Source organism: Carcharodon carcharias, chromosome 18 (assembly GCF_017639515.1).
Source record: "Carcharodon carcharias isolate sCarCar2 chromosome 18, sCarCar2.pri, whole genome shotgun sequence".
Lineage (NCBI taxonomy): Eukaryota > Metazoa > Chordata > Chondrichthyes > Lamniformes > Lamnidae > Carcharodon > Carcharodon carcharias.
Genome location: NC_054484.1, coordinates 34,429,870 through 34,533,705, shown reverse-complemented (window position 1 = coordinate 34,533,705; position 103,836 = coordinate 34,429,870). Strand labels below are relative to the sequence as shown.

At 39.2% G+C, this 103,836-nt stretch overlaps 2 protein-coding genes across 3 annotated transcripts; both read left to right on the top strand.

The window, feature by feature from the left end:
• Positions 1–1,297: 1,297 nt before the first annotated feature.
• LOC121290777 lies at positions 1,298–13,934 on the top strand. Its single transcript, XM_041211683.1, has 7 exons — positions 1,298–1,635; positions 4,365–4,517; positions 6,491–6,613; positions 6,999–7,129; positions 7,304–7,465; positions 10,454–10,680; positions 12,812–13,934. Exons 1-7 carry the CDS (start codon positions 1,569–1,571, stop codon positions 12,921–12,923), a joined length of 975 nt encoding a protein of 324 aa, XP_041067617.1. The 5' UTR covers positions 1,298–1,568; the 3' UTR covers positions 12,924–13,934.
• Positions 13,935–19,245: 5,311 nt separating this feature from the next.
• tbc1d23 (TBC1 domain family, member 23) lies at positions 19,246–91,508 on the top strand. Of its 2 annotated transcripts, XM_041211289.1 has the most exons (19): positions 19,246–19,345; positions 33,414–33,525; positions 36,672–36,777; positions 40,267–40,471; positions 40,709–40,832; positions 43,323–43,447; positions 47,167–47,213; positions 54,020–54,123; positions 61,489–61,611; positions 63,094–63,186; positions 64,122–64,292; positions 64,621–64,663; positions 72,597–72,703; positions 74,073–74,215; positions 74,674–74,718; positions 78,297–78,385; positions 81,403–81,538; positions 82,012–82,206; positions 90,360–91,508. In XM_041211289.1, the coding sequence occupies exons 1-19, from the start codon at positions 19,290–19,292 to the stop codon at positions 90,439–90,441; spliced, it is 2,106 nt and encodes a 701-aa protein (XP_041067223.1). In that variant the 5' UTR covers positions 19,246–19,289; the 3' UTR covers positions 90,442–91,508. The 2 variants fall into 2 exon arrangements, with proteins under 2 accessions (XP_041067223.1, XP_041067224.1); XM_041211290.1 differs by lacking the exon at positions 74,674–74,718 and having other exon boundaries at positions 19,247–19,345.
• Positions 91,509–103,836: the final 12,328 nt, after the last annotated feature.

The following is a 103,836-nucleotide window of genomic DNA, read 5'->3' as shown; positions in this document are numbered from 1 at the left end:
CCACAAACAGCAGTGTGACCATGACCAGATAATCCATTTTTTTGTGATTTTGGTTGAGGGATAAATATTGGCCAAGACACTAGGGATAACTTCCCAGCTTTTCTTTAAAATACTGTCCTGGGATCTTTTACATTCAGCAGAAAAAATAGTCAGGGCCTTGGTTTAATGTATTATCTTAAAGACACAACCCATAACAGTGCAGTACTCCCTTAATACTGCACTGCAGTGTCAGCCTGGATTTTTGTGATTAAGTCTCTGAAACCTGAACTCACAACGTTCTGCTGCTGTTACCATTTACAACAATTCCTCTAGACTCATCTTTTGTTTCTTTACTTTTCCCCATTATCAGCTATTCTTGCTTTAGATTATCATTCCTTGTCATTTAATTACTCCTCCCCTCCATCCATTGCAGACATTTTACTTTTGCTCTTTCCCACCCTCTACTGTTGGAAATGCTGAGCTCACAAATCACAGAATGGACACAGCACAGAAGGAAGCCATTCGGCCCATTGTGTTTGCTCTGATTCTCCAAAGGAGCAATTCATTGAGTCCCCCACCTTCTCCCCATAACCCTATACATTCTTTCTTTGCAGATAATAATCCAATTCCCTCTTGAATGCCTCAGTTGAACTTGCCTCCACCAAACTCTCAGGCAGTGTATTCCAGATCCTAAACACTCCTGGTGTGAAGTTTTTCCTCACTATTGCTTCTTTTGCCAATTACCTTAAATGTGTGCCCTCTGTTCTTGATCTTTCCATCAATGGGAAGCTTCTGTCCAGACCTCTCATGATTTTGAATACCTCTGTCAAATCTCTCAATCTTTCCTTCTCCAAGGAAAACAGTCCCAACTTCTCCAATCTATCTACGTAACTAATCCACGTCCTCATCCCTGGAACAATTCTCGTGAGACATGAACAAACATATCTCTGAATTTGATCCCCTGGTACGAATCCGCTCGGTCTTAGGCCCATACGAATGTTGTCCTGCTTCATTCTTATTAAATTTTATCCACCATTGGCAATGACTGCCCGTGTATAATTAATTATTTATCCATTTTCGATGTGGACATCCTGTATATCTTAAATACAAGGTGATTCATCGTTTGCCTGGTATACAGGCAAGTGATGGGTTCTGAGTTCCGGTTAAAAGGACTGACAAGTATCCAATGGAAAGAGCTCGGGTGTTGGATGCGGTGCTGGTATTGGGTTAAATTGATGAAGCCCCGCCCGCGCGGCAATTTCCACTTTGTTACATTGCAGCTAGAGGACGGAAAGGTTTCAGTGAATCAGTCATTCAGTGCATTGCAGTCAGGTGAACGGCAAGGGCTAGGGCTAAGGGTTAGGGAAGGGGAAAGAGAGCACTAGATTGCAACATCAGTCATTTACAGAGAAAAATCTTTCATCCTTTTTTATGCCGTCCAATTTGCACGAAGAAATCACTCATTTAGTAGGAAAATTGAGCCCGGATCCAGGAGTTTTTAATAGTTCCAAGATTTTTGTTTTTCAAAAATAAGTAGACGTTTGGGTAACTTAATTCGGTCTCGTGTGTGAATATATATATATTTGTTAATGGCTCCTGCTGTAAACCTGAGACAAGTTCTGGTAGAAATTCCAAACCCGCAGCCTAAAATTGCTGGTGAGTAGAAGTCCATTTTTAAATAGACGCGGAAAAAATAAGGCGCTCAACAGAGACGAGGCGATGGGGGAGGGAAGGGGAGTCGAGTCGTTTGTTAATTTTTTTAAATATTTAAAGTCAAGACAATGGTAATAGACACAAAATATTGTATCTGTGGAGTTAAGCTATCGATCTGTGTCGTCCTTGTAAGAAAAAGCTGAGTTATATGCTTTTAAAGACAGAGTCATTTTACTGTGGTATTGGCGGGCAGATGAGAAAGCGGTTTTCGCCATCCTGTATATTCGTATAAGATGTATCGTTTAAATGTAAAATTAGAAAACATTGTGCGCATAATCCTTGTAAATAAACCTCGTATAAAGTTGATTTAGTCATTAAAATAATTTGAGGGCATTGTTCACTATTGTAGGAAATAAAAGTTGCAGTAGGCGCCAAACATGAGCCAGCAATTAAAGGGTGTTTAGTTAACCATCATGATTAAAAAAATAAACTTATGTATTGCTCTGTGACATGTTTATATACAATATTGATTATTGATACACTATAAAATGATATAATGTATTGAAGGACACGATGCATAACTACTAACTAGATGTGAAAGGTAAGTACTGCAGATGCTGGAAATACTCAGGAAGCATCGGTGGGGAGAAAATGGTAAATATGATCTGTCCAGAAATTTTGAGCATAAATAAAACGTGAGATACGGAGAGATTTATTCTTTTACCCTTATCTATGAATGTTGTGCGGTTAGGTTTTTTCTTAAACTCTAAAAGCTAACCTTTTAGACAAGTCAGGAGACCCCTGTTGGCCAGTCCTTTCATCTTGGTTTTCATGACCTAACTGGCTAAATAAATGATTAGGCACATTTATAATGTGTTTCAAACTTCAAGCAATATGGTCCACAAAAACCAGGACAAATCTAATTACTGCCCCATTAGACTACTCACTGTTGTGTTGTCTATGGTGCTTACAAGTGGCACTTAATCACCCATAACCTCCTCACTGATTTTCAGTTTGGGTTCCATAAGGACCAATCAGCTCCAGACTTAATGGGACAAGATAACTGAAATCTCGAGGTGAAGTGACAAACTGCTTTTTAACAAGGCAGTATTTAACTAAGTGTGGTATCAGGGAGCCTTATAAAATTAAAGTCAATGGGAATAGAGTAGAAAGCGCTCCACCAGCTGAAGTCATACCTAACACAAAGGAAGTTGGTTGTGGCGTAGGAGGCCAATGATCTCAGCCCCAAGACATGACTGCAGGAGTTCCTCAGGATGATGTCCTAAGCCCAACCATTTTCCGCTACTTCATCAATGACTTTCCCTCCACCATAAGATCAGAAGTGTGGATGTTGTCTGATGCAATGTTCAGTTCTCTTCGTAACTCCTCAGATAATGCAGCAGTCTATGCCCATTTGCAGCATGACCTGGACAACACTTAGGGTTGGCCTGATTAAATGGCATGTAACAATGACCATCTCCAACAAGAGTGAGTCTAATCACCTTCCTTTGACATTTAAAAGCATTACCAAATTCAAATCCCCCAACTATCAACATCCTACAGGTCACCATTGACCAGTGACGTAACTGAACGAGCCACGTTAAATACTGTGACTATAAGAGCAAGTCAGAGGCTAAGTATTCTATGGTAAATGACCCCTACTCTTTCCATCAACCAAAGTCCTTTCACCATCTATAATGCATTAAGTTAGATGGAATACTCTCCCTCCACCCCCACCCACTTGCCCAATGAGTACAGCCTGATCAACACCTGAAGCTCAATAGACCCCAGGACAAAGCAGGCCAATTGATTGGCACCTCATCCACTACAGGCACATGGTGTATACAAGGCGTACTGCATCAACCAGCTAAGGCTTCTACAATGGCATCTTCCAAACCCGTAAACTCTACCACCTTGAAGAACAAGGGCACCAGGCACGTGGGAACACCACTGTCTGCAAATTTCTCTCCAAGTCACAAATCATTCTGATTTGTAAAAATGTCACCGATCCTTCATTGTTGCTGCGACAAAAGATTGCAGCTCCTAAACTATCAGCACCCTGGATGTACCTACACCATATGGACTGCAGCAGTTTAAAAAGGTGGGTAATTAGGGTGGGCAACAAATGCTGGCCTTGCCAGCGATGTCCACATCCATGAACAATTTTTTAAAAATCAGATGGATTACCTATAAAGGAATTGGAAATTCAACATCCCATCTGCTTATCAAATGAGCAACATGCACAATTTATCACAGGAGGAGGCCCATTATGTCTCTGCTAGCTTACTGAAAGATCACTTAAGCTTGTACTATTATAAGTTTTATTTATTTTACAAATTATTGTAGATTTTGTTCTTCTGTAGGGTTTTCAATGTCCTAGCAATTTAAAAAATTCTAACCTTTTTTTGATTATCTTAACTTCTGCCCTCTAAGGAAAGGAATATATTTCCACTTGTCACTTAAAAATACAATTGTTGTTTATAATGCAGTGCATGGTACAAGTGTTTACTGTCGCATATTCCATTGTGAGCAATATTGACTTTTCAAAAAACTCCCAACTTAAGTATTTTTTTAATCCTCCCAGACCAAATGGTAGAGATTTGCAGCTAGGCTTGGCTGGCCTTTGGCATTTGCATTTGAAATAATAGAAGCAAAATAATTTGCAGGTGCTGTCATACAAATAAGCTAAAATTCTGTAGAACAATGTTTGAAATACCTTTTTGTCCCTTCAGTTCACCTCCGCAGGTCCTATGAAGATATTCTGAATTCTACAAGAACACAGTCACAGTTAACAACGTTTCATGTCAATATTCCAACGTCTTTCCTAAGAACAGGCAACAGTCCATCAGATGATTGTTTGGTTCAAAATCTGAATGCAACGCCAGGTTTGTTTGTGTGTGTGTGTGAATGAATTTTCCTAATGGCTTACGATCACGAATAAGGTATCAGCCATCTTCATCCCATTTTTGTTCTGAGAAATTTGAGGGAATTGGGCTATCCTAATGCCTCTCTTAGATTTTTACAGAGTACAGTAACAGCCTGGCAGAGATTTCTACTTTTTCCTTTTGCACTATCTGTCTGAGATGGAGAGGTCGGCAAAGTTGAAAGTTACCTATATTGGTCAACTCAGCTGTACTGCGTAGGTAATGGGGACAGGAGCAAGCCCCTTGAGCCTGTTCTGTCATTTAATGAGGTCATGGCTGACTCGACTTCATATAAACACCTTTGCCCGTGTCCTTTAATACCTTTGGTTTACAAAAATTCAACAATTCAACTAGCATCAATTGCCATTTGCTGAAAAGTTCCAAACTTCTGCTGCCCTTTGTGTTTACAAGTATTCCCTAATTTAACTCCTGAAAGATTTAGCTCCAATATTTAGACACTTCCCTAGCCCTAGACTCCCCAGCCAGCAAAAATAGCTTCTCCCTATCTACCTTACTGTTCCCCCTATCTAGCATATCTGTTCCCCTTCATATCTTGAAAACTTTAACCAAATCGCCCCATAAATTCTTAGGAATACAACCTTAGTTTGTGTAATCCCACTTTGAATCAAAGGATTAAATTACAAGGTATCATTCTGGTAAACCTATGCTGCATCCCTTCCAAGGCCAAAATATCCTTCCTAAGGTGTGGTGCAACATGACTTCTACCCTAGATAAAGACGCCAGCATTCTATTAGCTTTTTTGATTAAAATGTCATGAATAATGATCTCTGTAATTGAACACCCAAGTCTTTTTGGACTTCCATTGTTTCTTGCTTTTCACTATTTCATGACAATATATTTCCAAGTCAGGATGATATTATTTGGAGGGAATCTTGAAGGTTATGGTGTTCTTGTGTTTGCCACTGTTATCTTTATAGACATTGGAGCTCATGGGTTTGGGAGATGCTGTCAAGAATCATTGATGAGCAACTACAGTGCATCTTGTAGGTGGTACACAATGCAGCCACATTGTGGTGATGATGGGAGTGAATCTTGAGTATTGTGGAGATGTGTTCATCCAGACAGGTGGAAAGTATTCCATCACACTCCTAACTTGTGCCTTGTAGATGGTAGACAGGCTTAGAAGAGTCAGGAGATGAGTCCCTTGCTGCAGAATGCCTAGCTTCTGCCCCACTCTTAAAGACACCATATTTATGTGGCTGGTCCCATTAAGTTCCTGGTCAGTGATGACCCCCAGGATGTTGATGGTGGGTAGATTTGGCAATGGTAATGCTATAGAATGCTAAGGGAAGGTGGTTAGTCATCCTCTTGTTGGAGGTAGTTATTGTCTGTTATCTGTGTGGCACAAATGTTACTTGCACTTATAAGCTCAAACATGATGAATGTTGCCCATGTCTTGCCGTCTGTGGTCACAGGCTGTTTAATTATGTGGAGTTGCGTACAGAATTGAATACTGTATAATCATCAGCGATCCTAACCTTATGGAGGAGAAGCAGCTGAAGATGGTTAGACCTACCTTGAGGAACTCCTGCCAGTGGTTTTCTGAGGTTGAGGTGATTGGCTTCCAACCACCACCTTCATTTGTGCTGGGTATGACTCCACTTGCTTTCACTGAGCTGAAGACTAGCATGATCTTTGTGGCTAAATTTGTCACAAAAGATAATACCATTTTCCTGATTCACTGTTCTTGAATTGCTTAGTCTAGGAGCTTGCTCAAGGACAGACAAAACTGTTACCATTAAAGTGGGTAGACTAAAGTGACGGGTACCTCTGAGGATATTTGGTTAAGAGGCAAGACTTTTGAAGTCTTGCATTGTCAGATAACCTTTGCTTATACTTGACTATAAGTAGCCATTAGCTGTTACCTATCTTGTCATTTTGCTGCAAGTACATTTTAATTTTCCTTTCAACAGAATATATTTCAGAAGACTCATCTTTTGCCAGGAGAAAGTTTGGAGACGGAAGAAGATTGTGCTTCAGTTCACCAGCAGCTTCCAATTGTCGCACAAAAACATTGCAAAGTGGCAACAAGAAAGGTGTGTGATATGCATATATTACAAACCTGAGTATTTCTCCAGAGTTTAGTTTGCATCCAAATCTGGATTCTTTAGAACTTGGTGTTGGAGATCGGAATCTTACTGTGGGAGAATCTTTGTCCACTGTTGTCTTCATTTTCGTCTATGATTGACTGTTGGGTGTGATCCATGAAATGCTGTTTATTATTTCCATGGTGAGATACCTATGCAGTGCTAGTAATTCCTCTGGTATGCAGCTTTCAGTAGAGGAAATGCACATAACTGAGAAGCATGACAAACCATTTTCCTAGGAACTCTATTATAATGTTGGAAAATGACAACATCTACCACAAAAGGCAAAGGATTTCCTTAGAGACACAATTTATCTTTTTTCCTTCTTCCTTAGAGCTGCCTTTCAAGAAACAACGACTGAATTTTAAGCCAGATGTAAGTTTAGAATTCAAACTGAATGACCTAGCATCATCCCAGCTTGTGCGTACCCTTTTGTTGCACAGATATCCAGAACTTGATGAAGAGGTATGTACTTGCATTGCAATAGTAATTTAGTACTTCATAAACTTAATTTCTTTTGTACCTCAGATGGATTACTGTGTAACCTATGCTTCCCTTTCATAACTATGCCTTGACAAAATATTTCAGTTTATGAATAAGGATGTATTTAGTTCAGAGACTATTTTTTACCTAAAACAGGACTTGAAATTGGTTCTTCCATCATTGAACTTGAAGTTTGCTCAGGAACAGCTGGAGTTGAGGAAAATCAACATGTACCGATCAATACCTCGATGGCGCTTGGGTTCCAATAGAGATGCATACTGTTACCGCAAAGCACATGTCCATCTTCAAGCTTTTAAGGTTTGTATTCAGCACCAAAATTGTTTTTAAACACAATGCGAGTAGAACATCATCAAAATGAGTTTGTTTTTCATTCAATTTTTCTACCCATTTCTTCTGAATGTACAAATTATACTTCATGGCTGTCAATAACCTTCAGTACTTGACTCACTTGTGTGGCCATTTGTATACAGCAGGCTATTTGATAGTAATACTTAAACTTGTTCTCATTACATGCACATATCAGTCAAGCTTTGAATGCTGATCAGGAACACAAAGCCACTCCATTTTATCAAACTACTACAGAAAAGTCAAAAAGGAATAAAACTGGACCACCTGGCATCAACCTAGGCACCATAAACGACAAAGGCACACCATGCCCAGTCCTGTCTGCAAAGTCCTCCCAAACATGTTGGGACGTGCCAAAATTGAGGGTATTGTGCTGCAGGTTAGTCAAGCCACAGCCTGACGGTCATACTCTCGGACTCATACCTTATAGCCAATGTCCTAGTCATCTCCATCACCATTCTTGTCCTACTGGCAGGATAGACCCACCAGAGGTAGTAGCACAGTAGCATAGTCAGGAATGAGTGGCTCTGGGAGTCCTTGAGACCCCATGAAGTCTCATGGCATCAGATTAAACACAGGCAAGGAAACCTTCTACTGATTACCACCTACTTCCCTCCCTCAGCTTTTGAATCAGTGCTCCTCCATGTTGAACACCACTTGAGGAAGCACTGAGGATGGCAAAGGCACAGAATGTTCTTTGGGTTGGGGGAGCTTCGATGTCCAACACCAAGAGTATCTTGATAGCATCACTACCTGCTGAGTCCCAAAGGCCAAATGCAGCAAGTAGTGTGAGAACCAACAAGAGGGATAAACATATTTGATCTTATCCTCATGAATCTACCTGTCACAGATGCATCTATCCATGATAGTATTGGTAGGAGTGACCACTGCACAGTTCTTCTGGAGACAATCCTATCTTCACACTGAGGACACCCTCAGTTGTGTGGTGTGGCACTACCACTATTAAATGGAACAGACTCAATAGATCTAGCAGCTCCAAACTGGGCATGAGGTGCTGTAAGCAGCAGCAGAATTGTATTTAACCACAATGTCTAACCTCATGGAAATTAATCTTGGCTCAGTCAAGAGTGTAGGAGAGTATGCTAGGGCAGCACCACGTGTACCTAAAAGAGGTGACAACCTCTGAAACTACAAAACAGGACTACGTGCATGCTAAACAGCAGAAGCAGCATACTACGGACAGAGTTAAGTGATCCTACAACCAACAGATAAGATCAAACCTCTACAGTCCTGTCTCATCCAGTCATGAATAGTGGTGGACAATTAAACAACTAATGGGAGGGTAGGGTCCAAAACATCCCCATCCTCAATTATGGGGGAGCCCAGCACGTTGGTGAAAAAACACAAGGCTGAAGCATTTGCAACCATCTTCAGCCAGAAGTTCTTAGTGGATGATCCATCTCTGCCTCCTCCTGAGGTCCCCAGCATCATAGATGCCAGTCTTCAAACAATTCCATTCACTCCAGATGATGTCAAGAAATGGCTGAAGGCACTGGATACAGCAAAGACTATGGGCCCTGACAACATCCCAACTATAGTACTGAAGACTTGTTCTCCAGAACTAGTCATGCCCTTAGCTAAGCTGTTCCAATACAGCCAAAGCATAGGCATCTACCTGACGATGTGAAAAATTGCCTAGGTCCTGTATGCAAAAAGCAGGGCAAATCCAATCTGGCCAATTGCTGCCCCTTCAATCTACATTCTTATCAACAAAGTGAAGGAAGATGTCATCAATAGTGCTTTCAAGTAGCACTTGCTCAGTAAGAGTCTGCTCACCAATACTCAGTTTGGGTTCCACTGTGGTCACACAGCTCCAGGTCTCATTACAGCCTTGGTCCAAACATGCACAAACTAGCTGAATTCCCATTGAGGTGAGAGCAATTGGCCTTAACATCAAGGAGTCCTAGCAAAGTTGATGTCAATGGAAATCAGGAGGGGAAATGCCATTTGTTGGAGTCCTATCTAGCATGAAGATGGTTGTGGAGGCTTATCATCTAGCCCAGGACATTTGCTGCAGGAGTTTCTCAAGGTAGTGTCCTAGGTCCAACCATCTTCAAATTCCTCAAAGACCTGCATTCCATCATTAGGTCGGATGTGAGGATGCTCTTTGATTGCAAAGTGTTTAGTCCTTTCCTGCATGCAACAAGTCCTGAACAACATTAAGGCTTAGCTAATGAGTGGCAAGTAACATTCATACCATAGAAGTGTTGGGCAGTAACCATCTCCAACAAGAGATAATCTAACCATCTACCCATGAGATTTTACTGCATTAAACTAAATAATTTGGTGCATTGGAAAACTGTTGCTTACTTGCTATGAGCCCACTTTGTGCCACTGAGGAGGAAGAAACAATTTTGCCACCCTCCCTCCCCCCCCACCCCAAGGTTACAGGACAGATAGGCGATGAACAAGTCATTTTGTCAATCTTGACATCCAAGAAAGGTAGGATCAATCAAGCCAGGTTTCACTCTGGGATCTGACTTGTCCAGTATTAACATCAGCTGGGGTTGTAACACAACATCAACTGTATATTGTCAGTATCTTACATCAATACTTCCAAGACCCCTATAGACCATTTTCCCCTTGCTAATGTTGTTGAGAGCACCAGCTAATTAAAATTAAAAACCAAAAAACCTACCTTTTATTGTTTATGACGTACACAAAGTTTTAAACATTTCAAATATGAAGGCAGGACTAATTGTGTCTCAACTCAGTTGTCTTGGTCAGGAATTCATGAAGAGGAAATTGGGAACCATTTTTTTTCTGTGCTAGAATTGTATTTCTATTAACCCCAGACCCTTGTCCTTAATGGAAAGATGCTGTCAAATTCAACTAATGGGTCATGTGAAAATTCTGTATCAAGACAGAAGTGACTTTTAGAAATGTTGTTTCTCATGCATATATTTTATTGCCTTGCAGAAAACTTGCCTGGAACAAGGGAGACTATTATTGCAAACAGAGTGCTGGGAAACTGCATTAGACTATGTACTAATTGCCTGGAGATATACAAGTGAACTTCCTCAGTGGGATAATAGCTTCCATAATGAATGCACACAACAGTGTTTTACTGCTTTAGCTGTTCAGTGCATGTCTACCTTGCAGAGAAGCTGTTTCGAATTAGAGAAATATAAACAACTTAAGAAAAGGTACCTGTCCGCTCCTATTGCAATTAAATATATTACAGATTTTTGAAAATGAATAGTAGGTCTTTCTATTCAAAATACTATGAATTTGAAAATCAGTTTAAAAAATGTTGAATGCTATTGTAAATGGCTAACTGATGGCAGTTTCTCTGGGATTGGTGACTTTGGAATGACTTTGAGGGGGGCTTGAGGTCCTCTATTCTATGGAGATACTTCAAGACAAATGGATTGTGAACTTTTTGTTCTTGCTTTCTTTCAGTTCCTGCTCTGCCCAACCCTCTACTTCTCTAGTAATGTCATTAAGAAATTTAATGGCAATGTCTTGCATGACTAAATTGAAGTTGAAAATTGACCTTGCTTTAATCTTTTAAATTCCTAATTTTCTTTTAATTCTTCTGTCAAACTTGTTCGTTATTTTAGCCCCTTGACAGGACCCTGGGTATTGAGATCCCTTGGGTATCATCCAGCCAAATCCTATCCATACTTCCATTAGGTGTTACTGAATTATAGTAACTTTGTTTTCTTCATGCTCCCCATCCCAGCCCAAACGGAAATGACTGGAACTTGCCTGTGTGTGGGGGGGGGGGGGGGGTCTCTTTTTTCCCCAATATAACAAGGATGCTGATTTTTAAATTAGATTGCCTGCCACATGTTTGCCTCCTCCAATAAAGTTATGTTGAGTGTCTTGCCATATAACACACACATGCAAAGGAAACCTTCATATTGTGAATATAGACTTGCATCTTTATTCCCATGATGAATCTATTGAAGAATAAAACTGTTTCACTTCCCAGATGGAGAGTTACTGGGTAGAATAGAACTGAGCTGCACAGACCAGGAAACTTCCAAGCCCAACATCTGGTCTTAGCTGAGTTGCGGAATCTCAACTGATGGGACAAAGTTATTACAACTTGCTTTAACCTGGGGCTGGGGAGGGAAAACATCAACCAGACTTCAAAGCCAGCGTTGGCTTAAATGCAATATGCTGTGAAAGCAAAGAATTGGGCTGATAGTCCCCGTGGTCAAATAGCAACTGCTAATTCTCCAAGCTCACATATCAAAAAGGGCTATGCCAAAGGGTCTTTAGAAAATAGGAGTTGGGTAACAGTCCCTCAAGTCTGTTCTGCAATTCAGACTGATCTGTTTCTTTTCCTAACATGGTTCCATATTCCATAATTTATTTGTATAACAAAAATATATCAGTTTTGAAATTTTCAATTGATCTAGTCCTAGTAGCTTTTTTAGGGGATGGTGCGGGAGAAAGAGTTCCAGATTTCTACTCCCCTTTGTGTAAAGTGCTTCCCGACATTACCCTTGAACAGCCAAGCTCTAATTTAAAGGTTATGCCCACTTGTTCTGGACTAACCCACCAGAGGGAATAGCTTCCCTATAAAATTATTTAAGTCATCTTAAACACCTTAATTACATTGCATCTGAACAGTAGGTCACATACTACATATTTCGCAATGTAATAAAGCTTCATATGTTGTTTTTCTTTTTGATCTGAAGCCCTGGACTATACTTCTCACTTAGACTCTCACCCTCTCCCTTAGCTTGGCATGCGAGTATATATGTTTACTATGCTACTACTAAACCATAAAATTGTGGATTACACTGCTTTTTGGAACGTTGCAGCAGAAATATGCTCAGTTGATTGAAGAATGGGGCATGGTTGTAAATTTGACAAGTCTCTGTTAATCAGTGGTCCTGATTAATAAATTATGCATTAAATTGCATATCACCCCTGAATATTTTCCTGAAGCCATGTGGAATACCATAGGCGATCCACTCATTTCTAAAAATAACATGATTACTACACTTTTGGTACATGTCACCTGAATTTACTTCAGTGCTATGCCAATATTATGCTTAAAACAGGCATCCACTAATATGCTAGCACCCACTTGATCCTTTGCACAGTTCTTGCTCGTGACAAAATGTATTAGCAAGCATCTTGACTATTTTGGGGAGCAGACCTGATGTTGGTAACACTATGCTTCATCTATGCACTTAAATGTTGAGTAATTCAAGCAAGTGAGGAAGGAAGTGATGTTTTGCAATCAATTTTTTTTAAAAATAAAAACAAAGCCATACTTTGAGCCATGAAATAACTTGCTATTCTTTTCTTTTACAGACTTAGAATTGCATATTCACAGAACAAATTAATCAAACCCTGCCTTGAAGAGTTGGACAGGATTATTGAGATGCTAAAATGCAGCAGTCCAGAACAGAATCTGTCTTCCTAATTATTTAAAAGACTTCACTGCATTTTGAATAAGGATAATAGTCATTAAACAGGTGTGCCCACAGTAAGAAAATCCTAGTGCCTCAATGGCAAATGATAGCTGGATTTCTGCAGCTGCACAAAAACTACCAAGTTGGTTTTCTGAGCTGGGACTATGGGTGTCCAAATTAGGGCATTCTTACTTTGGATTGGATTCACTTTTGGACAACACAGGAAAAGATGGAAATTCAGGTTAAAAGGCAGGGATTTGGAAATACATTCAGCAAATTCCAGTATATTTGGTTGTTGGAGAAAATTGGTAGTTACATCTTTTAATTGTATTTTTGGGGAGCTTGTCCTAAAATTCCATCTAGTTCACTAATTTAAAAAAGGTGGAAGAATAGCTTATCGTTTTAACAACTTAGCCATAAAAATGGTGACTTATTTGGTACTGCTCATTTTGGAAATTTGTAGAAATCTTTTTCAATGGAAATAGGTCTTTGCATGAAGTTCACAGAAGAGTTTTAGGTTAGAATTGTACTTTTTTGAAAATTTACTGCTTTTTATTTAATTCCATTTGTATTGAACTAAAGTTAAATGTTAATAGATCATAGTAAGCAAGGAGAATTTGTAGTCATAACTGCATTAGGAGTAATTTAGTGCAATAGCAATATTAGTAATCTAATAATGGCAATTGCACTTTAACCTTGACCACATACTGTGTTTTAATGTTGTTTCTGCTATAAAATTTAAACACATTTGGAATGAGGGAATGAATCTTGACCAGATTTGGGGATATTTGTACATATTTATAAAAAAAGAAAAAAATACTATTTCTATAATTATCTATGAATTTCATAAATGTATAGATTTGTATTGTATTGAGTTGTGCAACTTGTTGATTCTTAATATAATGTTGAAATAGCAATGTCTCAAATGTACTATGCTGCAAATGGGCAGAGAATTTCATGTAGCTTTGTGTGATTTGGTTGTTTAGAGTTTTTCCAAATAAAATGAAATCGGATTTAAAAAATTATCTTCTAAACATGCATGTAACATTGGTAAATTATGTAAATTCTTTATAATCTAATTTAAATGCAAACGTACCTTCGTAGAAATATTGCAATGGCTACATCATGCAGACTGCCTGAAGGTTTCTATGCAGTGAAAATGGCACTCTTAACATTCAACATTTATTTTTTACAATTTATTTACAACCTGATTAAAGAAAAGTACAATTAAGTTCAACTGTTTACTCCATATTGATAGCCCAATATATTGACCATTACCATCTATAACCTTATGAATGATTGATTGCATTTATATCCTGGTATTGTCTAAACAATATTCCTATTAAACAGCTGACTGCTCAATTTCCCTTCCTGAGACCTATATTAGCTGATCAAGTCCTTGAATGTGTTGTTGCCTCCCAAATCCATGCCCAGTTTTTGCAGAACTTAATGTTTGAATCCCTCCAATCAGGTTTCCACGTTGTCATTGTACCAAAACAAGTCACAAATGACTTCTTTGTGACAAAAGGTAACTATCCCCTCCTTGTCCTTGACCTATCTGTATGCTTTGACATGATTTAACTACAAAATTCTGCTATAACACCTCTCTGCCATCATCCAGCTGAGTGCAACTGCACTCGCCTGGTTGCATTGTCTATTCAGTCGCAGCTAGGAAATTGCTTGCATTAGCTCTCTTGCCACTCCTGCACTCTTAACTGTCTCCCAAGGATCTATCCTCACTGACCAACCACCCCTCCACCACCACCCCCGCCCCACCACTCCTCCATTTCTCATGTACATGCTGTCCCTCGGTGACATCATCTGAAAACACAGTATTAGTTTCCACATATGTGCTAACAATACTGAGCTCACCTTCACTATCTCTAAATTGTCAGACTGCTTGACTAACATGCAGTACTGGATGAGCAGAAATTTCCTCCAATTAAATATTGAACTTTGTCTCACATACACTCTATTGTCATGAACTTCATTCCTCTCCATGGAAATTATCCAAGACTGAACCAGATTGGTTGCAACCTTGGTGTTTTCTTTGACACTGAGATGAGTTTTCTACCCCATAACCGCATCATCAATAAAACAACCTATCTCCATGATTCTGCTCATCTACTGTTGAAACCTTCATCAATGGTTTTATTCCTCCTGGACTTGTCTATTCCAGCACATTCCTGGCTGGCCTACCAATTTCTACCCAGCAAAGTTGAGATCATTCAAACAAGTCCTATTCACCATCTCTCCTGTGCTCACTGACCTATGTCAACTCCAAGTTAAACAATGCCTTGACATTCTCAACCTTGTTTTCAAATTCCTCCATGACCTTGCCCCTCCTAGCTCTGTTCTCCAGCCTTACAGCCCCTGAAGAGCTCTGCACTCTGCCAATTCTGGTATCTTGGGCATTTGAATTGCTCCTCCATTGGCTCTTGAATTCTGTCCCTAAACCCCTCTGCTTTACTGTCTCTTTCCTCTTTTTAAGATGTGAATGAAACCTAGCTCTATGGAACAAGTTTTTGGCCATCTGGCCTAAAATATCCTTGTCAAGTGTCAAATTTTGCTTCATAATACCTTGATGTTTTAATACATTAAAGGTTCTATAAATGCAAATTGTGTTAACAAGACTTTCTTACCTGGCTATATATTCTACCACCTGCCACACCAAACCACTGCAATGATGGTGTGACCCTTTTCAAGTTGCAACGCAACAGCATTGAAACCAATTTCCTCAGAGCACTATGGGGAGGGTTTAAGCTAACAGGACAGGGGATGGACATCAGGATGAAGCATCAGAGGGGAGATGCAAGGGGCATACAGGATTGGGTGACAGAACTAGAACAGAGTAGTTCAGAAATGGGAGAGACTAGGTGGAGATTAGAGTATTATCAAAAATACTGCACCAGAAAGAGATGGTATACTCATAGGTTCAAATAATGTAATTGGTAGAATTAAGGAACAATAGAGAAGCTATTATGCTGTTAGATGTTTACTATAGGTCACCAAATGTCGGGTAGGAAATGGAGGACCAATCTGCAGATAGATGCAAGAACTTTCTATTCCCGCTACTCTAACCACTCGACTCTCCTTAGTCCACATTGTTAACAATTCTCTCTGCAGGTACTGTCCCTTCTTCAAATCTTCTGTCACACCCATCACCCTTTTTTTAAAAAAAACCCAACCCCACTGTCCTTGCAAACTATCGCCCCAACTTCAATATCTGTGTGTCCCATGTGACTATGACAAAGATAAACAATCTCCTCTCATTCTTGACCTGTCCTCAGCCTTTGACACAATTAACCACAATCTCCTACAATGCTTCTATACCATTGTCCAGGTGGGTGGACTCGCCTGTGGTTTCATTCTTACTTATATATTCATAGCCAGAATATCACCTGACATGACTTTTGCTCCTGCACTGCTGCCTTTGGTGTACCCCAAAGATCACCTATTTCTCATTTATGTACTACCCACCTATTTCCATCTCTATAACATTGCCCAACTCTTCCCCACCTCAGCTCATCTGATGCTGAAACCATCATCTGTTCCTTGTTACTGCTACACTTGATATTCCAATCCATTTCTGCAATGGTGACCATGGAGTATGGACTGGTCCATGATTTTGGAAAAATACTGCACTGGTTTGTTGTTGCCTTCTGCAATATAGCTATCCAGGAAACTCCTCTTTACCACCTGCCATCAGGTGAATTTGAAGGATTTACAGGTTGAGAATCAATCTGATTGGCCATGATATGAACTCAACTTCCAAGGCCATCAAGTCTTGAAGTGGCACTTGAACCCAAAGGTTCAGGCAGAGGTAGGAAAGCTACCATTGCGCCATAAGACATCCCATATTTTACACTTTATAAACCTGAAGTCATCCAAATCTTTACTGCCTGTGTCCTTACTGGCACCAACGCTCATTCACCTATCACGCTATGCTTGCTGACTTTTGTTGGCTTTCAGCTAAGCAATGTCTCGATTTTAAAATTCTCATTCTGATTTTTGCTATGTTATGTATGAAAAGCTGGGGATGTTCTCCTTGGAGCAAAGGAAATTGGATGGAGATTTGATAGAGGTGCACAAGATTTTGACAGGTTTAGATAAGGTACTCAGAGAAAAGCTGTTCCCATTAGCTGATGGTACCACGACAAAGAGAAATAGATTTAAGATTTTGGGCAAGAGATGCAGGGGGGCATGTGAGGAAGAACTTTTAACATGGTGAGTGATAATGACTAGGAACTTCCTACATATGAAGGTGATGGAAGTGGAAATGGTCAATGATTTCAAAAGGAAATTAGATGGACAGTTGAGGGAACACATGAATTAGGAGCAGAGTATGCCATTCAACCCATTAAGCCTGCTCTGCCACTTGATAAGATCATGGCTGATCTGATTGTGGCCTCTACTTTCTTGTCCATCTCCATACCCTTTGACTCTCTTGTCAATCAAAAATCTATCTAACTCAGTCCTAAAAGATATTCAATGACCCAGCCTCCACCACTCTCTGGGGAAGAGAATTCCACAGACTAGTGACCCTCTTGGAGAAAAAAATTACTAATTTCCCCTTATTTTAAATCTCTATTTAAATAATATGCTACTTTTCTATTATTCCTGCCAAACTGGACAAGTTCACATTTTCTCACATTATACTCCATCTGTCAAATTTTTGCCCACTCACTTAACCAATCTAAATCCCTTTGCAGACTTCTTAAGTCCTCTTCACAACTTACTCTCCTATCTATCTTTGTGTCATCAGCAAATTTAGCAACCGTATATTCGGTCCCTTCATCCAAATCGGTGATATGGATTGTAAATAGTTGAGACCCCAACATTGATCCCTGTGGCACTCAACTTGTTAAGTCTTGTCAGCCCAAAAAAAGATCAATTTATGTCTACTGTCTTGTTTCCTGTTGGCTAACCAATCCTCTATCCATGCTAAAATGCTCCCCCTACACCATGAGCTCTTATTTTGTGTAGTAACTTTTGATGTGGCATCTTGGCAAATGCCTTCTAGAAATCTAAGTACACTACACCTATATGTTCCCCTTTACCCATGCTGCTTGTTACTTCCACAAATAAATTAGTCAAACATGATTTCCCTTTCACAAAACCATGTTGACTCTGCCTGATTGCATTGAGACTAACTGTCCTGCTTTAAATTCCTCAATAATAGGTTCCCGCATTTTCCCTACAATATATGTTAGGCTAACTAGCCTGTAGTTTCCTGCTTTCTGAATCCCTCTTGAATATTTTCCAATTTAATGGGTCGTTCCCGAACATAGGAAATTTGGGAAAATTAAAAACAATATGTATACCATCTCCGCAGCCAGTTCTTTTAAGACCCTAGGATGAAGTCCATCAGGACCTGGGGACTTGTCAGCCTTTAGGTGGAATTTTACAGCCCTGTCGTGGCAGGGCCCGGGCTGTAAAATGCGGTAAGCTGTTCAAAAGTCCATTGACTTCAGCGGAACCGTAAAATTCCTAATAATTTCTAATAAAAATTTCTAATAATTTTCTCAGTACCCTTTCCCTGGTGATTATAATTGTCTTAAGTTCCTCCCCCCTTCACATCTTGATTTATGATTATTTCTAAGATGATATTCCCGTCTTCTACAGTGAAGACAGACGTAAAATATCTGTTCAATTCATCCGCCGTTTCCATATTTTCCATCATTAATTTCCCAGACTTTCTCTCTAGAGGACCCATGCTCACATTAGTTACTCTTTTCTTTTTTAGGCACCTGTTGAAATTCTTCGATCTGTTTTTACATTTCCAGTTAGCTTTCTCTCATACTCTAATTTCTCCCTCCATATTATGTTTTAATTATTCTTTGTTGTTTTTATTTTCTGTCCAATCTTCTGACCTGCCACTAATCTTTGTAGAATTGTACACTTTTTCTTTCAATTTGTTCTTTCTTTAGTTAGCCACCGATGGTGTGTCCTTGCCCTAGAGTCTTTTTTTCCTCAATGGAATGTATCTTTGCTGAGTGTTATGAAATATCTCCTTAAATATGGGCAAAATGACCTCCTTCTGTGCTGTAAACTCTATTAGTAAGTTCAGGTGTTAAGATAGAGTAGTGAGCAAACTGGCTTGGGAATGAGGAAAGGTACTGAATTCTTCCTTGTTAACAAACTACCTGTGGGCCATTAAATCAGAAATGTCTGGTTCAAAAGAAATAAATCAAAAATCGTTTTTCACCCGCCTGACCACCGTCATTTTCACATCCTTGTCAACAATGGAGAATAGCAGTGGCTCAATGCCGTAAATCAACACGGGACTTTACGACGGTTTTTTTCTTTTCTGACGACACCCTGTGTGATACAGTTTACGGCAGCAGCTGGGGATAGACGTGGAGGCTGTGAGCGGAATGGCGGCGGCGTCGGCCGAGGAGGCACAGCCGGTACCGGGCGGTAACAGCAGCTGGTGGGTATCAGGAGGGAGGGAGGAAGGAAGGAAGGAGGGAGGGGGCTCGGCTTCTCTTAGTGTCTCGGTTGTATGTGTACGGCCGTAAGCTGGACGGAAGGAAATGAGATATTAGATCGTTTGTGTGTATCCATAGTGGCGGTGTCTCTGTCGGCTCAACATGAAACCTAGCCAAGGAGCTTTAAACTGGGATCGATTGAGGGTGACAGGCTCACTTGATTTCCTTTTTTTGTGACTCCAAATCACATACCAAGCGAGTCATTTCCCCTCCTATCGGAATCCAGGTCATAAAAATCTGACTTCTGATTATGACAATTCAGCAATGTTTTCTTTTTTTGAAAAAAAAAATTGTGCCAGTACGTTTTTAAGGACTTGTGAGTTGTTTGCGAAGTGGATGTGTATGCTCAGTTATGCAGTTTGTTTCTCAGTACGGGAGATACCACATTTAACAAAAACAGCAATAAGATCTGTCAAGTGTTTAATAATTTCCGTAAAATGGGGGAAAAAGAGGGTGGGGAAGGGGGTAATAGTCTGACAATTCATTTTCATAAATTCAGCCAGAAGATGTAAGAGGCAGCAGTTTGGTGGGCCAATTCTGTGTATGAGACTGAGAGGAAGCTTGTGTTACAATTACTGACCATGTAAAAGAGAAAGAGTGGGAGTCCTACTGCAGAAACACTTCAAAAGGAATTTGCTGTGAACACGCATCGCAACAGCCTTTAATATTTTCCCCCACATCCTGTAATTACATAGAAAATAATTTAGTTGGATGAGCTATTTCAAAAATGATTTTGGTGCATTTTTGCATTAAAATGTGTTTTAGACAAGGCTCAATTGATCAATCTCATATCTGTAATTAGACATTGAGCTGGACTAAGTCTGTAATTATAATTGAGTGAAAAATTAAATATTTTTCTATACAATTACTAAAATTTTACAGTAGTTGTCTAGGGTACCATAATGACAAATTTATTGGAATGCAGTTAAGTTTACAGAAATGTAGAGCTGGCAGTAGTGAGCTGTACTGCTAGCTCTAAATTGATATCAGGGCAAATAAATCAGAGTGCTCTACCTATATTATGGTTCACCAGTGTTCAAAGATCAATTATATTTTAATGTGAGATAATTTAGTTGATCTCTGTAAGGATCTTATTGTTCATACTTTGGTTCCTACTGCTGATAGGTATTGAGTAAGCACATTAGTTTCCTTGAGTGTTGGGTGATGAAGAGATCAGTTGTCATTATGATGTCCCTGTAGCTGAATAACTCGTTGAGACTGTTTGGGTTCACACACAAAATCGGGTAAATTAAGAAGGGTCAGGACTCTGAAACTACAAAAAGTGAATTTATTTAAAGTAGGATGAGATAGGAATTGGTGGCAAAAACATAAATTGTATTATGTTTAAGTTAGGTTGGTGGTAGGCTGCTTTGAGTTCTTGCTGTTAGACTGCAGTTGTTCCAAACTGAAAACATTGTAAGACTATGTCCTGGAAGTTGTTTCAACTCTTGCCTAAATTTAATTTGGGCAACTTGTCACCAGTGTCATATTATATCTTACATCAGTATAAAGCTGAAGCCACATTGTAATGAGTGACTGGTTAGATTTGTGAGATCACAATAGGAGCTATGACTGGTTGGTGTACAGATAAAGATCATTGGAGTGTCATTACTGAAAGAAGACTAAAAATGACATAGCTGCTAGACTGGGTCTGCGGCAGGTGGTGAGAGAACCAACAAGAGGGAAAAACATACTTGACCTCATCCTCACCAGCCTGCCTGCCACAGGTCCATCTGTCCATGACAGTATTGGTAGGAGTGACCACCGCACAGTCATTGTGGGGACGAAGTTCAGCCTTCACATTGAGGATACCCTCCATGTTGTGTGGCACTACCACTATGCTAAATGGCATAGATTTTAAATAGATCTAGCAACTCAAGACTGGGCATCCATGAGGTACTGTGGGCCATCAGCAGCAGCAGAATTGTACTCGAACACAATCTCTAACTTCACGGCCTGGCATATCCCCCACTCTACCATTACCATCAAGCCAGGGGATCAACCCCGGTTCAAAGAAGAGTGCAGGAAGGCATGCCAGGAGCAGCACCAGGCATACCTAAAAATGAGCTGTCAACCTGGTGAAGCTATAACACAGGACTACTTGCACGCCAAACAGCAAAAGCAGCAAGTGGCTAAGCAATCCCACAACCAACGGATCAGATCTAAGCTCTGCAGTCCTGCCACATCATTTCATGAATGGTGGTGGGCAATTAAGCAACTCACTGGAGGAAGTGGCTCCACAAATATCCCCATCCTCAATGATGGAGGAGCCCAGCATAGCAGTGCAAAAGATAAGGCTGAAGTATTTGCTACAATCTTCAGCCAGAAGTGCAGAGTGGATGATCCACCTCAGCCTCCTCTGGAGTTCCCCAGCATCACACATGCCAGTCTTCAACCAATTCGATTCACTTCAGGTAATATCAAGAAACGGCTGAAGGCACTGGATATTGCAAAGGGTATGGGCCCTGACAATATTCCAGCAATAAAACTGAAGACTTGTGCTCCAGACTTGCCGTGCCCCTAGCCAAGCTCTAGTACAGCTACAACACTGGTATCGACCCGGCTATGTAGAAAATTGCCCAGGTGTGTCCTGTACGCAAAAAGCAGGACAAATCCAACCGGGCCAATTACCACCCCATCAGCCTATTCTCCATCATCAATAACGTAATGGAAGGATTCATCAACAATGCTATCAGTCGACACTTGCTTAGCAATAACCTGCTCACTGACCACCAGTTTGGGTTCTGCCAAGGCCACTCAACTCCTGACCTCATTACAGCCTTGGTTCAAACAATGACAAATGAACTGAACTCCCGAGGTAAGGTGAGAGTGACTGCCCTTAACATCAAGACCGCATTTGACCGAGTGTGGCATCAAGGAGCCCTAACAAAACTGGAATCAGTGGGAATCGGGGAAAACCCTCCGCTGGTTTCAGTTATACCTAGCACAAAGGAAGATGGTTTTGGTTGTTGGAGGTTAGCCATCTCAGCTCCAGGACATCGCTGCAGGAATTTCTCAGGGTAGTGTCCTCAGCCCAACCATTTTCAGCTGCTTCATCAGTGACCTTCTTTCCATCATAAGGTCAGAACTGGGGATGTTCGCTGATGATTGCACGATGTTCAGCACCATTTGTAACTCCTCAGATACTGAAGCAGTCCACGTCCAAATGCAGCAAGACCTGGACAATATCCAGCCTAGGCTGACAAGTGCCAAGTAACATTCATGCAACACAAGTGTCAGGCAATGACCATCTCCAACAAGAGAGAATCCAACCATCATCCCTTGATGTTCAATGGCATTACCATCACTGAATCCCCCACTTTCAACATCCTGGAGGTTACCATTGACCAGAAACTGAACTGGACTAGCCATATAAATACTGTGGCTACAAGAGCAGGTCAGAGGCTAGGAATCCTGCGACAAGTAATCCCCCCGCTCCTGACTCACCAAAGCCTGTCCACCATCTACAAGGCACAAGTCAGAACTGTGATGCAATACTCCCCACTTGCCTGGATGAGTGCAGCTCCCATAACACTCAAGAAGCTTGATATGATCCAGGACAAAGCAACCCGCCTGATTGGCGCCACACCCAGAAATATTCACTCCCTCCACCACCGATTCACAGTAGCAACAGTGTGTACCATCTACAAGATGCACTGCAGGAATTCACCAAGGGTCCTTCGGCAGCACCTTCCAAACCAATGACCAATACCATCTAGAAGGACAAGGCCTGCAGATAGATTGGAACGCCACCAACTGGCAGTTCCCCTCCAAGTCACTCACCATCCTGACTTGGAAATATATCACTGTTCCTTCACCGTCCCTGGGTCAAAATCCTGGAACTCCCTTTCTAACAGCACTGTGGGTGTATCTACACCACTGCAGCGGTTCAAGAAGGCAGCTCACCACCATGTTCTCAAAGGCAATTAGGGATGGGCAATAAATGCTGGCCTAGCCAGCATTGCCCACATCCCATGAATGAATTGAAAAAAATCAAGTTTGTGTTGCCACTTTGACAACAAAAATTGAAACTAAAACTTTTACCCCTCTTTCTCGTTATGTTTGTCTATTTAACTTTTTAAGGAAGAAAATTCTATAATACATCGCTCATATTTAGGTAGTTCTTACATGTGTCTTCAATTATTGCCTCCCACTTTCCTTTTCCGATTATGAAAGATTTGTCAGCTCCTCAGCTCAATGCCTATCTCTCTCAAAGCTCCTAGTTCAAAGCATTCCAGTTTGACTTCCACCTTTCTCATAGCACTGAAAGAACATTAGTAGAAGTTATAAATAATATCATCTGTGCTTACGATTATGGTGCATTAACCTCCTTTACCTATCTGTGGTGGTTGTTACATCTGAGTATAACAGCCTTCTTCAAAGTCCCCTCTGTGTCCAGCCCTGGGACATTCCTACCTAACCGAATGCAGCCATTGGAGCTGCAAAAAAGACTTCTTTCCCTCCTCTGCACTTGTCATGGTAATTCCCTACTCTTCCTGAAATAGATGCTGCTCCCTCGGTGATACAGTCACGGTGTGTGGTCAGATTTCACATGCGCGTTTATACTCCGATTGTTTACCTTTCCACCACTGTTCTTTGACTGAACCTCTGCTGCCAGACTGCACTTCTGACAAAGTTCTGGATGAGACAAACCAGCTCAACATCACAAAGATCTATGCTATTGCCTTCAGTTCACACCATAAATTCTATTCTCTTGCTACTGACTTTAATGTTCTCTGCAACCACATGCTCAGTCTAAATTAGGTCATTAGCAAGTCTTGGTGCTTTTTCAATTATGGCGATATGTTTTTAATCAATGTAGTGAAATATTCCTCAATTCACTTTAAAACATTAAGAAGCTTTATAACATCCAGGACAGAGCAGTTTGTTTGAGTACTGCTCGTGAGGCTGCATTCAATATCTAACCTCTTAAGCACCAGACTGAAACGTATTTTATGTACAGGATGCACTGCAAAGACTTGAGCAACAATTCTTTTCCTCATGACCTATACCACTGAAAAAGACAATAATAGCAATGCCATGGGACTGCCAAGAACTACAAGATCCCCTCCAGATCTCTCATCGTTCCTCTTCATGATATATTGCTATTTTTTTCATTGCTGTGCTGCTGTCTTAGAATTCTGTACCTGACACTTTCAGGAGCACTACCACAATAAGAAATGAATGAGCTAAAGAAGACAGCCCACCACCATGACCACCTTAGGGTAGCTGGGGTAGCTTTGTTAATAAAGGATGAGATCAGTACAGTAATGAGAAATTACCTTGGCTTGTAAAATCAAGATGTAGAATCAGTTTGGGTGGAGATAAGATATTATCAGGAAAATAAGTCACTGGTGGGAGTAGTTTATATGCCCCCTAACAGCTACACTGTAGAACAGACTACAAATCAAGAAATAAATGGAGGCTAGTAAGAAAGGGTATTTCAATAATTGTGGGAGATTTTAATCATCTTATACATTGGGCAAATCAAATTGGCAAAGATAGCTCTGAGATGGGTTCATGGAGTGTATTCAGGTCAGTTTCTTAGAACAATACATTTTGAAACCATCCAGGAATAAGATATTTTAGACCTGGGAATGTGTAATGAGACAAGACTAATTAATGATTTCATACTGAAGGATCCTCTAGGCAAGAGTGATCATAACATGATACATTTTCACATTCAGTTTGAGGTGAAAACTGGGATCTGAATCAGGTGCCTTCAAACTTAAGTAAAGGCAATTACAAGGGTTTTAGGACAGAATTAGCTACAGTGGACTGGGAAGATAGGTTAAAGGTAAGCTGGTAGAGAAGCAGTGGCAAACGTTCAAGGAGATATTTCATAAATCTCTTTCTCAATGGCATATATCTCCGTGGCTAACTAAGGAAGTTAATTGATGGCATCAAATTGAAAGAAAAGGTGTACATTGCTATGAAAATTAATGATAGGCCAGAAGATTGGGAAGATTTTTAGAAACCAGCAAAGGATGACTTGGAAAAAAGCAGAAGAAATTACAATATGAGAGTAAATTAGCAAGAAATATAAAAACATGACAGTAAGAGTTTCTATGAGTATATAAAAAGATAGAAAGTAAAGCAAATGTTGGTCCCTTACATGATGAGGCTGTGGAATTAATAATAGGAAACAAGAAAATGGCAGAGACTTTGAACAGAAATTTGTACCCGTCTTCACAGTTGAAGATACAATTCTGTCCCAAGAATGGTGGAAAATCAAGGGGAAAAAATTAAAACCACTATCACTAGAGAAAAAGTATTAGAAAAACTAGTGGGACAAAAGGCTGATAAGTCCCCTGAACCTGATGGTCTGCATCCTAGGGTCTTAAAAGAATTGGCTGCAAAGATAATGAATGCATTGTTTGTATTCTTCCAAAATTCCCTAGATTCTGGAAATGTCCCAGCGGACTGGAAAACCACAAATGTAGCACATCTACTCAAGAAAGAAGGAAGACAAAGCAGGAGATTATAGGCCAGTTAGTTTAACATCTGTTATTGGGAAGATGCTAGAATTCATTATTAATGTAGTAGGACATTTAGAAAATCATAATACAATGAAGCAGAGTCAGCATGGTTTTATGAAAGGGAAATTATGTTTGACAAATTTATTAGAATTCTTTGAGGAGGTATAACAAGCAGGATGGATAAACTGGATCCAGCAGATGTAGTGTATTTGGATTTCTCAAAAGTCAGTTGATAAGGTGCTCCATAAAAGTTTACCGCACAAGTTAAGAGTTCATGGTATTGGGCATAATATATCAGCATTGATAGAAGATTGGCTAGAGAATCTGAAACAGAGTTGGGATAACTGGGGCACTTTCAGGTTGGCAAATTTTAACAAGTGGAGTACCGCAGAGATCAAATATGGGATCTCAGCCATTTGCAATCTATATTAATGGCTTGGCTGAAGGGACCGAGTGTATCGTAGCCAGATTTGTTGACGATACAAGGATAAGTTGCAAAACAAGTTCTGAGAAGCACACACAATTCTGCAAAGAGATGTCTAATAGGTTAACTAAATGGGTAAAAATTTAGCAGATGGAGTATAAAGTTGGAAAGTGTGAGGATGTGCACTTTGGTGGATAGAATAGAAAAGCAGAATATTTAAATGGAGCGAGACTGCAGAATGCTGCTGTACAGGGGAATCTGGGTGCCCTCTTATAGGAACCACAAAAAGTTAGCAAGCAGGTACGTCAAGTAATTAGGAGGGCAATTTTGGACTTTATTGCAAGGGGATGAAAGATAAAAGTAAGGAGGTCTTGCTACAAATGTGCAGAGCCTTGATGACACCACACTTAGAATGTCATTTTCAAAACCTTCTTCTGACATCATCAATGACATCTCATCTAAACCCGATAACTAGACTCCCCTTGATGTCTGCTGTGTCTCCCTGGGTAATATATTGCATACAGTTATGTTCATAGAGCCATAGACTACTTATTTAAAGAAGTGTGCACTTACTTTGGAGACAGTTCAGAAAGGATCACTAGGTAGATTCATGTTGAAGGTTAATCATCTCAATCCCTGGACATCACTGCAGGAGTTCCTCGGTAATGTCCAAGGCCCAACCATCTTCAGCTGCTTCATCAATAACCTTCCCTCCATCATAAGGTCAGAAGTGGGGATGTTGACTGATGATCACACAACATTCAGCACCAATCAGAACTCTTCAGATACTGAAGCAGTCCATGTCCAAATGCAGCAAGACCAGGATGACATTCAGGCTGGGGCTGATAACTGGCAAGTAATATTTTTGCCATACAATGCCAAGCAATGACCTTCTCAATCAAGAGATAACTATCTCCCTGTTATCAGTGAATTCCCCACCATCAACATTCTGTTACTGTTGACCAGAAACTTAACTGGACCAGCCCTGAAGGAACTTTCAGCCCTGCAGGAGCAGGTCAGAGGCTGGGAATTCTGCAGTGAGTACTCAGCTCCTGACTCCTCAGAGCCTGTTATCCATCTATAAGGCACAAGTCTGGAATGTGATGGAATACTCTCCATCTGCCTGGATGAGTGCAGCTCCAGCAATACTCTAGAACCTCAACACCATTAGCACAAAACAGCCTGCTTGATTGGCACCCCATCCACTTAAACGTTCACTTCCTCCACCACCAATGCACAATGACAGCATATATAAGATGTACCACATATAAGATGCATTGCAGCAACTCACCAAGGTTTCTTCAACAGCACCTTCCAAACCCACGACCTCCACCAATTCGGACAAGGGCAGCAGATGCATGGGAAGACACCAAGTGCAAGTTCGCATCCCAGTCACACGCCATCCTGACTTGGAACTATATTGCCATTCATTCATTGTCTCTGGGTTAAAATTCTGGAACTGCTTTCCTAACAGAGCTGTGGGCATTTCTGCAGCAGTTCAAGAAGGTGGTTCACTACCACCTTCTGAAGGGCAGTTAGGAATGGGGGAAGAAATGCTGGCCTCGCCTACATCCTGTGAAGGAAAAAAAAATGAAGGGATTGTCTTGTGAGGAAAGGTTGAACAGGTTGGGACTATACTCATTGGACTTGAGAAGAATGAGAGGTGATCTTATTAAAAAATATAAGATTCTGAGGGAGCTTGACAGGGTAGATGATGAGAGGATATTTCCTCTCTGGGGGAATCTAGAACTAAGGGGCACAGTTTCATAAGAGGTCTCCAATTCAAGATGGAGATGAGGAATCTCTACTGAGTGTCGTTAATCTTTGGAATTCTCTACCTAAGGAAGCAGCGGAGGCTGGGTAATTGATATTCAAGGATGAGTTAGATTTTTGATCGACAAGGAATCAAGGATTATGGGGACAGGCAGGAAAATGAAATTGAAGCCATGATTAGATCAGCCATAATTTTATCGAATGGCGGAAAAGGTTCGAGGGGCCAAATGTTTTATGATGCTCCTAATTCTTATGTTGGGGGCAAACAAAAGTCAAAAAGTTAGTCAATTATAGTAAAATTAACTCCACTGCTGAGTTGACTTCTGGGATAAACCTTTGTTGCTCTGCTGGCTTTCAGTTCACCATCAATGCTGATTTCCACCTCTGCAGCATTACCTGCCTTTGTCTCTACGTAAGCCAGGTTGCTGCTGAAATTCTTATCCATGATTTTTCTGACGTCCGATTCGATTATTCCAATGGCACCTACCTTGATTCATCCTCCACAAACTCCAGCTTGTCTAACTGCTGACAAAGCCTTGCATGTTTCATCAATCCTGTCCTTTGGCTCATTGGCTTCCTGTTCCCAGGCACATAAACTTAATTAAAATTTTCAACCATAAATTGTTCTGTGGCCTCACTTTATACTACTTCTGCATTCTCCTTCAGATTGCCCTTCCCTCCACACCTTTCAGTTTTCTGATTCTGGCCTCCTGTGCAGCCCACCATCTCTCCTTGCAAATTGTGCAGCTTTTATCTGCCAAGGTTGTGAACTCTTGTTATGACTCAAGCGTGCTTGGACCTTTTGTATTTTATGTATACTATATAAATGTAAATTTCTAGTTTTCTCCCACCATTTTCCCCCTTCCTTTCCTAAAGGTGCTTGCTGGTGCTGGGATATAGTTCTCCCGAACATTGGCAACCACGAGTATTTCACTGAAGTGGCTGTTACGCATACATGAAGCTAGATAGTGAGTGTTGACCACTCAGCCATAGGGATGGGCACCATAATGAGTTTTAATTTGATGTCCAGATTTGTGCTATTTATGTTTATAATCACTGGATTACTAGTGTGTTAATGGTGATGGATTCTTCCCGCTTTTTCTCACCCAGGGACATGGAATCAATTGTCTGCGTCACTGAGATCAACTAGCTTGGCACAGACAACACAAACTTCCTCATGCTATATGGCTTTGAATCGTAGTGTTAGAGCAGAGAATGGGCTGTTAAACTCATCATGCCTAGATTTATAGAATGGTTGCAGCTCAGAAGGAGGAAACTTGGTCCGTTCTGTCCATGCTGGTTCCATGCAAGAGCAATTTAGTTAGTCCCACTCCCCTGTCCTTTCCCCGTAGCTCTGCAATTTTTTTCTCTTCAATGAATGTGAAAGAGATTAATCAATTGATGCATGCTCTGTGAGATTAACTATAGAAGTTTAGAACTGTAGAAATTAACAGTGCTGAAGGGGGCACTTTGGCCATCCTGTCTGTGCTGTCTTCTTGTAAGAGGAATTGAAAACAAACAACTGTTTTGCTTTCTCCTCGTAGCCCTTTATGTTCCAATGTTTCAAATGTTTATCTGTTTTTTCATTTAAAAATATAATGGTTTCTGCCTCAACTGTACACAGTGGAAAAGCATTCCAGAGTTCACCAGCTCTATGAATAAAATAATTTCTCCTAATCTCACTGTTTTAAAAGTGAAAATTTCCAATTGATGACACTAACCAGAGCAAATCATCCCCTGTTTATCTTAACAAAATTCTCCACAATTAAAAAAAAACTCTCTACTAAACCTCCTCTGTTCTAGTGGAAATAGCCCCAGTAGTGTATCTAAAAGCTCTCATAATTATAGTTTCCTAACCTGATAGATCTATGCCCTGTGTTGTCCATGGCTTTAATCTCCTTTGTACAATGGTTTTGAAAACCTCACATTGCACTCTTAAATGTGATCTCTTCAATCATTGCCTTATACAAAATTATCATTACACCTTCACTCTTGTACCTTTCCCACATTCACAAAACCCCAAAACTCTACTGGCCTTTATTATAGCTTTATTTGTCTGCATTTGACTTCAGTTTTCCTCATGCCCATTTGAAGCTATATAAATGCAGCTTGTTCATCTTTGCTGCTTTTCAAGATACTGTATATTTGAACCCCTAGCTTTTTCTCTTGATCCAAAACTTCAACAACTTTCTGTTCAGAGTATATTCCATTCCTTGGTTTTCATCCCAAAATTTATCTCCCTCTCAAATCTTTGCTTGAAATAAATTCTGCCATGTGTCCATATCCATTTTATTAACCTGCCAATGTCCTCCTCAAGACTTTTGTAGTCTGTACTCTTTGCCATACCTACTTTTGTGCTGTCAGTAACTTTTGATATTATGTTCCGAAGTCCAAATAATCTAAATATAAGATATAATAACTCTCAATGTTATTGGAATTTATTGTAAAATAGAGTAATAGTGGGATGTGTCTATGTGTCTATATGTCTATATGTGTGTGTGTTTATAAGACTTAATTGAATTAGTCTGGATGCTTTGATCTAAGAAGAAAGGTTAGGTTTGAAATGTTAATTAGATAAACATGGGGAAGTTTGGAAACATGGGGGGAGTGGTGGAAAAGGTGAAGCTGAATAGAAGGCCAGCGATAGGTGGAGGCAAAGGAGAGATTGCAAAAGATGTCATAAACAAAAGGTCAAAGGCGTGTTAATGGTGGTGTATTGGCTAAAGGAGGTGCTAATGGTTACATTGAGAAGGAAGCAGATAATAGCTGGACCAGGGTCAGCACTCTGGAAAGGACACATGAGCAAGTGATAAATGGCCCTAGTGGGGGTAGGGTGGGGTGAGGGGACGGTAGTAGGAAAAAGATCGAAAATAGGCTAAATGGTGGGGATAAAACAATGAATAAAAATGGAAATAAATTTTAAAAATAAGTGGAAAAAATAAATAAAAATAAAAAAATAGAAATGAATATTGAAAAAAAAGGATCAAAAAGGGGTGAGGATGGAGGAGAGAGTTCATGGTCTGAAGTTGTTGAACTCAATGTTAAGTCCGGAAAGCTATAAAGTGTCTAATCAGAAGATGAAGCACTGTTACTCCAGTTTGTGTTGAGCTTCACTGGAACATTGCAGCAGGCCAAGGACAGAAACAGTATGTTTATTTTCCCAAAGATTACTGGTAAAAATTAATGCTATGAGAAGATTTTATTATCAGGGAGATAAAGTCCAAAGGCATAGTGAAACAATGGGTATTTGCATTCAAGGAGGAAGATATATATAAAGAAGGAGCAATGGCTGTGTGTAGGGGAAGGCATTTTTAACATCTTGCAAGTGTGCTTTATGGTGCTGCCTTCAAAGGACTGAAATTAAGAAAACTGACTTGGAATTCGACTTGTTCAGCGTGTCATGTTTCTTTGCCTGGGTCTTTTAAAATCTGTGTGTCTTACTGTTGCCTTAATGAAAGCGTAACTGGGAGTTACATTCATTAGGGGATTTAGAAGTTATCATAGTAGTAATTTGTAGATCTGTGTAGGTATCATTCCTCTTATTAATAAATATTTAATCTAGTTTTATAAAAAAACCTGTAAGACTTGAGGCCTTATTACTACTGAATTCAAGGCACGCATCTCGAAATTTATATAAATTGTAAATTAGTTGTGACAGTTGTCTCAAGTTTCCTTCTAGGATTTGAACTACTCAGCATGTACCATCGGCTGTGTCATAACAATATTGGGAAACATAAGTAAACCCAGAACTGATTGCTGGGGGTGGGTGGGATATGTCACTGTCAAGCCTTCTCCATCAAAGCAACACCTGTTAGCTTTAACCCTTTATTTTCTGTCTGTCAACCCATCTTGTATCCATGATGCTACATTTGCTCTTATACCATACACCTGATTTTTTTTTTTGTTCCCTGCCTCATGTGAGACACCTTACCGAATGCCTTCTGAAAACCCACATATAGACATGTAAAGCATAGTCTGTCTATTCAGTTATCTCTTCTTTGCAAACATTATTATGTTTTCCAAGCATGACTTGTTGTGGTGTGCTAGAGTTTTTGATCCAGACACCTGTAAGTTTAAAAATGCAGCATCAAACCAATAAAAGGGTTTTAAAATATGGTAGGTAGAACTGTCACAGACATAGAGCTTGGACAATTGCCTGTCCATGCAACTTTCAAAGTTATGCAATTGTCTGCAAATATTTAAAAACTATTTTTTAAAAAAGTACTTCCAATAAATAGAGTATTAACTCCATATTCTTTGACAGTAATTACTTAAAAGTTTTCAGATGTAATTTTCTTTTCACTTTCAGTCTGCGTAATAAGGGGAGATGCAGCTAGTTGAGGACTTGTCAAATGTTTGATTGTCTTATTAGAATATCCTCAACTGAGATTGAAAGTACAACATTAACCCCAGTCAAAGTGATCAGATAAACATGACAGAGACAACATTTATTAATGTTGCCTCTGTTAAGAATAAATATGCCCAGCATTCCTTAAATGTTTTTCTTATTTTAGTCAGTGGTTGGACAAGATGACTGGAAATGTAAAATATCAGACATGAACTATGAAACAGCATTGTATTATACACAGTGTATATTGCAGGAACACTCAACAAAATTAGTGTTCGAAAGCATTTGAAAAAAAAAATTGTAGGAGACCAGTATTGTTGCTGAGAACTGTACAGATTTTTTGTTTTGTATTTGATAGTTTGCAATAATGGAAGTTTGAGATTTAAAAAAAGACCCACTTCTTTGAAGTATGTTTGACATTTATCTTATACATTGGTAATTGATGAAAAGTACACACACACAATATAATAAATGCTCTCTACTGTTTACAGGTACTGCGATTGTGTGATTACCATTAAAACAAAAGCAAAATACTGTGAATACTGGCAATGTGAAATATAAACAGAAAAAAAACTGGGAGAGTTAGCAGGTCAGGCAGTATCTGTGTTGAGAGCATTTCCCTCCACAAATGTTACACAGATTGCCTCTAGCATTTCCTGTCTTTATTACTGTATGTTTTTAACCTTTTTGTTTTTCTGTATAGGGAGTGTGGCTTTATTTACTGTCCTAGTCAGTTTTTAATCCCAACAAGCCACTTATTGATATTAGACAGGAGCCCCTTCTGATATTTAGAGGTCAAGCAGTGTTGGTGTTTTGAATAGTGGTTAGGCTAGCTTATTGCTAAGTCTGATGTATTTCAATTAACCAAGGTGAATATTTGAACTGCATTGAGTTGCTAGTAATAGCGTTCTGTATTACTATAGGTAAATATCATCCCACAATCAATGATGTGATTAGTAATTAGTCAATCTTTCATTCTACTTTAGGAATAAAGACCTAGCTGAAGCATTGGATGAAGGTGGCTATGACCTGGAAACACTTAGAAACATAATTCAAGGACGATGCATACCAAGTGACCAAAGGGCCAAAGTGTGGAAGGTAAATAGTTAATGGTACAGTTATATTGAATTTGCCAATTTGAACTATCAGCACTTAATAGAGTGTGACTGTACAGACATTGATTTCATTACTCTGCCTAGGCAAACCAAAACTTCGCACACAAGCAGTTAAGCGTATTTTTTAGAATTTAGCTCACTTGGCACCAATTACCGGTTTCGTTTCTGATGTTAGCAAGGAGGATAGTCAGTTCTTTTCAAACATTAGAAACATCATATTGCCAATATTCCCCTGTGAGCCTCTAAGGAAATTTGCCATATGTTTTGGTACGAAATCTCACAAGCTAGAATGTACTATGTTTGATTCTAACCAATCTGAATAAGGAAAGAAGTATAGGTGTTTCAGTTAGCCTCAGTGCTCCTGGACTATGGAGGGAAAATTAACAATTAGAATTTCTAATTCTAAATTCTAAAGGTTGCTTTCCAATGACTCATGATAAAACACGTGATGTCTGTCCTGTATGGCCAACCAGCCTACTGATCATTGTTTCAGCTCACAAGTGAAGGACGGGCACTTGGGGAGGTAGCCGTACACTATCAAAAGATTAAACAAAAGATTCTCAGTGACCCCCATTCCATTGGAGATTTTTGCTCTTGCATTACTGTACACAAGAATTACATGGTCATTGCATAGCAGTGTATATTCAGCTTCAAATTTGACAGCTTGACAAAAAGCTTTGTTCTCTGGATTTCATCTGTTAATAATGTCAGCTCTCAAAGGACTGATTTCAAGTAGAAGCTTTAGATAGTATTAAGTCTCAACAACTATCAGGTATATTACAAAAATCATGATTTAATATGAAATATTTTCTTCTCTCCCAAAGATTATAACCCTTGCTGGGGTATTATTTGATGGACATTGTTTGATGTCTTGTTTCTTGTTCTTGTTTGAGCTTAGATGATGACTATAGAGAGCATGCACCTTAAGATATATTGACCTTGGAAGGAGTGCATTGCAAGCTCACCAGAACATTACCAATATATATATAAACTAGACTTGTATTTCCTGGAATATAGGACACTAAGGGTTGATTTGATAGATGCTTTTAGGATTTTGAAAGTTATTTATAGGATAGACAGCTTTTCTGCTGGTGGGGGAGTGTAGGGCAAAGGGGCATAACCTTAAAATCAAAGCCATTCTATTCAAGAGAAAAGTTAGGAAGCACTTTTTCACCAAAGAATGGTGGAAGTGTGATGCAGTGTCCCACCAGAAGCAGTAGATGCTAGCTCAATTAATAAATTTAAATCTCACATCAATAACTTTTTGCTAGTCAAGAATATAAATGGATATGGAGCTAAGGTGAGTAGATGAAGTTAGTGTGCAGATCGGCCCTGATATCACTGAATTGCAGAACAGGTTCTAGGGGTTAAATGGCCTACTCCAGTCAATGATCATCTCCAAAAGGGAGAATCTAACCATCGCCCCTTGACATTCAATGGCATTACCATCACTGAATCTCCCACTATCAACGTCCTGGGGATTACCATTGACCAGAAACTGAACTGGACTAGCTATTTAAATCCCGTGACAAGTAATTCACCTCCTGATTCCGCAAAGCCTGTCCACCATCTTCAAGGCACAAGTCAGGAGTGTGATGGAATGCTCTCCGCTTGCCTGGATGAGTACAGCTCTAACGACACTCAAGAAGCTTGACACCATCCAGGACAAAGCAGCCCACTTGACTGGCACCCCATCTACAACCATTCATTCCCTCCACCACTGACGCGCAGTGGCAGCAGTGTGTATTTTCTACAAGATACAGGAACTCACCAAGCCTCCTTAGACAGTACCCTGCAAACCATGGCTCTTCTTCAGAGCTAAAGAGAAGTAAAAATGTAATGAAATTTATACTGTTTAAGGGGGGGTGGAGCTTGTGAAGCTGGATAGAAGGCCAGTGATAGGTGGAGGCAAAGGAGAGATTACCAGAGATGTCATGGACAAAAGGACAAAGGGGTGTTAATTATAGTGGTACTGGATAAAGGAAGTGCTAATGGTGGCCACCTTTTATCCTATTTTTAAATCTTTTTTCCCATCACTGCCTCATCCCACCCCCACGAGGACCATCTGTCACTTGTTCATGATGTTCTTTTCAAATTGCTTACCCTTGTCCTGCTATTATCACATTCTGATCTCTGACCTTTATGCCACCATCAGCACTTCCTTTAGCCAGTACCACTATCATTACCACCCCTTTGCCCTGTTGTCCATGACATCTCTGGCAATCTCTCCTTTGCCCCCACCTATCACTGGCCGTCTATCCAGCTTCACTTGCTCCACCTCCTTAAACAGTATAAATTTCATTAAATTTTTACTTCTCTTTAGCTCTGAAGAAGAGTCATAAGGACTCGAAGTGTTAGCTTTTTTTTCTCTCCACAGATGCTATTAGACCTGCTGAGTTTATCCGGCAGTTTCCGATTTCCAGCATCCGCAGTATTTTGCTTTTACCTTCCAAACCACGACTGCTACTATCTAGAAAGATAAGTGCAGCAGACAGATGGGAACGCCACCACCTGGAAGTTCCCCTCCAAGCCACTCACCACCTGACTTGGAAATATCTTGCCGTTCCTTCACTGTCGCCAGGTGAAAATCCTGGGACTTCCTCCCTAACAGCACTGTGGGTGTACCTACACCACACAGACTGCAGCAGTTCAAGAAGGCAGCTCACCACCACCACCTCGAGAGCATTTAGGGGTGGGCAATAAATGCTGGCCTAGCCATTGATGCCCACATTCCATGAATGAATTTTTTAAAAATCTGAACTAGCACCCCAGTGCAGCACTGAAGGATTGCTGCACTGTTGGAGGTGCCACAAGACATTAAACTCAGGCCCCATTTGTTTGCTCAGGTGGACATAAAAGATCCAGTGGGACTATTCAGAGAAGATCCAGGTGAATTTTCCAAGCATTTTGGCTAACATTTGTCTTTCAACCAACACCACACATCAGAATGCTTGATCATTTGTCTCATTGCTGTTTGTGGGACTTCAGTGCGTGCAAATTATCTGCTTTGTTTGCCTACATTACTACAGCTATTGCACTTCAAAAGTAGCAACATGTGAATCCGAAACAAATGTAAATTTATTATTTTTTTCTGTGATATGTTACATTTTAACCCTTTCTACTTTTCAGATTTCACTTAATGTAGCAGGGAAAGTAGGTAGCTTGGGATCATGGGATGGATCTCTAGACCTACCTGAACAGACGTTAATTCAAGAAGACTGCCAAAAACTCATAGGTAAGTTAATTAAGTAACTTCTGTAAAATACAAAATGTTTGTCTCTCCTCAGGTTACTCCTTATAATAATTACTGTCAAACATGGATGAAAGAGGGAGAGCCATTGCAGCTGAGGTTCACAGTGCTGGACGCCATTGAGATTGAAAAGAAAAGAAGTAAAAACTGGATAAGTTGAGAGATTATGATTGGGTGTGTTAAGCTTGGACTTTAAAAACCTGAAGGTTGTGGGAGAAATAGAATTTTACAGCACACAAGAAAGCCATTCAGACAATTGCATGTGCTGGCTCTCTGAAAAAGCTATCTTCTTAGTCCCATCCCCCTCCCTTTTCTCCATACCTTTTTAACTTCTTTTCTTTCAAATATTTTTCCACTTCTATTGAAAATCTAGTCTCCATCTACCACTTAATCTTAATTTCCCACTTCGTTTTAAAATTTATACCCGCGAATTGGTGGCAGCCTTTCATCTTCTGAAACGATAATCTGCGCCATAATGGGCAACCCTGTGTAAACCATTGCCTGGTGTGGCTCAGGACACCTACTCTAGTATGGCAGTCTCCGCCTCATTTGCTGCAGGGGAAGATAGTGGACTAAGTAGGTGCAAGATTTGCTGGCCTCTGTTTTCTCTGGGCCGTCTTTTTGGCCAGCTGAGTTTTTTGTTTCTACTCGCCTCTTCCGATGCTGTTTCAAACAGTCAGCTCCAGAGGTCATGGCCAACTGTTTCCCAGTTGTCAGTGTCAGTCCCCACCGTCTTCACATCTTGCTTGCAGGTGTTCTTTATAGTGGAGATATGGCCACCTAGGAGGTCCTGACCAAGTGGCCAATTCATTGTACAGAACGTCTTTGGATACACAGCAGTCACCCATCCTTTGAACGTGGCCAAGCAAGTGCAGGTGTCATTGGTTTAGAAATATGTGTATGCTGATGGAATTAGCACACTCCATGACCTGTGAGGTGATACCTTTTCCTGCCAAGAGATGCCAAGGATACGATTGGGACAGCACAGAGGAACCGTTCAGCTTTTTCTCCTGCCTAGCACCTGTTGTCCAGGTCTCACCAATGTAGAGGAGTACACTGAGGGCACAAGCTTGGTTGACTCGTAGTTTGGTGTTCTCAGTCAGGCTGCAGTTTTTCCAAACTCTCTCATTCAGCTTGGACATACAGCTGTAGTTTTAGCGATGCATCTTTGTATTGATTTCAGCATCAAGTAACAGATTGCTGGTAATTATGGAACCTTGATATGTGAAGCTATCAACAAAATCCAGCATCATGTTGCCAGTGCTGATAAATAGAATTATGACAACGTCCTGGGCCACAAATTAGTGAGTCACCAACCAGTGGGATAAATTTTTTCCAATTAAGTGTTAAAACCTCTAATTTTGAACATCTCTATTAGATCTTTTGACCACCTTTATTTTGATGAAAAGATGGCCTGTTTCTCTAGTCTCACCACAGAGCTGAAAACGTTAGTCCCCAGTATCATGAATCTTGTGAATATTGTGGTCTTGACATATTTTCTAAAATAAGACACCAAAAACTGGAGGCACAACTCTTTCAACCGTTTGTATGGGTTTAAAATGACCTCTTTGCTTATGTGCTCTATATCTCTATTTATAAAAACATAGGATCTAATTTTTTTTGTGTAGCTTTGTGTGCATCTGAATCTTTAAGGCTTTGTTCCTCCACTTCTGAATTTTTACTATTTAATGTGTGTCTTCTCTTTGTGGATAAAAGGGAAAGTCCCCCTGCATTTGAATTCTTTATTTGCTTTTAAATGGACAATTTTCTGTAGTCCACCTGCTGTGCATGGAAAGAGTGTGTATATGTTCATTTAAGGTTAGATAATTGTATAATTGGTATTAATAATTTTCTGTTTGGCTTGTTTTCCCTACCTTCCATAGCCCCATCTGCATGTCTGGCTTCAATTGAAGATCCTATTTCCAGTTCATAAATGATTTGTTCTTGAGATAATTTTGAGATTTAAAGCTGTTGAAAGACAAATGAGTGTCTTGTAGCTTACAACGTGCCCAAGATATATTATACATGCTGCCCTTGATGACATCATCCAAAGACATGATGTCGGGTTACAAGTACATGTTGACGTCACCCAGCTCTTCATCACTGCCATCTCTAGACCTTATCACTGCCTCTGTGTTTCCCGATTGTCTGACTTCCAGCCCTCGAGGTGAAATTAGCTTTGCCCACTAATGCCTTGATTTAAAAATCCTCATTTTGTTCAAATTTCTCCATTTCCTTGGCCCACTGTGTTTCTGTCTGCACCTCCAGCCCTACATCCCTCTGATAATGCTGCATTTCTGCAATGCTGACCCCTTATGCATTCTCCGCTTCCTTCATTCTGATATTGACAGCTGTACCTTCAGCTGTATAGACCCTAAGTGCTGGAAATTTTGCCCTAAAACTCATTACAGCCTTTCAGTTTTATACACTCCTTAAAACCAGCCAAGCCTCTCATAAGATTCCCTTTCTTTGCTCAGTGATATTTTTTTAACTGATTGTGCTTTTACATTAAATAAACAACATAAATGCAAGTTACTGTTGTTGATATCTTCCTTGCTGAAAAATGTCACATTGGTTCATTTACTGGTAACTTGCTAGGAATTTGAAGATTACAATTAAGAAAGGTGTTGGCATCAGCACCCTGTATTAGTTATGGGAAAGTCATTTAGGGTTCTTGCTCCTGTTTTGTGTCCAGAGCAAATGCAAGTTAGTAAATATTGGTTGAAAGCAGGAAAGCATCAACTTGCATTTATATGGCGTCTTTATCATAATAAAACATTTCAAAACACTCCATGGGAGCATTATCAAACAAAATTTGTCACTGAGAGCAATAAGGAAATATTAGGACTGGTGACCAAATACTTGGTCGACGTTGTCAGGTTTTGAGGGCCATTTTAAAGGAAGCAAGTGAGATGGGTGAGGCTTTAGGGACAGAATTTCAGAGTTTGAGGCTCCCCCGCCGCCGCCCTGGTGTATTGAAATAGCTTACTAACTCTTACTAACTAACTTCTCACATCAATAATGGATAATGGGGTAATGTATCAGAGAGTACAGCTACCTGCGATATTGTATTTCAACAAGAAGTCTGTGTCTTGAGAACAATTGGTAGAAAATAATGGTCAAGGAGAAAAATGATTGTGATATACATTTTAGTGATTTCTGGTGCTTTGATTATGTGGAGTGTGTATTGATGAAAAAAACAGCGGCATTGAGATCAAACTGGCACTTTTGACTCTTCCTCCAACTTTGATACCTATAGTTTACAATATAATACAGCATTATCAAAGGAGTCTTCCTCTGTGCGGTTTCTATCCTGATAGTTCCATTGATTGTGGCTCCCTTTGTAAAAAACTATGTTTGTGTCCTTTTTTAAGGACTAGATTTGTTCCCCTTTATGAAACTTAGCACATTAACAGTTCTAAAGTGATGTGTTATAATTTTTGTACATTAACACTTTCCTTTTCCTACATGTAGACTATTTTTCAGTGCCGGAAGAGGAAAAGACACAATTACTTTCAGATGTTGAATCTGTGATCACATTCTACTGCAAATCTCGAAATGTCACTTATACTCAGAGTCTTGGCTGGACTGACTTGCTTAAACCTCTTGTTCCACTCCGATTGCCGCGGAATGATTTATATAATTGTTTTTATGCCATCATGAATAAATACATACCTAGGTAAGAACACACAGGTGTCAACTGAATTAATTTTCTTTTTTGTGGCATATAGTCAAAGTGTCTCTATTCTCTATCTCACAGTGTCATTTATTTGTAGTTAATTACTTTGCATAGGATTGAAATGATCCCACAGGTCTCTTATGTTCTTAAGTGAATTGCCAGCTGGCATAGATAACTGTGTACCAAGTTGAAGTTTTGTTTTCCACACTGAAATGCTGCTTTTTTTTTTATATAAAGGGATTGTCTCCCCAAGGGTCGACCATTCCACCTCTTCAGGCTTCTTCTGCAGTATCATGAACCAGAGCTTTGCTCTTTTCTTGATACAAAGAAGATTACTCCAGATTCCTATGCAATCAACTGGGTAAATATATCTCTTCAAAAAACATTCTATTTTTCAACATTCTAGCCACTAAATAGCCTGAAACCTCTCTCTCTGTATCTGATATTGTTTGCCCTAGTCATTTATGTCATTACTATATCCACATATAGAAGTACTTTTTTTTTACAAAAAGTAAGATTTTTGGTAGAATTCAGTTGAGTTAATTGTAGGCTTATTTTCTAATCCAGCCTCATAATTTAGATCAGTATTTTAAATTTTGAAAATGTTGTTTTTTCTCAGTTACCTAATTTCATCTTTGAACAGATTTCATTTTCCTTATTTAATAAAATTTGGCAAGTTTTATTCTTAAATTTATTATGCAGCCCCAATCTGTTCTTTGAAATGGCAAAAATTATACTTATTCAGATTATTTTTGTGTACTTTGATTGCTTTGCACCTAAATGCATACCTTTATTGGGTATGACTAATAAATTGGCTGTTAGAATTTATATCATTGTGTACTGTAATTAATTATTTGAGAATTCAAGTCATCCTACAGGCTTTGATAAGTAAAGAAATTTCAGTTTGTGCTATAATCAGCGCACTCCAGAATGACACAGCATAATGTAATTCTATCTAAATTGGCTTTCAACTCTTGCTCATGTCAGTGTTAGCTCTCAATAAGCTTTAGAAGTACCCTGGTATCAGGCAGTTTTCTTTGAGATCTCACCCTATGCACTGTAGTTTTGTATGGTTAGAAATACTGTTTTAAAATCATTGAATATGTTAAAGAGTGGGTTCAATAGAGGCCTAATACTTAAGTAACTTTATCTTTTCTGAGGAGTATTTTTAAAATAACTTTTATATTTTTTCCTGTCCTTCCTAAACTAACCATCATCTCTAGTAGCTAGATGACCTAAGTGACTCGGCCAGTGCTATTCTGAAACTGGATGGCAACAACATGCATTTGAATAGCATGTTTAATGTAATAAAGTATCCCAAGGTGCTTCACAGGAGCATTATCAAACAAAGTTTGACACAAAACCACCTAAAGCAAGCTTAGAACAATACCTTGCTTATAGAGATTGGTTTAATGCAATGTCTTAAAAGGAGGAAAGAGAAAGAGAGAGTGTTAAAGAGGGACTTCCAGAATTCAGGGGCTTGGCTGCTGAAGGCATGGCCATGGATGGCGGAGCAATTAAAATCAGCGATGCTGAAAAGGCCAGAATCAGAAAATTGTGATGGTGGAGGAGGTTACAGAGTTTGGGAGGGAGTGCATGAAGGAATTTGAAAACGAAGATGAGAATTTTAAAACTGAGACCTCGTTTATCTGGGAGCCAATGTTGATCAGCGAGCACAGGGTGATGAACAGTATTCTCTCTAACTACTGTTTGTAGTGCGTAGTTGGCTTGTTGCACAACACGGATCCTTTAAGATTAATGCATTGGCACACATGTACACATCTTAAAAGGAACATTGCTTATGCGAAGACTTTTGATCCCTGCTTGGCATGTTCTCCTTTGTGTGGCTGCACCATGCAGCTTAAAAGGAACATTATTGAGGGTGCGTGGCACTAGGTGCAACTTACAATAGGGACAGCAGAGTTTTCTATGACCACAAGTTTGCAGCCAAAGGTCTGTTGGAATAGTTAAGCCTAGTGGTAACAGAAGCATGGATGAGGTTTTCAGCAGCAGATGAATTGAGGCTAGGGCAGAGTTCTGTGATGTTAAGGTAGAAATAAGCGATATTGGTAATAGCAAGAATCATTAGTCAGAAGTTTGGGGTCAAGCATAACACCAGGGTTGCAAACAGTCTGGTTCAGCTTCAGACAGTTGTCAGGGAGAGGATGGAGGCAGTGGCTAAGAAATTATGTTTGTCATGAGGGATCGAAGATAATATCTTCAGTGTTCTCAATATTTAGTTAGGGAAAGTCTCGGGTCAGCCAGTTCTGGATGCCAGACAAGCTGTCTGACAATTTAGACAGGTGGAGGGATCAACTGAGGTAGTGGTGAGGTAGAGCAGGTATACAAGCCTTCCCTTCCCATTACCCCTTTCAACTAAAGCAGTACAGTTTTGCCTCTTGTAAATCCATTATCATAGACTGATCTTTACATTTTGTACTTCACAATTTAATATAAGTGAATTGTATGTACGATTATATGATATGATTCAAAATATTCCATTAATACCCTTTTGCTAGAATCCAATTAGAGTATTTTTGTGAGCCTCCTTATGCCTGAAGAATCTTACAAAACTGAGCAATGAAAAATAGGATTCTTCTCTCGAGCAAAAATTATATATGTGTAGCACAGTTTTAATCAATTCCTGGTTCAGGTGATGGTTAGAAGTGCCTTGAACTTATTTCATTTTTATTATGCTATTAGCTAATTAGCCATTATTCTCTTTGTCGTGATGTTTTTTGAAAGCTATATTCCTGAAATATGGTTATGAATTGCCGTGAAGCTATGATTTTGGACTTTTAGTAATTTCAGTTTCTGAAACAGTCTTGTTTTTCTATATATTGTTCTGAAGGGAGCAAGCCTCTTTGCCGGCTGTTGTACAGAAGATGTTGCCCAGCTGATGTGGGATGTGTATCTACAGCAAGCAGACCCTTTCCTAATCTTTTTTCTCATGTTAGTCATTCTAGTTAATGCAAAGTAAGTATCCTTTTTATAAATTTTTCCCAGAGTTAAGATTAGGCCCATTTAACATTTGCATGTTTGTAGCATATTATGGATTGAAAAACATGTTTGTTATGGTAGGTAGATAAACGATGCACGGTTCTGCTCAGTTCATTGGATCTATCCGTCTTGATTTTCATGTTTACAACTTAAGTTTTAGAAATAGGCATCAAACTTTGTAAATTCCTTTTTTTTATTTCATATCTTTTTTCCTTATTTTGTTGACTTTTAATTAAGTACATGTAAACATCCATTTATATTCACTTCAAATATTGATTTTACATTTGAGTTATCTTATTTTATTGTTGAATGTTGTCTTAATGCTGAAATATATAATTATACAGTTAAAGCCTTTTTATACGTTAATCTTATCTCCACGCCCCTATTTTTAGTTTCTCTGCTGTCTTCCTCAGCCACTGGCTCTGACCTCGTTTCTTCAATGAGACCCACATCCTGCTCACTTGGCCTGCTCCCATTCTCAACTTGCGACCATCAGCTACTTTCTTCTGACTCTAATGCTTGCTGTTCTTGTAAATTTAAATGCCTCCCTTTGCTTAGCCACTGCTTCTCTCCCTTTTTGGAACTGTTGCAAAATCAATTCCCCCCTCAAAAAAAAAACTCATTGTTTACTCATTTGCCCTCTCTGGCTGTCATCCCTTTTCCAATTTCCTTTTGTTTGAATATGACAACACTTTCTACTTGAATGCCGCCTCTTTCAAAATTCCCTTCAGTCCAGCTTTTGCCATACTCACAGGACTGAGATTGCTCTGGCCAGAGCTGCACATGACATGCTCTGCAACCATAATGTGTTATCCCTTTTCGATCACTGTTGGGATTTGATACAGTCACCATACCATCCTCCTCTATTTCTTCTCCTCTGTTGCCCAGCTCTATTGGACTGGCTTCACATATTTTCACTGTTACCTGCAGCAATGCAGCACTAATTTCTCATTCCATCCCTCTCAAATCCCCAAAGAGCACTTCTCTTTCTTGCCTATTCATTCCCCCTCAGTGATATGATTTGGAGGCATGCAGTCAGGTTCTGCATTTATACTGATGACTCCAGACCTAACTCGCCACCAGTTTGAACTCAAAGTCATCTCTGTAATCTAAGTTTCCTCTTTGCTAACTATCAAGATGACCAAAATTATCATTTTTGGCCTCTGTTTTAAACTCTGCTCCTTTATCTCTAACTCCATTATCCCTCCCGGTTGCTCACGCCAATGAAAGCTCGGTAGAGCTGAGTTTTAAATTCCCACATCCTATTTATCTTTTTCACCTCTGCAATACCCTGCCTCTTTTGGAGTATATGAGAGAGAAAATTTTGGGACCATCTCTGTACCAGTTCTCGGCACTGAATCTTTCACTGATGGCTTTGTTAGAGGAAATTATGCTCAGACAAGACACATGATGCAGAGACCTGGTACTTGCTGTAACACATCATTGCTGTCATCAAAAACCTTGTCCATGTTTTTTTTTTTGCCTCTGTATTTGATATATCATCTCCTGCTCTTGCATCGTCCCTTTGCTCGCTAAACTAGGTTAGGTTCCTGTGCCCAACACATTGAATTGAAAATCCTCATCCTCAAGTCCTTTCCTGGCCATGCTCCATCTCTAATCTTAGATTCCTCCTTCAACTTTTGGTCCACTTTCTGGCCTTCTGTATAGCCTACTTCTCTTCGCCCTACCATTGATGAGAGATCCTTCAGCCATTTGATTCTGCTCTCTAGAACTCCCTCTTTGAACATTTTTACTGCTGTCTCCATCTTATAAAACTTAAAACCCATTTCTTTGACCAAACTTTGTTATCTCTTCTAATTCTCCCATTATGGCTTAGCATTTGTTCCTTATTATCTACTTTTTTCACTCGGTAAGGCACCTTGATACTTTATACAGTAAAGGTGCTGAATAAATGCAAATTGTTTTAATTTATTTGCGCCATCCTAGATTTTCATTGATCTCCCATTGGTAGCTGTGATTCAGCTGCCTGGATTCTAAGTTCTGGAATTCTTTCTCTAAATTTCCCTACCTCTCCTCCTTTTAAGATGCTCCTTAAAGCCTATCTTTGTCCAAGCTTTTAGCCATCAGTCCTAAAATCTCATGGCTCAGTGTCAAACTTCATTTGAAAACAATCTTGTGAATCTTGAGACCTTTCCCCAAGAGCTACTTATGTTTATATAGTGCCTTTAATGTGATAAGACATTCCAAGGTGCTTCACAGGAACATTAAAAAGCAAAATTTGACACCATGAAAAGTAGATAGGAGGGCAGATGACCAAAAGCTTGATCCAAGACCATAGGTTTTAGGGGGCATCTTAAACAAGAGAGATGGAGAGGTAGTGGGGGGAATGCCAGAGCCAGGGCCTTCGCAGCTGAAGACACAGCCACCAAGAATGGAGTGATTAAAATTGGGGATGGTCAAGAAGCCAAGATTTAGAGGAGCACAGTATCTCAAAAGTTTAAGGGTTTTAGGAGATAACAGAAGTAGTGAGGGATGAGGCCATGGAGGGATTTGAAAAAGTGAATGAGAATTTTAAAATTGAAGCATTGCTTATCCAGGGCCAATGCAGATAGTGAGCACAGGGGTGATGGGTGAACAGGGCTTGGCCTGAGTTAGGATACAGGCAGTGAGTGGTGTTTTGGATGACCTCAAGTTTGCAGAGTGTAAATTGTAGGAGGCTGGCCACAAGTGCATTGGAATAGTCAAGTCTAGAGTTTACAGGCAAAGATGAGGGTTTCAGTAGCAAGGGACAGAGTCGAACAATGTTATAGAAATGGGAATAGGCAGTCTTGGTGATGGTGAGAATATATAGCCGCAGGTTCATCTCAGGAGCAAATGTGACACCAAGGTTGCAGACAGCCTGGTAAACCTTGGGCTTGTCAGGGACAGAGGTGGAGTTGGTGATTAAGGAACAGAGTTTGGAGTGGGAACTGAAGACAATGCATTTAGTATTTCCAAAATTTATGTTGAGGAAATATTTTGTCGTTCAGTATTTGATTTTGGATAAACAGTCTGACAATTTAGACACAGTAGAGGAGTTAAGAGAGCTAATGGTGAGGTTAGAGCTGTGTGCCATCAGCATGTATGTAGAAACTGATGCTGTGTTTTCGGATGATGTTGTACCGTGTGGTAGAGAAATAGCAGTGGGGACCAAGCTTAGATCTTTGGGGAACATTGGAGGTAATGGAGTGAGAAGAGAAGCCATTGTAGGTGATCTTTTTCGCTGCACTTACTTAGATAAGAATGGAACCAAGCAAGTGCAGTCTCATCCAGCTGGACGACGATGGAGAGGCAAGATGGAAGTGGGTGGTGTGGTTGATGGTCACGGAAGGATAGATCAGCAGCATTACAGTCACATAGGATGTCATTTGTGACTTCAAGAGCCACTTTACTATCGTGACAGAGGTGGAAACATGATTTGAGGATTCAAACATGGAGACCCGGGAAAGATTGGCACTGATTTGAAAAGTGGTTTTACTGCATTAAAGCTGCTATAAACTTGCATGTTCACTACTTCAATTTCCTCAAAAATATAGGAAGAAAAATGTTCCAGTGAATCCTGCAGGTTTTTGGTCTAGTTAACCAATTTAAGAACTGAGTATCCAATAATTTCTGACTCCTGAGATCCCTTTAAAGTATATTTACAGTATTTGATATTAAATCCAGTACCATAATATATGTATCTTTTCCCCCAGAGAAATTATATTGTCTCAAGAGGCAGCATGTAAGGAGGAGCTCATTCGTAAGTATACCCTGATAAGCTCTTTTTTCAATTAGAGTTGCATGTGTTGTTTGTCATGGGAACTTCTTAAAAATGTCCCATTTTCCATATGACTACTTAACCCACAAAAAAAAACCACAATGTTGATGTAGTATTCTAGTCAGTGGCCAATCAAATCCAAAACCAAAAAACAGAAAATAACAATGACATCAAGGCATGAGTGAAGCACCAGCTTTGAAACTTGGAATGATAATGTACTAATTGAACTGCAGGCTCTGAAGTATTTCTCCCATTTATTCAGTGATTTACTGCTGCATTGTTGCCCTCAGGTTTGTCAGCACCCAGCCTCCATGCCCCAAGTCTCTTACTGGCCATGAGAAATCTCATTAAAGATTGAGAAGATTTATAAATCCTATTTCAATCTGGACAATGCATAGATATTCCATTTAATGTACAACGCTGTTGATGAATTGCACCTCATACCGAAATGCTGCAGTAGTTCTTTTCTAAATGCTGACAAATGTATGTTTAAAACTCCATTGTTAATGAAGAAATCTTCTTACTATTGTGACATGTTTAAGGAGAGTGTTGAGGGTAGGGTTGGAAAAAGGGAATTTTCTTACCAGCAGTTTAAGTTTAAACTAAGTAAACTTTGTGTTATTGACCAACTAGAATTCTCTAGTAACCGGAATTTCTGACAGCTCGATTTTTTTTCAAAGCTGGTCACTTTCAGAGTTCAGTAAATTATTTTTTTAAAACTAATAATAACAGCAAAGGTTATAAGTCTGCAGAAGTTGTTCTTAGGCTTTACATTGAAATTATTAAATTATCGGGTCAGTTTTGGTTATTATGCCTGAACAAAGATATCCAGCTTGGAGCAACTGTCAAGTGAAACTGAGACCTTTTTTTTTAAAAAAGCCAGTCTCCTGGTCATGGTGTCAGCTTGGTCTTCAGTTGTGGTATTTTTACTGTGATGCCCTGATGTGCTGGGCCCTTGATCATCCAGCTGCTTTCCCTCTCCCCTCAACCCCTCAAAGACAGAGCAGCACCTTGTCTTGTGTCCAGAGTAATCTAACTCCCTGTTAATTAGCGTTTTTGATTAACAGCACTACCCATTCCCTGAGCATAACAAAGATTTTACTGTATTTTCATCCAATGTTGCCCAGTGTCTTCAGAAGGAGTATACCAGTTTTTTTAAAGAAAAAACTTCAAGATAAAGTTAACCTCAATTTTATAGATGCAATTGATATTAGAACGAATGTAGTAAAACATGAATTATTTTGCTTTTTGAGAAATGAATTTTTTGGTGATTCTGTTTGCTTAAAAACAATGATGCTGTATGTTATAGAACTGAAAGAGGAAGTTACAGAGAGGACATATTTATGCCATTCAAGTAATTAAAATGAGGATAGATTATTCTCTTTCATTGATTATATTTGATGTTAGGATACTCCATTGTCAGTAGCCTAAAAATGTTTTGATTTCATTTTCTCCAAAAAATTAGTGTTAACATTTTTCTACTGAAGTTGAGGGTTTTAATGCTTGGAAACAGAACTCTATCCATTCAAGGTGCTCAGTGTCAGTATCAAGCATTCTTAGATCAGCATAGTCAAATGAAGTGTTAAAGTTTCTTCTAATTTGCTGCAGCGGTAATGTTTAACCCCAATTTCAGAAGAGCAATATTGCACCAGTGTGGCATATTTGTTTTTCCATTTCCCACACTAGCTACTTATCCTGCGACTTTTTGAGTGAGTTGGAAATTTGTGCTGAGCGAAGTACAATTTTGTGCTTAGGCCCATTTCTACTTGGAGTTGATTGGACTGAGGCTGCCCAAACTCATTTCACATAGGTCCCTTTCAGCCAACAGACAGAAGACTTTTATCCCATTAGTCTAGGCTAAATTTACACATGACTTCCAGAGATGAAAAGCCAATGTGGCACTTTGTTTCTCCTGTTTGAACTTTAAGTGACTCTTCTTATCACTCTTTGGATTATTGTTTTAAATAATAGGCAAGTTGAAAGTTGTCAAAAAAGTTGTATATGCGTACTGTGTCCTGAACATTAATATGACAGGTCAATAACTTGGAAGTTACAGTTGTTCCACAATTAGTGAATTTCCTTTTACTTAATTCCTTTTGGAAGTGAAAATATAGGAAATAGCAAAGCCTATTTCCTTCTCCTTTGAGGCTAGTGAGCTGATTGTTTCCTTTGTGCAATGGTGATGAGTCTTGGGTCCTTTTAGTGCTCTTCTGAGATCTTTTAATACTCTTGATGCTGATTGGGGGAGTTGGGGAGACTGGCCTACACCTTTCAGTGAAAGGCCTAACTCTCAATTACAATCTCCTAGTCACTTCCATCAGCAGGCAGTAATCCTGATCAACCCTGATTTTTTCAGGTACATCTGACATTACTTGGCCCTGTCAGGAGATATATTTACACTGAATCTGCTCCCAGGTCATTTAAATGGCATTGGTTAGGAAATCCAAGTTTTCCTGGTTGTGGAAAAGTGCGTTACACCTCTGTTGTGCTGTACCTTTTTAGTGCCCAGGCAAAGGAAGGTTCCAGGAGTAAAAGGCTCTGACATGTTGCTGTGTTAAGGTACAAATTTGTGCCAAAACTTTAAAAGTTATTTGCCCCTTGTTGCACACAGTTTTCAATAGTCATCCAGGGTCTCTTATCGCTGCACTACTCCATTGGGCTTTTAAAAAAGATAATTGATTTACCTTTATCTTGTGTGCCTCCTCATTCATGTAACAATGTCCGTGTTTGCCATATTTGCATTACTTTTTTTTAACAACCTACTCTGTTCAGTGTTGGGATGTGATAAATTGTTTATTTGAGCCAGGGCTGTTCAGTACTTCAATTGGATATGCCAGTAACATAAAAGCTCTAATGTGGGAAAAAGCTTTTATTTTGTAGTGATACATGTTGAGAAAAATTGCTATTACCTGTCGCACAATTCCTGCACAAGGCAAAGTACATGCAAGTTGCAGAGAAAATGGTAGTTTCTAGCCCACTATACTTCCAACCCTGCATACACTAACATGCTGACTTGACAGCAATCTTGATGGTTTGACTGCCTTACATACTAAACTGCAGTACGGTTTATTTTGGCCATTGTTGATCAACTAACAGCTAAGGGACAGGCTACGTGTATGACATAAATCTGCTGCCAGATTAACTTTTGCAGAGCACAGCTTTAGTTCCTGTGGTAGGAGATGATAAAACATTAGTGCCATAAGTTTTCTGTGTTGCTTTCTGTGATGAATAGTTAACAGAAAGATGTAATAGGTCAGCATTAGTAGAATTTAACAGAATGATACAAATTTCCTGTGTTATAGTTTGAGCAATTCCCAGTTGTTTGTTTAAAACCTTCTACTATGGTACACAGTCTCTGCTGTGGAATTATAAATTAAATTAAATTAATCACTCTCAATGGCTGTCAGTTTAGACCTACTCTTAAATCTGTGTCCTCCTCTTTTCAACGGTTCGAGGCAAGTTGACTTGATGTGTCGAATAACGTTTAATTCATTTGGAATGGGTTTAAGGGCCTTTTAACCTCCCTACATTACACCTGTGAAGGAAAAACTTAACATAAAACTCTCATCATCAATCAGGATCACAGCATAGATTTAATTACTTCTTAAAACTGATCTTGTGCAATTTTACAGACTGTAAATAATCATGATAAACAGTCATCCATTTCTAATCAATTCAACATTTTTTTGTAAAATTATATGAATGTAACATTTAAATATAGATTGTGTAACACCTCTCTGACAGTAGTTTTTGGATAAGCTAAAATTTCCCACTGTTTAAATAAGGCAAAATGGGAGCAACTTTTTTTGCTATCATCACTTTCTATGTGCTTTTGCCCTGAGGTTAAGGGAGCAGCCATAGCGGTTGATAGAGTTAAGTCCAGGAGTATGGTACAAGGGCATGTAGGGTCTTCTGAGCTGAGACTTGTTTCCCAATGCACTTAGCCATCAAGGTTTACTCTTTTTTGCAACATTGCCAGTTTCCTCTATTGCAACTGAGGTAAGAATTCATGCCTTTATTACCTCGTGCCTCATCTTTTGTAATGCTCTTGTAGCCAAACTTCCCCGTTTTCACTCTCCAAAACTGAAATTCATTCAGAATGCCACAGCAAAGCCTTGGCCAAACCCCATCTGGAGAACCTCAAGGAAGTATTCAATGAACAGCATGACACTAGGAAGTTCTGAGGAACAAAGGGACTTTGGCATGAGTGTCCATAGATCTCTGAATGTTAGTGGGGTGGTGAAAAGGGCATATGGGACACTTGCCTTTATCAATTGAGGCATAGATTACAAAAGTAGGAAGGTCACATTGGAGTTGCATAGAATCTTGGTGAGGCCACAACTGGAGTACTGTGTGCAGTTCTGGTTGCCACATTATAGGTAGGATGTGATTGCACTGGAGGGGGTGCAGAGGAGATTCACCAGGATGTTGCCTGGGATGAAACATTTAAGTTATGAAGAGAGGTTGGATAGACATGGATTGTTTTCATTGGAGCAGAGAAGAATGAGGGGTGACCTGATCAAGGTGTACATGATTATGAGGGGCATGGATAGGGAGCAGCTGTTCCCCTTAGTTGACGGGTCAGTCACAAGAGGACATAAGTTCAAGGTGAGGGGCAGGAGATTTAGGGGAGATGTGAGGAAAAACTTTTTTACCCAGAGGGTGGTGACGGTCTGGAATGCACTGCCTCGGAGGGTGGTGGAGGCGGGTTGTCTCACATCCTTTAAAAAGTACCTGGATGAGCTCTTGGCATGTCATAACATTCAAGGTTATGGGCCAAGTGCTGGTAAATGGGATTAGGTAGGTAGGTCAGGTGTTTCTCACGTGTCGGTGCAGACACGATGGGCCGAAGGGCCTCTTCTGCATTCTGATTCTGTGATTCAATTTTGAGCACTTCTTTTTATTCATTCACAGGATGTGGGCTTTGCTGGCTGTGCCAGCATTTATTGCCCATCCCTGGTTACCCTTGAGAAGGTGGTGGTGAGCTTCTTGAATTGCTGCAGTCCATGTGGTGTAGGTACACCCACAGTGCTATTAGGAAGGGAGTTCCAGGATTTTGACCTCAGGAAAAATATATTGACCTAAGAGGAGAGACAACACAGATTCACCAAGAGGCTGAAGAGCAAGGGATGAAGCATAATAATTTTATTTGGCTTCTAGTTTACACTGGTTCCTTGCATTGAAAAGAGAGAAATGTAAGCTATCTGCTGCTTTTGTCACATGGACAGATAAGGAGAAGAAAATGCTGAGTTGTGTTTCACCATGCTACAGAGATTGTGATTCTATTTGATGATTTACTTTGAGCTAATAAGCCTGATAGAACAGACATGTGCCCAATTTACCATGTTAATATGAATAAAGCATGATGTTTTGTAAAACTGTGCTCTGCCAGCATATGCTCTTGATGATATAACAGTTGTTTTCATTTGCTAATTGGTGTGTTTCACTTTGTAATGGCATAATTAACTGCAGTAGGTGTCAATTTAAGCTATTTCAAATAGAAAATTGTTTGGAAGGAGTTTAATGCAAAATTATGATGATTTGTTCCCCCCTTTCACTGATACAATATAGAATGAATTATTTGTTAGAGAATTGCTTAAAAATTGCAAAAATTAATTAATCATGGGTATAATATTCTATTGTACACTTGGTGTTTTGCTATGATGATTCTTTGACTTACAGCTATTTTACCAATGAGTAACAATGATATTACTGACATGGTATCCTAGATAATTGTGTGTTTTGCCCATTCCGCCATAAGCTCTTTGGGGGAGCTGTCGGAAAGCCAAACTGATGAAGTTAGAGAAAGGTGAATATTGTGTGTTTATTTTCAGCTAGGATGGATGGTTTTCCTGTTGTTTTTTTCTTTTAAGAAGTAACATGAAGGGGAATTAAAGTTATTGGCATAACATATATAAACAATATATTAATCTCCATGTTCAGCCCTAGGGCAAAAGTCTAGGTTATGAGATCAGAAAACAGCTAATGATTATTTATTTTAGTGATCTGCCATTTGCTCCTGCTAAGGTAAAGATTATGCAGTTATAAGGATGATAAAAGTTATGGGGAATGGGGCAGACATGCACGTAGCTGTTCAAAGGTTTGAGAAATGCACAGAGATTATGAAGTAAAAGCTTTTTAATTGGCTTGCATAAATAAGTAATAACATTTTCTTTACCCATTGCAGATAGACAAATCAATAGTTTCCTTTCATCCAGAAGCTAGATTTTAAAAACTCCATATATCGCTGCATTAATAAATAGAAGCTTGAATATTGCTCCATTTTTCCAGTCAGTTACTTCAAATAAAATTCATGCTTTAGCTTGTTCTCCTATACAAGAAATAAACAAATTTCCCTTTCTTTATTGAAAGCTTTTTTCTGACTTTTTTTTATATAGGTCAGTAATTTGTAAATCCATTTTTGAGTTATGTTCCCCACCTGTTCAATAATTTAGTTTATGAACACAAAGCCAATTAGATTGAAGTGTGTCAATAATATTGCATATGTATAAGTATGTTGGACACATTGTATGCCAGATGCAACCATAGATATGTAGGTATTTAAGAGAGTCTATAGATATTTTTTGAACTGTATTTAAAATCAACACAATAAAACATTGTTTTCCCTGGTTGCTTGGCTCCTGTTAAAGTGATGTTGGGTTTACATCACTGCATGTCCAATTCCTGATTCTAAGTAAGGGATATACTTAACTGACTTATTTGACTAAAACACAAAATTTGTTGTCAGAATGTGTGTGAGCCCAGTGCAACATATGTTTGTATTTCAGGATCACTTGAAAGTGTTCCATGCAACCTGGAGACAGAAGATATAGACGATCTCTATTCATTGGCACTGTATTATTATGCCCGTACGCCTGCTTCCTTTAGAAAGGTACTTTTATTTCTGAAGAACAAATACATTAGGTTTTTATTTTTGATCTGTACATAACAATTAAACGTTCAATTAAGATTCAGATTAGGCAAAATCCTTCTAAAAACATGTATAATTTGCTTTATCAAAAAAATGTGATTTGCTTTATAAAACTTTTAGCAACACAAATTTGAACTAATATCAAATGCCATCCTAAAGGAAAACTCATTTTTCTATTTTAAAAAATTGTATGGCAAGACTAGAGTTTCATACTGTTATTAAAATATCTGGAGTTAACATGGATGCTGTCTGACGTTGCAAAGAAATGGGAGAATTATATCCATTATGTCTGAGAAAGTGGTGAATGTCCTTGTTTAAAATATTGCTTTGATGGTTCATATGCTGATATAGGCAGATTGATAGACAGTAGAGTAAGCAATTCTATTTATTTTTAATACTAAACTATCAGGGGAATTCATACTGTGCTGATATTAGTCTCAAGGAAATGTGAATGGAAAAGGACGAATGGACAGATTTTAACACTAGCTCCCGAGGTACAAGATCTTTTAAGTAGTTTATTTGCTGGAAAAAAACCAGTTAAAACATGAAAGAAGTCCCAAGCAAAAAATGCAGCTTTTGAACTGCTCAATTTCTGTCCTGACTGAGGCATCGAAACTCCATTGGTGAACTAATGTTTGTGTCATTTATTTACATCTTCACTTGAAGATCTGCCAAGAGACAATAAGTCCTATTATTACATTAAGAAACTGCATTTTAAAAAGTACATATTATAGACTGATTCAAGTTATTTTTAGATTTATACTTCTAAATATTTTATGTAATATTGTGATTTCTGTTTAATTAAATAGTAGATTGATCTCTTAAGCAAATTGAATCTGCATACTTTGGTTTGACAGCATTATATCCCATTACCTTTGAAAAGTACAGGTGAATTTAGTGTGCATCACATCTATTTTTCATTGAGCAGTATTCTTAAGTGAGCAGTGTACCATGAATATCAATTGATTGTTAGCAATGGGCATGCTAACCCATAGATGGTTCGTACAAGGCCACTGGTTTTGGTACATCAGAGTTTTGTCCCATTCATGAAATCTGCCACCTTGCTAAACAAGACAAAAGTGTTGTGGGGGAAAGGATTAAAATTTGAACTGTAACATTGTTTATGTTTTAAAAACTAAAAGAAATTTAATAAAAAATAATCTTTCAGAGATTTTTTTCCTTAATATTAACTTTTATGGGTTCAGCTGATCTTGTGCAGCTCAAGATTATGTTTTAGTTGAGATATATAGTTGGCCTTTAATACATTTGAATCTATTCTCCAGATTTTATTTTAGTTCTGTTTCTTCATTAAATATATTTCAGACTCTTATTTGGCAGGATCAGTTTTTATGTTCTCTCAAACATGTTTTGTATATTGTGTAGAAGGCGTCTGCCAGGAGTTGTGCCTCAGTGACACAACTTGGCTCCCTTCTTCCTGATGTATCTTATCTCCCTTGAGGACAAGTGCTTAATCTCTGCTACTTTGTCAAGCATCAGCATCTTGAATAGGAAACTAAGTAGAGAATCTAGTTACACATTGTTCCACGAAGTGGTTGGTTTTGTTAACATCATAGTATTTAATTGATATGAAGTCCAGTTTTTAGGCATTGATAAGATAATTTGTTTTGCTATCTTTTAAATATGTATAACTGCAACTCATTACAGAATTTTTTTTTAAATGAGCAGATCCCATTATTGAAATTCTCCAAATTATGACAGAAGTCAGAGCTGCCAGAATTTTATTTTCCAATAATATTCAAATCGAGTCAGCAATAGTAGTGAAGCTACCAACATCAGGTGGCACTATATGAGCTGATTTGCCAGCTCATTCTCTTTGACAGACCCACTTTTGACTCCAGCTACCACAAAACCGAGAACTATCCAAAAATCACTCCTAATACCAATAATGGGGTACCTCCCCTACCCAATTGCAGAGGTTATTCTATATACAGTGATCCGGTAAAGGACTTCTGGCAATTTCTTTTTGGTCCCATGCTAAAGTACATGAATGTAGATTTCCCTGGAAAATTGCTGTAATTACTTGAGTTTAAAAAAAAGTTAATATTTCTGAAATTCTGTTTAATTTAAAAAGATGAATATTGGAGAATGAGTACATTAGTTTATGGGGATAACTAAGTAATTGAGGAATTCAAGTGCTGGATTAAGTTTGGACATGAAGGAGTGATATAGGATGACTTTGGAAAGTATTAAGCTTCTGTGCAGTGTTTACAGTGCAATATAGTTATTATCAAGAACTTTCTGCATACCAAATAATATATCTGAACCAAAATCCTAGTTTTGTACTACGGCAGAGTTTTAGTTTGCTCCTTTTTCTCTCTGATCTTATGCATAAGAGGAAGTAAGATATTATTTTAAAATTCCAGTTTCCCCTTGTGCATGGTGGGTCCCAGTGTTACATATCAATCTAGTAGGCAGCAAGTCTATAATGAGCATTCTTCATAAACTACTGCTTCCTCTTCCTTTTTGTGCTTAAAGGCAAAGATAACCACGTTCATCGTCTGGGGTGTTTGACAGGGTTCCGGCGGATACATAAGTGACTGCTAAGGCTGATCTCTGCCTGGAAGGTTCTGAGGCAAATAGGACAGGATACTGCAGTTGATTGAGTTTTGGACGAGTTGTTGGTCAACATTTCCTTTCCTTGCACTTACTTTCGAAGGAAGCTACACCATTTTTATTTGGCTACACCAGGTGCAGCGATCTGGGCAAGCTTTTCCCAGCTTTCGAAGTTGATTTCAAAACTCCTCAATGAAGCTTTTAGAGTGTCCTGGTAGTACTTCCTTTGACCACCATGAGAGTGCACCCCAGACTCAAGCTCTCTGTAGAAGATTCACTTTGGTAAGCGAATGTCAGGCATTCTGGGAACATGCCTAGCCCAACTCGAATGTGACTATCTCAATATGGTGTGGGTGCTTGGCATGCCAGCTCAGGTGAGCACCTCAGTGCCTGGTATTTTGTCCTGCTGACTAATCTTCAGCTGCCTTCGGAAGCTTCTAAAGTGAAATTGTTTGAGCTTCTTGTCATGGTGCTGGTACAGTCTATTCTTGCATGTGTAGAGCAGAGTGGGCAGGACTATTGCTCTGTAGACTTTGGTAGGCAGAATTACTCCTCCTTGTTCCCAGATGTTTGAAGTCTGAAAAAGGCTACACTTGCTTTGACAACTCTTGTATGTGATTCATTGTCATTATAGACAGCCCGAGATAATGTGCTGCCGAAATATGTGAACTTATCCACTACTGACAGGTTCCGTCATGGACTGAAACCTTGGGCTCATGATGGGGCTTTGCTGGTGCAGACTGGTACATTAATTCAGTTTTCTTTATGCTGATTGTAAGGCTGAAGTTATCAGATGCATTGGAGAGCAAGCCATGATACATTGCATGCCCAGCTCTAAACCGTCATCAGCAAACAGGAATTCGTGAAGTATATCTTGGAGACCTGAGTCTTTGCCTGGAGTTGCCTCAGATTGAGCAGTTCTCTATCTGTGTGATATCTGATTTCGATGCCAGGATCACCATCATGGAAGGCATCAGAGAGCATGGCGGAGAAAAACATGCTAAAGAGAGTTGGCACCTACACGTGGCCCTGTTTAACTCCATTAATGACTGGGGATGGATCGGCAGACTCATCCAAGACTTGCGCAAGGATGCTGTCATGGAACTGTTGAACATTGTGATGAACCATTGTGTTACTGTGAGAAACTGCACAAGGATACATGAACAAGGCCTGGGATAGGTCTCCTTTTGTTTGCGTTGGTACTTCATAACACAGCTAAGCATAGTAATTCACAGAATGGTCATACATCAGCTTCTCACCACTGTTTAACACAGAAATAGAGCTCCATATGTGCATGTTGCCATGCTGTGTTTATTGTTTTTTAGTGCTTGGGTAGGAAATATTGGCACACTTTGTATTTACCATCCTTATGTTTACCAGTTGCAGAGGAGCATTGATTGCTGTTCAGACTATAGTACATCCTAATGTCTTCATTGTTGAGAAACTGTTAATGGGAACCTCAGGGAAGACCGAGGGGTGAAGCATTGAAGGAAGAACATGTATCTTTTTTTTCTGAGCAGGTAAAAACAAGGGTCAAGATGATATATGCACCCTATTAGTACAATTTAAAAACAATTTTGAATGACTGGCTGGTGCATTATGTTAGCAAGCTGTCCTTTTATCTCTCACATCTGAGTTTGAATACAACACAAGTCATAGGAATGAAAGCTTTCCTTCACAATGATCTTTAGACACCTGTGAGTGTCAGATGAGCTGTTAATCTCTTCTACAACAGTCTGTAGAACAGCTTGCCATTCTTCCTCATTCATCAATGATCTAAGGACAGAAAGGAGCCGACATATATATCCTTGTTTCTTGGCTCATACGTACATACGAGTTAGGAGCAGGAATAGGCCACTCAGCCCCTTGAGCCTGCTCCGCCATTCAATAAGATCATGGCTGATCTGATTGGAAACTCAACTCCACATTCCCACCTACCTGCGATGACCTTTCACCCCCTTGCTTATCAATAATCTATCCCCCTCAACCTTAAAAAATATTCAAAGACTTGGCTTCCACTACCTTCAAAGAAGAGAGTTCCAAAGACTCACTACACTCTAAGAGAAAAAATTTCTCCTCATCTCTCTCTTAAATGGACGACTCCTTACTTTTAAACAGTGACCCATAGACCAAAAATTTACCTGTGTTGGGTGGGTTGGGCAAGAGCAGGCAGGGGTGCATGTGGAGTCGATTGCCGTCTGCGATTGGCTGCGCACTGCCAATTTACATTGGAGGGCCAATTAAAGCCCACCCAGCATAACACACGGCTGGTTGTGCTCAGCGCTACGTGTGCAGGCCGGGGGAGGAAGGAGAATCGGAGCCTGCATTCTTGTGCGCATGTGTGCGAAAGAGCGCAGCATGGAGCTGCCTCAGGGAGATTAATTACATAATAAAAGTTGTTAAATAATAAATTTAAAAATTATTTAAACATGTCCCCTCACGTGACAGTGTCACATGAGATGGGACATGTTTGTGAATTGCGCAAAAATTAATTGATCATCTTATGAAACCTTCAGGAAACCTCATCCCGCCTATGGATGAGGTTTCCTGAAAAATGTGAAGACTGCTTGGGCCTTTCGCCTGCCCGCCAACCTTAAGCTTGTTATGGTTTTTGACAGTTCGGTGGGCGCGCAGCTGCCTCTGGCACGCGCCCACCGAACGAAATATCTAAATGACGCGCAATGATGTTGGGACGCCTGTCCGATGTCATCAGGTGTCATTTTGTGCATCGGCGTGGCCCGCCCCCACACGTTCTAGATTCTTCCACAAGAGGAAACATATTTCCACATCTGCTCTGTCAAGATCCCTCAGGATCTTATGTATATTGCCCAACTAACTGAACGTAGACAAGAGTCAAGATAGAACAGCTACTCGTTGAACCTCTTGGTGTATTTTTACCTTTGGAGTGAAGATTGGATCCAGTGTGAAATTAATTTGAACAATCTGAAGCCAAATCCTGGGCACCCACTCATGTAACAGATTTGCCCAAATTTTTCACTTCATTGACATTTCACTCAAGACATCACAAGGATGGATGGCATGACAAATAGAAAAGCCATGCTGATGAATTATGGCTCTATTCTGAGATTAAATTAATGCATTTTATTAATGTAGCACCTCAGGATGTCACAGAACACCTTTTGGCCAATAAATTGCTTTTGAAATGCATTCACTGTTGTAATATAGGCCTACATGGCAATCAGTTTGCACACAGCAAGGCCTAGCAAAACAATCTTGCCAGACCAGGCGACAGAAACAATTAGATAATTGGTTTGTGATGTTTTGAGGGATCAACGCTACTGCAAAACCACCTACTCATCTCCCTCCCCACCCCCCAAAATAGTGTCTTGGGACCTTTGTGCCCACCTGAAAGGGCAGACCTTAGTTTAATGCAGCAGCTGATGACATGTTAAACTATCAGCTTGAATTATGTGCTAAACTCCTTGGGGTGAGTTTTGATCCCATAACTGATAACTCAAAGACAAGGGACTCCAAACTGAGTCCTGCAAAGACTATTAATTAACATTGTTGGGGCACAGTAAAGGATGCTTTATTCTGAATCCAGCCTTGGGCTACTTGACGCTGATCCAGATTGCAAAAAGTGTGAAAGTACTGCATTAACATCCATCACCTTAAGCACAAGAATTCACCAAAATAAACACCTGTACTAATCTCTGAAACAGTAAAGAATTTTAGATACTGAGGTTATGATTCTGTGAGGGCATGGTACTAATTAAATGGCACTTGCAGAGTCAGCATAGGCTCAACAGGCCGAATGGCCTGCGTCCTCTGCTGTAACCATTCTGTGATTCAATTCTAGCACATGTCAAAGTTTGAGAAATTTCACTGGTTTTTATCTAATTGATTAAATACAGTTATAGTACAGTACTCTTTGCACTTTGATATTCGCTAAACACTTCAAAGTCTGTAGTCTCCTTGTGGATTTTTAAGTCTGCGGTGAAGTAACAGCACCTGCCACTGACCTCTAAGAAAGTTGCCCACAAAGTTCTAGCGAGCTCTGGGGCATCCTTTTCACATTTTCAGATAATTTCATTGTGGTGCCAGCCGAAGGGGATCTCTGGCGACCAGCCTCACTGATGTCATTAAGCAGGCGAAGCAGCTTTGAAGAATTCTCATGAACAGCAAACTAGGAAGTAACAAGCAGCTTTTATTGCTCACTTCTTATAATCTTACAGGAAGTAAAATGAAGATTGGAACATACACGTGGACTGAAATTGCATAAGCACATTCAACGAAAAATATTCTTTTAAAAAAATGGAATTTTTAATCATAGAATGGAGTAATTTGACATTGCATAAATATAACATTAATTTTTCAGGGCCAGAGATGTTGACTTAGCATCACATCGTAGTATGGTGTTTAAAAAACCAATTCAACAAGGTGGAACATTTGCAAGGGTTTTTACAACAAGAAAATAGTATACAAAGTGGAAATTTACTTTAATTCTGAGATTTCTAATTGATTTCCATCTGAGATGATTTCAAAGTGCACTATGTGGAGTAGTGGGGAATCACTGACAGCAACTGCATTTCTGTATTTAACTATGTGTGTGTGGACACCTGAGTTTGGTGTCAGTTTCAGAGTGAAAGAGACAGTAAATGCTGACAGTTCCATTGTCATTACAGCCACAAAGTCCAGGTTCTTGCTACCAGCTTACCTGCAGATATTTCTAAGCAGCAATAAAACTGTTGCTATATAATTGTTCTTGACTAATAACTGTACTCTTGGCAGGAAAACCAAAACCTGTTTGGAAGTAACCTACTGGGCCTGAAGGATGATGAGATGGATTTGAGTCAAGCTTTATGCCTGCCCGTTTCAGTATCAGAAATACTACAGGCAAATCAACAGCAAGGGGTAGGATATACAGTTACCTGTAAAGAAGCCAACCTATTTAAACAAAATAATACAGTAGACAGAGAGCCGAGAGATTAGTATTATCCGTGAATATTTGTTCTAATTAATGACTCATCAAGAATCATTTATATGAAGTGTATCTCACTGACATGATGAGTGTCTGTTGGTACAAAAATCTAGAATTAAGATTCTAATGATGACCATTGTCGATTGTTGTAAAAACCCATCTGGTTCACTAATGTCCTTTAGGGAAGGAAATCTGCCATCCTTACCTGGTCTTGCCTGCAAGCGATTCCAGATCCACAGCAATGTGGTTGACTCTTAAACACCTTCTGAAATAGCCTAGAAAGCCACTTAGTTGTATCCAACCACTAAAAAGACAATAAAAAGAAATTAAACCCCTGCATCGACCTAGGTACAGGAATGGCAAATCCAGCTCTATCGACCCTGCAAAGTTCTCTTAACTAACAGCTGGGGGCATATGCCAATATTGGGAGAGTGTCTCACAGACTAGTCAAGCAACAGCCTGACATTGTCTGAAGGTATGATTCCGAGAGTATGACTATGTCCTAGACACCACCATCATCATCCCTGGGTATGTCCTGTCCCACCAGCAGGACAGACCTATCAGAGGTGGTATGCAGTCAGGAGGGAGTTGCCCTGGGAGTCCTCAACATTGAATTGGGACCTCATGAAGTCTCATGGCATCAGGTCAAACATGGGCAAGGAAACTTGCTGCTGATTACCATGTACCACCACACCTTCCCCCCACCTGAAGCTGATGAATCAGTACTCCTCCATGTTGGAAGAACATTGAGGGTGGCAAGGGCTCAATATGTACTCAAGGTGGGGGACTTCAATGCCCATCACCAGGTGCGGCTTGCTGGCACCACCACAGACTTAGCTGACTGAGTCCAAAAGGACATAACTGCTAGACTGGGTCCATGGCAAGTGGTGAAGGAACCAACAAGAGGAAAAAACATACTTGACCTCATCCTCACCAACCCGCCCGCCACAGATGCATCTGTCCATGACAGTATGGGTAGGAGTGACCACCGCAGTCGTTGTGGAGACGAAGTCCTGGCTTCACATTGAGGATACCCTGCATCATGTTGTGTGGCACTACCAGCATGCTATATGAGATAGATTTTGAACAGATCTAGCAACTTTGAATTGGCTAAATAGAGGTGTAAATATGGGGTGGTGTTCTTCGATATCGAGCAACTTACAACAGTGTTCAGTTAATGGACCTCTAGATTAGCTAATTACTTTGGAGTCTCCATATAGTGTTTTAGTTTGATAAGATTGTAATAAGGTATAAATACTATGAAGACTTAATTGGAATTATAAACACCATGATTCATTGTTGGCGCAGTTAAATATTACAGAATAATATAATTGAGTAACCTTTTTCGTTACAATGTAAGCACCTTCGTGATATCTCCACTTTTTGTTTCTTTATCTTTTTTTTTCATTTTAAAGGATGGAGTTCGATTCTTTGTAGTAGATTGTCGACCTGCAGAACAGTACAATGCTGGGCATCTTTCTACAGCATTTCATTTGGACTCGGACCTGGTAAATATAAATTTATGCTGAAAAGCGAATGCATGCTACCCATAGATGCGCGAAGATTTTTAAAAATCGGGAAGAATGATTGCATTGCAGAGACTTTATGGACGATATGAGATACTTATCTGCTTTGCAGGTTCAAATTCCAATAGATTTCACACTGGGCCCTGATATTCTGGAAAGTTTGGAAGGAACTTTTAAAGGATTCTTGGAAAATTACATCAAGTGGCTCTGATGGACTAGGATAGTTCCAATTAAAGGAGAAAGCGTTTGTGTGTAATTGTTCTCTGAAAACTTCACATTTAACAGAAACAATTACAAACATTGGAAGTGAACATTTAATCAAAAGTAAATCTGATCTTGTGTAGATCATTGGTGAGATCACATCTGGAATATTGTGCATTGTTTTGGCCAAATTGTTACTTTGGTCTTTGGGTTCAAGCTATGAAGGCAGTCATAGAGCTGAACTTAATTTTATGACAGAAGTTTGAAAACATTGAGAGGAATGGATAATATAAATGGAGTTAGAAGAGAAAAATGGTGAGCCTGAAATAAGTCAACAGACTGGCTAGCATTTTTACCAATTGAGTATTAAGTATATGGATTTAGAGTAGTTTGTTCTCTATATAAAATATAGATATTTCTTTATCAAAATAAAATTGTTGGAATATCTAGGTAAACTAAGACCAGGAAGTTATTATCATAGGAAAACAAGTGAGCTGCCATTTTCTGAGGTTTTTAAAAATTCAACCTAAAAGTTATTTAGTAAGCTTCTTAAAATTTAAACTTAAGACAATTACAGAGCACTTCATTTGGAATGTGCTGTGATGCGATGTGCTTATTTTTATTTTGGTATAAAATGTAACTGCAATCAGCAAAGAGTTATCACATATCTTGTAAACCTTTTGTCAACTTAATGAGATTCTTTTCATTTTCCACAGATGCTGCAAAATCCTGCAGAGTTTGCTCTTTCAGTTAAGTCTCTTTTGGAAGCACAGAAACAGTCCATTGAGTCGGGGTCAGTAGCTAGCGGTGAACATCTGTGCTTCATGGGAAGCGGCCGAGAGGAGGAGGACATGTACATGAACATGGTGCTGGCTCACTTTCTTCAGGTGAGCTGAAATTCGACCATGTTTACTTTATTTGAGCACATGAGCATTATCTGTGTTATTCTTATGCTTAGATGAATATTTAACTTGACTTCATATGATCATTTCCATCAATAACCCGAGAAACAGCTGTTTGAGTTATTCAGTTTCTGTATTCTAAGCTTGATAAACTTGTTTATATTAATTCTTCTCCCCAATTGGAAAAAAATTGTTTAGGAATTTTGCATAATTCTGTAATGAGCATTCACATTTGATTATATTCTTACCAGCTCTGCATTTATGCTCCACATCAATGGGCAGCATTTACGTTTTTTATGTTTCTACATTCTAGAAAAACAAAGAGTATGTTAGCATTGCCAGAGGGGGCTTTATGGGTAAGTTCTCAAAATCTTTGAATGTTATTCTTTCATTCAGCAAAAGCTAGCTCTAATAAACAAATCTATTTAAGATTACACCAAAATATTGAAGATGATTATTTCAAATTTTCATTTGCATGTTAAATGCATATTCCCAAACCCGCTTCATAATTTGTTTCTGTTGGAAATGGTGAAATATCACTACTTTTGCATGTTAGTTTAGCAATCATACATATAGCATTACCTTTTAAACCTTTGTGACTTTGTGCAAACGTTTTTATTTTCATTTGATTGACAGAAAATTCTGATTTCAATAGTCTTTATCGTTTACAATTACAATTAATAGGTGTGGTTCAATATAGGCAACATTTGTGTTATTATGCAAAGTATGTGCATAACAAGATGTAGGAAAATTGCTCTCTAAAGGGCTAACTATTAGAAACTAGCAATAGAAAGGTTATTGTACTGATGGGTAATAAAAATTTAATTAATTTCTGTCAGTCTTTAATCTCATAGTAAATATTATTTCCTTTCTATTATAGTTCTAGTAAATTTGATGCAATTGTTGAACTTCAATATCTGTGGGTATTTTCATTCTTCAGCTATTTCATGAGTTTTTATATTATGCAGTTGTTGCTTGTGTTCCATTTTAGTCACCATATTATTTATTCATAATCTTTATTCTCCAGCATTTTAGTGAATTGACATTGCAGTCCTGTTGTCCCAACTTAATTTTATTTCTTGTCAATAAGCATGCTGTTTTCTGACAGCAGAGCCTTCCTTCATTGTTTTCAGTAAAGGATTTTGTAGTGTGATTAAGAGGGATTATATTTGACTTTGTTTAAAATACCTATTGTCAATACCTATTGAAAGCAATTGTAGTCCTCAATAGTTATTCAATAAGGGTTGTGGTTCAGGCTGACCAATATTTATTGAACATTGTTGAATTATTGATAAAAGGAAGGCCTGTTTCTGGTGATGGTATTGATATTAGGTGGGAATTGGTGACTGAGACATCTGAATCTCTTAACTGTGTGTGCCCTGCAGTTACGTTGTTCACATTTACTAATATGATTATTTAAAATATCAGTACACTTAATTCTCAATATAACTAAATGAAAAAAATCAAGCATAGATAAAAATGATAGCCTATATCAACCTTAATTTTGTCATTATTTGACAACCGAAGGGAAATTCTATTTTTTCAGCTGCTTTTGTAATTACTCTGTGTTACTTTGTGATGTTGCATTACTGAAGGCGAACTGGTGCTAGATTCTGAGTCACAAAACATACTTTTGATTGTCCCACAAGTATTTTAGTGTCTTCAAAATTTATTGCATGAAGGATTTTCTAATTTGAATTAATTTCCTCCTGAATTCTACATTAGAATATCAAAAAAATTCTAACAGCTGTATTCAACCAACTTCAGTAAAGAGATTTCAACTGCTACACCTTAGTTAGAAAAAAACACTTCAATTTTCTCATGGGCAGACATATTCCAAATTGACAAGTCACAGAAGGAAGTATTGAGAGCTCAATACTTATAAGCCAGCATTTCTTTGTGTGCTCTGGTAGAGATTTGTGTTTCAAAACTCTTTGTTTGAGTCAGCACAGGTACACATGTGATATAAAAACAGAAAATGTTTGAAATACTCAGCAGGTCAGGCAGGCTCTGTGGTCAGAGAAACAAAGTTAACATTTCAAATTGATGACCTTCAGAACTGGAAAAAATTAAAGATGCAACAAGTTTTAAGCAAGCACAGTGGTAGGGAAAAAGGGTTAGGGAACAAAAGGGAAGTTCTGTGATTGGGTGGAAGATGAGATTAAATAACAAAAGGGATGATTGTGTAAGGCAGAAGGGGATGGTATTGGGATAAGAAACAAAAGATGGATCTAGAGGAGGTGTAAATGGAAAAAGCATAATCATTGCCATGAGCTGCTGTTTGAAAAAATGGGAGCAGTTGTTGTAATCTGAAATTGTTGAACTCAAGTGTTGAGTTGTGAAGGCTGTCAAGTGCCAAATCAAAAGATGAGATGTTGTTCCTCGAACTTCATTGGAACAACGTAGGAGGCCGAGGACAGAGTTCAGAGTGGGAGTCGGGTACAGAATTAAAATGACAGGTGACTGGAAACTTGGTGTCACACTTGCTAACTGAAGGAAGGTGTTTTGTAAAGTGATCATCCAATCTACATTTGGTTTCCTCAATGTAAGGTAGACCGCATTGTGAGCAGTGAATATAGTATACTAAATTGAAAGAGTACAAGTAAATCGCTGTTTCACCTGGAAAGAGCGTTTGGGGCCTTGGACAGTGGGAATGGAGGAGGTAAAAGGGCAGATGATGCATCTACTGTGCTTGCACAATAAAGTGCCATGGGAAGAAGAGAGGGCTTTGGGGGTGATTGAAGTGTGCACCAAGGTGTTGCACATGGAATGCCTTCAGAATGTGGAAAGAGGAGGGAAAGATGCGTTTGATTGCAGCATCATGCTGGAAGTGGCAGAGCTTGGAGGATAATCCATTGAATATGCAGGCTGTTGGGGCGGAAGGTGAAGGCAAATAGAACTCTGTTGTGATTCTGGAAGGGAGGGGAAGGAGTCAGAAGAAGTGTGGGAAATGGGATGGACATTGTTGAGGGCCTTGTCATCAACAGTGGAGGTTTATCATTGGTTGAAGAAAAAGGAAGAACAGATGTGACAGAAAAATTGGGGAAACTGAAGTGGGGTGGAAGGAATTGTTCTCACAGTAGCTTGTGGATAGTGAATGTTGGCTGATATTCCCCAGAAATGGAGACAGAGAGGTCAAGGAAGAGCAGGGAAGAGTCTTAAATGCACCATGTGTAAATGAGGGAAGAGTGGATGCTGAAATCAAAATTGATTTGAAATTTTCTAGCTCAGGACAAGAGTAGGAAATGGTTGATCAAGTCATCATTGCACCAAAAAAAGAGGTGAAGGATGAGACTTGAATAGAACTGGGCTGTATTCCACAAAAACATGAGCATATCTCAAACCTTTATCGTTTCCCGTAGCAACTATTTTTATTTGGGAAAACCTAGTGGAGCCAAAGGAGAAGTTGTTGAATGTGTGAACAAGTTCAGCCAGGTGGAGGAAACTGATGGTGGGTGAGGACTGGTTAGGCCTTTGTTCAAGGAAAAAGCGAGAGCCCACAGACTGTCCTGATAGGGCCAGGAAACTGTAAACCTGAAGTGGCAGGAGGTATAGGCAGAGTCACAAATGTAGGTGGGAAGCAATCAGGCGAGGGGACACTTCACAACACTCTGCTGCACTCCTTAATCACTCCCAACACACTCTTCCCAACCTGTACGAGCCCACAAATGCAACACCCATGCTGTTCTCTTCTCCCCTCCCACGATCCAGAGCCCCAAAAACAACTTCTGGGTCAAACGATGATTTAGCTATATTTTCAATTTAGAATACTGTATTTAACGCTCATGATACAGTCTCCTCTGCATTTGAGACCACATGCAGATTGTGTGACTGCTTTGTGGGGCACTGTTGTTAGCCTTCAAGTATAACCCAAGACTTCTGGTTTACAGTTGTTTTATTTCTCCACCCAGCCCGTGTCCTCGGTCTCCTATCCTGTTCCAAAAAGGTTCAACATAAGCTTGAGGAATAGCACCTCACCTTTCGATTAAGCACTTGACAGCATTTGGGAGCCAACGTTGAGTTCAACAATTTCAGTCTTTAACTTCTGACCCCATTTCTTTCGACAGCAGTGGTAGTGATTGTGCTTTTCCCATTTTACACTTCCTTTAGATCCATCTTTCATTTCTTGTCCCATTACCATCCCCTTCTGCATTGCACCATCATTTCATCTCCTGCCTTCCACACACTTTCTTTTTTGTTCCTTCATCCATCCCCACTCCCACCATGTTCTCTGCCTTTGTACTTGTCTAAAACCTGTTACATCTCTAACTTTTCCCTCTTTTGATGAAAGCTCATTGACCTGACATATTAACTCTCTTTCCCCCTCCAGCAGATGCTGCCTAACCTAGCTACTTAGCATTTCTGTTTTTATTTCAGCTTTCCTGCATTGTCTGTTGCTTTTGTTGAGATATTTAACTACATTCAGCCTCCACACCTTCTCTAAATGGCCAAAACAATAAGGTAACTGAGAAAAACCTTTATAATTTGGGGATGAGGTAACAATTTTGTAGAATACACTTTCCCTTTAAATCTGTGGAAGTGAAATCTGATTTTTGTATATAAAAGTCATACTATGACCTAATGAGCAATTGTCTTCTTTTCCAAGTGGTATAATGCTCTGCTTTTTTAAGGTTATGTATTGATGCAAAAATAACTTTCTTTCAACTTTTTTTAGCCATTATTTATAAATTTCACCAACTATAATTTTTTTTCTGGTCATGCTACCTGATTTTTTTACAGAGATTCCATCATTGTAATCAATATATAGAATTTCATGTCTTACCATATTAGAGATAAAATTAAAGTAGCGACTGTTACGTTAAATATATATCTCTCCTCTCACCAACTGTAACTTTCCTTTGCTGTAGATTATTAAGTATACAAAACATTGTGGGAAGGCTCTGATACATTTGGTGTCCTTGGTCGCTGTTGGAAGCTGCACCTTTTCTTTGAAATCTTTTTCCTCCAAACCATTTCACCCTTAAACTCAGACTTGGTGATCTATTCCTTTATTTATCACGGACATCGAGACTGTCCCAGAGCAACCTTTTTATTTTCAGACATACAACAGTAATGAAATGTAGAAAATATTTCTCTATTTGTAAATTGTTTACACTAATATTGCATTAGTTGGTGCACTGACTAGGAAATACATTATTAACAAATTATACACCACTTTCGGTTTTTGTCAGTATGTAATTAAGCATAAAACCTGGTTTTCCAACAGCTGTACTTCAGGATAACAAACAGGTATCTAACTGACAAATATTTGTCGAAATAAGCAGCAACCTTAAAGTGTTTAACGATTGTACGGGGTTAGGTGTTCACAGCACCGGGTCCTATGTCAAACAAAAGGAATGGAATTAGAAGTTGACCCTGCTGGGTCAGCTATTTTTGTATATCCATTCATGGGATGTGGGCATTGCTGGCTAGGCCAGCATTTATTGCCCATCCCTAATTGTCCCCTCAAGGTGGTAGTAAGCTGCCTTCTTGAACTGCTGCAGTCCAATTCAGCTATTTTATTTATTTCTATTATTTCCTGTTAATTTTCTCCCTTTTCCTAAAGGTAATGGCTTTTTACGAGCTTTAGTTCGATGACTGCTGGTTTCCTTGACACTTCATCCAAGTGACTATTAAACATGTGTGATGCTGAGTGTCAACAGGCCATTTGACTGTGCTGAGTATCACAGTCACTACTGGTTCTGTTGCCAATTGATGACCAGAAAATACATCACCGACTGGAGCTGCTGGATAGAAATTGGAAGTTGAAATATTGGCAATTCTGCTTCAACCCTGTTGTAAAGCAGGGATGTGAGGCTCATTGCATTGCTATGCCACTGCTCTGGTTGAAATCAGCTAATCCAGAGTTTGGATTGAACCCAATCCCTTCTTTGATTCAGCCTCTTTCATCAGTGTTATGTACTATAAACAGGAAAATCTTTCAGTTTGGTGGCAGTGCAGGTTGGGTTGATAATTGATGTAGTCCAAAAAGGTGCCTATATTTACTTTTACTGAACTTGTTCCTAGATATAAAATTCTCCTGCTAAGTTAAGCTCTGTTTTGTATATATAAATCAGTCATGTCATTTATAGTCAACAAAACATGATTCTCATCTGTTCTAATATATATTCTGAACTAGGAGACCTGAAAACTGATCAACAGCTTTAAAGGAAGTTGATATAGCCCTAAAAAGCCTAAGAAATTGAGAACTCAAATGATTGTAAATCAACAATGTTTGGAAACAAAGTAATTACACAAAAAAGTGCAGTGGCCTTCTAACTTAACCTGTCAGTATACACAACATTCCTTCACTACATTAGACAGGCAATCTTGTCACAGAGTATTTCAATCTGTGTTGGAGCTTTTTTGTTTCTAAGTGAATAGAAAAGCAAGGGCTTGACTTCTGTCCATTTTCAGGTTTGGGAATCAGCCAGCTGAAATATCACTCTCTTACATGAGATGTCCTAGAAATTATGAGATTTAATGATGGTGCGATCCAACATTTCAGGAATGAGTGATTATTGTGATGTTTTTAATGAACCTCCATTGTCTCAAGCAGTTTGGATCGATGCCTAGTATGAGCCTTCTTAATCCACGTTTCCAGAAATTGCTTATTGAGAGTTGAATTTAAGCTTCATTTTACCAATGAATTCTGCCAAAATCTTTCTGTTGTTGTTAAATAGTCTAAAATTCCTAATCATGACTGTGACATTTTGGTTTTCAACAGATGATTATTTCCTCAGAAACTACCACCTTCACAGCAGCACTCTGGCCCTTCTGATTATGTATAATCCATCATGAAACAATGGATGTTCATTCAAAATATTCAAGCAAACTATGAGTTGGCAAGCCCTGCTTTTAGTGAGAGAGACTTCCACACTCCGTTTAGGATAATCACTCAAGTATTAGTCAAAACTAGGATGTAAATTGCCTCAGTAATGGAAAGCTAATGCAATATGATTAAGAATATGACCTACAATAGGTAATTTCTTCTTTTCTGCTGGTCTAGATAAGAGAGAGGTTGAAAGTCTATATGCTATTATTAAGCATTATTTATAATGCTTTAGTCATTTTTTTTTGTTTCCAACTAAATTCTTTTTTTATTAATTACATGACTGTAGTAGCTATTACTTATATAAATGGTTACATGATTGAATCAAATTGGTAAATATTAGACCAAATAGAAGAAATGAAAGACGTAATCTGTTAAAGTGTCAACATTATTACTGCAGATTATAGAATAAAGAAGATAGTGTTATTAAACAGTACAGTAAAGTCTCGTTTATCCATCATATTGGAGAGGGAGGCAATGGTGGATAATTGCAAGTTCCTCTTTACAGTTTCATTAATTTGTAACTTTGAAATGAGGCAAGAACACTGGAGAACTAGTCCATTTGTATCATTCACATCTGCAAATCAGCATTATTCATCAATCCAATCTAGGCATCGATTGACTTTCTATTATTATAAAATGGCGCATAATGTCTTGGGACCTGGAAGGGGGCTGGTTGGGTGTGGATTGCAGAAAACCAGTGGCCTGTATTGTCTATCCTCATATAGAAGTCAAAAGCTTAATTATTTCAGTGAATAAAGTATTTTACTTTGCATAAGAAAATAAAGTTTTGGCCTAAATTAAGTGAGTTCCATTTATTCAATTGGTGTTTAATGCAGTCTTCGGGAACTCTTGTTAGCTAATAGAGGTACAGAGTACTGCAGCTCTAAGATAAATTATAATATTTCTGAATTTCCTAAGGCATTATGCACTGTTTATGTATAGCTCCCATCTATAGTGCATTGCAAGATCTACAACACTGTCAAAAATATTCAACTCAATTGATGAGACTTTCTCAATGCAGTGCACAATTCACTTTGGTAAAATTTCTCTCTGCTAAGTTTATGGTGCACTCAGTTAATTCTTCCAATAATCAACTTCCATAAGCCCGGTTTAAGTAGATTAACTTGAAAGTATTGTTTCAGTTGTTGATAATACATTCAAAATTAACTTGTAACTACATCAACATTACTGCACCTGTCATAATGAATATTAAACCATTCAATTATATGACCACTTGCCATGAAGAAACAATACTAACATATCCAAATCTATACTTAAATGGATAGAAGAACTAACCATGATTATGATTAGACTATACTTAATCTGGCTGAATTTAAAGGTTGTTCTGGTGAACAGCATTCTCTTTGTGTTGAGGTTTATGAAGACTATTATTGAAAGTAATTTAGAAGGTTTGGTGATCATTGTCAGTATCTGTAAGCTGCCCTGTCTTGCAGCATTGCAGCAGCACCTTGTAGACATAAATGTAGATGGGCCAGAAAATGGCTACGGTCACTGGATTGTTAGTACATCTGGATCTCGTGGAAGCATTTCTTCTGCTGATGTAAGTATATATTTGTTATTTCAATGTTTTATTTAAAGTAAGAATAATGGCTCACATTGTGAAATTTGAGGGTTGCGAACTATCCTTGAGAGTGAATCCAGATTGTAGTTAAAGTATCAATCTTATGTAAACCCAGCTTTGATATAAAGTGAAACTATCTTTTGGCTCAGACTTGGGTATGTTGCATTGCAAGACTTGAAATTTCTCTGTATGATGCTTTATTTTAGTCTGTATCATGGGGTAATGCTATGTATACCTGTCTAGTTGAAAATGGAGGCTTGCTTTGTGAATGATGGAGACTATCCTCCATGTTCAATAAAGGACTGATACTTCCTCAGCATCCTTTCATTACAAATATATTAAAATGGGAAAGCAGTTCAGAGCTGACACTCGCAGCAGTAGTAAGGTGCAGCTTTGATTACTCTCTGCTAAATTCCTGATCTTGATCATTTCATTGAGTTATGAAGAGAAGGTAAAGTCCCTCCGGAAGGAAAATGAGTGCAAGAATTGTTCCTGAGCCACACTTGCACACCTTGTGGCTTCAAGTGGATTTAATGGGTGCTTGGAAGCAGAATGTGTTCTCTGGTTGAGGGCAGGTGAAGAATAAATGGAACTTGCACTTCTATTTAAGCAGTTTAATTTAGTTGCTGATCCACTCTACGCCAGTCACAAGATGTGCAAGTGTGGCTCAGGAACCAACTCTTCCACTTATTTTCCTTCCTTACAGAGGGACTTAAAACAAGGTCAGGAATTTTATCAAACCTGCATCTTACTATTGCAGTGATTGTTGGCCCTGAACTGCTTCCTAATTTTAATAGATTTAATAAAAAGATGCTTTCGCCATGCAAATTGAGCCAGTGTAGCAATTATCTAATGAAAATAGTTTAGTCAGTTAAATTTGTATCCAGACTAATAGCCTATTTTCTAAGTTTCTTTTCCCCATTGTGCCTGTACTAATACCCAATGGTAGTACTGAATAAAATATTGAAGTTTAATTTTAGTTTCAGGTTTTCAGTTCATCATGTAATTTCAGTACTTTGTATAGTTTTCCAGAATAAATAGAAGTGTAATTTAAGTGCTTTGTATTATAAATGATGTTTGAACATCAGTACTGTACTTTTGGAATATTTTTAAAATCCTCTTTTGAAGTTTACTCTTAGTGTTAATGGCCAATAATAGCTATATAAATATATATCTATGTTTTAGAAAAAAACTCTATTTCTGCTTAACATCTTATTCTAGATAGCTCCTATAGTTGCTTCGATTTATCCTGTTAAGAAATAGTAAAGCAAGCTACTCATAAAGTGCCATACTGCTCATGCTGTGTTTCGAGGGTTCTGTAATCACATTCAATTAAATGCTTCTGCAGGGTGATTCCCCAAATGGTTCAGGTGATGGAAGGGGAGTCAAGTCATTAGTAAATAAAATGACCTTTGCCCTTAAATCCAAATCGGTGAATGTAAAAGAGAAAGTGATCAGTTTCATTGAGAATACATCTGCACCAGTTGAAAGGTAAGGTAGAAGTACTTCAAAAATTATATTTTATTCTAGATAGCCTTTTTCTGTAGAGACCGAATTTTGAGCTTGTATGTTAACAGACAATTTCTTCCAGCAGAAAGAATTTTGAAACTAAAATACATTTCATAAAATTTCAAAATTAAAGCTTTTGTTTAAGCATATTTAAGCAGAACTTTGATTTTTTGTTAAATTTGGGGGCCTGTTTGCAGTACTAAGATAGAATATATGTGCATCTATGTATGTGCCTGAATGTGGTACATCGAAATATACACATGCAATTGTAGATTAAATAAAACTTCATTAGGGTGTCTTTTGGAACAAGGATTATTTTGTTTTAATGAGGAAATCTGTTTTGTTAAACTTTCATTTCTAATTATATTTGTTTGTAGCTTTTCTTTTCCTTTTTTTGAAATTATTGTTTTTGTCTTATTTTCTGTTATTAATTAATATAGAATGACTTTTCAACTTCCTTGGCCAGAAAAAGTGAACGTAGATTGGTAAGATGGTGTTCAGAATAGCTTGCCAACTCCGGTCTCTGTACTTAAGCATGCTGCGCAAGAACTTACTACTTAGGCCTTTTACTGTTGCTTTTCTGCAGCATTTTAAGCCTTAAGCGACTCTCATTTTAATCTCTACTTGATGTTACTAAATTTATAGCTACGTATTTGTTATTGGCCTTTCACGATGGAACCATGCCCAGAAACTAAAATGTGCATATAGTGTTTTTGGTGTGTTTTACCTTATCTGGCATCCTGAAAGTCTTGCATAGCACTTTGCTGCGATGTGCAGTCTACTATTACTACTTTTCATCGTTTGAATTAGCATTCCCATGCTTCTGTTGTGTTGTTTTTTTTCGTAATTGCCAAATACATAATCAGCCCTCAAAAACTATTGGTACTTTTTTAAAAAAGCATGTTGACTATCTTCATCAAGCATTTCCCAGATTAACGTGGCCTTACTGGTATAGATACTGCTAGTTGATTCTTGATTACTCTAGTTTTTTGGTATTGAAGGATCAAAAGAACAACTAGGGTCTACCAGGAAATTGTGTTGCTGCTGTTTCCATCTAGTGTCAACTTCTAGTTTCTGAATGGAAAAATAAAAACATGCTGAGTAAGCAGTGGAGGAACCTGTTTTAATATAACAAAAACAAAAATAGCTGGAAAAACTCAGCAGGTCTGACAGCATCCGCGGAGAGGAACACAGTTGACGTTTCGAGTCCGTATGACTGTTCATCAGAACTAAGGAAATAGAGAAATGAGGTGAAATATAAGCTGGAAGAGGGGGGTGGGACAGGTCTATCCAGCTCTACCTGTCCCACCCCCCTTTACCAGCTTATATTTCACCTCATTTCTCTATTTCCATAGTTCTGAAGCAGAGTCATACGGACTCGAAATGTCAACTGTGTTCCTTTCCGCAGTTGCTGTCAGACCTGCTGAGTTTTTCTAGCTATTTTTGTTTTTGTTTCAGATTTCCAGCATCTGCAGTATTTTGCTTTTACCTGTTTTAATATGTTGAATTATAGTTAAAAAGCTTAGTTGTTAACAATGTTTTCATAGATGGGCAAGGGATAGTGATGGACAGAATGCCTTGATGTGGCAACAGATGCCTCAGATTTTTGCATTTAATCTTTTAAATTAACTTGTTCGTTATTAAATTTTTCAAATTATTTTCAGAATAGGAAAGAAACAAATCATCTGAAAGACCAGCTTCTTTTGCATAGTGTCACAAGATTATTGATTTTAAAGTCAAAACTGTTTCATCTGGCTTATTAAACTTGTTCCACTTATGCTGAATAATTTTTATTTTTCCAAATTTCTTCCCTTCTCCTAAGAGCTCTGACTCTTGGGGTAAGTTCCATCATCCCATTTCCTGTAGCACTTTGGTATCTCATCTAATGGGCATTCTTTCTGTGTGAGCCTAGGCTTTCCCCAACACATCCCCTGGCTGTTCACAACTTTGTCAACGTTTTCGACCCTGAACTTGATATCCTCACCTCCTTCACTTCATAACATCACCCTGTCCTCAGCCGTGCTGAAATCAAGATCCATGCCTATTTCACCTGCAGTGTTTCCTGGATGGTGCCCCAAACTCTATGATGCTTAACCTGTTCGAAACTCACACTAAGTCCCACTTGCCCATCACCCCTGTTCTTGTTGATCGCCATTAGCTTCAGATTCCCAACGTTTCAAATTTAAAATTCTCATTGTATTTTAATCCCTTCAATGCCTTTTCCCTCCGTATCTCTAAAGCCTCTTTCAAATCGAACCACCCAACCCTGATATCTAGTCCTCTTGATTCTTGCTCTTTTGCGTTATCTTCCCCCAACATCCACACCTTGACCTGACCCACATTGGCTGTTGTACCGTCATCTACCCATTTTCATGAACCCTTCCCTAAACCCCACTGCCTTGCCCCCTTCGCCTCTTTAAAATCTATCTTCTTTACCAAGCTTTCAGTTGTCCATTTAAATAGTAGTTTGGCATCACACTTGGCATGAATACCCTGTTACTATTCAATCTACTTCTTAACCAGTCCCATGAGCTATCAAGGATTCCTGTAGTTTTTGGTTGCAAAATTTCTCTAAATTGTAGGGTGAACTACAAAAGTTAGATTTTTGGGCTTCCAGTGAAAATGAAATTCATCTAAATTCAGATTGTGTAAAATATGAAGCTTTGTATTAATGGTTGTGCTGGAGTCTTATTGTAGGCTCAAAAGTTTCAATTATTATGGTCAGAAACATCAAAAGGTATTCTAGATGTTGCATTGATGGCTGTTTTACATTGTCTGCAATTCTGCACTTGCTGTCACTAACAAATGCTTTGAGTATTTTGTAATTTTGCTGCACTCATTATTTACGTACTACTTAAAATTTAATCCGAAAATGCGCTCAGAGCTGTGCAGCTTGCAGCTGCAGGAAATATTACTTTATATATGTGAAAATGTACACTCTGCATTCACCACTCTCTTAGTATTATTGATTTTTAATTTTGTAAAACTGTAATCAAAATAAGTGCACAAATCAACATGGCGCCTGCTGCTCTCCCAACCTGACTCAAGTCTTCTGCATTCCTGATTTCTCCTGCTGAAGGTTTTGTGTATAATTTGATGTGCAGATAATGCATATCACATCTTTAGTCTATACTGAATAACTTCTTGACATGGGTGTGTGAGAGTGGTTTCAAACGAACCTCAGTCCCTTTAGCCACAAAATTCATTCCTGTGGTGCTTGTCACTCTACTAATCATCCACCATATAGTGTTATAGGGATAAATGGGCCACACTATCGCTTTGCCATGTCTGTGACTCAATTATTTTATGACTTGTGCTTTGATTTATTTACCATGATTGCATTGACTTATAATTCAGAGAGATGTATTCACTTATTCTTCATATAGGGAATCATATATCCTGAGTATGCTCAAATAAATACATGTTTGAAATCAAATAAAATTTATGGAACTTGTTTGCTTGAGAGGTCACTTGTTTCAGCAGTTACTTGAGGAAAAATGTCTTATTGAAAAATTAGTTGCCTATAAAGCTGTGGTATGTAAGGAAACATGTTATTTTCCAGCAACCAACCAAGAAATGCACACTTCACTTTCCCTGAGTAAAAGTCTGGGAGAAACTTATTTCCAAATTCTTTGAAAGTCTGCACACTTCCTCTATTTCCACATCTCAGTATCCACCACACTCCCACCCCACCTAGCAGCTTAACCCTGATTCATTGAATACTGTATGCATTTTTTAAAAGATGCAAGAAGATCTTAAAATCCTGGTGCATGCAACTAACAAGCACCTTGCAATTTACTAAATTCTTTGACCAAACGATTAAATGCTGAATGAACTTTGCCTCTGTTTACAAATCAGTTAGAACTTTTATTCGTAAAAAATTGTTTTTTAATTCAAACCTTTACAATGACCAGTGTATTCATGAAAGATGGTAGTTTTCAGAATGTAGGGAAAGTTGTTTAAGACATCTGACTAGTTTTATCAGTTTGAATGTTCCATGATTGGTACTGAAGTTTGCATATTTTGATTTTAATGATTGATCACTGTATTTACCCTCACTCAGGCACGTGAGCAGCAGTGACAAGTTGGGAAAACCCTATCGTGGTGTAAAACCCGTCTTCAGTATTGCAGATGAAGAGGAGTATGATACAGGTAATTAAATGAACTACTGTAAGCTCTTTAATTAACACCAGGTGCCCTGAGTGAATAAGTGAATTGTCAGTTTCAATTTTGAGTGTAAACTCTCAGCATATTTAATTCAGGGATGAGAAGATTCTGCCTTTTGAAATGTTTTTCTGACCTCCACCTCAAAAATAAATTTTCAGCCAAAACAATTTATATTTGGAATCCATCATTGCAGATATCTTTTGGAGTCTTGCTGTGAGGATGGTACAAACTTATATTTGAGTCTCGAGACTGTAGTTGCTTTGTTATATTCTGCATTTGTCCAAAGATCTGCAAATAAAACATGCTCAGAAAAGCAAATCCATAAACACTTTGGTGAAATACCTAAGTTATGTGATAAACAAGGAATTTGAAAAATTAAAATTAGTATCAAACGGGATTGATTTTTACTTGGTGACTTTAACTTAGATGTAAGGCAGTTTTGACAGCTGTGAGAATGGATTTTTAAAAAAAATATTTTGGGGAATATTGTTATCCTGTGAAGAAGGCTGTGTGTGTGTGTAAATGATTTAATTAAGCTGCGGAAAGTTACTAGAAAACAGGCAGTCTGGGGGGTTTAAAACATGAAAGGATAGAGGTATTAAGTTTGCACATTTGTAATAAGATATAAGGAGTTGAGGATCTAACATTTGCATTTTGAGATAAGTTGAGAGTTTGTTTGAATATCAAAGGGAAGTCAGAGGTGGAAAGAAACATATTTACATCTTGCAGGAGTTCCATAGGTAAACAGAAGAGGGGATATTACATTTTATTGACCTGAAAGCAGAGACTAAATAGAAACATGAAAGATTTTATATTGAGAAAAATCTGAGTTTCAAAGAGGCAGGAGAAAAATGGAATCTGAGATGAAAGGGGGAGAAAAGCGTTTTAGAGTTATTGTGGAAAGCTTAAGGTAGCTGGAGCTGTTGGGCTGTTAGCTGTAGCTGTCAATTGTGGGCTGTAGCTGTTAGCTAGTGGCTGTATGAAAAAGATCTCCTGGAAACAGCTCTAGGGTTGGGAGAAGATGCAGTTTGAATCAGCCATCCAGTCAAGCCAGAAAAGTCTTGGGCTGCAACAAGCAGTCTTGTTCTAAAGTCTTGGATTGCCACAGCATAGTGGGAAAGAGTTTGAGGTCGTATGGTCATTAAAGCTACAGCAGTTTGCCTTTAGTAATATTATTGATTTTTTTATAAACATCTATAAGGGATTGTTGCCTGGAAGGCATTTACTTGTGGATCTGACCAAATAGTGTCTTTTTTTGGGGAAGGTTTTGTAAGACTAAATTTAACTGTGCAACTGTAATCTTGTGTGCTTAAGTTTTCTTTTATTCTTGTTAATAAAACTTTTACTTCTAATTTTTAAAATCCCAGAAGTTTACCAGACTTCTTGCTGCTGAGATCAGTGTGTTTTCTTCTCGTTTTCAGAATACAGAAAAAAGGGTATGACCTGTAAGCCCAGTTTCCCTCTGGGATTTAGTTTGTGCAGCAATTAACATCTGCTCTGGTTGGTGGTCTTAACACTGGACCCATATTACAGCAACCCCACCGTTAAAGCCGTTTGTAGCACAACTAGTACCTTTCTTAAACATCAGTCACAAATGACATAATTGGAATAAAGAAACCATTAGAATTGGATTAGCAGTCTATGCTAAATTATATAAATGTCAGTTTTTAAAATCCTTATATGTAACAATGTCATTTTTCAGTTTGAAGTAGCCTAGAAGCATTTGCATTTCACTACAGATCATAAAAAAGTGCTGTAATTCTCCGACCCTTCACACTGCAATAACTTTGCTGCTTTGCGCTATAACGTGTACTTGATTCCCTGTCGCAAAAAAATTTCAGACCCTTTTGTCTTCACCCACTCTCATAACTGTTGATTAAAGTGATTTTTGCCCATCGCCTCTCCTAAAGATTCTGGCTGTACCTGGTATATAGCTCTGTTGGCAATGGCAGTCTTCAGGTAACTCAGACAAGTGGCCATTCTACATGTATGAGCAAGACAATGAGTGTTGTCACGTTGTTGTTGAGAGTGTTATGCCTGGGTATGAACCTTCTGTCTCCTTCTCCAATAAGGGTGAAGGCACACTGAACAGAAATTGCAGACAGATACTTTTTTTCCTGGTCTTCTTAACCCATGAACACAGACTAGTGGTAGCATTCTAACTGCTGTTTCACATGAGATTAACTAACTCAAAGCATATCAAGGATTTAAAATTTCCATCTTCTACTCTTTATGGCTTATTTCCACACAATGTGGTGCTTTACAGATAAAGCAAAGTTTCCAATCTCAGCTTCTTCACTGAGAGAAAGTGGTGGCCTTTGAGCTTGGTCCTCTCAGCCACAGAAGATGCAAATAACTTAATCTGTAAGGGCATTTCTTAAAGCTCATCTCATTTTCATATGTTGAAAATGATTAAAACTGTATCTTCCAGTTTAGAAATAAATCATTATAAAGGACAATGAAATCCTTTTGGCTCATGGTCCATTCACTGTACAGGTTCTTGCTTGGGCTATGCATCTCCAGTGGTTGAGAAGAAGCAGGTTCCAATGCCACTTTCACTTTTTCTTAGTAGTGCAACTGGAATTGGGAACCCAGTAAGATGAAGAGAGTAACATTTCAAGTCTATCTTAGATGAACTCCACAAAACTGGCTTTAGTTTAGTGACTGATCTTCTGGTGTATTCTCCATTGCAAATCAACAAAAAAAAATCAGCCTTGATCCTTCTCAGTACTGGAAAAATACCAAATTGGAAGATTTTGGTTGTTTGATAGATCAGACACATTTGCCTGTGTTCCAATCGCACTGCACTACTGTTAGATATTTGGGTATGTCTGAAAAAAAACCTAACATATATCTGCAAATGTGCATCAAAAATCTCTCATATATTACAGAATTAAATGCAGACCTCTATTAACTTAGAAATATCATAATGTTTATTTGTGTACTTTATTTCTGTTCATTTACAGGTTATGTTAGATTTTCTGTCCATTTTGTTTTAACAGATGAAATTGACAGTTCTTCCATGTCCGATGATGATAGGAAAGAGATGGTGAATATTCAGACGTGGGTGAACAAGCCTGACATTAAACACCACTTTCCATGCAATGAGGTGAAGGAGACGGGACATATGTTTCCAAGGTGTGTAATGGCCAATATACTAGTTCAGTTGTATTTTAGGCACTTTGAAAATGGCATATAACTACATTAAAATACATGTATCTTACTTAGTCATCTTTCCCCAAATCTCAATTTCAGTATCAGTTGCACTGCAGATCCTGGTTCCAGGATGGCTGGAAGATATCATTAATGTAGATATGCAGCATGATTGGTGGTTAGCATTAAGAACATCACAGTGATCTTGTGTGGTGAATTGAGGAGTCTTCTGTCGAGCGTAGGCCTGTTGGGCTGAATAGCCTGTTTCTCTGCTGTAAAATTCTATGCATTCATTTTACTCATTGTATATTAAGCAACCTGTTTCAGAATAGATTACCGATACACACAAGTTTTTTTTCCTTCAAATCTATGTACAATGTTGTAAATCATTATTTCCATGGAATGAAAACAGCTTAGCCGACACTTGCTGAGCAGCTAAATTTTCTTTTTTTTTTAAGTCACCTTCTGGTAACAGCAACTCACATGTATTGTTTGCGAGAAATGCCATCCCGGAAAGGATTTGCTTATATTCAATCACGGCAGGCCTTGACTTCGATGGTGAAGATTACATCCAAGAAAAAGCACCCAGAGCTGATTACATTTAAATTTGGAAACAGTAATGCCTCACCAGTGGAGATTTTGGCTGTGGAAAGGTAAGTTTATAAATTCACCTTGAGTTTAATCCTGTAATAAGTGCAATGCAAAGTAAAAATGTGCCCATCTATTTTGCTAGAAATATTTATTTAATGTAGAAGAGCCAGTTTTGCTAAAATGTTAAGTATTCTTTTTGTTTACATAGACCTTAACTAATTCAAATTGCTTACCCTCATTTGAGAGTTTTCCCAACTTATGAATTCTCCAGTAGATGGCACATTGAAAGTTAGATCAAGGGATGAATGACGACAAAATCAAACTTGCACTCACAAAATGTGGGAAAATAATAACTGGAAAGCTAGGAAAGTATAAAAAGAAACCAATTAATCAAACCAAGGAACTCAGTACTTGAGCTAACAAAGTATATAGCTTCATTTCATATTGATACACCAGTAGAGATGATCTGTGGTGCTGCTCACAGCAAGCTAGAGAATAGGCTGTTTTGCATTTTGCTAATGGAAGGCATGGTTATGTGCCACATACAGGATCACATCAAGGCAACAGACATAGTGATTGAATAGTTAAATTCCATTTTCACATGGTACAGAGAGAGAAAGAGACAGCTCAAATCCCAAAGTGACAGATTCAATTGAATTCATCAGACATAAAAAGGGAAAATAGAGAGAAGGAGAGACATGCAGCATGGAAAGCAATTAATGGGGACATTCCAGACTAGCTGTTGCTGGTGTGGAAAAGAAGGGTGCAGGAATTGTCTAGGCAAATGCACACAATGCTATTGGTGAAAAAAGATGGGGCATTTTCAGCTAGTGTGTCATAATAGGAAAACAGGCAGAACACTCAAAGAAAATGTTTTAAAAGGAAACAGTGCCTATGAATTTGAAGATTCACAAGAAATTGAGATACCCTTCTTAGGGGAGGTTAAAGAAGTAAGTGGAAACTATTGGGATGCAGAGATCCTGGTTAGAAGGTCACAGGACATGCTTTAAATTAGATACTGGAGGAGCAGTTTCAGTTCTTTCAGATGCTGAACCATCATTAAACAAGAGAGTTCTTCAACCATCCTACAAAAAGCGTGAGTCAGTAGGAACAGAAATGAAGATTCTAGGAGAACTAGCAACTACTTTAAAGCACAGAAGTAATTACTGAAGCGCTGTATGTAGTTCAAGATCAGAGCTATACACTTTTTAGCAGAAAGGCATGTATGGAATTGAATCTAATTCACAATAGAAATGAAGAACAGTGAAGATCAATCAGGACACTTGAGATCAGAATTCCCAAGTTGTTTATCGGAGTGGGCAAGCTGAGAATGACGTATTGTATAACACACAGCCCAGAAGCAAAACCAGTATGCTTATATACACCCAGAAAGGCTCCACACCCTTTACTTCCAAAGATGAGGAAGGAGATCGACTCAATGGTAAAACAAGGAGTCATTTCACCGGTAAAAGATCCAATGAGTAGGTGCTCAGAGATGGTACCGTTTCCAAAGCCAAACGGTTCCGTAAGAATATGTGTTGATCTCACAACACAATAAAACTGTGAAAAGAGAAATCCATCCAATGGTATCAGTAAATGAGAGTTTAGCAAGGTTAGGGAAGAGCTCAATATTCTTTAAATTAGACACTAATGGCAGATCCTGGCAAATATCACGAGAATAGGAGTCCAAGCTTCTCTCAACTTTCAAAGCACCATTTGGAAGATTGAGTTTTAACAGGTTACCGTTTGGAATAACATAAGCATCAGAGATCTTTCAAAGAACAATGTCAAATCTTTTGGAGGGCTTACATGGAGTTGTTTGACACATGAATGTAATGTTGATACATGGATCCACTCAAGCAGAGCAAGACATGAAACTGAAACTTCCATCTCCAAGGAACATCACGGAGTTACAAAGATTCATGGGAATGGTGAATCAAGTGGCAAAATTTCTTTAAAAAACTTACCAGAGCTCAATGAGCCACTCGGTCAGTTGTTACACCAAGACGATGAATGATGTTGGAAAGAAGCACAATAGAAATCATTTGAAAAAATCCAGGCGAAGTTGATGTCATCAGAAACATATTAGCACATTACAATCTGGAGTTACCTACAATAATAGCAACAGATGTGGACCAGGATGGTGCAAAGAGATGGAAAACGTAGACCAGTCTATTACACATCAAAGTTATTAACAGGAAAGGAGATGCACAATAATTAAAAAGGAAGCATTAGTAGGCACATGGACATGTGAGAAATTTGCTGACTACGTCTGTCTCACTTCATATTACGATATCAACAGACCATAAACCTTTAGTGTTAGGAGTAATGCATAACTTTAAGTTTAATTTTTTTTGTGTGTTAAGAAAGGTGGAACATGGTTTCTGTTTCATTTATTTTTTTGTGAGCTTGGTGCTGGGAAGTCTGAAGGGCGTCCTAGCAAAATGGTCAGGTTTTCTGGATTTGTTTGTATACATTTTTTAAAATTCATTTACTGGATGTGGACATCGCTGGTTAGGCCAGCATTTATTGCCCATCCCTAATTGCCTTTGTTCAGAGGCACTTAAGAGTCAACCACATTGCTATGGGTCTGGCCATGTAGGCCAGACCAGGTAAGGACAGCAGACTTCCTTCCCTAAAGGACATTAGTGAACCAGATGGGATTTTACAACAACCATCAATGGTTTTATGGTCATCATTAGACTTTTAATTCCAGATTTTTATTGAATTCAAATTCCACCATCTGCTGTGGTGGGATTCAAACCCGGGTCCCCAGAGCATTACCCAGGGTCTCTAGATTACTAGTCCAGTGACAATACCACTATGCCATAGCCTCCCCAAACCTGCATTTTTAATGAGGTTTTACAACCCTTGAAGGGAAGAGATGGATTACAAAGGGATTAGTAGTTTAGTGATTTTAGGGGGGGAATATAGAAAAAACTGTGCAGTGGCCTAGCAACAGGGGTCCAGTGAGAGAGAGAGAAAGAGAGGGGCGCACACGTGCGCATGCACACACACACACACACACACACACGCACACACGAAAAGACAGGAAAGAAGTTCAGAGTGTGAAGACAGAGGTTCGCAGCTCCATGATAAGAAATACCGCAAGGCTGCTGGGAACTGAGTTTAGGGAACTCACGTTTGCTTTGCAGCTGAAGTGATGGTATGTAGTTTAGGGTGTCTCGGGGAGAGATATAAGCTGGGGAAGAAGCATCTAGTGCATACTTAGAAATCTGCTGGAAGAAAACCATTTGTGGGTGTAAAAGGAATATTGAGTTCAAATCATTTTCTTGTATTGAAATTTTCCAACCTTTTTCTCTGGTGCAATATAGTTCATTTTTTTCCTTGTTTAATAAATGTCTTATTCTTGGTTAAAGGTTCATCAGTAAACTCCAGTGAATTTGTTCAGTAACCTTCCTCCATGGTTTTTTAAAAAAAAAACAAAGTTAGGATGTATCAAGACAGGTTTCACTCTGGGATATGACTTGTCCAGTATTAATGTCAGTTGGGATCGTAACATTAGCCACAATATTTAATCCGAAAAAGCTTGCACCGATGCCATCAAGAGTTCAAAGACTTTAATTGAAATTGAGGTTTGATGCTCATATGGTATATGTTCAAGGACAACAACAGAGCACGAGATGCATAATCACACATTGAAACAGAGAATCTGGAAAGATACAAAATTGATTTTGTGTAAGAGGTCGGGGATTTCCTATAATGACAGTCAACCGGCAACTACACAAAGTTTGAGTGAAACCAAAGAGGCTCAAAAATCAGAGAAGGATTTTTTTTTATATTCGTTCATGAGATGTGGGCATTGCTGGCTGGGCCAGCATTTATTGCCCATCCCCAATTGCCCTTGAGAAGGTGGTGGTGAAATGCCTTCTTGAACCACTGCAACTCAAGTGGTGTAGGTACACCCACAGTGCTGTTAGAGAGGGAGTTCCAGGATTTTGACCCAGTCACAGTGAAGGAATGGTGATTATATTTCTAAGGCAGGATGATGAGTGGCTTGGAGGGCTACTTCCAGGTGGTGGTGCTCCCATTTGTCTGCTGCCCTTATCCTTCGGGATGGTAGCAGTCGTGGGTTTGGAAGGTGCTGTCTAAGGAACTTTGGTGGGTTCCTGCAGTGCATCTTGTAGATGGTACATACTGCTGACACTGTGCGTTGTTGGTGGAGGGAGTGAATGTTTACGGATGGAGTGCCAGTCAAGTGGGTGGCTTTGTCCTGGATAGTGTCAAGTTTCTTGAGTGTTGTTGGTGCTGCACTCATCCAGGCAAGTGCAGAGTATCTTGCCTTTTAGATGGTGGACAGGCTTTGGGGAGTCAGAAGGTGAGTTACTCGCCGCAGGATTCCTAGCCCCTGAGCTGCTCTTGTAGCCATAATATTTATATGTTAGTCCAGGTCAGTTTCTAGTTAATGATAACCCCCAGGTTGTTGATAGTGGGGGGAATCAGCAATGGTAATGCCACTGAGTGTCAAGGGGCAATGGTTAGATTCTCTCTTGTTGGAGATGGTCATTACCTGGCACTGGTATGGCGTGAATGTTACTTGCCACTTGTCAGCCCAAGCCTGGATATTGTCCAGGTCTTGCTGCATTTGGACATGGACTGCTTTAGTCTATGATGGCAGATCAGGGAATTTTCATTCGAGGATGGTGAACATGTGTGCCACAACGTCCTATCTTGAGCCCATATTCGGAGCAGTGAACACACCTGACAGTGATCAATGGTTTACTGGTATACAATGATACAGGAGTAATTCCAAGAGCATTGAGACTTGAGATCTTACAACATCTACATCAAGGTCATTTAGGTATTACCTAGTGCAGAGCCAGAGGACTGTATTCGTGGCCAGGTCTGTTTGGAAGAAATTTTATCCAGATGTATAACATGTACAATTCACAGACAGGAATCAAAAGAGCCATGAATGTCATCTTCGTTTCCTACAAGGCCATGGGGACACCTAGGAATGGATTTATTTGAACATAAAGGGAAAATGTTCATAGTAGTAGATTACTATTCAAGGTGCATAGAAGTGAAACAGTTACATCTTCACACATCAGAGGCAATGATAGCGTCATTGAAAGAGCTTTTTGCAGTCTTTGGGATTCCTAATATTGTGATATCAGATAACGGTACACAATTCGTGAAAGTAGCGTTTCAAGAGTTTGCAGAATTATTTGGATTTGGTCACAACAAATTCACTGAAGTTTCCTCAGGCTAATAGAGAAGCTGAGACAAGTGTCAGAACTGTAAAGGCATTACTGAAAAAGAATGAGAATTTTCAACCAGCGCTCTTCACCCTGTCATGGAGATAGTAATGTCTATAATGTTGGAAATTATTTTTTTAAATAGAGCTTAGTAGAGTCTGTGTCTATGTATGTGTATGTGTCTTAACTGGATTAAAGCCAGCTGGTCTAGAGGCTTTGATGTATAGTAAGAAGTAAGTTTGAAATGATTATTAGATAAACATGGGGAAGTTTAGAAACATAGGTGCCAAGGGGGGCAATTTGCATTTTTAAAGAAACCATCAAAAGCATGGGTGAGATCTTGCACCTAGCTAGAAGACACCAAACAATGTGTTTATTATTTTTCAGCTTACTAATAAAATTGGTGGAATCAAAGGATGTTATTGTTAGAAGAGGTGCAATTAAAAGCCTAGTGATACAATGGAAAGTTTACATTCAAACAGAAAGATATGTATAAAGGAGAAAGGAGATTGTGTGTAAGGCAGAGGCATTTTTAAGATCCAGCAAGTGTAGAAAGCCTCAAGCTGCTGTCTGGAAGGACCCAGAGCTGAAAGAAACTCATTTTGAATTTGACTGTCCAGATTGTGCTTTGCCAGGTGTCCCTTTCAATCTGAGATTTACTGTTGCCTTAACGGGGGTGTAATTGAGATATTATGCAGCGGATTTTTGTAGTTATTATGGTAGTAATTTTGTAGACATGTGTATGTGCTTACAATTTTTCTTATATTAATAAATGTTTAATTTAATTTTTATAAAAAAATCTCTTGAGACTCGGTGGTCTTATTACTACTGAATTCAAAGTTTGCATCTCGAAACATACAAATTGTAAAAATGGGTTATGACATTTGCTTCAAGTTTCCCTCAGGGATTTGAACAACTCAGCCTTTACCATTGGCTGTGTCATAATAACCCTTGGGGAATGGGAATGGATTGGCTCCATGTGAGTTACTCATGGGAAGAAGGTTGCAGACACAGATTCCTACTCGTCCGTATACATTGATGCCACAGATCAAAGACACAGACTTGGAGAAAGTACAAGAAAGGGAGGAAACGGACCATAATAAACAGATGAAACACTATGATAGTCATCACAGAGCAAGAACAATGTCAGATCTTTGACAGGAAAAACAGGTTTGAATCAGAGATCAATTGAGATTTGGGGAAATAGTGGAGAAATCACCACACCTGTGATCTTACATTGTCCAGACAGAACATGACACAGTAAAAAGAAAGAGAACAGCTTTGTCATTGAGCAACAGAGTGAAAATCAGAGGCCAGAGAGGCTGCAATCATCAGAAATGAAAGAAGACACTGAAGCAGGAGATCCTGAAACACCTAGTTCAAATTCTGTTCAACAGCATCCAGAGGACCAACAACAGAATGAGAATACCTTGTTCCCCAAACAAGAGAAGAATGAGGTACGGTAAGACAAGTGAAAGCACCACAATGCTTGTCAGTATGAGGTGAGAATCTCAAAATAACAAGAGGAAGGGGAAAGAAAAGAGAGCAAAAAAAAAATTTCCTCTGAGACTACAAGACACTGAAATGTTCAAAATAACTAGGAGTCTGAAGCATTGGGTTTCCAGGAGCATCAGAAAACAATGAAGACTGCACAAAGACTTGGGGTGAAGACGTAGTATAATGGAGTATGTTAGACTTAAGTCTCATAAAAAGTTAACTGTGATGTCATAGAAGGAAGTGACAATTACTCTTGATCTGGGAGAGTCTAGGGGAAAAGCAGCATGGATAGAAGCTAGTGTAAGTGAGTATTCTCTTAACTATAAATGTGTTACAATAAAGTTAGCGCTTGCAACTAACAGCTTCCTAGAGTTATTGAAACTACTCCGACACAACAAAGCAATAATAGAGAGGGTTCAGGTCCGATAGAATTGGTTGGAGCTGGAAGTTCCAGATCTGGTACCAGTAGTTTGTAACTTTCTAAGACCATATTGCCCAATATAAATTGGTGACTTAAACACAGGTGTGGCTATGGCAACATTGTTTTAACTGCATGCGTTAATTTTAGTAGAAACATCTTAATTACACTTATGCATGGGTAAGTACTTCACATGTATATTTACATAACAAACTTCTACCGCCATTCCATAAACAAGGACATAAAGCATTCACAGCGATCAAAAAACTTGCACACTCTGCTTTTCATCTTGCCTTTGTCACATCACTGATAAAATAGTATGCCATGTGAATCTGAGCATTGATAACACATGCCCAAATACTGTGTCCACTACTCATTTTTTATTTACTGATGCAGTTAGCTACATCTGGATTCCCAATTATCCACATATGACCAGTAGCTAACTTATCTTTTACAATGGTATTGTCCAATATCAGCAAACATTCAATTTGGTTGGTGATTGCTTCCTAAAATGTCATTCCTCCCCTAGCTTTCTAATTCTCTCAGATGTCAGTAAATAGAATGCTGATATTATCTTTCAAACAAACGGTGATAATTTGAGACTTTTTATAGACCAACTCTTTCCTTAAAGTGGCGTCCACCCTTTTGATTCTTCCCTACTGACACAACAGATTCAATCAAATTTTAAAAAAGCATTTCCGCCAACCTCTTATGATCTTGTATTTATTTTGTGGTTACCAGCAGCATATGGTGAAGATGGTAGCAACAGGATGAGTTTAGCTAATTTTATTATCTGATGGATTATAGATGGGGATAGATCTTATAGATGAACACTAAAGGAAAAGGGCTCTGTTTCACCTTTTGCATGTTTCCTTTCACCAATAAACGCAGTGAGATAATTCTAGTTTTAATATACATGTGCTAGCATATGCTGCAAAAGTAAGGAAAACAAAATTGGTCATTAGTCTGAATGTCAAACATGACGTTATAAATGGCACTACTTCTAATTTCTGAATGGCTTGAGTTGTTTGTTGATGGTGAATTGTCACTTACATGAATTATTTTAAATATTTTTCTGCAGGTATTTGATACCAAATGCAGGAGATGCCACTAAAGCCATAAAGCAGCAGATCATGAAAGTCCTTGATGCACTAGAAAGCTGATAAATAGAAAACGCAAGCTGTTGCCTTCAAAAGCTAAGGAGACTGAGAACACAAGATGGTGGATATTTCACTTGGGATGATCAACCCACCAGAAATTCTGTTTCTAGCATTGGAACATCTGGGCTTGACTCAAAACTGATCCAGATTTGTGGGTGTTGCATTAAATTCTGTTATTTGGTACACAGCAAACTGCAAAATATCGGGGAATTTGAACTCTCTTTGAGAACCAAGCCCCTAAAAGGTAGGCTTGTGTTGAAGGCAAAATGTTTGGTCTGTTTGAATATTCTTAATTTATAATTGTTGATACAGGTATTTGTTTTTTTTTCCAAATAGTTTGATATGAAATTTCCTTAATGGCTAACATTTTCCCCTTAGATTTAATAATCACTGTATAGAAGTAACAGACTTTACCTTGGATGTTTTTGTTTAAGCACCTTAATTTGAAAAAAAATCTTTTAATACAATACAAAGGGACTAATATTATTTTCACCAGGCTTTTAGCAGAGGGCGTATTCAGTTCATGCTTTCCCTGCAGTTCTGTTCCCCTATGAAATTTCTGTTGCAACCTCTACTTTGTGCCTACTTCAGTAATATAATTTTCAGTAAATTAATGTAAACAAACTTTTGGTGTTACTGTATGCCACTTACTGCTGTTTATAAAACGCAGCTGTAAATAAACTGGGAGAATTTAATCCTAATTTTAGCAATTGTTTGTCTGTCACTTAAAACTGTGTGCAGTGTAATATAACCCAGCATTTTACATGTTAAAAGGGTAATGTCAGGAATTTCTGGTTTACAATCCATTGCCATTTCAGAGTATTAAAAACTGATTACCACAGTATTTACACTAAATGTATTTTGCATTGATTTAACATGAGATCTCCAGAAGAAACTGAGTTTGTGACTTCAACCTGTTCCAATTGAATGGTGTGGTTATTCTTACCTGTCAATATTGTTTAGTGTCAAGGGTTACATGTGCACTGGCTTCATCCTTCCTGCATGCCAGTTATAAACATCCTTTTGTTATTGATAGAGTCTGTATTTTTAATAAAACCAATTTGATCCTCTTTAGTTTTTTTTTGTATGAGTGAGACTTTGAATGAACTCTATAATGTGTTGAATGAAAACTGAATTTATAATCAGTGGTGAATCAGTACCTTGGTTGTTTCTGATTCTATTGTTACAGCACCGTACATTTCAAAAACTGAATTTGAATCCTAGGTTTCTAAAGGAGGGAGAAAGCAAAGTTCCCCAAGGAAAGTTGCTGCTTGAACCTGGTTTTGTAGGACCTGACTAGTTAAGACAGTTTTCTACGTCATATAAAAGTAGAGGAAAGACTTTGATAGCTCAGTAAGTTTACTGAATAACAGATATTTGAATCATGCTAAGTTAGCTGTTTTCAGCTGAAGCACCAGAAGAGCAAAACTGGCCAAAGTTCCTGTATTTGTTCATGGGATGTGGATGTGGATTTACTGCATATATTTCTGGAATTCCACATATATGGACAATGAATAGTCTGCTGATACTCATTCCCTCAAGTTTCACTATGAATAATAACCATTTGAGCAAAGCACCAGTGGGTGTTTAGCAGGTGGTGGCATAGTGGTATTGCTACTGAATTGATAATTCAGAGACTCAGGGTAATGCTCTGGGGACCTGGGACCACGGATTTGAATTCAATAAAAATCTGGAATTAAAAGTCTGATGACCATGAAACCATTGCCGATTGTCGTAAAAACCCATCTGGGTTCACTAATGTCCTTTAGGGAAGAAAATCTACCATCCTTACCTGTTCTGGCCTACATGTGACTCCAGACCCACAGCAATATGGTTGTCTCTCAAATGCCCTCTGAACAAGGGTAATTAGGGATGGGCAGTAAATCCACATCCACATCCCATGAACCAATATTTTAAAAAAAAAAGCTGTGCAGCCACCAGCCAGCAAGGTGCCAATGTTTTCAGGAAGAAAATAGACAAACAATCGGGTATAAAAAAATGGGTTCCCAATGTACAGAAAAGATCTATGAAACTTCAACCTTGCAATGTTCATTATTGTTTTTCATTTCCGTAACCATTAAATGGATGCCAAAATTAACCAGTATATCTTGGTTAACTTTGAGAAAAGTATACTGCATCACAATGTAATCTCTTGTTCTTGCCATGTCTTCTGCTGATGCAACAATCTATCTAATGACTGCTTCTGTGCATTTACTGTAAATTAGATCCAGTTCCAGTATCCTTTATCCATAGTTCAGGCAAAAAGAATATTTGGGAACAGCTTTTCCTAGGTTTTTTTGAAAAATACTTGAGCTGGAGGTCGGGGTGGTGCAGGGTAGTATACATATTCACAAATCTTAACATTCCCAGAATATTACATGGACATATGTTTGAAATAACCCCAAATTTGATTTCTGCTTTGAACCCATCCTAATGCCAGAGAAGGTAAATTTGAAAGTTAAAGTTAGTTATCATCAGTGTCACATGAGAATTACTAGCATTGTCCTAGGACAAGAATAAATAAGTCTACTTGCTCTATTTTCATCTTTGTGATAACAAATTTAATCCCACTAAGAAAATCCACTATTCTATTTGCTATGGTTTCTTAAGCATTTGTTTAAGCACTGACGCAGAAAATGAGTGTCCATGTTTGTCTTCCCAGCAATTCAACAGGTTATTGTCAAATGTCCACAGGCCTCTGTGACCACTAAACCCTCTCCCCAGCCTCCCATCACAGAATGTGGTATTATCACTTGGGATTAGAGAAAAAAATTACAATAGTATAAAAGCTGAAATATTGCCATGGTGTGTGTCAAAATTAATAAATGGGTATTGAACTGAACAAAGTGACCTAGGCTTTTCTGCCTACCACTGCCTGGATGCACCTCCACCAGGACAGGGCTTCTGCTTACTCCAACCATGTTTTCTGCCTTATAAGTTTACATGTGGGAGGGTTGACTGCCTGATTACTGTTGAAGAGTAGTTGCGGTTTGGTGGTGTGGAGGTGAATGTGGGAGTAGGCGGACGTTTCCTGTGGCAGATCTTATTGAGTTGCCTGTAAGTAAAAAGCCACACATTTTTGCTTTAAACTATATTTTTATAGTTTTTTGAGCTGGGGTCTGTGCTCTGCTTGACTGAATTTCTTCCATAGTCCTCCTTGAGCTCTGAGGCTCCACTGGGTGGACTTATCATGCCCCAATGGAACCAGCCCCAGAATTTAGCAGAGGTACTGCCTAGAACTCCTCCGTGTGGACTCTGGCAGATACATGTCCCCTTCCCTCTGCGGGAGTTGAGTCAGGAAGTCTAGTTTAGCATATCCATTTGATAAGTTGACTCGAATAAAAATTGAAAATGCAGGAAACACTCAGCAGGTCAGACTGCACCTGTGGAGAGTTAACATATTGGATCAATTTCCCTGTGAAAAACCTTGGAAACACATTACTCATTATGGCGTGGCTTAAGATGCTGCAGGTGCTAATTCAGCAGCCCCACAATAATGGGATTATGTAAAGTAGACTTTTAGTTTTAGCAAATTATCATCTTTCCCATCATGCTGTCATGAATACTGAACTTTGTGAGACACTTATGTTTTGAAACATCCCTTTAAATCCAAAGTGAAAGAGAATTCTGGAAAGGCTGTAATTAGAAATCCCGGTAAGCACCTCTGTGTGGAGAAGTGTCTATGTGACTTCAAGTTGTCAGGGATGAGAGTTGAGAAGGGATAGAAACTCAGAGACACCATTGAGGTGTCATGTTGCAGTTCATAGCACCTTTGACAAGTTCACAAAGGAAAATCTGTTGCTGAGAAGCGGGGGAAGAGAATTGGAGCTCTCCCAGGGACAGGTCTTCTCTGTTCTATTGGAAATGATGGAGAGCGGAAGTAAAACTTTATATGGGGAAAAACACTTTTATCAGGGTCAACTAAACTGTTTAAAGGAGTTGGATGCAATAATCTCTGAAGATCTGGATTGTCAGGACTGTTGATCCCTGAAGAATAAGGGTTTCATTGAGGTGTGCCTAATTGGTGATAATCGGATCTGGAAGACTCAGGCGGCGTGGAGCAATTGTCAAAGGAAGTGTCAAAAGTTTTGACCTGGTGTAGCAAGGAGTGGTGACCCTTTGCTAGAGAGCTAGGAGTGACTTTGAAACTGTCCCTTTAATGCTACCTATCTGCCAGTAGCATAGCATAAAGTTTCAAAAGGCACATTTCAGTTGCAATAGTTAGTTAATGCGAGTTGAGTTTGAGGTATCAGTTTCCTGTTAGTTAATGTTTCATCTATGATTTTTGTTTCTTAAAGTAAATGTCTTAAAAAGTGACCTTTTATCCTTCCATTATTTCTGTTGGTGCCGTGGGGATTCCTTTCTTTTAAAAAGGGCTTGTAACTATTCCAAAGCCAGGAGGTAAGAATGTTAAAAATTTTATCAATTATTTGTATTTTATGACCTTATCCTCTTAGAACAGAGATTAGCTGCTGAAGAAACCTGAAGTGTGCTGTTGATACCAACCTCTGAAGCATAAACCCCCAAATACATTTTGCAGAAGGTCATCATGTAGTTCAGATTCTCTCTGGTTAAACAAGGTTCTGTTCCAAAGCTCAAATAATCACTCCACAGTTTCACTTCTGCTCAGAAATAATTTTGACACTCCCAACTTGTTTCACTTCTATCCGGCCATCCAAGTGTATGTTTGTCAGCAAGACAGCCTCCTGAATTTTGAAAAAATCATAAATATCAGTTACACCACTCTATTAGGCTGCAGAAAGATGTCTTGCCTCGTGTCAGCACTGGTTATTTTGCCAATATCACAAAATCATTGTCCTCTGGTTACTGATTCTCTTGCCAGTGAGAACGATAAACCTTGAATTAGATACCTCAGTATTTCAATTGTCACAGTAGTGGGCTATTAATATTTATTTTGGGTTATTCCAAGTAGATGACAGCTTTTACAATTCCTTATTTGGATATTGAGGAAGAAAAGCAGAAAATATACTGTAAATCACAAATCATCTACAATTGTATCTGGAGGTTATTCTGCCTGCTGCGTACTTGACATTTAAAAAAAATGTATTCATGGGAAGTGAGCATTGCTAGCAAGGCCAATGTTTATTGCCCATCCCCATCTCCATCTCCATCTCCAGTTTCCCTAGCAAAGGTAGATAGGCAGTTCCAGGCTTGGTAGGTGATAGCAGTGGTAATCAGTGCCAATGTGGCACAGAAGAAGTTGGCTATCCAATGCGATAGAGGAGGAATGATCTCATCTGTGCAGCCAGGGTATAGCAATGATGTCACCACTCTAAATTCACACATGCTCAAACCCATCACATATTCATTGCCAGTTCAAGGGACATCACCGCCCATTCTCACACATACTCTCACATGCCCACCTGGCCTCATCTCCCCTGGAGACTGCCTCCTCAGCCTCACAATCATGAGGCCATTTGCACAGAACATATGCCCCCACGCACATATGATACCCTCCTTCCCATTACAGCTCTCATCCTGCAGCCACTTTCCTTGCCTGAGACCTCTTCTCCCCCTTCCCCAAGCAAGACCTTATCCTGCAGCCGTTGAAAAGTAACCCATATATGGCTGATCTAGTGGGTAGCGACCTACCCATGAGCCCCTGTAAAAGTGATATGGTGCTGTATTGGCTCTGATGACTGCAAGTGCTGAGCGAAGCAAGATAGGCAAACAAACCTTAAAATCCCGAGCGAAGTGCAAGCCACCAAGTGCACTACTTATAGAAAACAAAAACAGAATTACCTGGAAAAACTCAGCAGGTCTGGCAGCATCGGCGGAGAAGAAAAGAGTTGATGTTTCGAGTCCTCATGACCCTTCTGTCGAACAGTTCTGTCGAAGGGTCATGAGGACTCGAAACGTCAACTCTTTTCTTCTCCGCCGATGCTGCCAGACCTGCTGAGTTTTTCCAGGTAATTCTGTTTTTGTTTTGGATTTCCAGCATCCGCAGTTTTTTTGTTTTTAGCACTACTTATAGATACTGCTGTAAAATACGTCATAATGTTTTCCAGCCAACATGGGTGGACGATCCAGCGGTGGGGGCATGAGTCTGGCAGACTGGCTTTATAATGATATGCTGATGTATTACATTGAGATTCGCAACATCTGATGGCAGGGAACGCAAACTGGTTTCATAACATCGTGAAACCAATTTTTGGCCTTCTTGCCATATTGTCCTGCTCATGCCACCGAACACACCTGATGCCGGTGGGCACGGAAAACTCCAGCCCATGTCTCTGCAATGGATCGAAACAATTTATCCCTATTTGTGCCACTAGTTCATCTATCTTATTGCGAATGCTTCGCACATTCAGATGCAGAATCTTTAATTTTCTTTCTTCACTATTACTTGCAAGGCCCATATTTGCTGATGCACTGTTATCATTAACCTCTGTCCCTTCCTGTTCCACTCTGCCTCTCTTTACCTAAATTGCTATACTGTTCTGATGCCTGCAGTTTTCTCTTTAGATTTCTAAATTTTCCTTCATCTGAACTATTCCTACCCTCCTTTTAGTTTAAAGCCTGATCCACAGACCTGGTTTTACAATTCAACAGGGCACTGATCCCAGCCTACTTTAAGCAGATCCCATCCCAATGGAATAGCTTCCTCTCTCTTGAAATGGTGCCAGTGCCTCATAAATCAAAACTCTTCTTCCCACACCACTCAGTTTAATTCTCCAATCTGCTTGACCCTATGCCAACAGGCTCATGGCTCAGATAACAATCCAGAGATTACTTTCTTTGAGGTTCTGCATTTTAATTTTGACCACAACTCCTTGAATTCTCTCAGCAGGATATCATTCCCAGTTCTACCTGTCATTGGTTCCAATGTGGACCATGACAACTGGATCGTCCCCTTCCCACTCCAAGTTTGTATCCAGCCAGATGTCCTTCACCCTGGCACAGGGCAGGCAACACAAGCTTCGGAACTCCTAGTCACAGCTGCAGAGAACAGTAGCTATCCCCCTGACGATACTGTTCCTTATCACAATCCTTTCCACTCCCCCCACTTGAATGGCACCCTGCACCATGGCCATGGTCAGTTTGCTTATCCACCCTGTAGTCCATGTTCTCATTTACATGGGTAGCAAGTACCTTGTAACTGTTGGTCAAAGCCAAGGGCTAAGGCTTCTGCATCACTGTATGCTGGATCCCCATACCTGCCCGACTCTGTCACACTCTCCTGTCCATCACCATTGATTAGCTCAAAAAGGTCTACTTAATCTAAGGGGTGTGACTGTCTCCCAGAACAGAGTGTGCAGGAAACTCTCCTCCTCACTGATGCCCCTCAATGTCTGTAGTTCAGACTCCTTCTCAGCACTCTGAAGCTGTTGCTCAAGCCATGGATGCTTACTACAGAGATGATTGTCCAGAACTGTTGTGCGCTCCATGAACTCCCATGTTGCAACCACAAGAGAACACCTTCACTGCCACGTCTGTCTATCCTTATTTATTTCATTACTTTAGCTAACTAGTTATTAATTTAGTTAAGACTCACAGACTTATAGATATTTACACACAGGAGGCTATTCGGCCCATTGTGTCCTTGCCGGTCAACAAAAATCACACTGCACTAATTCCATTTTCCAGCGCTTCGCCCATAGCCCTGAAGGCTATGGCAACACAAGTGAATATCTAAACACTTCTTAAATGTTAACAGGGTTAAGTAAGAAGTACTTAAGTAAGAAATAGCAAGTTCAAGTCTCCTAGCTAGAAGGCAAAACACCAGCTACTAGGAATAAAGCAAAAAGAATAAAAAGCAGCACCACATTCCCCCTCTACATCATTTTCCCACTTGCACCAAATTCTTGTCTGAGCACACTGTTTTGGTGCTGAGCTTCTGGAGTGTTGTTGGGAACTGCACTTGTCAATGCTGGAGAGTATTCCATCATATTCCTGTCATGGTGTCCTTTAGATGGTGGACAGGCTTTGAAGAATCAGTCACTTGCCACAGAATACTCCTACATTCAGAGTATTATGTGGCTGGTCTAGTTTCCTGTTAATGGTGACCCCCGAGATGTTGATGGTGAGGGAATTTTATGACGGCTATGGCATTAAATGCCAAGAGGAGTTGTTTAAACAGTTTTATTAGTCTTGTGTGGCACTTCTGTGGAGATAATGTTGCTTGTCACATTCTAGCCAATGCCTAGATGTTGTCCAGGTCTTGGTGTATCAATATCTGAGGAACTGTGAATGGACTGAACACTGTGCAATCATCTGACCTTATGATGGAGAGAAGATCATTGATGACACAGCTAAAGACAGTTGGGTCTAGGACACTGTCTTGAGGAACTACTTCAACAATGTCTTGGGGCTGAGATGATTGGCCTCCAACCACCACATTCCTTTGTGCTAGGTACGAATCCAATTAATGTAGTTTTCCCTGATTCCCATTGACTCACTTTTACTAGCGCTTGCAGGTCACATTGGGTTAAATGCTGTTTGATATCAAGGGAAGTCATTCTCACTTCAATTGTAGGTTTCATCTTTTGGCCTACTTTTGCACCAAGGCTGTAACCAAGTGGTCCTGGCAGAACCATAACTGAGCATCAGTGAACATGCTCATGTTATCATGCAGCATTTACCAATATCAACAAAGACCCAGTCCTTCACTTTGCCAATTATTGAGTGTGGGATAAGGGGCAGTTATTAGCTAGTTCATATTTCTCCTGCTTTCTGTGGACAGGACATATCTGGGCAATTTTCAACTTTGTCAGATGGATGCCAGTAGTGTAACTGTAACTGCAACAACTTGGCTAGTGGTGTTGTTACTTGTGGAGCACAAGTCTTCAGCACTACTATAGCCCAGAACCTTTGCTATGTCCAGCATGGTCATCAGTTTCTTGATATCACATGGAAAGAATTAAATTGGCTGAAGATTGTGATGCTGGGAAACTGAGGATTCAGAGGATCATCATCCATTCTGAACTCCTGACTGAAGATGGTTGTGAACACATGCACTTTTCCTTTTGCACTCACACAGTGGACTTTTATTTTCATTCATGGGACTTGGGCATCGCTGGCTAGGGCAGCATTTATTGCCCTTGAGAAGGTGGTAGTGAGCTGCCTTCATGAAACGCCCCACCTCTGCCTTAAAAATATTCAAAGACTCTTTCACTACCTTTTTAAGGAAGAGAGTTCCAAAGACTCATGACCCTGAGTGAAAACATTTTGCTTCATCTCTGTTTTAAATGGGCGACCCCTTATTTTTAAACAGTAAACCCTGGTTCTAGATTCTCCCACAAGAGGAAACATCTTCTCCATATCCACCCTGTCAAGACCCCTCAGATCTTATGTTTCAATCAAGTCGCCTCTTAGTCTTCTAAACGCCAGCGGGTACAAGCCTAGTCTGTTCAAACTTTCTTCATAAGACAACCCACCCAATCCAGGCATTAGTATGGTAAACCTTCTCTGAACTGCTTCCAACGTATTTACATCCTTCCTTAAATAAGATGGCCAATGCTGTACACCATACTCCAAATGTGGTCTCACTAGTGCTGTGTACAACTGAAGCATAACCTCCCTACTTTTGTATAAAAGCAAAATACTGCAGATGCTGGAAATCTGAAACAAAAACAGAAAAGCTGGAAAAACTCAGCAGGTCTGACAGCACAGAATTGATGTTTTGAGTCCACATGACCCTTCTGTGGAGCTACAGAGAAGTAGAAATGAGATGAAATTTATACTGTTTAAGGTGGGTGGAGCAGGTGAAGCTGGATAGAAGGCCAGCAATAGGTGGGGGCATAGGAGAGATTGACAAAGATGTCATGATCAAAAGGACAAAGGGACTGTTGATGGTAGTGGTGAGGGCTGGACAAAAGTGCTGATAGTGGCATTAAGGTAAGAAAGCAGAATGTGATAGTAGGAGGACAAGGGTAAGCTGAAAAGAACAACATGAACAAGTAACAGATGGCCCTTTTGGGGATGGGGTGGGGTGGAGGAAGGGGCAGTGGAGGAGGAAAAAGAGGAATCGAAAATGGGATAAGAAAAGGGCACAAAACAAATGCATAAATGAATGAAAATAAAAATAAGCAGATAAAAAATGAAAATGGATTTTGAAAGAATGGATAAAAAAGTGGTGTAGATAGAGGAAAGAGTTCATGGTCTGAAGTTGTTGCACTCAATGTTAAGTTTGGAAGGCTGTAAAGTGCCTAATCAGAATATGAGGTGCTATTCCTCCAGTTTGCGTTGAGCTTCACTGGAACATTGCAGCAGGCCAAGGACTGACATGTGGGCATTAAAACAGGATGGGGTGTTGAAATGGCAAGCAACACGAAGGTCTGGGTCATGCTTGTGGACAGATTGAAAGTGTTCTGCAAAGCAGTCACCCAGTCTGCGCTAGATCTCCCCAATGTAGAGGAGACCACATTGGGAGCAGCGAATGCAATAGACCAAATTGAAGGAGGTGCAAGTGAAGCGCTGCTTCACCTGAAAAGAATGTTTAGGCCCTCAGCTGGTGAGGAGGGAGGAGGCAAAGGGGCAGGTGTTGCACCTTTTGCAATTGCATGGTAAGGTGCTGTGGGAAGGGGATGAGGTGTTGGGGGTGATGGAGGAGTGGACCAGGGTGTCCCAGAGGGAATGGTCCCTATGGAATGCTGAATGGGGGGGGGGGGGGGTGTGTGTGTGTGTGTGTGTGTGAGGGGAAGATGTGTTTGGTGGTGGAATCATGCTGGAGTTGGCGGAGGATGATCCTTTGAATGCAGAGGTTGGTGGGGTGAAAAGTGAGGACAAGAGAGACCCTATCATGGGTTTTCCTTTATTCTACCCACCAATGCTTTCTCATGCACTCTCTTTGCTTTGATAATTTATTTTTTAAATTCCCCTCTGCACTTTTTATACTCCTCTAAGGACTCTACCGTATTGAGTCCTTGGTATCTGCCATACCTAGCCTTTGTGTCACTTGACATCCAGAGTTCTCTGGACTTCTGGACTTGGTACCCCCTTCCTCTTTACGGGAACATAAAAGCCCTGTACTCTTGCTATTTCCTCCTTGAATACCTCCCACTGCTCTGCCAGTTTTATCTGCAAGTAGCTGCTCCCAGTCTACTTGGGCCAAATCGCATCTCATCTTAGTAAAATAGCCTTTCCCCTGTTTAGAACTTTTATTCCCAGCCCAACCTTATCCTTTTCCATAACTATCCTAAATCTAACTGAGTTATGGTCACTATCTCCAAAATACTCCCCTACTGAAACAAAAACAAAAATACCTGGAAAAACTCAGCAGGTCTGACAGCATCTGTGGTGAGGAATAACGTTAACATTTTGAGTCTGTATGACTCTTCATCAGAACTAAGAAATATAGAAATGAAGTGGAATATAAGTTGGTTGAAAGGGGCTGGAACAGGTAGAGCTGGATAGAGGACCAGTGATAGGTGGAGGCAAAAGAGATTGCTGAAGATGTAATAGACAAAAGGACAAAAGTGTGTTGACAGTGGTAATATTAGCTGAGGAATGTGCTAATGATGACATTAAGGATAGAAAGCAGAACGAGCAAGTGACAGATAGCCCTAGTGGGGGTGGGGTGGGGGAAGGGATCAAAATAGGCTAAAAGGTAGAGATAAAACAATGGATGGAAATACATTTAAAAATAATGGAAATAGGTGAGAAAAGAAAAAAATATATAAAAAATTATAAATTATTGGAGAAAAGGGGATCGGAAAGGGGGTGGGGATGGAGGAGAGAGTTCACGATCTCAAGTTGTTGAACTCAATATTCAGTCCGGAAGGCTGTAAAGTGCCTAGTCGGAAGATGAGGTGCTGTTCCTCCAGCTTGCGTTGAGCTTCACTGGAACATTGCAGCAGGCCAAGGACGGTCATGTGGGCATGAGAGTAGGGTGGAGTGTTGAAACAGCAAGCGACAGGCAGGCCTGGGTCATGCTTGTGGACAGACTGAAGGTGTTCTGCAAAGCGGTCACCCAATCTGCTCCCCTACTGATATGCCTTCTACCTGCCTGGGCTCATTTCTGAATATTAGGTCCAGAACTGCCCCCTCCCTTGTTGGGCTTTCTAGTACTGACTAAAAAGGTTCTCCAGGATGCAACTTAAGAATTTTGCTCCCTCCCTTGCACACTAAACTATCCCAGTTAATCTTTGGATTGTTAAAATCCCCTATTATTCTTCCACTTCTCTGAAATTTGATTACATATTTGGTCCTCTATCTCTCCCGGTTTGGGGGCCTATAGTACACACCCCAACAGCATGTTTGTCCCTTTTGTGTTTTTTACTTCTACCCTTATGGCTTCATTTGATGATCCTTCCAAGATATCATCCCTTCTCACTGCTATAATTGATTCGTTGATCAATATTGCAACCCCTATTCCTCTTCTATCCCCCTCTCTATCTCATCTGAATACTCCATAACCAGGAATGTTGAGCTGCCAATCCTGCCCGTCTTTAAGCCAAGTCTCGGTCATAGCTACGATATCGTACTCCCACGTGCCATTCTGTGACCTCAGCTCATCTGTCTTATTCCTCGGGCTCCTTGCATTAAAATATATTCCATTTAGCTTGCTAAACTTACTTCTTTCTTATTTAGCCTATGTTTCTTTTGCCAGGCTCACTTACTAGCATTTTAACTTCTAATTCCATCTCAGCTTCTCTCCCCTCTGAACTACTTTTCAGGAACCCACCCCCCCTGCCAGTTTAATTTAAATCCACCCCAGCAGCATTGGCAAACCTCTGAGGTCCCATTCCTGTTCATATGTAACCTGTCCAATTTGTATAGGTCCCACCTCCCCCAGAAACGGTCAAGTTTCTCATTCAAGTCATTACATAAATTTGTAAACAGTTGAGGTCCCAGCACTGATCGCTGTAGCACACCATTAGTTACATCTTTCCAACCTGAAAAAAACCCATTTATGACTACACTCTGCTTCCTGTTAGCCAGCCAATCTTCTATCCATGCCGATGTTACCTCCTATGCCATGAGCTTTTATTTTCCACAATAACCTTTGATGTCACACTTTATCAAATGCCTTCCGGAAAGACAACTGCCACACACTGAAAGTATGGCACAAATGTTACCTGGCAATTGTCAGCCCAAGCTTGGCTATTGTCCAGGTCTTGCTGCATTTAGACATGGGCTGCTTCAGTAACTGAGGAGTTGCGAATGGTGCTGCATCAGTTAACATCTCCACTTCTGACCTTATGATGGAAGGAAGGTCATTGATGAAGCAGCTGAAGTTGGTTGGGCCTAGGACACTACCCTAAGGAACTCCTGTGGTGATGTCCTGGAACTGAGACAATTGACCTCCAACAACCACAACCATCTTTCTGTGCGCTAGGTATGACTCCAATCAGAATTTTTCTTGATTCCCATTGACTCCAGTTTTGCTCAGGCTCCTTGATGCCACACCTCATCATCAAATAGACCTTGATGTCA

What these genes read in the sequence shown, in the direction of transcription:
- LOC121290777 (XM_041211683.1), top strand. Translation starts at nt 1,569, where the DNA reads ATGGCTCCTGCTGTAAACCTGAGACAAGTTCTGGTAGAAATTCCAAAC. An exon ending in GCAAAGTGGCAACAAGAAAG is followed by an intron (nt 6,614 to 6,998) that starts GTGTGTGATATG and finishes CTTCTTCCTTAG; the next exon opens with AGCTGCCTTTCAAGAAACAA. An exon ending in ATCCAGAACTTGATGAAGAG is followed by an intron (nt 7,130 to 7,303) that starts GTATGTACTTGC and finishes TACCTAAAACAG; the next exon opens with GACTTGAAATTGGTTCTTCC.
- tbc1d23 (XM_041211289.1), top strand. Translation starts at nt 19,290, where the DNA reads ATGGCGGCGGCGTCGGCCGAGGAGGCACAGCCGGTACCGGGCGGTAAC. An exon ending in CGCCTGCTTCCTTTAGAAAG is followed by an intron (nt 54,124 to 61,488) that starts GTACTTTTATTT and finishes TACTCTTGGCAG; the next exon opens with GAAAACCAAAACCTGTTTGG. An exon ending in AGGCAAATCAACAGCAAGGG is followed by an intron (nt 61,612 to 63,093) that starts GTAGGATATACA and finishes TTCATTTTAAAG; the next exon opens with GATGGAGTTCGATTCTTTGT.